The sequence below is a fragment of the Crotalus tigris genome, unplaced genomic scaffold (assembly GCF_016545835.1).
Source record: "Crotalus tigris isolate CLP2741 ecotype Arizona unplaced genomic scaffold, ASM1654583v1 scf7180000022970.308977840:1548163, whole genome shotgun sequence".
NCBI classification, from domain to species: Eukaryota; Metazoa; Chordata; class Lepidosauria; order Squamata; family Viperidae; genus Crotalus; species Crotalus tigris.
The window spans coordinates 1,464,439-1,608,617 of NW_024099557.1; the positions used below are offsets into that span (position 1 = coordinate 1,464,439).

General features: G+C 45.4%; 3 protein-coding genes across 4 annotated transcripts in view; 2 read left to right on the forward strand and 1 right to left on the reverse strand.

Annotated features, from left to right (window-relative positions):
* The first annotated feature begins 3,107 nt into the window (after positions 1-3,107).
* CDC34 (cell division cycle 34, ubiqiutin conjugating enzyme) lies at positions 3,108-33,881 on the forward strand. Its single transcript, XM_039319248.1, has 5 exons — positions 3,108-3,533; positions 23,904-23,990; positions 26,220-26,317; positions 28,575-28,709; positions 31,237-33,881. The coding sequence occupies exons 1-5, from the start codon at positions 3,357-3,359 to the stop codon at positions 31,445-31,447; spliced, it is 708 nt and encodes a 235-aa protein (XP_039175182.1). The 5' UTR covers positions 3,108-3,356; the 3' UTR covers positions 31,448-33,881.
* A 4,538-nt stretch (positions 33,882-38,419) lies between these two features.
* On the forward strand, positions 38,420-88,913 carry BSG (basigin (Ok blood group)). Its single transcript, XM_039319249.1, has 9 exons — positions 38,420-38,642; positions 60,151-60,498; positions 70,091-70,250; positions 73,349-73,437; positions 76,355-76,491; positions 80,266-80,542; positions 84,408-84,432; positions 85,856-85,925; positions 87,777-88,913. The coding sequence occupies exons 1-8, from the start codon at positions 38,573-38,575 to the stop codon at positions 85,911-85,913; spliced, it is 1,164 nt and encodes a 387-aa protein (XP_039175183.1). The 5' UTR covers positions 38,420-38,572; the 3' UTR covers positions 85,914-85,925; positions 87,777-88,913.
* Positions 88,914-114,372: 25,459 nt separating this feature from the next.
* HCN2 (hyperpolarization activated cyclic nucleotide gated potassium and sodium channel 2) overlaps positions 114,373-144,179 on the reverse strand; it is an 89,467-nt gene continuing 59,660 nt past the window's right edge. For both annotated transcript variants that reach the window (XM_039319266.1, XM_039319265.1), the window contains exons 2-8: positions 138,175-138,598; positions 125,504-125,665; positions 123,011-123,229; positions 120,681-120,827; positions 118,573-118,813; positions 117,922-118,086; positions 114,373-116,173 (exon numbers count right to left, since the gene is read on the reverse strand). In XM_039319266.1, coding sequence (XP_039175200.1) covers positions 115,146-116,173; positions 117,922-118,086; positions 118,573-118,813; positions 120,681-120,827; positions 123,011-123,229; positions 125,504-125,665; positions 138,175-138,598 — 2,386 coding nt within the window. In that variant the 3' untranslated portion in view covers positions 114,373-115,145. The remainder of the gene's footprint in view (positions 116,174-117,921; positions 118,087-118,572; positions 118,814-120,680; positions 120,828-123,010; positions 123,230-125,503; positions 125,666-138,174; positions 138,599-144,179) is intronic.

Below are 144,179 nucleotides of genomic sequence, written 5' to 3' on the forward strand. Positions count from 1 at the left end.
CATGCCTGGCTGAGGAATTCTGGGACTTGAAGTCCAAAAGTCATAAAAGGGCCAAGTTTGAAGACCCCTGCACTAGAATGACTGGAGCACACTCTGGAGGTTGAAGGTATATGCTCTTGTGGTGTTGACCAAGTTTGTCCTCATTTCCTTTTTTCTAGTGTGTTTGGAGTTTTTTTCCTCTGTATCATTTCCCTATTTATATTTTTTTAAAATTTTGTTCATTGTATGGGAATCGCCCAGAATCATTCTGGAATCTAGCAACAGCAAATTGAATAAAATAAATAAATCTGTATCATACACTCACACACAATCCCTAGTTCCAGTATCTTCACCAACATCCACCTTACTCTGATTCTTGGGGTGGGAGGGAGGAGCTGGCCCATTGTCAGCAAATGGGTTTCTATGGCTGGGGGTGGACTCGCCACTCCTCCGACTTTCCTACTACATCTGAGTGGTTCTTAGGTTTACAGAGAGGGAATTAGCCCCAAATCAGCCAATGAGCTTCTGTGTGCTTGAGGGGAGACTAGAACCCAGATCTTTCCATTACTAGTCTAGCTACTGAATAAAACAGATTTTTTAAAAAAGGCAAATCTCAAGTTGGTTTTAAAATTATGGTGGTGTTTGATTTGATTTTTTTTTAAAGGCCACAGTAGAAATAATTTCTTTTTCACTGCAAAAGTCTAAATATTCCCTCCTCTAGACTTTTCCAAGCTTCAAGAAGATTTCAGTGCATACAGAAGCAGAATTATTTATCCTCTTTGATCTTTTTTTTTTTTCAAGATTATATTCCTGCCTGCGGTTTAAAATTCTATCTGCTTAATCAAGAATTTGGGGTTCGGTAGCGTTAAGACTCATCCTTTGTTTATCCTCTGGCCAGACACAATTTATATTCTGACATCTAGATCAAACAAAGGGTTTTATCTAGTCAAACAGTCATATGGGCCATTCAGTGTCTCAGTCAGATAAGACCCTACTTTTTCCTCCAATTTTTTCTTACTCTTCTGCAGCCTGTTTAATCTTTTTCTTCAGTTAGAAAAAAATTTGTGCACTGGCAGTGGTTAAAGTGTCTATCGGTAGCACTCTAAAACGGGTCCTCAACCTTGGCAACTTTAAGACTTGTGGACTTCAACTCCCAGAATTCCTTAGCCAGCAAAGCTTTGCTATCTGAGGAATTCTGGGAGTTGAAGGCCACAAATCTTAAAGTTGCCAAGGTTGAGGACCCCTGCTCTAAAACACGTGACGTGGAAAGGAATGATACTGAAATGGGAGAACAAATTAGAATTAGCAAATTCAGCTTTCAGAGACTTACATCTTTTTACTCACTTTGTTGTTAGTTGCGAAGTCGTGTCTGACCCATCGCAACCCCATGGGCAACGTTCCTCAGGCCTTCCTGTCCTCTACCATCTTCTGGAGTCCATTTAACCTCACGCCTGCTGCTTCAGTGACTCCATCCAGCCACCTCCTTCTCTGTCGTCCCCTTCTTCTATTGCCCTCAATCTTTCCCAGCATCAGGCTCTTCTCCAGTGAGTCCTTCCTTCTCATTAGGTGGCCAAAGGACTTGAGTTTCAACTTCAGGATCTGGCCTTCTAAAGAGCAGTCAGGGTTGATCTCCTCTAGGACTGACCGGTTTGATCGCCTTGCAGTCCAGGGGACTCGCAGGAGTCTTCTCCAGCACCATAGTTCAAAGGCCTCAATTCTTTGGCGCTCAGCCTTTCTTGTGGTCCAACTTTCACAGCCATACATTGCAACTGGGAAAACCATGGCCTTGACTATATGTTTTTATTCACTGGGTGCCTTTACAATCTGGACTGCAGTTGATCTTAGGACATTGTGTAAACCCCCCCCTCCCCCAAGTGGGATAATATGGTTAAATGAATTCGGCTTTGAATTTGCTTACAGAAAGTCACAAAAGGTGACCACATGATCCGGGGATACTGCAACTATCAGAAAAACACGCTGGTTCCCAGGTGTCTGAATTTTGATCATGTGATCAACCACAAGGGGATGCTGTAAGAATTATGCAAAAAAAGTCATAAGTCATTTTTTTTTCAGTACTGTTGTAACTTCACGTGGTCCTTGAATGGCTGTAAGCAGTGGTGGGATTCAAACACGTGAACAACTGGTTCTTTGTGTGGATTCCGTTTCTGGAAGTCCCTTCTGGAAAAAATAGTTACCGGTTCTGCTGAATTGGTAGGAACTGGCTGCATCCCACCACTGGTTGTAAGTCAAGGACGGTTAGTGAATTTAAAGGTGGAAAAGGCTTCGCGTCTATGGAGATTCTTCGCCATCCAGGTCACACTTGTCCCAAAGGTGCTTTTCTCGGTTTTTCTCAAGAAGCTTCTTGGTTGAAAAGTGAGACTTCCAAGAAAAAACAAGGAAGCCGTTGGAGGAAAAAGCCCCTTTAGCAAAAAGCTTAGTGCGTTTTGGAGACAGGAAAGTTAACAAGGTTTTGGTTTTGCAAGTGTAGATCCCCCCAATAGGTCTGAATAAACGACCCGGGTCAGGAAAATGTGGCAAAGTCAGCTGATCGTTGCCTGAAACGCACCAGCCCAGAGGCACAAGATGTGATGACGCACAGCAGCTTAATAAAACCAGTTTAAAAAAAAGGAATTATTGCATTCTCGCTGAGGCTCCTTAGTTGTAATCTGGCTTGTAGCCTTTTGCGGCACAAAAACCATATAAATAAAATAGTTCAGCTATTCTCAGGCGGGTTTGGTGAGCATTGCCAACTATATGACACAAACGCCTGTGATACACCTTGTGATACACCTATTGCACACGCGGGACACGTGGTTGCCGTCCGGTGCTGAGAAAGTCTAAATAAACAACTCGGACGGGCCGACAACCGACAACAACTTTCTCCCGAGGGGTGTGCGTGCTCTACCCCCTGCCCCCCTTGCTGTCGGGAATTGTAGTCCAACACAAGCGGACTCACGTGGGCTGGAGGAGGCTACGTGAAAGGCACTTTTCTCAAAGGTTGCTGGGAGATGTAGTTCTTTCCACGCCCTCCGGACCGCCCTCTCCGGAAATCCGCCTCTCATTGGCGGTTGCGGGTAGAGGAAGGCGGATCTGGCGGCGGTTTTTCCCCCCTCCCTCCCATAAAGAACTACGCGTCCCAGGGAGCACCGCGCGCGCGCTCTCTGTTGTCGTGCCGCCGCCTTTCCGTGGTGCGGTTGTTCGTGGCTCTCTTTCGGGTCCGCAGCGCTTCCGTTCTTTCTCCTTGCCTTGGACCGGCCCAGCGCTCTTTTTTCCCCCACCCGCTTCCCCCGTCCTCGTCCGCGGTCGGCGCATTCACGCGAGTCCCCGGCTTCGCTCGAGGCCTACGTCCCTTTCCGCCTCCTCCGTCAGGCGGTGACATGGCGCGGCTGTCTGTGCCCAGCTCGCAGAAGGCCCTGCTGCTGGAGCTGAAAGGGCTTCAGGAGGAGCCCGTGGAGGGCTTCCGAGTCAGCCTGGTGGACGAGGGGGACCTCTACAACTGGGAGGTGGCCATCTTCGGGCCTCCCAATACGCATTACGAGGGTGGCTATTTCAAGGTAAGGAGAGGGGCTGCCTTTGGGGGGTGGCTGTTTGGGAGGACACCCTCCTCTGTTAGTGGTTCTAAAATGGGAGGCTGGATTATAGCTCGCATTATCCCCGGCCAGGTAAGGATAACCAGGTAAACCAAGTCCAGACACCTTATTTTGAGATGGCAGAGATTACGGTGGATCAGGTGAACACATGTCTGTGAAGCAGGGCAGGAGGAAAGGGGTGAAGCACAAAATGGGGCACCAGGAAACGGCAGCCTCAAAGCATCTCCCAAGCGGCCAGTTCCAACAGGAGAAAAACCAGGAGGTTAAAAAAAAAAAGATCAAAGGGAAAAAGAGGCCAGCTGGGGGAAAGTATCCTGGAAATCTCAGTGTGAACCTTCCAGCTTAGGATGATACCCGCCCTCCTGGGTCCCATCTGAGCCTGAGAAAATAGAGGGACTTTCTTTCCAAGTAGACCCATAACCAGGCGACACGCTATAAATCCCTCGGTCTAGAAGTAAACAAAGGCACCGCAGTCCTGGCTTGGTTCCTGCTTGAAATCCCACCAAACTGGATAGATCCAAAACCCTATTCTGGGAAATGGAGCTTCTCGGAATGAATCTTGCCCCGGGTGTCCAATTACCTTCTGCTAAACATGTGCACAATTTTTGTTGGCTCCTGCTCATTTTTTTAAGTTGGATTAAATCGGCCCTTGTCAACATAAGCACTTTTCAGAGGCAGGAGGATTTTTGTTGTGGTGTTGGCCAGAATTACTGTATAAGCCTTTGGTTGTTTTTTCCCTCCCCCCCCCCTTTTCCAGATTTTTTTGCTGGCTAATGCTCATTTTTTGCGTTGAATTAAATTGGGGATGGTCCTGGTCACCGTTAGAGCACTTTTCATATGTACAAGGATTTTGTATCAGCCAGAATTACTGTACAAGCCTTTTGTTTCCCCTCACTTTTCTGAATTTATACTTCTGCTTAAAGGAGTTGTGGTGATAAAGAATAGCATGAGCAAGTGTGTGTGTGTGTGTTCACATCCCCATTTCCTGTTTATCGGATTGTTTTCCAGATGTGTGGGTTATAGTAGCTACAGGAATGAGAATTGATAGATTGAGGGAATAATGTTGAGGAAGATTGAAAAAGTTTGCCTATTTAAAACTCCCCTCTCCTCCCCTTTCTGTAAAATAATTTAAATTACTTGAGTCATTTTGGATTATTGCAGTTTCTCCCAATAATACTAGAAAATGTGTAGGAAACCCTTTTCACCTCTTACCCACTCCCAGTTTCATTTCTCCTCAAAGCACAATTCCTTTGAGGAGGGACAAATTCTCAATCTTTCACTTACAGGTCTTCAGAATAATAAATCAGTGAATTTATTATTGTGAATTGATGGGACTTTTCTTGTATAACCTTAATATTGATATTTATTGTTTTTAGATCTTGTTTATGGTTTTTATTGTTAGCCATCTTGAACATGGGCTTGCTCTGAACCCTGTTTTCAGGATCCCCCTTCCACTGTATATAAAATTTCAGCCCTTTGCTTTCCACAAAGCAGTATCAGATTTTCATAGCATTTATGCCGAATTTCTGATTCCTTTAGAGCAGTGTTTCCCAAACTTGACAATTTTAAGACATGTTGCTGGCTGTGGAATTCTGGGAGTTGAAGTCCACATGCCTTAAAATTGTCAAGTTTGGGAAACACTGCTTTAGAGGAACCAGAATGACAGTCTCTGATTACTTCAAATTAAATTTAAGATTTTTAAAACACAATGCAAAGCTGCTTTATTAGCAACCACATTGAGATAATTATTAATTTTGGACACCTTTTAATGGGTGTCCTGGTTCATTCTGCTTGTGGTTTACATCCTTTAAAGAGTAGGGACATCCTTTAAAGGACAGAGGTTCTTGCCTCAGTGGGGTAATGAATATGGTAGAAATTACAGCAGGAGGAAGAACTCACAAATGACTTCATGGACAAGTCTGAGTAATTTTCTTGGCGCCCTGCCTGACGACTTCTTGGGTCTATCTAAGATAAAACCTGGGATTTCCATTTCATTCCCCATCCAAGTACAGGTAGTCCTCAACTTACAACACTTCATTTAGTGACCGTTCAAAGTTACAACACCACTGGAAAAATGTGACTTACGACCATTTTTCACACCTACAATCATTGCAGCATTCCCATGATCAAAATTCAGACACTTGGCAACTAGTTCATATTTATGATGGTTCCAATGTCCTGGATGTGTGTGTGTGTGTCATGATCCCCTTTTGCAACCTGACAAGCAAAGTCAATGGAGAAGACAGATTCACTTAATAACCAGATTACTAGCTTAACAACTGCAGTAAGTCACTTAACAACCTGTGGCAAGAAAGGTTGTAAAATGGGGCAAAATTCACTTAACAAATGTTTCGCTTAGCAGCATAAATTTTGGGCTCCATTGTGGTCGTAAGTTGAGGACTACCTGTACTAGCTATGTCCAGTCCTATGTCAGCCAATGTCAACTAGGTGCCGCCAGTGCTATGGCACTCTAGCTGCTAACAGTAGAAAAAAAATCGGTATTTAGAACAAACCCAAATGGTATTTCTAGACAATAGTTCCCCGGAACCCCAACTTTTGATTTAGAAAGGATTTGTAGATTGGGAGGGAAAATGATAGAATGACTATGGCAAAAGAAAACAAACATAGTACTGACTGTAATAGGTGCCTTGGGTGCAATCCCAAAACAACTGGAGCACCACTTGAACCCCATCAGCTTTAACAAAATCCCCATCGGTCAATTGCGAAAGGCAATTTTATTTGGAACAGCATACATCCTGGGATGATAACCTTTGCACCAATCAACAAGAACATTTGCCCATCCTAGGTCCTTGGAAGGACTTGATAAGTGAATAAAAATGCCACATCCGGTGTAAACCTCTGGCTGAGAATAAATTGGACAGTCACCTGTCTGAGATGGTGTAGGTCCGCCTGCTTGAGCAGGGGGCTGGACTATAAGACCTCCAAGGTCCCTTCCAGCTTCTATTCTGTTCTATTCTATTCTACTCTACTCTATTCCATTCCACTCCACTCCACTCCATTCTATTCTATTCTATTGTCTGAAATGGTATAGGGTTTCCTGCCTGAGCAGGAAGTTGGACTAGAAGACCTCCAACGTCCCTTCCAACTCTGTTATTCTGACTGTATGATAAACCTTAATAATAACAACAGCCCAAAAAACATCACATCCTGTGCTTTGATACTGAATTATAGTATGTTGAAGTGTAGCCCATGAGTCGAGAGGGCATTAGGCTGGTGAAGGTTGCACCAGCAATGCATATAAAGTGATCTTTTTTTTCATTATGGACAGTCCTCGACTTGCAACAGTTCATTTAGTGACCATCTGAAGTTACAACGGCGCTTAAAAAAAAGTGACTCGTGACCATTTTTCACACTTAAAGACCATCGCAGCAACCCCATGGTCACATGATCAAAATCTGGACGCTTGGCAATGGGTTCATCTTTATGACCGTTGCAGTGTCCTGGGGTCAGGTTATCCCTTTTTTCGACTTTCTGACGAGCAAAATCAATGAATCCAGATTCACTTAACAACCGTGGCAAGAAAAATGGTTAAATTGGGGCAATTTCACTTCACAAACGTTTCACTTGGCGACATAAATGTCGGGCTCAATTGTGGGTTGTAACTCAAGGACCACGGGTACTAGGGTAGTTTGGTAAGAAGGCTAGAATCATGAGTAAGTGAAGCTTTATTTCCTGGGTAAACAATAAGTTATAGATAAATCTAGGCCAGGGGTAGGTATGACTCGTGGACTTCAACTCCCAGAATTCCTGAGCCAGCACAGCTCAGCTTGGAAACCTCTCCCTTTCCCCTCAGCGTGGTTGGCTCAGGAATTCTGGGAGTTGAAGTCCACCAGTCATAAAAGAGCCAAGGTTGCCTACCCCTGATCTAGGGGAAGTGAAATACAGACTCTTCCGCTGAATAAAATCTAACTTGGGAGGGTTTGTAAGCTTATGTCGCAATTCCCTACTTCCTGCCACGGTCTCATTTCCTTGCTCCCAGGCCTAGGTGGAGTTGTGGATGAGTCACCCCCAAAGTCAGTTGTGATCGACTTATAAAGGCAGCTGCTGTTTTCCCTCAACTGTCTCAGTTTAAGCCTCGGGGCACGCAGTAACCTGTGGTGATCCGATAGGTATCATGATGGCTTCTCCCATTTGGCTGGGCAAGGAAGGTACCTGTAGTATTTCAGTTCTTTCGCCTGCTTTAAAGAGCATTCAGAGATCCCGATGAGGTAAGCCAGGAATATCATCCTGGTGTAACAGGGAAGAAGGCTGAAACTAAGCCGTAATTTCACCCGAGGTCATCTAAACGATCTGACACTTGTTGCAGATCAATGTCTTTATTATAACCAATATAACCAGCCCCAAAGATGTACAAAACTGCACACAGGGATGGGTGTTTGGTAGTTAGGGCACCAGGCTAGAAAGTGGGAGACCGTGAGTTATAGTGGCAGCTTAGACATGAAAGTCAGGTGGGTGACTTTGGACCAATCACCAGGAGACTGGGAAATCTAGTTCCATCATAGGGATGAAAGCCAGCTGGGTGACCTTTGCCCGATCCCCAGGCGATGGGGAGTTCTAGTCCTGCCTTAAGCATGAAAACCAGCTGGGTGACCTTAGGCCAGTTGCCAGGCGATGGGGAGTTCTAATCCTGCCTTAAGTATGAAAGCCTTAAGTTGAAGTCCACGAGTCATAAAAGGGCGAAGTTTGAAGACCCCTGCTCTAAAGATACAAACCAGTAGTTCCACCAGATGTAGAGTTGGTTTATAGCAGGAGTGGGGAACTTTGGCTCTTTTATGCCTCGTGGACTTCAGCTCCCAGAATTCCTGAGCCAACATGGCTCAGCTTGGAAACCTCTCTCTTTCCCCTCAGGATGGCTGGCTCAGGAATTCTGGGAGTTGAAGCCCACAAGTCATAAAACAGCCAAGGTTGTCTACCCCTGTCCTAGTCCCAATTGTAGTTGTAAGTAAGTGGTTAGAATGCAGCATTGCAGGCTGACTCTGCCCACTGCCAGCAGTTCGATCCTGACAGGTCCAGGCTTGATCTCAGCCTTCCATACTTCCTAGGTCAATAAAATGAGGATTCAGATTGTTGGGGGCAATGCAGGTAGTCCTCAACTTAACAACAGTTCATTTAGTGACCATTTGCGTTACTACAGCACTAAAAAAAAAGTAACTTACGGCCGATTTTCACATTTTGCAAGCATCCCCGTGGTCACGTCATCAAACATCAGATGTTTTGCAACTGGTTCATATTTATGACGGTTGCAGCACATCCCGGGGTCACTTGATCACTTTCTGCATTTCCTTCTGACAAGGAAAGTCAATGGGAAAGCCAGCTTCACTTAACAACCATGTTACGGACTTAACAATTGCAGCGATTCACTTAACAACCGCGGCAGAAAAAGGTCATAAGGGGGGGATCAAAATCCTCTTAACCGTTCTCGCTTAATGACAGAAATTTTGGGCTCAATTGTGGTTGCAAGTCGAGGATGACCTGACCCATTGTAAAGTGCTGAGAGAGTGACGTAGAGCAGGGATCCCCAACCTTTCTTAGTTGGTGACCCCAGTGTGGAAGGGAGGGGCAGGCACCTTTATGCATGCATGCGCACACACGCAAATGTGGCCGTGGGCGCAAAGAGCTGTGAGTAATCACGCTCCACAAATAGGGCTGCTAGCACCGGCGCAAGGTTTGCCGTTCAGCTAGCGCCGGTACAAGTGGGGATGAGCGTACACCAGTGGTTCTCAACTTGTGGGTCGGGACCCCATTTGGGGTCGAACGACCATTTCACAGGGGTTGCCAAACAACGCAGTCCGCCATTTTTTCCCCCTTTTCCTTGGCTGTGCTACTCCCTTTTATTCTATTGGCTTTTGAAAGCCAATGGAATAGACTCTCTTGAATAGAGTTTAATTCTATTGGCTTTCAAAAGCCAATAGGAATTGTCCAGGCTGTCTCTGCCCTGCTGAGCCCGCCAAAAGTCCCATTCTGCAAACGGTGCTGCACCAATTGAGTAGTCCTCGACTTATGACCGGTTGAGTAGTCCTCGACTTACGACCGGTTGGGGGTCGCGGCATTAAAAAGGTTGAGAACCACTGGCATACACACATGCGCGCACGCATTGGCCAGCCGCTCACTTCACCCGGTGGTCAAGAAGTCACGGCCCGGTAGTGGGCCTTGGCCCATAGTTTGGGGACCTCTGTCGTAGAACAGAAGTCCCCAACCTTTTGGGCACCAGGGACCGGTTCCGTGAAGATAGTTTTTTTCCACAGACCGCAGAGTGCGTGGTTTTGTGTGCTGCCTATATCCCGTGGATGGGGCTTTGCTTGTTTGTGCAGACCAGTTGCTGGCATGCCATGGCCCGGTACTGGTCCATGGCCCGGGGATTGGGGACCCCTGTCATAGAGCACTATAGAGTGGTATATAAGTCTAAGCACCCTTGCTATGATTGTAGCTGGCTCTGAATATCAGGGGACCTGGCTGTCTAGGCACTGCTCTATGTATGTGGAAAGGAGAACATTGAAGCACGTTCAAAGGCTTATAGGAACTCAATTTTTAATCCCACGAATCTAGTTCACACAATGTAATGGAGTGGGTTGGGTGCATGAATGCATTAAATTTAATTAAGATATCCCTTAAAGCCAAAGCTTTCTGAATGCATCAGAGTTGGCAGCCGACACCCAAGCTCGGAAAGCCCAAAGCTCTGATTAAAAGCTAACAGTGACCTGCTTCATAAAGACGTTTTATAGGACTGCTCTTTTTAAATTGTGTATTTAAGTTTCTCGGTGCAGCTAACAACCAACCAGTAAGGAAAAAAAACAATAATAATCTCATGAAAAAGAATGAAAATACAATTGAGAATGTTAATTGTCTCGGGGTGGGCAGCTATGGCTCATTAACAACCCCTGAACTTCAACTCCCAGAATTCCTGAGCCTGGTACTTTGGCAAATAATTCATAGCTCTGATTTTTAAAAAGAAGAAAATTACTCACCCCACATATACAGGTAGTCCCTCAACTTACAATAGTTCACTTTAGTGACCATTTCAAATTACAACAGCACTGAAGAAAATAAAAAGAAGAAAATACTCACCCCACATATACAGGTAGTCCTCAACTTACAATAGTTCACTTTAGTGACCATTTCAAATTACAACAGCACTGAAGAAAATGACTTATGGCCGTTTTTCACACTTAAGACAATTGTAGTCTCCCCACGGTCACATCAAAATTCAGAGGCTTGTCAACTGACTCACATTTATGACGGTTGTGATCCCCTTTTGCGACCTTCTGACAAGCAAAGTCAGTGGGGGAGGAAGCCGGATTCACTTAACAACCGTGTCTATAACTTAACAACGGCAGCGATTCAACTTAACAATCGTGGCGAGAAAGGTCATATAATGGGGCAAAATTCAGTTAACCACTGTCTCACTTAGCAACGGAAATTTTGAGCTCAATTCTGGTCGTAAGTCAAGAACTGCCTGTCCCCCAGGTTGTTAATACCGGAGTCCTTGATTTGCATCCACTTCTGGGACCAGAATCTCCACCGCTAAGCAAGGCAGTTGCTAAGGGAGGTGTGCCCCAGTTCACGATCTTTTTCGCCACTGTTATTAAGCAAATTAAGTGACTCACCCAGTCATTAAGCAAATCCAGCTTCTCCCCCCCCCCATTGATTTTGCTTGTTGCCCGCGGTGATCACATGACCCCCCAGGAGATTGCAGCAACCGTCCTAAATACAGTAGTGGCCAAAATTGTGGAAACCTTTTGGGAAAAAGGTACAGTAGAAATACCACCTTTGGTTAAGTTTCCACCCATTTTTCTTCTAATTTCTTTATAACTGTAGCCTTGTTCAACTAATAATACTATTTTATATGGCTTTCTGGGCAACCGGTCAACTCTTTGCACCATCACTTTAATTTTATTACGTTTTACAAGCTCACTCAACGAAAGAACATAAAAAAACCCAGCCAACTTGATAGCGATCACACAACACACTGACAAATGTTCTCCTCTTGGCTTCAATACGTGACATCAATCACTGGATCCTACTGTGATCTGATTGGCTCCTTGCCAAAACAAGATGACACCCGATTGGCTCTCTAAACACTCCTGCTCATTGGCTACAATCAGATGAAGGAAAGCTACCTGATTATCAACTTAAGCAAGTTGTGCTTCCTTTTTCTGGTTATTTGGCTACAACTTTTCATAGCACACAGTACAGATAATTGAACAAACTTTGTTGCATTACATTCTTGATTAAATTATCTTTCCATTGATATAAAATGTTATGGTACTACTCCCCCCAAAATAAGTGGTGTTATTAGCCATCAAACCTCAAAAATACACTTTTCCCAAAAGGTTTCCACAATTTTGGCCACTACTGTACATGTCAGTTGCCAAGCATCCGAATTTTGATCAGGTAATCGTGGGGATGCTGTGATGGTCCTAAAGACGAGGGTCGGCCCTATGTCCCTTTTTTCAGTGCTGAATCGCCGCTAAACAAGTGGCTGTAAGTTGAGGACGGCCTGCCTACACCCTGCTGATACGGTAGTCTCAACTGACAACCACAATGGAGCTCAAAACTTACGTTGCTAAGTGAGAAATTTGTTAAGTGAGTTTGGCCCCATTTTACGACTTTTCTTGCCAGAGTTGTGAAGTGAATCACTGCAGTTGTTAAATGAGTCACACAGTGGTTAAGTGAATCTGGCTCCCCCCATTGACTCTGCTCGTTGGAAGGTCCCAAAAGCGGATCCTACAATCCCAGGACGTGGCAATCATCATAAATAATAATAATAATAATAATAATAATAATAATAATAATAATAATAATAATAATAATAAAGTTAGAAGGGTCCTTGGAGATCATCTAGTCCAACCCCCTGCTCAGGCAGGAAACCCTATACCATTTTGGACAAATGGCTGTCCAGTCTCTTCTTAAAAACTTCCAGTGTTGGAGCATTCACCGCTTCTGGAGGCAGGTTGTTCCACCGGTTAATTGTTCTCACTGTCAGGAAGTTTCTCCTTAGTTCTAGGTTGCTTCTCTCCTTGATGAGTTTCCATCCGTTGCTTCTCGTCCTGCCTTCAGGCGCTTTGGAGAATAGCTTGACTGCCTCTTCTTTGGGGCAGCCCCTGAGATATTAGAAGACTGCTATCATGCGAACCATGTGCCAGATGTGAACCACGTGCCAAGCATCCGATTTTTGATCACGTGACCACGGGGATGGGGCAACGCTACAGTCACAAGTGTGAAAAATGGTCATGGGTCGCTTTTTTCAGTGCCATTGAACAGTCACTAAGCCAGTGGTTCTCAACCTGTGGGTCGGGACCCCATTTGGGGTCGAACGACCATTTCACGGGGGTCACCAAACAAGGCTGTCCGCCATTTTTTTCCCCTTTTCTTTGGCCACGCCCCTGGCGCCCGGTGATGTATAAGTGGTTGGGGGTCACCACAACATGGGGAACTGTATTATGGAGTCACGGCATTAGAAAGGTTGAGAACCACTGCACTAAGCGAACTGTTATGAGTTGAGGAGCCCCCCCCCCCGTCTTTTGTCAGGGAGAGGAGAAAAGAACCAGCTTTCTGTTAATAAAAGTTCAGCTGCTCCATTTGTTTGCCACAGGCTACTCGTTGTGTACATGTTGATAAATCTGGGCAGTGCATAATTGACAGAAGGCGAGAGGAACCCTGGGGTGGTTCTCGAAACTTAAAAACACCGAAATAGGTTAGGAGGAAGTCAGAAAGTGTTGTGTGGATGTTTGCCTGGGGTGACTCACCGGTGTTTTTGAGTTTCGTATCTCAGTCCTGTGATAAGGTTAAAAACAAGGAGGGTCCCTGGAAGGTTAGCCATACTTTGAGTTGAATGTGATGTCGTAAAATGTTTACATATAGACCAATAAAATAGGGCAGTGTGCTTTCAGGAATCACAAGCCCTGAGAACAGACTGTTGTGTGCACAAAATAGGGTGGTGGGTCAGAGGTGTTGAGACCTCTCAGCAATAGGAGAGCAAGTACACCTTATGTTAATATATATATATATCAAGTCATTTTACCCCTTATATAGGTAGTCCTCAACTTAATTCACTTAATGACTATTTGAACTTACAAGAGCACCGAGAAGTGTGATTTATGACCATGATTTTGTAATCAGAATTGGGGTGTTTGGCAACTGGCACATATTTCTGTCCTGGGCAACTGTCCCAAAGTCACGTGATCACCTTTTGCAACTTTCCCAGCCAGCTTCCAAAAAAGCAGAGTCAGCGAGGGAAGCCAGACTCACTTAATGACATCATGATTTAATAATAATAACAACAACAATAACAATAAAGTTCAAAGGGATCTTAGAGGTCATCTAGTCCAACCCCCTGCTCAGGAAGGAAACCCTATACCAGACATGTCAAGCACAAGGCCCGGGGGCCATATGCGGCCCGTGAAGTGGTTTCATGTGGCCCGCGAAGCCAACCTGGAAACAGTGAGGGAACAGTCCCCTCTGCCTTGGCCCTGGCTCAGGCCGGCCGGGAGCCAATGTACAATTTTGTGCTGGCCATCTATGCTGAAATGCATTCAGTCTTAGCTCCACAAGACTGTCTGGAAACAGCGAGGAATCAGGAGAACCTTGAGCAGCAGCCTTGAGGAAGTGGGGCTGGGCTTGGTGGGTAAGGGCCAGGCTGGGCATTTGACCTCTGCTGCCCAGGGCTCTGGGCAGCCCGCACCACCATCCCCCCCCCCACATGGCCTGAGAGGAACAGTGAGGCTCCTGCAGTGGACCATGTCTTGGCACTTGCCCTGGTCCCACCCCCTTCTGCCAGAGACCCTCAGATCTGTCCCACTCCTGCCCAGGCCCCCACAGGCACCCTTGAAGCGAATGATGTAGAGCTGGCCATGCCCACCCAGTAGGCCGCACCCACCCTGGCCCCCTGAGGGCAACCGCAATGCTGATGCGGCCCTCAGTGAAATTGAGTTTGACACCCCTGACCTATACCATTTCAGACAAATAGCTGTCCAGTCTCTTCTTAAAAAGTTCCAGTGTTGGAGCATTCACCGCTTCTGGAGGCAGGTTGTTCCACTGATTAATTGTTCTAACTGTCAGGAAGTTTCTCCTTAGTTCCAGATTGCTTCTCTCCTTGGTTAGTTTCCATCTGTTGCTTCTTGTCCTGCCTTCAGGTGAATGAATGAACCTTTATTATCAAAATACAACATGTATACAATGAGATTGGCTGAGCTTTGGAGAATAGCTTGACTCCCTCTTCTTTGGGGCAGCCCTCTGTTCATGCAGCCTAGCACTGTGTTGGCTTTTTTGGCAGCTGCAGCACGCGGCTGGCTCCTATTTAAGGGATTGTCCACTAGGACTCCGAGGTCCCTCTCACAGTTACTACTATTGAGCAAGGTACCCCCCTATACTATACCTGTGCATATGGTTTTTCAAGCCTCAATGTAGAACCTTACTTTGCTTACAACTTCAATAATTCACTAAACAAGTGGAGCAAGAAAGGTCCTAAAATGATGCACAATTCACTTAATGACTGCCTTGCTTGGCAATGGAAATTTGGGGCTCAATTGTGGTTGTAAGTCAAGGACCACCCATATTTCAGCTATTCAAAAAGAGGAGCCAGATTTTGTCAGCCTTTCAAGGTGGGCAAGGTCAAGATACAGCAAAACAAAGTACAGGTAATCCTTCAACTTACAATTGTTCACTTAGTGACCGTTCAGAGTTACAGCACTGAAAAAAGTGACCGTTTTTCACATTTAATGACAATTGTAATATCCCTTTGGTCACATGATCAAAATTCAGATGTTTGGCAACTGGTTCCTATTTATGACGTTTGCCGCGTCCCGGGATCACATGATCAGCTTTTGTGACCTTCTGCCAAGCAAAGTCATTGGGGAAGCCAGATTCACTTAACCGGGTTACTAACATAACAAATGCAATGATTCACTTAACCATGTAGCAAGAAAGGTGAAACTTGTTTAAAAAATGTTTCACTTAGCAGCATAAATATTGAGTTCAATTATGGGCATAACTCGAGGATTACCTATGCCAGGGTAGGCAACCCTGGCTCTTTTTTTGACTCGTTGGACTTCAGCTCCCAGAATTCCTGAGCCAGCCATGCTGAGGGGAAAGGGAGAGGTTTCCAAGCTGACCTATGTTGGTTCAGGAATTCTGGGAGTTGAAGTCCACGAGTCATAAAAGAGCCAAGGTTGCCTACTCCTAACCTATACGATCATACATCTCTATAATAGCAGTCTTTTGAAAGCCTACAATATTTTTCCTACCCTCCCTCTTATACTCAAGAAAATCAAGATGGGGCAGTCTTGTTTTTTGTTTTCTCAATTTTTTTCTGCTTTCCTGGATTAAACTCTCATTTTACTAACAGTTGCTGTGTATTTTCTTTATGGTCATCTGGGCCCCTTTACACATTTTCTGGGAAAATCTGTGCAGATTCTGTTTCTTTGACTTGTCCTAAAGTGATTACTGACTGGTGACTAACAGCATTAGAGGTGACTGTTTTTTTCCACTAATCAATTTATAGTATCGTCTGTCAGATCTATTTGTTGTTCACCACATATATATATATAGAATAGAATCGAGTTGGAAGGGACCTTGGAGGTCTTCTAGTCCAGCCCCCTGCTCAAGCAGGAGGACCTATACCATCTCAGACAAGTGACTGTCTCTAGTCTCTTTTTAAAAAATCTCCAGTGATGGAGCGCCCACAATTTCTGAAGACAAAGCTGTTCCACTGGTTAATTGTCCTCACTGTCAGGAAGTTTCTCCTTAATTCCAGGTTGCTTTTCTCTTTGATCAGTTTCCAACCATTGTTTCTCATCCTTCCCTCTGGAGCTTTGGAGAATAGTTTGACCCCCTCTGCCTTGTGACAGCTCACCAGATACTGGAACATTGCTATCATGTCTCCCCTATTTCTTCTTTTCTTTAGACTAGCCCAGGGGTAGGCAACCTTGGCTCTTTTATGACTGGTGGACTTCAACTCCCAGAAATCCTGAGTCAGCCATGCTGAGGGAAAAGGGAGAGGCTTCCAAGCTGAGCCATGCTGGCTCAGGAATTCTGGGAGTTGAAGTCCACCAGTCATAAAAGAGCCAAGGTTGCCTACCCCTGGACTAGCCAAACCCAACTCCTGCAGCCGTTCTTCCTGCAGCCGTTCTTCGTATGTTTTAGTCTCCAGACCCCTGATCATCTTAGTTGCTTTACTCTGAATTTTTTCCAAACTCTCAACATATATAACTTACCATTACTCTATACTCGGTAGGGTTCTGTTTTTCATTGTTCCCTCACAATATAGTTACTAACAATATACCGGTAGTAGAGAATCCAATAGGCTGATCCTGTGCTATGAACTTTATTCTCCAAAGTTTGTTATATTTATGGTATATTAGATTGAGAAATTCCTGAAGGGTTAGGGCAACCACCCCTTTTTATCAACTGTATTCACTGCAACCGCTGTATCTTAATTACAGAATACAGGTAGTCCTCCACTTAAAAACAGTTCATTTAGTGACCATTTGAAGTTACTACGGAATTAAAAAAGGGATTTATGACCAATTTTCACATTTACAACCGCTGCCGCATCCCCATGGCCACATGATCAAAATTCAGACATTTGGCAACTGACTCATATTTATGACGGTTGCAGAGTCCTGGGGCCAGATGATCCCCGTTTGTGACCTTCCTGCAAGCAAAGTCAATGGGAAAGCCAGATTCACTTAACACCCATGTTACGAACTTAATAATTGCAGCGATTCACTTAACAACCGTGGCCAAAAACAGTTCATAAAGTGGGTCAAAATCATCTTGACTGTCTCGCTCAGCGACAGAAACCGTGTTAACTAGCTTACCAATGGGAGTGATTTGGTTAACCACTGTGGCAGGGAAGGTCGTAAAATGGGGCGAAACTCACGTAACAAATGTCTCACTTAACAACAGAAATTTTGGGCTCAATTGCGGTCGTAAGTCGAGGACTGTCATCCTAGATTTTAAGGTGGCTTTGGGACTTGTGCAATGTGACGCTTTTCGAAAGGGTATAATTTTCTATTAGTCCAAGAATGTACAGTATGCTTCCCTTTGGCAAACATTTCAATATGTCATTATTGAGAACCAGTTTGGTGTAGTGCAGTGGTTCTCAACCTGTGGGTTGGGACCCCATTTGGGGTCGAATGACCATTTCACGGGGGTCGCCAAACCATGCTGTCCACCATTTTTTTCCCTTTTCCCTAGCTGTCCTACTCCCTCTTATTGGTGGCCACACCCACTTGGGGGTCACCACAACATGGGGAACTGTATTATGGGGTCACGGCATTAGAAAGGTTGAGAACCACTGGTGTAGTGATTAAAGCAGGGGTCTTCAAACATAGCCCTTTTATGACTGGTGGACTTCAACTCCCAGAATTCCTCAGTCGGCCATTTTGATGAAATTGCGGGCTTGGATCCAGACCAGGCGTCTTCAAACTTGGCCCTTTTATGACTCGTGGACTTTTAACTCCCAGAATTCCTCAGCTAGCGATGCTGGCTGAGGAATTCTGGGAGTTGAAGTCCACGAGTCATAAAAGGCCAAGTTTGAAGACCCCTGGATTAAAGCCACCAGGCTAGAAACAAGGAGATTTGGCATTTTAGCCTTCTCTTAGCCATGAGGCCAACTGGATAACTTTGGGCCGGTCCTTTTCTCGCAGCTGTAGGAAAAAGGTAAGGACAAGAAAACCACTTCCCAAAACATTGCCAAAAAAAAAAAAAAAAAACGCAAGGAGTTGTCTGTCTTCGGGTTGTCCTCAATTTATGACCATTTGTTTAGCGACCGTTTGAACTTACAATGGCACTGAAAAAAAGGGACTTACAACCGACCAGCCCTCCAGTGATGAAGCTGCTTCGGACTGTTATTATCTTTGTGAGGTTTCAATTGTACTTTCACTGCACTGAGTCACCGCAAAGCAAGGGAGCTACCTGGTAGGGCACGTCTTTCTTTAAAACTTAATTTCTACCAAAGGTTTTGGGGGGTTTTTTGGGTTTTGGAATTGCTCCACGTCAGTTCATCCCTCGTTGGGTTTTATGTCTTGGCTTCTGTGTTAAGCGTACAAAACATTTCGCTTTGAGCTGGAAACATCAGGAAATGTCCATCGGACAAAATGGATGCTCTAAAGCAGGGGTCTTCCAACTTGGCCCTTTTAGGACTTGTGGACCAACTCCCAGAATTCCTCACCCAGCATGCCTGGCTGAGGAATTCTGGGAGTTGAAGTCCACAAGTCCTAAAAGGGCCAAGTTTGAAGACCCCTGTTTTAGAGAATTTGAGAAGGCTCCAGACTTTAGCAAAACTCAAACCAGCTCCAAAATATTTTAAGCAGGACACATTCCCCAAAACTTGAAATGGTTCAGACGGAAGTGTTTTACACAGACCGGTTTTTGAGACACCTTAAGCAGAAACGAGGAACTCTTAAATAGCTTCATATTTATTATTTTTATCCCTCCCTTATTATTTTTGTAAATAACTCCAGGCAGTAAACATATCTAGCACACTTTCCTCCTATTTTCCTCCACAACAACAACAACAACCCTATGGAGGGTTGGGCTGAGAGAGAGTAACTAGTCCAAAGTCACCCATTTGGCTTTCATGCCTAAGGCAGGACTAGAATTCACCATCTCCTGGTGACTGGCCCAAAGTCACCCAGTCAGCTTTCATGCCTGAGGCAGGACTAGAACTCACCGTCTCCTAGTGATTGGTCCAAAGTCACCCAGTCAGCTTTCATGCCTGAGGCAGGACTAGAACTCACCGTCTCCTAGTGATTGGTCCAAAGTCACCCAGTCAGCTTTCATGCCTGAGGCAGGACTAGAACTCACTGTCTCCTGGTGACTGGCCCAAAGTCACCCAGGCAGCTTTCATGCCTGAGGCAGGACTAGAACTCACTGTCTCCTAGTGATTGGTCCAAAGTCACCCAGTCAGCTTTCATGCCTGAGGCAGGACTAGAACTCACTGTCTCCTGGTGACTGGCCCAAAGTCACCCAGGCAGCTTTCATGCCTAAAGCAGGACTGGAACTCACCAGCTCCTGGTGATTGGCTCAAAGTTACCCAGCTTTCATGGCTAAGGTGACACTGGAACTCACCAGCTCCTGGTGATTGGCTCAAAATTACCCAGCTTTCATGGCTAAGGTCACACTGGAACTCACCAGCTCCTGGTGATTGGCTCAAAGTTACCCAGCTTTCATGGCTAAGGTCACACTGGAACTCACCAGCTCCTGGTGATTGGCTCAAAGTTACCCAGCTTTCATGGCTAAGGTTACACTGGAACTCACCAGCTCCTGGTGATTTACCCCAAATCACTCAGCTGGCTTTCAGGCTTAAGTAATCTTTATTGGAACCAAGTGTCCCAGCCTCCGGTTCGATGATTACAGCAGAGGTCGCCAATCTTTTGGGCACCAGGGACCGGTTCCATGGAGAGAAGCTTTTCCGCGGACCGGAGGGTATGGTGTTGTGTGCTGCCGGAATCCTTTGCTTGTTTGTGTGGACCAGTTGCTGGCATGCCGCGGCCCGGTACTAGTCCACGAACCGTGGGTTGGGGACCCCTGGATTACAGGATTTGAGACCAGGTTACATTCATTTGGATCCCTGATGTTTTTTCCTGTGTTATTCTCAAAGGCCTCCTTGTGAGCAGAGAGGCAAGGAACGGGTCTCCTGTAGGGTGTGACTAGACAGACTGGAAGCTGGGCTGCTCCACACACACACACACACAATACAAAAAACCAAACAAGTGATGAGTGGCAGGATAAGCAGTTGGGGAGAAACAGCTTCAACCAGTTTGACAGGCCAAAACCTGAACAGCAACACCTGCTTGGGAGATTCACCGAAGGTTCGGCTTCAGAGTGTGGTTGGTGGGGACAAGCAGTTGTCAGCTTGACTCATTTGTGGTCCCTGATGTTGGCAGACAAGCAAACCATGCCCTGGGTTTAAACCTTGTCCTGACTTGGCAGCCCTTGACTTCCAAACCACAGTGGGGGACCAGAATTCCCCAATTGTTAAGCAAGATGGCGGTTGCTGCAAGTCAGGCCTGATTTTTACGACTTTTTTTTGCTATGGTTGTTAAGTGAATTACCTCAGTCGTTAATTGAATCCGGCTTCCCCACCATTGAAGGTCACAAATGGTGATCATATGACAGAGAGAGAGAGAGAGAGAGAGAGAGAGAGAGAGAGAGAGAGAGAGAGAGAGATGTTGCAACCGTTGCAAATACACGCCGGTTGCCAAGTTGTCTGAATTTTTGTCACATGACAGTAGGGATGCTGCGATGATCGTAAGGGTGAGGACCGGTTGTAAAGTCACTTTTTTCAGTGCCTTTGTAACCTGAAACGGTCACTAAATGAACGGCTGTAAGTCGAGGACTACTTGTATGGAGAAGGGAGTGTCAAGCCATTGGGGAGATTAGTTTGGGCTACCGGAAGCTTTACCAGCAAGTCCACTGATTAGAGACACTCAGACTTTGTTCTGTGCTATTTACACTGTGAATAACATGTGTGCGTGTTTACATGATTAGAGTGTCAGGAGCAAACTAGCATCCCAAAAAGGAGCACCCATGCCTTGGGCACAAAAGCCAGCTGGGTGACTTTGGGCCAATCACCAGGAGATGGTGAGTTCTAGTCCCCCCCCCCCTTTAGGCATGAAAGTTGGCTGAAGGACTTTAGGCCAACCCCTCTGTCTCAGCCCAACCCACCTGACAGGATTATTGTTGTGGGGAAAATAGGAGGAAGGAGTAAATTTAGGGTACGTTTGTTGCCTGGAGTTATTTATAAATAATAATAATAGTAATAGTAATAATAGTAGTAGTAATAGTAGTAATAATAATTGGAAGATCTGCAAGAAATATCATTTGCCCGTAAGCAAGAACTGGTGGGATCATAAAACAGAGAAAGTCATAGAAAATGATAAAATTAAACTGCTCTGGGACTTCAGAATTCAAACAGACAAGCACCTGCAACTTAACACCCCGGACTTAACAATTGTCGATAAGGACAAAAAAAGTCTGGATAGTGGACGTGGCAGTGCCTGGAGACAGCAGAATAGACGAGAAAGAACTGGAGAAGATAACAAAATACAAAGACCTACAAATAGAAATAGAAAGACTGTGGCAAAAGCAAGCAAGGGTAGTACCAATAGTAATAGGCTCCTTGGGTGCAATCCCAAAACAACTGGAGCACCACTTGAACACCATTGGCATTGACAAATTCGCTATTAGTCAATTGCAAAAGGCGGCCTTACTAGGAACTGCTTCCATCCTGTGACGATATCTGTAATACCATCAAACATCCACATCTGCCTATCCCAGGTCCTGGGTAAGGACTCGATAGGTAGACAAAAATGCCAAATCAAGTCTGAACATTTAGCTGACTGTGCGATGATCAACACAACAAACAACAACAACAATAATAATAATGATTGTATATAAAAATAACAGAGTTGAAATGACTGGCTTTCGTGCATTGTTGCTGAGCAAGCACAAGACTGGACCTTGTGACCACAAGTTCAGCAACACTCTTAGTGATTGCAATCACAAACAAAGAATTCACTTCTGCTTTATGTGCCTCATCATAACCTTTTTTTTCCCAGGAAACTCTCTTGTGTGTCATCCTCAGCTAGCATGGTATAAGATGCTGGGTTTGACAATTGTTCAGTGTTGCAGGCAGCTGTGTCCTTCCTCTGGTTTTTATCGTCTCCCAAACACCCGGCGAGGTAGGCAAAGCGGAGATTAAACGGCTGGCTGGATGGATTTTGTCCCCGCATCCCTAGTCATCCCTCTGCCCTTCCTAGCCAACTTCTGTGGCATCTGCCTAAGAACAATATTGATTCTTTTCCAAGCTTGATTCTCGCAGAGTTGTCTTTAAAGGAGAATATTTGTAGCTCAGGTTGAACTGTGGAGTCCTTGGCACTCTCTGAGCTTGGTTGTTTTCTTACAGACGTTTCATTACCCAACTATCTAACATTCTCAGTGCTAGTAGGGAATGGGGGTTTGCTCTCAATTTATATGCTAGTGCAGTGTTTCTCAACCTGGGCAGTTTGAAAATGTGTGGACTGAAACTCCCAGAATTCCCCAGCCAGTTAGAATTCTGGGAGTTGGAGTCCACACATCTTCCAACTGCCCAGGTTGAGAAAAGCTATTCTAGGGACCTGCCCTGCCGATGTTGGTGGGAGCAGTCTTGGTGATTCTTTGGTTGGGCTGTTTACTATTAGCTTGTCAGGCAGTTCCTGGATTGGGGTGTAGTTTATTCTTGATGGCTGGTCTGATGTTAAGACCAAAACATCTTCCCTCCAGCAATCAACACCCATTTCAGCATAGATTAACACAAGGTTGACATCGGGCCATCCATCAAGAACAGTGGTTCTCAACCTTTCTAATGCCGCGACCCCATAATACAGTTCCCCATGTTGTGGTGACCCCCAACCACTTATACATCACCGGGTGCCAGTGGCGTGGCCAAAGAAAAGGGGGAAAAATGGCGGACTGCGTTGTTTGGCGACCCCCGTGAAATGGTCGTTCGACCCCAAATGGGGTCCCGACCCACAGGTTGAGAACCATTGATCAAGAAGTAAACAATACCCCAATCAAGGAACTGCCGAGCAAGCTAGCCATACTATCAAAGAACCACCAAGACCACTCTCACCAACAGGGACAAGACAATCCACTAGAAGAGTGATGGCGAACCTTTTAGAGACCGAGTGCCCAAAAACTGGCCAAGCCCCAATCCACCCCCTGCCCCGCCCCTGCTTTGCCCCCCCCATTCCCCGCCCCGCCTGCCTACAGGACCACTCACCGCCTCCAAGGCCCGCTGCAGATCACCCAGGCAGCCCAGCAGCACTATGGCGGCCACACCCTTTGCCTGCGCCCTGCAGCATCAACTGCATGATGGGGTGTGAGGGCAGAGTCTTGTCTATGCTGCCTGGCTGCCATGTCCTCGGCTGCGCTGCTCCATTTGGGCCACGCTCGGGGGCGACTCTCCTCCAGGGGGGCTGCTGGAGAGGAGGGGTCGCGGGGGGAGGTGAGGCTGGGGCAACGGCACGTGTGCCCACAGAGAGGGCTCCGAGTGCCGCCTCTGGCACACATGCCATAGGTTCGCCACCATTGCACTAGAATATAAATTGAGAGGAAACCCCACTCCCTGCTAGCCCTGATGATGTTACCTAGTTGGGTGATGAAACGTCCGCAAGAAAACGACCAAGCGCAGAGAAAGCAAAGTAGCCTCAGAGTCGTCTTTAGCAAGATTTATTGAAGGAAGAGGGAAGCCATTGCAGAAATTGTTGTTAGGATGCCTGGTGTCGCTACTCAGTCCCTCTCTCTTCCTTCTTCCTTCTTTCTCCGTAGGCCCGGCTCAGATTTCCCATTGATTACCCTTATTCGCCGCCTGCCTTCCGCTTCCTGACCAAAATGTGGCATCCCAACATATATGAGGTACGTGCTCGGGCCAGGGCTGGACGTGAGCCTGATGTCAGCCGTGGTCTTCTCTTGCAAAAAAATGGATACAGCACCTCGGTCCCTTTGGCTCCCTTATGCTTAAGTATCAGACCGGAATACCTTCTCGGTATTCATTTCAAATCTTCCTTATTCGGTCTCTCGGTGCCCCGGAGGATCGACCCCCAGTGCAGTCAGTCCTAGGCTGCAACAGCAGAGGTTTACTATCAAGATCATGCTAAGCCAGTGGTTCTCAACCTTTTTAATGCCACGACCCCCCCCCAACCGGTCGTAAGTCGAGGACTGCTCAACCGGTCGTAAGTCGAGGACTACTCAACTGGTGCAGCACCGTTTGCAGAATGGGACTTTTGGCGGGCTCAGCAGGGCAGAGACAGCCTGGACAATTCCTATTGGCTTTTGAAAGCCAATAGAAGTAGACTCTATTCAAGAAGGTCTATTCTATTGGCTTTCAAAAGCCAATAGAATAAAAGGGAGTAGCACAGCTAAGGAAAAGGGGAGGAAAATGGCGGACTGTGTTGTTTGGCGACCCCCGTGAAATGGTTGTTCAACCCCAAGTGGGGTCCCGACCCACAGGTTGAGAACCACTGTGCTAAGCGTTAGCACCTCTTTGTACTGCACTGGTAAGATCTCACTGGATTTTGTACAGGGGAAGGTTTTTTGTGGCACTCCTCTATTTATTAAGCAACTTTGCACAATCGGATACCTTCCAGAGTCTTGAAGGTATGTTCTGGGCAATCAGTGATGAATGAGTCCCAAAGGTGTGTGGGGTTTTTTTTTCAAGCGAATCTGGCTTCCCCCATTGGCTTTGCTTGTCAGGAGGGGATCACTTGGGTTTTTTCTTTGAAGACATTTCACTTCTCATGCAAGAAACTTCCTTAGTTCTGACTGAACGGCAGGGAATGGAAGGATTTCTATTCCTTGGCGGTCACCTGGTTGTTAGCACTCCCTCTGAGAATCATTGAGGCCACTCGGAGATTTATTCTACACAGGTGATCCTGAGGTAAACAGATAAATCTCCAAGTGGCCTCAACGATTCTCAGAAGGAGTGCTAACAACCAGATGACTGCAAGGAATATAAATCCTTCCATCCTCCATCGTTCAGTCAGAACTGAGGAAGCTTCCTGGATGAAAAGTGAAATGTTTTCAAGGAAAAAAACCCCCAAAAGTCCAGTTGCCTCTTGAAAAAAGCACCTTTGGGACAACCTTGACCTGGATGACTGAGAACCTCCATAGTTTCAATGAAAACAAGCAAACAAATACTTTCTAATTAAGGAATCGAACCAACGTGGGGGGAAAGGTTATTTTATTTTAGTAATGTATATATACACGTAGTCCTCACCTTACAACCATTCATTTAGTGACCATTCAAAGTTACAATCACTAAATGATTTATGATCATTTTTCACACAGTCATTGCAGCATCCCCAGGGTCACGTGATCAAAATTAGGACACTTGGCCACTGACTCGTACTTACGACGGTTGCAGTGTCCTGGGGTCATGTGATCCCCTCCTGACAAGCAAAGCCAATGGGGAAAGCCAGATTCATTTAACAACTGCGTTGCTAACTTAACAGAGGCAGTGATTCACTTAGCAACTATGACAAGGAAGGTTGTAAAATGGGGCAAAATTCACTTAACTGTTTCACTTAGCAGCAGAAGCTTTGGGCTCACTGGTGGTCATAAGTTGAGCACTTATGCAATAAGGAAAATGCAGTGATCCTGTGACTGCGGAATACTGCAAACAGCCATAAATGAAGCCATTTTGCCAGCACCTGAAGTTTGATCATGTGACCACAGAGGCCTGTCTGCCAGTACTTCAAATCTGGGTCATAGGTCTCCTTTTTTTAGGCTGGTCATCACTTCAAATGGTCTCTAAGCAACCAATCACAAGTCGAGGATTAACTGTATAACTTGGTCTATCCTCTTAAGCCAGAAGTGGGGAACTATGGCCCTTTAATGACTTGGGGACTTCAACATAGTTGGCTCAGGAATTCTGGGAGTTGAAGTCCACAGGTCATAAAGGGGGCCATAGTACCTCACCTCTGCCTTAAGCCGTCATATGATACATTTCCTTGACCACTGTATGTTCGGTGAACATATCCTTTGTTTACACGTGTGGTAAATCATCTGGATTTTTGAATGAACATTGTGTGAACTCAGCCTGTGTGTGCGAGCGTGCAAAGCAGACACATGATTTATACCTTCCAGACTGGAGATGTTTGCATTTCAATTCTACATCCTCCAGTGGATGACCCGCAAAGCGGAGAGTTACCCTCAGAAAGGTGGAACCCAACGCAGAATGTAAGGTGAGTTTTCCTTCCTTCCTTCTTAGCCACATTTAAAAATAATTTTTAAAAACAGATCCCTCAGTTTGTGCTATGAACAATAGTCTAGCTTAGGGGTAGGCAACCTTGGCTCTTTTATGACTCGTGGACTTCAACTCCCAGAATTCCTGAGCCAGCCATGCTGAGGGGACAGGAAGAGGTTTCCAAGCTGAGCCATGCTGGCTCAGGAATTCTGGGAGTTGAAGTCCACGAGTCAGAAAGCGGTCTAGGCCTAGCCCAGGGGCAGGCAACCTTGGCTCTTTTATGACTCGTGGACTTCAACTCCCAGAATTCCTGAGCCAGCCATGCTGAGGGAAAAGGGAGAGGTTTCCATGCTGAGCCATGCTGGCTCAGGAATTCTGGGAGTTGAAGTCCACGAGTCAGAAAGCGGTCTAGGCCTAGCCCAGGGGCAGGCAACCTTGGCTCTTTTATGACTCGTGGACTTCAACTCCCAGAATTCCTGAGCCAGCCATGCTGAGGGGACAGGAAGAGGTTTCCAAGCTGAGCCATGCTGGCTCAGGAATTCTGGGAGTTGAAGTCCACGAGTCAGAAAGCGGTCTAGGCCTAGCCCAGGGGCAGGCAACCTTGGCTCTTTTATGACTCGTGGACTTCAACTCCCAGAATTCCTGAGCCAGCCATGCTGAGGGAAAAGGGAGAGGTTTCCATGCTGAGCCATGCTGGCTCAGGAATTCTGGGAGTTGAAGTCCACAAGTCATAAAAGAGCCAAGGTTGCCTACCCCTGTCCTAGGACAAAGATTAAGAGCAGGAGTCTTAAAACCTGGCCCTTTTATGACTCATGGACTTCAACTCCCAGAATTCCTGATCCAGCATGGCTCAGCATGGAAACCTCTCACTTTCCGCTCAGCATGGCTGGCTCAGGAATTCTGGGAGTTGAAATCCACGAGTCATAAAAGAACCAAGGTTGCCTATCCCTGGTCTAGTTGAAGAAACTGGGATATTAGTAGCTGGAATGCAATTACAGAAATGAAAACAGTGCTAAGATCTGGCCATTCCCCCCCCTCCCCTGATTTAAGTTCCTTTTAGTTTAATACAGGTAGTCCTCACTTACAATTTAGCGACCATTCAAAGTTACAACGGCACTGAAAAAAGTGATTTATGACCGTTTTTCACCCTTACGACCTTTGTAACATCCCCATGGTCACATGATCCAAATTCAGATGCTTGGAACTGACTCATGTTTATGACGGTTGCAGCATCTTGGGGAAGGTCACGTGATCACCTTTTGCTACGACCACCTTTTGCGACCTTCTGACAAGCAAAGTCAATGGGGGAAGCCCGATTCACTTAACAACCGTGTTGCTTAAGAAAGGCAGTGGCCAGAAAAGTCGTAACATGGGGCAAAACTCACTTAACAAACGAATCACTTAACAACAACAATTTTGGCCTCAATTGTGGTTGTAAGTTGAGGACTATCCGTACCTGTTTTCAGCAAAAATGTCACAAATCGCAGCCACATGACTATCAGGCATTGCAGCCCTAAATGCAGGCTGATTCCTTCATGCCTGAAATGCGGTCACATGGAGAGATAATAATAAAATAAAATAAAAGTTGGAAGGTACCTTGGTGGTCATCTAGTCCAACCTCCTGCTCAGTCAGGAAACCCTATACCATTTCAGACAAATGGCTGTCCAGTCTCTTCTTTAAAACTTCCAGTGTTGGAGCATTCACAGATGGCTGTCATAACTTCAGAAATGGATAAGTACAGTTAGTCCTCAATTTGCGACCACAACTGAGCCCAAAATTTCTGTTGCTAAGTGAGACAGTTGAGTTTTTCCCCCATTTTAGAACCTTTCTTGCCATCGTTGTTAAGTGACTCACTGCACCTGTTCAGTTAGCAGCACGGTTGTTAAGTGAATCCGGCTTCTCCCCGTTGACTTTGCTCGTCAAAAGATTGCAAAAGGGGGTCACATGACCCCAGTTCACCGTCATAAATATGATTCAGTCGCCAAGTGTCTGAATTTTGACCCTTCGGAGATGCTACCAAGAGTTGTAAGTGTGGGAAAAGGTTGTAAGTCACTTTTTTCAGTGTCATTGTCACTTCGAATGGTCACTAAATGCACTGTAGCAAGTCGAGGATTACCTGTGGCTTTGGAGTGGCCCATCGTGACTTCAAATCGTCACCGAGCGCTCACGTCTTAAACCAAGGACCACCTGTACTTAAATTAAGCCGTGTTATTTTAATACGCTATTTTTTTAAAAAAATGTTTTCCCCTATCAGAACAATTCTTCTTAGCGTGATCTCGCTCCTCAACGAACCAAACACGTTCTCTCCGGCCAACGTTGACGCTTCGGTGATGTACAGAAAGTGGAAAGAAAGCAAAGGGAAGGATCAAGAATACACGGACATCATCAGGTTAGTGGGACGCCCAGTTTGGGAGATGAACTGGTCACACCGGACTCCTCCCAGTCTTGCAGTTATTACAGGTTCTTCTCGACTTAATGGCCTTAATGGATTTGCCTATTACAGGCGGTAAGTTATGTGACTGACTTCTTGTTGTTGTTGTTTAACCTTTTTTTGTGGTGGTTGTTAAGCAAATCATCACGGTGATTAAGGAATTCTGGGAGTTGAAGTCCAGGAATCATAAAAGAGCCAAGGTTGCCTACCCCTGGCCTAGTCTAACAAAAAGAAGGACTGGGGGGTGACAGGATAGCAGTCTTCGTATTTAAGGGGCTGCCACGAAGAAGAGGGGATTGACTTGTTATCCAAAGCACCAGAGGACAGGACAAAGAAGCAACGGATGGAACCTTACCAAAGAGTGATCCAAGCTAGAACTAAAGAGAAATTTCCTGACAGTGAGAACAATTAACCAGTGGAACAGCTTGCCTGCAGACGTTGTGGGTGCTCCAACACTGGAGGTTTTTAAGAAGAGACTGGAAAGCCACTTGTCTGAAAAGGTATAAAGTCTCCTGCATGAGCAGGGGCTGGACTGTTATTCTGTAATTCTGAACTGTTGCAATCTGGGCAGATTGCAGAGTTAATCATGGGATCTTAGCAGAGACCATTTGGTGGAATCGCAGTGGAAGTGGTGTGTGTGTGTGTCTGTGTGTGTGTGTGTGATGAGTTAAGAGTCTGGTTAGCATGGAATTCCTGATCCGCCCAAGAAAAAAATCGTTGGCGTTAGTGAAGTCTGGCAAGATTTCTGTAAATAGTAGCAATAAAGAAACTCCTTTGATCAGCTTACCGTGTTGTTCTTCCACCTGACATTTCACTCGAAGCACCAAGGCACTTCCGAGTTGAAAAGATTAGCATCACCTGATGCCCAGTGAGGGGCTCCTTTCACGTCCCCAGCAGGAGCTGGAGCGAATGACAGGAGCTCACCACGTCCCACGGCAGCACTCGGATCTCGAACGTGGGCTTGCCAGCCTCCAACCCAGCGTCCTAACCACGAGAGCCAGCATGTTCCTTGCGCCTGACATTCATCTCTAGAGATAACAATAGCACTTGGACTTATATACCGCTTCACAGTGCTTTACAACCCTCTCTGAGCGGTTTACAGAGCCAGCATATTGACCCCAACAATCTGGATCCTCATTTTACTGACCTCGGAAAGACGGAAGGCTGAGTCAACCTTGAGCCCTATCAGGATCGAACTGCTGGCAGCGGGCAGAGTCAGCCTGCAATGCTGCATTCTAACCCCGGCTTCTCTGCGCCGCCAGATAAGCACTCCTGGGATTTAAGGAGGGTGAGGTCTCCATCGCTTCCTCCTCAAAGGGATTCCATGTCAGCCACTCTCTTAACTCCATCCACGACTTCAGTTGCTGATTCCACCACAGGCCGTGATGCTTAGGGTGGAAAGGCCAGCCAGGAGACCTGCCACCTCCTTCCATTGGAGCATCACGGCTTCGCTAACCTGGCACAAATGAATAGCAGTAGCACTTAGACCAGTGGTTCTCAACCTTTTTAATGCCGCGACCCCCAACCGGTCGTAAGTCAAGGACTACTCAACTGGTCGTAAGTCGAGGACTACTCAACTGGTGCAGCACCGCTTGCAGAATGGGACTTTTGGCGGGCTCAGCAGGGCAGAGACAGCCTGGACAATTCCTATTGACTTTTGAAAGCCAATAGAATTAGACTCTATTCAAGAGAGTCTATTCTATTGGCTTTCAAAAGCCAATAGAATAAAAGGGAGTAGCACAGCTAAGGAAAAGGGGGAAAAAATGGCAGACTGCGTTGTTTGGTGACCCCGTGAAATGGTCGTTCGATCCCAAATGGGATCCCGACCCACAGGTTGAGAACCACTGACTTAGACTTATATACCACTTCATAGTACTCTACAGCCCTCTCTGAGTGGTTTATGGAGTCAGCATCTTGTTCAACACCCCCCCTCCCCAAACAATCTGGATCCTCATTTTACCAACCTCAGAAGGATGGCAGGCTGAATCAAACTTGAGTCAATCCTTGAGGATTGAACTCCTGGCCAGTAGAAATGCAGAGTTAGCTTGCCACACAGGTAGTCCTCGACTTATGATCGCAGTCAAGCCCAGAATTTATGTTGCTAAGTGAGATATTTGTTAACTGGAGTTTTGCCCCATTTTACGATTTTTCTTGCGACATTTGCTAAACGAATCGCTGCAGTTGTTAGAACAGCAACCAGGCTGTTAAGCGAACGTGGCTTCTCCCATTGACTTTGCTTGTCAGAAGGTCTCAAAAGGGGATCGCTGCAAAAGTCATAAATGTGAGTCAGTTGCCAAGCAACCGAGTTTTGGTCACGTGACCGTGGGGTCGGGGCAATGGTGATAAGAGTGAAAAACAGTCCCTTTTTTTCCGGTGCCGTTGTCACTTCGGCCACCAAACCGACTGTTGTAAGTCAAGGATTACCTGTGCCGCATTCTAACCACTCCGCCACCGGGGCCGTACAAATGAACTTCTCTCTTTCCAGGAAACAAGTCCTGGGAACCAAGGTGGACGCCGAAAGGGACGGCGTCAAAGTCCCCACCACGTTAGCGGAGTATTGCGTCAAGACCAAGACGCCCGCCCCGGATGAAGGCTCCGACCTGTTCTACGACGACTACTACGAAGACGACGAAATGGACGACGAGGTGGAAAGCTGCTACGGGGACGAGGACGACTCCGGCAACGAGGAGTCTTGACGAGGGATTCCCCGCCTCCCTGTCCCCCCTTCTCCCGTGCCCCCCCTTCCTGCCCCCTTCCCTCCACCGCTGCCTCCTGCTGCTGCACCTGATAGTAGCAATAAATTACCTGACTCATACTTGAACCCAGGACGCAACCGGCTGAGACCTGGAACCCCCCCCTTTTGGCCCTGAGACAAAAGAAACCAAAAACTCTACCTCAAAAGGAACACTCGGCTTCTGCTTGACCGGGGAGGGGGGGGTGGGAGATCTCCCAGGGGGCTTCAGTTGCTGTGTGTGTTTTGGGCTTCGACCTTTTTTTTTTTTTCCTTTTTTTAAAATTTTCTTTTATTAGGGGAGGATTTGGGCGGATGGAAGCGACTTCTGGTTCATCCTGAGCCGTTGCTCCGGCCGGCTGGCGGGGTGTTCGGGACCCAACGCAAAGGAGGTGGACGGATACCTTCAGGAGGCAGGAACCGAGTGCGAGGTTTGGAACGGCTTTTGTGAAATGGGTCGTTTTTCCTGTAACAACGGCCAAAAGAAAAATACAGGGGAGAATTTCTGGCGAGGATTTCTTAGCTGCACCGGACAGGTCAGGGTGACATCTTGGCCAGACCGTGTGTGTAAAGCAGAGGCAGGAGTTGTGAAGTGGATGTTTCCCTCTCGTTCGCTGTGGAGACACGGCCAGGAAGCCTGCCGAGGTTCCCTCCATGGGAGAAAGATGGCTCCTTCCTTATTGCCAGTGCCAATTCGCTCCAGAGCACAGGGGCCTCGGCTCAGGTGCTCCGTCAAAGTTCTGCTTAACCAAGATGGCCTCGATGATGGCTTAATCTGCTTCCTTTTCTCTTTCCTTGGCTTGACTTTCTTTTGGGGAGAGCCCCCCAACTCCCTGGCAAGCAAAGGAACGGAGAACAAGTCACTGCCTGGGGTAGGGGTAGGCAACCTTGGCTCTTTTATGACTCATGGACTTCAACTCCCAGAATTCCTGAGCCAGACATGCTGAGGGGACAGGAAGAGGTTTCCATACTGAGCCATGCTGGCTCAGGAATTCTGGGAGTTGAAGTCCACGAGTCATAAAAGAGCCAAGGTTTGCCTACCCCTGGATTCCTGGAGTCACGGGGAATGAAAGAGGAGGTGGGCTGTCTGTTGTGCAGCATTGCGTGTTGTTTCTCCATCTTTGGGTGTACAGCTAAACCGTAGCCAAAAAGCTATCCACCTCAGTTCCCAGAGAAATCATAGCTGGATGTGGGACAGGCCCTGAAGTAAACGTCCTAGGATGCACCCCGTCTTCTCTACCAGCTTCACCAAGTAGCATCTTTCTGAAGCTCACCTCCCTCCACTTTTTCCAGAGATCTTGAGCAAAGGTTAGATAGCTGGTAGGAGGCCACAGCTCTGATTGAGCAGGCCCCATACCTACAGCCAAGTAAATTGTGAGGGAAGGGCCTTGGTCTTCCTTCTTCTCACCTCCTCCTCCTCCAGGGATTCCTCTCCTGATTTTCACTGTAGAAAGCAAACACCAGGCCATCTTGAAAAGACAAAGCCCTGATGGGAGAAAGAGATTCTGTCCAGCCTGGATGTCTCCCCTTGAACCCAGAGAGAGAAGATGGAGAGTAGATTAACAAAGACCAGTAGCCAAGCCTTGAATTCCCTCAGAAATTTCAAAATCCAACTGTCCCACAACTGCTTTGAAAAATCAGAAAGACCCTAACTCGGAAAGGGCCACGATTCTCTTAATACAGGGGTCTTCAAATGGGGCCCTTTTTATGACTTGTGGACTTCAACTCCCAGAGTTCCTCAGCCGGAATTCTGGGAGTTGAAGTCCACAAGTCATAAAAGGGCCAAGTTTGAAGACCTCTGCTCTCTCTCACTCTCTCTCCTCTTCCTCCCTCCCTCCCTCTCTCTCTCCTTCTCTCTCTCCTGCATTCCTGCCTTTTGAAACTTTATTCCTTTGAGCTAGCGCTCTTTTGGCTGATCCCTAGGATTTGACGTCCATCTTTTAGACCGGGAGGGAATTGCCCACTTCAAAATGTCCTCTCTCTGCTGTAGACAGAGGACTTTGCTAAATCCAAGTTTTTTTTTTTCCTTTTCACAAGCAAATAATGGTGTTTGCGTATGGGTGGGGTGGGGCTGTTGTGTTTTTATTTATTTATTTTTACCCAGGGGGGTCCCTGTCTCACTGAGCACTGAATGGAAATCCACTCTGCTTGCCTTTGATGTTGCTTTCCTGATTTGTGAAATTATGCCCCATTCTCTAGGGTGGAAGTTGCTAGAATTTGCACCTGGGGTGCGTGGGTGGGGGGCTTTTAGGAAGCAGTGGGAGTCTAATGGGCAGAAATCGACTGTTTTGTAGAATTGGGGAAGGGGAAATGGGTTGGCAGGGGATGGGATATATATATTTTGCTTTTTTCTGTTTTTCTGGATTTGAAGCTATTTAATAAAAGGATTTTGAAAGGAAGTGTTTTTTTTTTTTTTTGTCATGTTCGGCAGCCTTGCAACCTCTGGAGGCTGTATGTGGGGGGGGGGATTGTTCTAAAATGATAGTAAAGCATCATTGTGAGAGAGAATTTTGTCAGCTCAAAATGGAGATAAAGTATGCACGTTAGTCCATAGTCTCCCAACGGCCTAAAATCTTGGAAGGGTGCCAAGTCCCAGGTGAGAATTATGAAACCTCACCGAACTTCACTGCATGCAAAGTTTTGCAAGCTTTTTGAGACTTCTCAGCCAGGTGAAATTAACTATTTTTGGAGGGGGTTTGTGATGTAGGAAGCTCAGGGTTTCCTGCAGTACTGATGGAGACTGTAAGGTTCAGATTACAACAAAGCTTCCTTTGTGCAGAAGTGTAGAACGGGGGTAGGCAACCTTGGCTCTTTTATGACTGGTGGACTTCAACTCCCAGAATTCCTGAGCCAACACGGCTCAGCTTGGAAATCTCTCCCTGTCCCCTCAGCATGGCTGGCTCAGGAATTCTGGGAGTTGAAGTCCACGAGTCATAAGAAAGACAAGGTTGCCTACCCCTAGTATAGAAAATAAAGATTGCTGAGGTTCACTGAGGTGGAAAAAGGCGGGAAATTCATCTTGTTCGGTCTCCCAATTGATGCTGAACTGTCCCAGCACGACTACATAGTTATTTTATTCATTATTTGCATCCTACCTTTATTGTTTTTACAAATCTCTCAAGACAGGGAACTTATCCAATAGACTTATCCAACTTATTCAACTCCTATTATTCCCACAACAACAACAACCCTGTGAAGTGGGTTGGGCTGAGAGGATGACTGGCCCCAAAGTCGCCCAGCTGACTTTCCTGCCTAAGGCGGGACTATAACTCACCGTCTCCTGGTAATTGGTCCAAAGTCACCCAGCTGGCTTTCCTGCCTAAGGCAGGACTAGAACTCACCGTCTCCGGGTGATTGGCCCAAAGTCACGATGGGACTAGAACTCACAGTCTCCTGCTTTCTAGCCCGGTGCCTTAATCACTAGACCAGTGGTGGCGAACCTATGGCACACGTGCCAGAGTCGGCACTCAGAGCCTTCTCTGTGGGCACGCGCGCCCTGCCTCGGAGATGGCAACAGTCCCTCTTCAACCAGCCGCCCGCTAACTCGCCGAGGTCCCACGTGGCCGGATGCATCCCAGTAAGGCTGGTTTCCCTCTCCCCTGTCCTATCCCTCCTGGCCTCTCATGCTCTCCTTTTCCCTTACCATTTTCTTGCCTATCTTAACTTGTGTTTTTAATCTTTTTTTTAACGGTACTGTTTTTGATGGGTTGGGCTGTTTTTTTCTTTTGTATAAAGACAGATGCAAAAACAACCAAGTTAAGTAGTTCTGCTTTCTCCCTATTGTTTGTCACATTCTTGCCACTTTCTCACAGTAATGGACCAATTATTTCCTTAACTTTTTTCTTGTTTTTTACATGTTGAAAGAAGCTTTTTTTGTTGTTATTTTTGACTTTTGTCGCAAGCCTTAGTTCGTTTTGAACCTTAGCTTTCCTCACTTCATCTTCTAGTCCAACCGCCTGCTCAGGCAGGAAGCCCTATACCATTTCAGACAAATGGTTGTCCAATCTCTTCTTTAAAATCTGCAGTGTTAGAGCACGCAGAATTTCTGAATGCAAGCCATTCCACTAGTTAATTGTTCTCACTGTCAGGAAATTTCTCCTTAGTTCTGGGTTGCTTCTCTCCTTGATTAATTTCCATCCTTTGCTTCTTGTCTTGCCTTCAGGTGCTTTGGAGAATAGCTTGACTCCCTCTTCTTTGGGGCAATCCCTCAAATATTGAAACACTGTTATCATGTCTGGTTAGTCCTTTTCACTAGACTAGACATAGCCAATTCCTGCAACTGTTATTCATATCTTTTTGGCCTCCAGCCCATAATCGTTGTTGCTCTTTTCTGCACGCTTTCCAGAGTCTCAACATTTTTTTTACAATATGGTGATCAAAACTGGATGTAGTATATTCTAAGTGTGTTATGGGTTGAACTCATGCATCACACTGAACCATAATATATATTTGTAAAACCTTTTGACGTTAATCCATAAATTGTGCTTTAGTGCCATGTATAAACCTAGCCTGCTTTGATTTCTTCCACAAATCAGGGTTTAAAAATAGCTTAGTGAAGAATACATGAAGCCAGTTATGTTTGTTGCCTTATAACACCAAATGGTTTGTGCTAATAGGATTGTCCCCCTGAAGCATTGCTGGAACTGGGAAATGAATGGGTTTTTTTTCCCATTATGGAAAAGAGTTGTGCAAATCAATAGCAATAAAATAAAACTGGTCTTGAGATACGGGTAGTGCTCAACTTACAAAAGTTTATTTAGTGTTCAAAGTTATAATAGCACTGAAAAAATGATTTATGACTGTTTTCACAGTTATGACCATTGCAGCATCCCCATGGTCACATGATCCAAATTCAGATGCTTGGCACCTGACCTCTGTTTATGATGGTTGTGGTGTCCCATGGTCATGTGATCCCCTTTTGTGACCTTATTACAAGCAGTGACTGGGTGTTAAGACACAAAAATAGTCACAAATTGAAATCCACTCTGAGTTACAAATAGAAAAGAAACTTATTAGACTTCACAACAAAGTCTAAAAAAATAACGGTTTGCAAAGCATGGTGGATTCAGGAAGGCAATGCAATATAGCCAAGCACCAAACCACACCCCAAATTCCAAAATCACATTATTATACATCCTATGGTGACGTCCCATTCCCTTCCTCATGGCCCCATTGGCTTAGGCTTTGGAGGTTACAATCTATCAGAAGCGCCTAAACAGAATACATTATACAAATAAGATCCCTCCCCTATTATCCTATATCAATTCTAGAGGAGAGATGTCTCCCATCTTCTACACCTGTTAGATCCAGTAGGGATACCAGGCACCAGAAAGTACTTAAAAACAATTCCTAGATGGTGATTCACACTAGGCCCCATGGTAACTCCTGTTCTCCCCCCCGCCCACTTGAGGCTTGTATTTTTCCTATATACTTGAAGCATCTACTCAGGCAATTGATTATACAATGATAATTATAAAATATAATTACATGATAATACTAAAAGCATATATATTTTTATTTTTAAATTTCCCCCACATGGGGAAGCCAGATTCACTTAACCACCCTGTTACTAACTTAACTGCAGTAACCCACTTAACAACTGTAGCGTGAAAAGTTCGTAAAATGGGGCAAAATTCACTTAAATGTTTCATTTAGCAACAAAAATTTGGGGCTCAATTGTGGTCATAAGTCGAGGACTACCTCTACAAATTAAGACTTAGTTCTGTGCAGGAATATATAACCTGACATTATGAGTTGGATTAATCTCTTAACTCCAGTAGAGTCAAAGGGGATAGAAGCTCTTGCGTGGCTTGCTTGCAAACAAAATTTGGTTTTCCTCTTGAGCTGGTTAAGTCTCTGGAAGCAGCGACTGGGAGAGCAAGTGGGTAGGGGTAGACTGCTCCTAAACACAGAGACTCTGAAACGTCAATCATTTATTTATTTATTTATGAGACTTATATACCGCTTTAAGTGCAAGCACTCTCTAAGCGGTGTACACCAGTAAGCAATGTGTGGCCTGCAGTACTGCACTCTAACTGCTGCGCCACCTCGGCTTTGAAAGTCTTTCTCCTTCTTGGATGCGTCTTACGTTTTTTTTTTACACCTTTCTAAGATTAAGCTGGTTTATGAAACCATAGTTCCTTTTACACGGATTGAAGCTTCGTGGTTGCTGATCATTGTGCTTTTTATATGTGTCTAAAACCTGATTTTAGGAATTTAATCGAAGCGTGATTTCATAATTATTCATTGCACAATAATTTCCATAAGGCAAGGTTTATTACTCAACGAACGCGCCCCGCCCCCTCGGGCCCATAACCTCCAGCGAGGTCAACGTAGCGCTTTTGACGGTCTCGTGTCCTTCTACACGATCCATAGTAAACAGGGAGGGGCTGGAAAGTGGGCGGAACGGCTATTTCCTCGCCTTGTGGTTGGCCGTCAGTATCCGTCGAGAGGTGAGAATAGCCTGTATGGGCGCACATGTCTTTTTAGCGGAGATGGCGGATTGGCTTGGGCTGCTATCAGTCTGCAGACGCCATACTCTGATTGGACAGCGCAGATTTCTCAGGAATCTGATTGGTCGTTGCTGTTGCGCCCGCCTATTGGCGTACGTGATAGCGTAGAGGTCAGTAGCTTGTCTCGCCAAAATCATGAACATTATAAAGGTTTAAGGCCTGCTCTTTCCCGAGGGCCTTTCCTTCTCCATCTCACTTTTTCCGCCCCTCCTGGGTTGCCCTAAGCCACACAATCGCTTCTCAAGAATCAGTTCCGTCAGCGTCCAACCATCAGCCAGGCCGATCACTTCTTCACCTACGATTGGCTGCGACTCATGACTGTCATTTCAAAGTCCTCTAACCAACTTCCCACTTTATCCCCGCCCTTTCGAATCCCGAATTCTGAGTGGACAGCCTTTGCGTCATTCCAACGGGTTTGGGCCAGTAGTTAACTCGGGGCTCCTCGCGCTCGTCCGCTATTGGCTATCGCCTTTCCGGCTCGCCCCTTTAGCCCCCTTGAAGGGCTCAGCGCCTTAGGCGGACGAAGTGAGACCGGCTCGAACGTGTGAACTGTGCGAGGCATCGGCAGCGGAGCGGTCATGGCGGCCAGGCTCGTGCTACTGACGCTGGGCTCCTTGCTCTGCGCCCTCGGAGGCGCCTCAGCAGCAGGTAGGCCAGAAGGAAGGCTGGTCTGAGGGGGTTCCAGGGCGACTTCCATGCCCGAAGTCCTCCGGAGGGGGGGGGGGGACAGTTGTTCCCCTTTGCAGTTCTGAGAGGGAGAAGGCGGCGGGAGGGAGAGGGGAAATCTTTCATAAAGTGGGTCGGGTGAGGAAGCCTTTTTCGAAAAGCTCGTTGATCCTGGAGGAGGGAAGATGCCTCGCCTCCCTCAAGTGAATGGAAGGGGGTGGGATGCCCTCTCGTTCGTTGCTGGGGAGGAGGGAAAATGCCTCCTCGCGTCTTAGTGAGGGGAGGGGGAGACTCCTCGTACTTTATGGGGGGGGGGTGTGAAAAGTCGCACCAAAGATAATGAGGGGAGGGGGATTCCTGATGCATTATTGAGGGGAGGGGGAATTTTCCCCTCAATATAATGAGGGGGGCTCTTCATACATAATTGGGAGGGAAAGTCTCCCCTGAAGATAGAGGGGAGGGGGCTCATACATTATTGGGGGGAGGGAATCTTCCCTCAAGATAATGGGGGGGGCTCTTCATACATTATTGGAGGGGAAAGTCTCCCCTCAAGATAGAGGGGAGAGGGGGAAATCTCCCCTCAAGATAGAGGGGAGGGGGGCTCATACATTATTAGGGGGAGGGGAAATCTTCCCTCGAGATAATGGGGGCTCTTCATACATTATTGGGGGGGGAAGTCTCCCTCAAGATAGAGGGGAGGGGGGGAACTCTTCTCAAGATAGAGGGGAGGGGGGGCTCATACATTATTAGGGGGAGGGGAACTTCCCTCGAGATAATGGGGGGTTCTTCATACATTATTGGGGGAAAGTCTCCCCTCAAGATAGAGGGGAGGGGGGAAATCTCCCCTCAAGATAGAGGGGAGGGGGGCTCATACATTATTAGGGGGAGGGGAAATCTTCCCTCGAGATAATGGGGGCTCTTCATACATTATTGGGGGGGAAAGTCTCCCCTCAAGATAAAGGGGAGAGGGGGAAATCTCCCCTCAAGATAGAGGGGAGGGGGAGGCTCATACATTATTAGGGGGAGGGAAAAATCTCCCCTCAAGATAATAGGAGGGAGTGTAAGTGCCCACATGTTAATGAGGGGTAGTGGACTCTTGTATATTATTGGTTGGAGGAAAATCTCCCCCTCAGGGTAATGAGGGGAGGGGGTCTTCTCATACATTATTGGGGAGGGGAGGGAAAACTCTGCTCTAACTCAATGGAGAGTGTCTCCTCACACATTTTTGAGGGGAGGGAAGATGTCCCCCTCAAGATAAGGGGAGGGGGCCTCATACATTATTGGGGGTGGAAGGGAAAATGTCCCTCATGCTAATGAGGGGAGGGGGAGCATCCCTCCTACATTACTGGCGGGCAGAGTTGGAAAAGCTCTCTAAAGGGTTGAAGTTGGTACTTATACAGTGATTGGGGAAGAGGGTTCCCGGTGTGGCTGGTGGGGAGAGTCTCCTCTATTCTAGTACAGTAATGGGGAGGTGAGAAGTATGAGGCTAGCCCAAGCTCATAGATTGGATATTTATTGTGTTTTTAGGCAACACACCAAGATGAAATAGAATTGTGTAGTTTGAGCTTCAACCTACTGTGAGAATTGGTCAACTGTATTGTTTATTTTGGGTGGCGAAAACCTGCCTCACAGGGTAGTGGTTGTGGGGAAATTAGGAGGAGGAAGATGTGATGGATATGTTCACTGCCTTGAGTTATGTGTAAAAATAATAAAGGTGGGATACAAATAAATAAGTATTCATTAGATGTAAACCTAGCTGTATTGTGGGAAGCAGTATTGGGAGGAGCAGTGGAGAGATACTGAGCTCATGATAAGGAGCCAGAGGTTTTAGTATCTCACATTTTGTGTAAGAAGAGACTAGCTAAGAAGCTGAAGCACATGAGATAATATAGTTCTTCCTTGTGTGGGAATGTGGGAATAGTGAAAAGGAGGGGGAAAAGTTGAAATGTGTGAATGGTCTTCCATGCATGGAGGATATATTCATATATGGGATGGGGGAGACTGGAAGATACAAATGCTGTCGCTTGTGTTGGACTACTAATAACATTTTATTGCTCATTTATTATAGCTTTCTTGTTTTCCAGTTTGATATTTGTCTGATCGGCTTAAATATTAAAAAGGGATAGGTATCTACATTTTTGTAAAAGTTATAAAATTAAGGGTTTTAAAGAAAATTTATATTTTATTTGAACTTAATTTATTTCCAGACTATTTTCAGTATTTAAAGAGATTTTTCCCAACAGCCCTCCCAGTCATTATAAAATGCATGCCAGAATTACCCTTGGAGAAAAACCAAATATACTGTGCTATACAATAATTACAAGTAGCAGTGGGTCTTAAGAATGAATTGAAACATTGAAATGAATATCAAAAACTATGACAAAGTATAAAATTAAATACACACGGAAAGATATTCATGTCTTCTCTCTGGCATGCAGATTTCTGTGTGTAAAGATTTTTTTTTTATTCTGGACTATTTAATACATAGTTATCAGAGCTATCTCTGATGGCCATGCTTGCTAGTTATGGAGAAATTCCCGTTGCCAATGCAAATAGGATATGCAAGACTAATACAATATTAAGTTTTTATCAAGACTTCATTATCTACTTTTCCTATTCCAATTTTTTGAGCATCCCTGTGAAGGAATTTAAATCCCATAACTTACATTAACTAATGAAATGTAAAAGAATATGTACAATAAATTCATACAAGTCTGTAACGATGCTAAGAAAAAGACTCAGGCATGTCTTGAGCAGAGGTTTTGAAGCTGCATGACACAGCTTCACACAGCTTGACATACTCTGAGTTTATTGTTTCTTATATACTTTTTACATACATAGGCTTTTCCATTAACTGCTGACATTTTACATTTAGAAGTTTAATCTTTAGTTGTTGACATAAAGTAATTGAAAAATTCCTTCATATAAGCAATTATTTTCTAGTAACACATTACCTGTTGAGAGCAGGTAAAACAAATATAGGTAAATTAGGAAAGGAGAAAGAACTGATAAAGACAAGAAGAGATAAAGACAGGAAGAGATAAGGGGGAACTTATTATTTAGGTAGGTAAGATATTAAGTCAAAAGGGGGTGATCTTTTGGCTACTTCCTTGGGACAAAGGGTATCAAAAGGTTATGAGGTTTGTGGGGAGCAGTGCACGGCAGTTTGCTGCACATGCAAATTCCTCCACACAAGTCTTTTTGACAGACAGTATTTAAATAAAAGCTATACTATATATTTTCTATTTGATTCCTGTTGCAAGGATGAAACCCAGTGGGATGACTTACGGAGGTGATGAAAGAGAAAGACTTAATTTTTCCCTTTCTGGGATCCTCAAGAATACTTTTGGGTATTGATAGGGAAAGAAAAGAATCTATCTAAGGGCAATTGTTTGTACTGACAAGCCAGAAGTGTTCTTCTTTGAGTCAGATGAGCAGTTTCCAAATTTGATAAATAAAATTTTGAATGCACTTGGAAACCACGTTGGTGGAGAGGAGAGTAACATGCTACAAGGCTTGAAGTAAAAGTTCTCCTGGATTTGAGACTTGAAAACAGTATAAGATTGCTGGATAGATTTTTTTCACATGGGCATTAGGAAAATTAGGATATGTTTATCCACCGTGAAAATTTAAATGTAAAGAACGTAAACAACTAGTGTGCCTGTAAAAGAAAGAAAGGTTAGGAACTTTTATTATGAGCCCAGCAGCTATAGGGATTGAGTTTCATAGGTGTAGTCATGTGAATCTGCAAGGAGGAATATGAGGAGATTCTCCAAGTCAAAGTTTAAATTGAAATCACACAATGGCAGTGTTGGCACAACACACCTCTTCTGAATAATTTACTGCATGCTTAATTTAAAAAGAAATGTAAACCAAAGAAAAACGTACGGTATACATCTGGCTTAGTGATGAGTATGCACCTCCAAAATTGGGCTAATTCTGCAAATCATGAGTGATTGATTTGTACCGATAGATGTAGTGAGATACAGGAGAAAAATGTGTTATACTTAGATCAGGGGTCCCCAACTGTGGGCTCTGGCCTGGAAGTGGGCTGTGGGCTGCTGGCCACCGGGTGGTGGGACAGGCTGGCCAATCCGTGCACATCCCCCCCCCCATGCTAGCGCTGCAGCTGCAGGGTGCAAAAACACGCTGCGTGGTGCAAAAATGAACCAACGCTGTGCCTCGGGACGTGAAAACGGGCTGCCGCCGGACTGTGGGGCGAAAAAAAGACCAACGCCACGCCTCCGCGCAAAAATGGGATACCGTGCCTCAGTGCATGAAAATGGGCGCCACGTCTCGGGGCACAGAAACGGCATTGTGCGCAATAACGGGTCAGGACTAGTGAGTATAACGCAAACACTATCCCTTCCCCATTTGTGTCATGCGCATGCTCGCGGCCCTGTGCGTGAGCATGCATGCGTACATGTGTGAAATGCTTCCCCCCTCCCTATCCCTCCGGTCCACCAACCAAGAAAGGTTGGTAACCTCTGACTTAGATGATCTTACTTGGAAGAAGAAGCGGAATAAAGGACTACAATACTGTAGTAGTAAGGGTGAGTCACTTTTTAGACATTTAAAATAAAATAGCAATAGGGTGAAACAAGTTTAGATGGCTTTGTGAAAAAAGGAGGAAGTAAGTGTGTCATACATCTTAATGGGACCCAGTTTTTTGTGCCCAGGTTAATAAGTTTATTCACTGATGAAAATTGTCCCTTTAATGTGAATCATTTAAATGTAAAGCTCCCTTGATCTTTTTCTCTCCTCTTGTCTCCCAGTGAAGAATTTATTTTCCCACCCATTTTAGTGACTGTGGTCTAGAGAACAGATTTCCTGACATTTCAGGCCTACTGTGGCTGCATCTTCAGAGGCGATGCCAATGAAATACCAGGAAATCTGATCTGTAAATCACAGCTGCCAAAGCCTGAAGCACAAAACTGCCCAACAGGTTTGTTTTTTTATGCTTGCATAATCCTTAAGTTCCTAGTCTAATTGAAAAATGTGCCATTCCTTTATTGCAGACATGGTTAATATGTTCTTGGCATACAGGCTCTTAAATTAGATATGGCTTTTAAATTAGAAACGGCAAGGCTTGTAGTTCTTAACACCAGCTATCTTTGATATTTCATATATTTCATTGTTTTTCAGTTTGCACGGAAGGTAGAAAAGTTAAAGGAGCCTTGCAGTACAAATAAGTTCCATGTTCCCACTATTTTATTTTTTAGAAATAGGCATATACATGATGACAACTCCTTAATTACACAACGCATGGATAGTCTTTTTTTTTAATTTTTAAAATTTTTTATTTTCCATTTATCCAATACAATTATATAACAAAATTCACTTTGCAAAATAAAATAAATTCATTACCCTATCTATATTATCCTAATTATCTACCTATTTACTCACCCACACACCCACCCTCAACCCCCCCCCTCACTTCCCAGAGCAGAGTACAGGATTATTAATAACCCAAAAAAACCCCATACTTAGCCCTTAACTCCCCTTAAATTATATCATCATAAAAAAAAATTAAAACATTTACTATAAAATTTACTCATAAAATAAATGAAACTTTGTAGTCCCATACTTCTTCTGAATATAATCTATCCATCTTCTCCATACAATAATATATCTTTCTTGTGTATGATTCTTTAAATAAGCAGAAATTTTTGCCATTTCTGCTAAATTAGAAACTTTAAATATCCACTCTTCTAAAGTAGGCAACAAATCTTTCTTCCAATATGAACCTACTAATAACCTTGCTGCAGTTAATAAACGCATGGATAGTCTTAACCACGGGTGTCAAACTCGATCATGTCATGTGATGTTATTACAATGTTTTTTGCCTTTGCGGAGTCAGGGTAGACGTGGCCTGTGCATGATGCATCCAGGTTGCCAGTTTGACACTCCTGGTCTTAACCATAGTTTCAATGGGAAACCTGTGAGCATCCTAGACCAGGGGTGGGCAACCTTGGCTCTTTTATGACTCATGGACTTCAACTCCCAGAATTCCTGAGCCAGCATGGCTGAGTTTGGAAACCTCTCCCTTTCCCCTCAGCATGGCTGGCTCAGGAATTCTGGGAGTTGAAGTCCATGAGTCATAAAAGAGCCAAGGTTGCCTACCTCTGTCCTAGACCATGCTAAGTCCCAAAAAGCTAGAGAATTCTTGGAGGCCTGTCACTCGGACAAATCAGCCATCAGCAGACCCATAGAAATAACATTACATACCATTCAAAAGAGACAGTCAAAAGACTAAAAAGGAAACAAAAAGACCAAATCACCACCTCAGACCAATCAGCCTCCAGATAAGCAGAGATTAATATTAAAGCAATCAAGCAGTAAACAGCCTAATCAAGCAACTACCAAGAACACCCCCATCAATACTGGCAGAGCAAGCCATTTTTACATAATAATAAACTTTATTGTCACTTTGAATGTACACCAATCACAGCTCTCAAAGGGTCACCACCTCCGATATAAACTCCTTAGCGAGGAACAAACCCCATTCCTTTCTAACACTAGTGATGTTACCTAGTTGGATAATGAAATGTTTTCAAGAAAAACAACCAAGCTCAGAAAGCACCAAGGACCAAACAGTTTTATTTGTTCTTCAGACTAAACACAGCTGGGAGAGGAAATTTTGCTTCATGAAATTCTCTGCTGGATTGGGTCAGAGTACGTTGTCCTTCAGTTTAGACAGTATTATTCTTTGCTAATTACTTTCCAAAAACATATATGGAGTCTGAAAGAGCAGCATAGTAGCCGGCCTCACAATCAGGAGGCTGCGAGTTCGATCCTAGGTAGGGGCAGGTATTTTTGTCTCTGGGCACAAAGAGAAAATATCTGTTGTGAGCTCCGTAGGCGTCAGGGAGGGGATCCAGCCAGTAAACGCTCAGCTCCATTCAGTTGCCCCAACTCCACCCCAATGCAAGGGATTATAGGGTTGTTAAAAGAAGAAAAACATGCTAACCATTCTTCTTCATTTATTTATTTATTTATTTATGAGACTTATATACCGCTTTAAGTGCAAGCACTCTCTAAGCGGTGTACACCAATAAGCAATGTATGTATATGTTTACATTGCCCCCAACAATCTGGGTCCTCAGTTTACCTACCTCAGAAGGATGGAAGGCTGAGTCAACCTTGAGCTGGTGAGATTTGAACCGCTGACCTGTTGAACACAGTCAGCTAAAGTGGCCTGCAGTATCAGTATTTAAAAATCAAAATTTTTAAATCCGATAGGTTTGTCATTTGTACTTTCCTTTTACATTTTAAAACCTCATCCAGTTTCTTTTGTAAATCCAATGAAACATTTTTCTAACTCATTCTCCTGGCCCGCAGGTTGAAAATGCACTTTCAATATCATCTCTATCTGGTCAGAAAAAAAATGTTTTATATTTGTCATTTCTTCAATAACGTCTTCTGGGCATAGTCTGTCCATAGAAGCAAACGCGATGACTGACATTGTTAATATTGAGGCTAATTTACCAATATTCTTAATCATCCAGGTCATGGTTGTCCCAAAAGTGCTTTTTTCAAAAGACAGCTAGACTTTCTTGTGGTTTTTTTGTTTTATTTTGTTTTTCATTTTTCATCCAAGAGGTTTCTTCAGTTCATGAAGAAGCTTCTTGGATGAGAAGTGAAATATTTTCAAAGAAAAAAAAAAGTCTAGTTGCCTTTTGCAAAAAGCACCTTTGGGATTTTTGATTCCATTCTTCAGAAGTCTTTTTTTAGTACTTTTATTGTTAGTGTTTTGCATCCTTTTATATGCTTATATATATATATATATATATCCTCCACCAAAAATCTTGAGTCCCCTCTAGTGTCCCATTTTTGGAATCATAAAATTGTTTATGTTTGTTATATCTTGTGAAAACCAAACCAGGATATATTTTCCATGAGAAATTGTTCTTTATAATTAATTCCAAAATCTTCTTGTAAGCCTGTGGTTCTCAACCTGTGGATCGGGACCCCATTTGGGGTCGAACGACCATTTCACGGGGGTCGCCAAACAACGCAGTCGGCCATTTTTTCCCCCTTTTCCTTAGCTGTGCTACTCCCTTTTATTCTATTGGCTTTTGAAAGCCAATAGAATAGACTCTCTTGAATAGAGTCTAATTCTATTGGCTTTCAAAAGCCAATAGGAATTGTCCAGGCTGTCTCTGCCCTGCTGAGCCCGCCAAAAGTCCCATTCTGCAAACGCTGCTGCACCAGTTGAGTAGTCCTCGACTTACGACCGGTTGAGTAGTCCTTGACTTACGACTGGTTGGGGGTCGCGGCATTAAAAAGGTTGAGAACCACTGTTGTAAGCGTTTCAGTGTACCAGTTCATCTAGATGTAATTTTCCAAGATCAAAATTTTCTGTAGCTGTTTGGTGTTTATTTCAGATTCCTTAAAATCTTAAGGTTATGATTAAAATTTCTTTCTGGATTGAAGGCAGAGTCACCCTAACAATTTCAGACTTTCTGGAGATTTGAAATAGCTAGAAGTAGTTAATGAGCAATTTCCAAAAGTGATTGGAAAGTGAGTTTTGTGAACTTTTAAGTGTCCTTTAAAAGTCTCCACTAGGACTGTGAGCAAGATGGCTAATCCCATCTTCTCCAGCACTGGAGATGGATAATCCACGCAATGGGTTGAGACTGTATTCCTGGCCAATCAGATCAGTCAGCCAAAGTTGCCACGCCCCGTCTTGGACCATGATCCTCCAGTCTTGACTGATCTCGCCATGAAGACACATCTAGAACTTTTGGCTCCTGGGCAGGTATAGTTCCTTTCCATTAGGGGGGGATTTTTTCTAGTAGCTGAAATTGCTTAGTTTAAAAGTTAATTAGAGATAATTTAATTCAATTTAATTGACCACTCAAGCAGGGGGAGATCTCCCACCCAGAGCCACAATGGCTACAACTAGCCGTCTGGCTCTTGAACGGTCAATTTTAGCCAAGGGGGCTTGCTCACAGGGTGTAATTAGGGTCATACAGGCATCAAGGCGCCCCTCCACGAACCGTATCTACGAGGCCACGTGGAGAAGCTTCCAATCATGGTGCTCTAAACAGGAATTGTTACTCGAAGGGATCACAATTCCCAAGATCCTAGAATTTTTACTAGATGGCCTAGAGAGGGACCTCTCGCCAAACACACTGCGCAGGCAAATCGCCGCCCTCTCAACTATACTTTCTGCCAGCCCCGGTGAATCCTTGGGCAAGCATCCCTTAATACGATCCTTCCTCAAGGGGGCTGCAAACATCAGACCGCCAACCGTGCACAGGTATCCATCGTGGGAACTACCACGAGTACTACAAGCTCTTACCAGAGCGCCCTTCGAACCACTCAAAACATGTGACATTCGCTATCTGACCCATAAGGTAGCATTCTTGGTAGCCATCACGTCAGCTCGGCGGATATCCGAGTTAGCTTCTCTCTCAATGAGGAAGGACCTGTGCCATTTTCACAGGGACAAGGTAGTCCTAAGAATAGACCCTTCATTCATTCCAAAGGTCAACTCCCTTTTTCACAGATCACAGGAAATAGTCCTACCAGACTTCTGTCCAAAACCAGCTCATCCCCTGGAGCAACAATGGCACACCTTGGACGTACGCAGGGCACTAAGACATTACATTTCACGCACAGCGGAATTCCGACGCTCGGAAGCGCTTTTCATATCCTTCAACCCTGCTACTAGGGGCCGGAAGGTCTCGTCCTCTACCATCGGTAGGTGGATTAGGGCATGCATCACGGGGGCATACCAGGCGGAGTCCTTGCAAGTCCCCAAGCATATCACGGCCCATTCCACAAGGAGTGCTGCCACCTCAGCAGCATGGGCCATGCAGGCTTCTATTGAAGAGGTATGCAGGGCAGCCACTTGGGCCTCGCCCTCTCCATTCATTCGTCATTACAAAATCGACAGGTACTCCTCTGCAGAGGCCTCCTTCGGTAGGAGGGTTCTCCAGCAGGTGCTAGACCAAAGTTGCACACGGGACCAGTCTATTCCCCAACCCAAGGGACAATAGGCTTTGGTATGTCCCACTGCGTGGATTATCCATCTCCAGTGCTGGAGAAGGGGCGTTGACTTACCTGAACGCCTTTTCTCAGCACGGAGATGGATAATCCACACCCACCCTTATAGACTAGAATAATAGGGTATATTTAGTGGAGCCAAAACGTCTTACTGTCAGTCAATGGCTGCGCTCGAGTCAAGACTGGAGGATCATGGTCCAAGACGGGGCGTGGCAACTTTGGCTGACTGATCTGATTGGCCAGGAATACAGTCTCAACCCACTGCGTGGATTATCCATCTCCGTGCTGAGAAAAGGCGTTCAGGTAAGTCAACGCCCCATCTCCCAGTATTCAAGGCCAAGGAAAACACTGTTGTGAGAAGCACCATTTGGAGCACATGTGAGTGATCTCCTTTCCTCTCCTTATCCAAAGAGGTTCCTTGGTTTTTTTTCCACAGCTATGTTGGCTGTGCTTCAACTCACCATACCTCCTGTGGAAATCTGAACTTAGATAACAGTCTAATGAAACTCTCTAAAATTTCAGAAAGTATAAATGTAGCTTGATTTTTAATATCTTGAATAGTTTTGCTTCTAGAAGATTAGAGTCTGTTTGATGCTGGAAATCTAGTGTGTGTTTTTTTCTAGGGGTATGTAAAATTTGTTGAGGTTGAAACACTTCCAGTGAGGTTAAAATAACCCCTTTCAAGTTTGAAACAGCTGATTGGCCTCAAAAATAGTTTACATACCTCTTTGGCTCCTCTAAAGGTCTCACAGGGTTTCTCAAAATCTCTAGCTGACATTTCTGCTCTTGTTCTTAGACATGTGTGAAATTCTAAAGTACACCTAGAACTTAAAATGACCACCGTGCCTTCATTTACTCAAGGTGACTTACAACATTATTATATTGCAATAACTTTTTAACATTGAAGGTCAAAGTGGATTGAGTCATAAGAGCAGTCCTCTGTAACGAAATAGCAGCGTTCCTCTGCATATGTTCATTTTATAGCAGTATCGCATGTTTCTTCGTTGTAATTTTGCCCATGCAATCTTTAATTTGTCACATTTGATATATATCTTTTGAGAGATGCCCAAAGGTTTATCATTGATTCACTTATGCAAGCGATGCTTAGCCCTTTCTTTTCATATTAAAACTCTGGATCATGCAGTGAAACCAGTGGGTGATAGATTCAAAGCTGATTTGCAGAATTGATAATCGAAGCCTTTGTTGTTATAAAATTCTGTGATGATGCCCTGTCCAGATAACCTTTACAAACTACGAACATCGGCCAGTAGTTAAGGTTCCCTGGTTTATCTCTAAGGTGGTGTTAGAAATTTGCAGTAAGAGATCTTCATGCCATGGCATAAGTAATTTTGTAATATTGGAAGACATTTATAGCATTAGCAGGTTACAAAGTGCTGGTGTTTATGCGCGCACACAGTTTGAAGTAGAATCTGCATCTGAGATCTCTTGCATTTTAGTTGGAAGGATCAGAAGGAGGAATTAATTGATTGGCAACAAGAAGCTGTAGATCTGTAGTTAAGTAGAGATAGTCCTCAGGTTGTGACCATAATGGAGCCTCACTATCACGGTCATAACTGAGGTCGGTCATAGCAGTAGCACTTAGACTAGGGGTCCTCAAACTTGGCCCTTTTCTGACATGTAGACTTCAACTCCCAGAATTCCTCAGCCAGGCATGCTGGCTGAGGAATTCTGAGAGTTGAAGTCCATAAGTCATAAAAGGGTCAAGTTTGAAGACCCCTGACTTAGACTTATATACCACTTCACTGTGCTTTGCAGCCCTCTCTAAGCGGTTTACAGACTCAGCATCTTGCCCCTCCCAAAAATCTGGGTCCTCGTTTTACCAACATTGGAAGGATGAGTCAACCTTGAGCCTCTCAGGATCGAACCGCTGGCAGTCGGCAGAATCAGCCTGCAATACTGCACACTGTGCCACCATGGTTCCTGACCAATTCGATTTTACAGCTCCTTTTGAGGCAGTTGTTAAGGGAACCAGTGGTTTACTATGGGCACAGGTTTGCCGAAAAGTGAAAGTAAATGCTGGGTTTTTTGGCAAAACTACGATAAGATGCTCTCACATGACTGTGGGATAGTGCAAACAGGTGTAAACATGACCCAGTTGCTGAGAGCCCAGAGTGCCATCATGTGACCGCAGAAGGCTTGACCATCGGACCTTTGGATCCAGGTCATAAGTATCCCCTATGTAAGTCCATTTAGAAGTTTGAATGGTCACTAAACAACTAGTCATGAATCGAGGACAATATGATTTGAGTAAACAGTAAAGAATCACAAGAGATGTTGTTGACAAACCACAGGTGTAGCACTTATGCTACTGAATCAAAGATGTAACACTTTAGAAAATTTAAAAACAAATTTATTTGTGACCTAACTGATTTCTTAACATACCTCAGATGATTTTCTTTGCTTCATTCAGAGTCATTTTTTTGTTTATGCTTCACCTTCTCCCCCTCCCCCCAGAGTTCAAATGCTGCTGAAAAATTGATTGACAGAAAAGAAGACCACCTTAAGAGATTTCTAGGGCTGTTTCATATATGCTTTCTGTTTGCTTGGAAGAAGACAAAGAGTGGCTTCTTGAGTATTTTCACATATCCCCTCAGGCGAAAAAAGATATTTCAGAGTGTACAAGTAACACCTGTTAGCTTCTTAAACCAAATGCCTCTTTTTCTGACATTGTGCTGCAGTGTAGATTATAATTTCCCTTTTAAATCCAAAGCAGAAAACAGATAAAAAAGAAAATAATTATAGAAAAAGAAAGGGGGGGAGAAGCAACTTATATATTGTATAAGCTTCTTAAATAAAAGTTTTCCACAACAGTTTTAATAAAGATTGGCCATATTTCTTTTCAATTGTTTGTACATAATTTAGTGTATAAACAACTGTTTCATAGGTATCAGTTAATACACGGGTCTTCACTAAGTAATTAGAGCCAGAAATTTATCTTTCCAAAACTGAAAGATTAGTTTCTGAGTTGGATAACGTAGATGCTGACCTCTATCTATAACCTGGCAGATTAATGTTTGATTAGACTAATCTTTGAATAGATCATTAGCTCAGCAGCTCTGTGAATGTGCATGTGACACATCTTTAGGGCTACCATCCGGTTTTTACTGGACACGCTAGAGCTGCAAAATGGAAGCAAAGAGCAGCAGTCTTGTGAAACAGCAAATATTTCCACTTTTCTCTTTATCTTTGCAATGTAGGTTACAATTGGCCTGTGGGAGTAGCTTACGTGTTTCAAAAATGCCATATCCTTATCACTTCTTTGGAAAGCCTTGGGTCTGCCTTATTTATACTGGACACGGAACAGATGGAGCTGCTTTATTTATTAGATTTTAAAGTTAATCCAGACCAGTGGTTCTCAACCTTTTTAATGCCGTGACACCCCCCCAACCAGTCGTAAGTCAAGGACTACTCAACCAGTCGTAAGTCGAGGACTACTCAACTGGTGCAGCACCGTTTGCAGAATGGGACTTTTGGCAGGCTCAGCAGGGCAGAGACAGCCTGGACAATTCCTATTGGCTTTTGAAAGCCAATAGAATTAGACTCTATTCAAGAGAGTCTATTCTATTGGCTTTCAAAAGCCAATAGAATAAAAGGGAGTAGCACAGCTAAGGAAAAGGGGGAAAAAATGGCGGACTGCGTTGTTTGGCGACCCCCGTGAAATGGTCGTTCGACCCCAAATGGGGACCCGACCCACAGGTTGAGAACCACTGATCCAGACCAACCCAGTGAAATGCAGCTGGCAAAGTATTTTAATCAAAGGTGTTGTTTTGTTGTTTTTAATTGCAGATGTTAAGGATTGAACAAACAAACCATACATTTGCTGCATTAAAGAGAGAGATCATTGCTAAGAGATATTCTTGGATGCCCCCACATGGGAAGCAGATATGTTCCAGTCCTGTTCTTGCTCCTCTTCCCCCTCAGTCTGTTTCTTATCTGGCTAAGAGCACAGTGTTGCAAATGTCCTGATGAGATATGTTCCGGGACAATGTCTGCTTTGTGAGGGAGTGTTTCAAAATAAGGGATGGAGAGAAGAGAGAGTATCTCCAGCAGGCTCTTGTGGTGTTGATAACATCTAGCTTTGATGTGTTCTTAACTGAACCATCTCAAATCCCTTTGAGAGTTTTCTCTTAAACCAGTTGTTTCTCAACCTTGACAATTTTAAGGCATGTGGACTTCAACTCCCAGAATTCCACAGCCAGCATTGCTGGCTGTGGAATTCTGGGAGTTGAAGTCCACATCCCTTAAAATTGTCAAGGTTGAGAAACACTGTCTTAAACAATACACTATTGGGTTCGGGAATCTTTTTTTTTTCACAAGGAAGTTATCTTCATCCTTGAACCTGCTTGTTCTGCTACCTTATCTAGCTTGGAAGCATCTTGCAACTAACTTTGGTAGATTTTTATAGCAGCATAGTCAGCTTTACAAAGTTATTACTATTTTATATTGGGCCATTTCTGTACTTGGCAGACTATGGCATTTTCTATTGCAAAATAAAGATACACCCGCTGAGAAATTGAAGCACATGTTTGGGTGGATCTGTTATAAAGAGATTAAAATGTTATCTCCCTGGTCACTTCAACTGGCATCTGTTTAAAATTTTATCCTAGCTCTGCAGTGCTAGAACAAACTTGTTTGCTGTGTTTAAACTTCAGTGTCTAAAATAAAACTAAGATTCTAATCTAAAATGTAGAAGACTTGTGTTATTAAAGCTTAAGATGCATGACTTCTGGTAGCCAATATCTTATTTTTAGTTGGGAGGTAGAGGCATTATTTAGTGAATGGAATATTTTTTAAAAATATCTTTTTAAAAAAGAATATCTTTTTATTTTTTATTTTTTGCTTTAGAAGAACATTGCTGTTGGCAAAAGCAGCAGTCTAAAGAGGTTAGCCAGTTATTAGATACAACCTTTGATCAGAGAACTTGTTTTTAGTTGAAGGTGGCTTTGAAGCAAAAATCACATGTTTTTCCTTTGGGCAAAAATCTAGGCAGAAACAGCTGAAAAATCAGTGGTCTATAACTGTCTTTAGACAGTGACCTGCTGTTTTACTGTAGTCCTTTTTCTCCATTCTAAGTAAGGGTTTTGATTAGGCTTAAGCAGGCTTTTAACCCAATCATTTTACTTCACTTGCCATCTTACATTCAGAAGACTACTATTTCTTCTCTGCTTTTAATTGGGAATATAAATATTGCAAATGTGATTAAAGTTAATACGTGATGGCCAAGCATAGAACAGTTATCTGGGCTTAATATATCTGTGTTTCCTTGTTAGCTTTTGCTGCTTCCCTCCTATCTGTTGGCGCATCCTTGGAAGGAGTCCTGAGAGCTTGGCCCTTGTTTCAATTCATCTTGTACTTTATATAGAAGAGCTATTTTAAATGGTTTAAATGATTCTAACATTTTATTGGATATGTGAACCGGCAATTAAGCTGTCTAAGAAGTTTCAACTATAAAGGAGCTGAACATTTTAACAGCCTACTTCGGTCTCCCCTAAGTGTTGCAGAAATAAGTAAAAATAATACGAGTTATCACTGCAGTTAAAATATAGTAATTTCACACAAAAAGACAATCTTCAGAAGTGAGTTACAGAATGCACTTTCTCCTAGAAGGAGATATTTGCACAGATCTGTGAGGAGATGGGCAGTTTTAAACATTGGATGGATGGATAGATAGATAGATAGATAGATAGATAGATAGATAGATAGATAGATAGATAGATAGATAGATAGATAGATAGATAGATAGATCTTCATCAGGGTCCAGTCCAAGCTGGGAATAAACAAAATGGAGACTGCTTTAGAAAGAAAGTTACAGTTTATTGGAAAGGAGAGTCAGGCAGAAAGATGACTCTGGGAAAGCTGACCACATGTAGCAGAAAGTGGTGGGCTTTTCTACATTCTTGAGCTTTTGTTTGGAGTTGTTCCTGTGGCATGAACTTTGACCTGAGTGTATCTTTCTGGTATTCTGATGGTAGTGGAGTAATCCTATTATGCCCCAAAGGTCATATCCTGCTTCCCTGGGGCTGTGGCTGATGACTGTTGGATTATTTGGTATGAGGGATTGTTGATTCTAGGGATCTTACTTTTTAATCCCAGCTTCCTGGCTCCAATCTTTCTGACAAGATCATCACATCTGCATTTCTGCAGACCTGGTTTCTGTTTGGGGCAGAGAGACTTTGGGGGGGGGGTCTGCCTTTAAGATCCTTTGGGGAAACATATTTTGCCTTTTTAATTTTTCCCAAAATATTTCTCTCTGGATTCTTCCGATAGATGGTAGGTAGGTAGGTAGGTAGGTAGGTAGGTAGGTAGGTAGGTAGATAGATAGATAGATAGATAGATAGATAGATAGATAGATAGATAGATAGATAGATAGATAGATAGATAGATCCCACATAGCTATGCTGTGCACTAATCTTTGCTTCTCTTACTAATTCATACCCATCATAAAATCATCCTAAAGCTACCTACTATATTTCACATATTAAAACACCACCAACAAAAGTTTAAAAATCAGTAAAGGAGAATATTTATAGTTCAGGGTTGAAATGAGGGTTTTTTTTGTGCTCTCTTGAGTTGGTTGTTTTCTGGCAGACGTTTTATTACTCAAACTAGGTAACTTTTTACCTGTTACCTAGTTTGGGTAATGAAACGTCTGCCAGAAAACAACCAAGCTCAGAGAGCACCAAGGTCCCCTCAGTTTAAAATCAACCAGTATTCCAATTCATCTGGACAAATATCTAAGGTGTTAGTATAAAACCATTGAAAAGTATAATAACCATTGAAAAGCATTTCAACATAAAAAGCATTTCAACATAAAACTATTTTAAAAGTCCACATTTTCATCCAGGGGAAATCCATCATGGCTTCCAAATAGACTCCCTGTTTATTAGTCAAATCTTGGCTGGATTATGGATCAGAAAGGACAAAATACTATAATTTTTCCTTCTTGTGGCTTCTTTGAAGGGAGTTTTAAAAATATGGGTAGGGTTACCATAAATTGTTCTGATGGGTACAAACTATCTAGCTATCTATTTTTCATATGTCTCCGAGGGAGATTTTAATAAGACTAAAAATGTGAGTGAGAAGGTGCAAAAACTATGGCAATTTGCAATTTTTCTGAATACTTGATTTTGGTTGTGGATTGAGTTTATAAGTGTAACCTTCTGACCTTTCCTTGAGCCATAGGAGATCAGGATTTTTTTTTTAAATTAAAGTTCAGTTCTATGATAGCCTGATTTCAAGATCTCTTGTTGGAAAATAGTTTTTTCTGAGATTGATATAGAACAGAGGTCTTCAAACTTGTCCCTTTTATGACTTGTGAACTTCAACTCCCAGAATTCCTCAGCCAGCAAAGCTGGCTGAGGAATTCTGGGAGTTGAAGTCCACAAGTCATAAAAGGGACAAGTTTGAAGACCCCTGATATAGCATGTCTCAGGAGATTACGTTTTGTCCCCCTGTTTTTTGACATTATGGTTACTTGCATACTTACATGCCCATGCACCAACACAGAGCAACAGTAGGTAACCTTTTGTGTGTAGTAGTAGACTTACCTGGAGTCAATAGTACCTCATGATTATCTCACAAAACGGCTGCTGTTGGAGAGTGTGATTGTCTGTTCATAAATGGAAAGGGACATCACAAAATACCGTATTTTCCGGCGTATAAGACGACTTTCTAAACCATGCAAATCTTCTCCGAAGTCGGGGGTCGTCTTATACGCCGAGTCGTCTTATACGCTGGAAAATACGGTACATGTTTTTGCAGATGTTCGTAAGCCAGGCATCATACAAAACAGTACTTTATCTTAATTTTATGACGTGAGACCCTGTATATATCTTCTCTTTAGCTCTGAAACACAACAGCATTATTCGTGCATGCTCCTCACCAAATGCTTGTAATCGGTTGGTGTCTGTTTTAAAAAATGCTTGATTAGAATCCCATAGGAGGTGAATTCAGCGTAACAAGTTGCTTTAGATCAAGCCACTGCACTTGTAGTTGATTTAAGAGTGCAGGTTTTTATTTATATTAACCTGGTATTTTTTGACATCTCTGGCAGGTTCACAGGAGCTCTTAGGGAGCGGCAGGGCTGTGATTACATGCCTGAGTTCTGCTCCAATATAGGCCTGACTGAACAGAATACAATGTGCCCCATTGCACAATGTAACTGAAGCCTCTCTTGGAGGAAAAACACCACTCCGTTTTACTTAAAATTCCATTTACGAAGGAGAAAGGGTTCTAGAAAAGTGGATCAGAGCAACATTGATGAGGGCTGATCACCACACTAAGAAAATCAGAGTCTGTGTTTGAAATCACACGAGCATAGGAGATGCAGAGGTAGTCCTCGACTTAAAATTATTTGTTTAGTGACCTTTCAACGTCATAGCAGCACTGAAAAAAACTGACATGACCAGTCCTTACAAACATGGCAGCGTCCCTACCATCACGTGATCAAAATTCAGGCACAGTTGTCAACTGGCATGTATTTATGACTGTTGTACCATCCCAGGGTGATATAAATCAGCATTTGTGATTTACTCAACTGGCTTCCAACAAGGAAAGTCAATGGGTGAGGCTGGATTTGCTTAATGAACCGGTGATTCACTTAACAATCAGAGTGATTTGATTAATAACTGTAGCGGAAAGGTCGTAAAGTCAGGCCCTACTTGCTTAAGAACCACCTTGCTTAACAATGGAAATTCTGATTCCAGTTGTCCTATGTTGAGAACTATATAATCTGCACACTGCAGTAATTAAGCAGCAGGGCTTGCAGCAAACTAGAGAGGATAAACAGGGGTGGTTTTTTCCTTCTCTTCAGGTAGTCCTCAATCAAATATACTGAGTTTTGTTGCCATTTGGAGTAGGGATCTAACTTTGAAAAACAAAAAACAGCCTCAACCCTTGAAACAAATGTGTTTATTTGTCACTGTGCCACATCATTCCAGATTCTGAATGGCTGATTTAGAAATGTTCCTTCAACTTCAGCACAAACAAGAGATTTCACACACACACACACACACACACACACACACACACGTTTCCTGTCACTTTCTAATCTTCTTAAAGGCCTTCAGCCCATCCTGTCACAAAATCTCAGTCACGGCTTCTCTTTCTCCTTTTGCAAATCCTTGTGGTGACAGAACCGTCATTAACAGGGAACGGATAGAATAAGCGAGCACACTTTGAGCCCAACAGAAATACATTGTAAATATAATTGCTTCATTAGTGCGGTGCTCTCCTGCCCTTCTTGGTAGGGGCAGCTAAATTGTGCCATGTTTTGATTTGAATGCTAATTGCTTTAGGCAAGGCATGCATTACATTTTGCAAGTCATGTGTATCTATAGTTGTATTGCCTAGTGAGTGACAATCTTAAAGGCCCTGAAAGCAAATCTGTTTGGCTAGTACCGAAAGAGTAAGCCTAATCCATGCCTTTTAAAGGAAACCTGTGCACTCACTACAGCCAGGAATTAGCAACTTTGGATCAGCTGACCCTGTATTTAAAGTGAGGGTAAGCAAAAAGAAATTCTAATTCTTTGGTGCGGTACAAATGAGGACATATTCCTTTGTGACTTGCACCTTCTTTATGAAAGGCCTTATAGTTGTACTTTTGCATACCTGGAAAGAAAAAGTGATCAGGTTTTCTATGAGAACAAGCTGAAGTTGTTTGCGCCAATCACATTGACAGGAGAGAGATTTGGTGTGTTTGGTGCAAAGAATACTGTGAATGTGCTGTTCATTCACTTTTCCCTCAATTACCTACATCAGGGGTCTTCAAACTTGGTCCTTTTATGATTTGTGGACTTCAACTCCCAGAATTCCTCAGCTGGCTGAGGAATTCTGGGAGTTGAAGTCCACAAGTCATAAAAGGGCCAAGTTCAAAGACCCCCGATCTACATTATTGTCCTTTCCCCTTTCCTGGAGAAGAGAAACAGAGTCTGAACTGATGTTTGAAGCAAAGGTGTAAACAAGTAATGTGTCAGTAATGATATATTTGCACATCATCAGTACTCACAATAACTATATCCGAAATTAGAATTGAGAAACTATTTTGTGCAGGTGTTACGCTGGGGCAAAATACTCAGTCCCAGGACTTCCTTATGAATCTATTGCTGAAAGCAGTCTCTTGTATGGAAAGCTAATGCTTTGAAAAAACTCATGAAGGCTAGCAAACTTATCTTTTTTGATAATGCTATAATGGCCTTACAAACATATGAATAAAAGGTTGGGTCGTGCCTTTTCCATGTGTACAAGGTTCTTTGGAGTGCTCCGTAATGGCCTGTGAATTTTTTTAGGGTCCTGATTTGCAAATTGCTTTAGGACACGACTGTAAGACGCTAAGAAAAAGACGCAGGCATGTCTTGAGCAGAGGTTTGAAGCTGCAAGACACAGCTTGACAAACTCTGAGTTTATTGCTTCTTATATACTTGTTACATACATAGGCTTTACCATTAAATGCTGACAAAGGTTTCTTCATGGGAAAATGTCTTCATTTAAGCAACTGTTTTCTAGTAACACATTACATGGTCAAAGATTAGGTAAAGAGCAAACAGGAGAAGGAACTAACAAAGGCAGGAAGAGATAGGAAGTAACTTAAGCATATTATCTATTTAGGTAGGTAAGGTATTAAGTCAAAAGGGTATGACCTTCTGGCTGCTTCATTAGGACAAAGGGTATCAAAAGGTTATGAGGTTGGGGGGGGGGGAAGCATGGCAGTTTGCTGCCCATGCATTTTTCCCCACACAGGATGATGCCACAGAGATTGAACTGTTGTTTGATAAATATTCAATATTGCTTTATTTAAGCTACATTAGTATTGCAGCCTCCATAGTATGAAAGTTAAATAACAAAGAGTAAATGAGTTCTGCTTCGCCTTTTAAAGAAAGAAAAAAAGAAAAATCTTAGTCTGAGTAGAGATAAAATAAGAGATAAGATAAGATAACCTTTATTGACATTTTTTTACTGTGGGCACAACGGACACATCAAAAATGAAATTTAGTTGCCCACTCTCAAAGTGAAACACATACATGACACATACCTAAACATACTATATACAACATATGTATAGACCCACACCCCTACATATACATAACAAATAAATATTAAATACTGTCCATCTTGAATATATAACGGAAGGAGGAAGCTTGAGAGTTCACAAGATTAATGCTGTATGGAATGAAATGATAGGCAAAGAATATGGATGGGACATATTAATATTGTTTTTTTGTTAGAAACTTGTCCATCCTCAGCCATTCATCAAGGCAGGAGAAGCTTTCCAAGTTCTGCTTTCATTACTTTCTGTTTCTTGCAATATAAGCAACCAATTAAGAAATTGGTATATCTCTGTGAGTTACTATTATCCCTTTTTAAAAATCAGAAATATCTTTCTTTTTTGAATGCACTTTTTTTTCTTTCTTTCTTTTTTTGCACTAACCCTTTGTACTAATGCCTCTTCAACTCATAGCTGGCTTTATAAAGTCACCTCTCTCTCAAAAGAAACTGACAGAGGAAAGTGTGGAACTGCACTGTGAGGCTATTGGCAGCCCCATCCCCGAAATCCAGTGGTGGTTTGAAGGAGCAGTTCCCAGTGAAACCGCCATACAGCTGTGGGATGGCGCCTGGCAGGACCGGGTCCAAATCAGCACGACCTACCAGCACCACTCCTCCAGCACTATCGCCATCACTGACCTGGGGATTGAAGACTCTGGCACGTACGAATGCTGGGCCAGCAACGACCCCGATCGTAACCACTTGTCGAAGAGCCCCAAAGTCAAGTGGATCCGCTCCCAGGCGAATGTCATTGTCACTAAGCGTGAGTGGCGGCAGACCTGAGTGTTGGCGTTTCCGCGGACACCGAAATGTCTCCAACGTTACCGTCCCTGCGCCCGCCTCTCCTTCTACCCGTGTCCCGTGGCTTCCCACGACCTTCTAGTTACCTCCGTTTCCTAACCCTTGTGAATCCCACAGGGATCTGCTGTAGCCTTGCTCAAACACACCTCTCCGTTAAAATGATCCTGCCCTTTTGGGATCCATTGCAATGCTGCGTCTCTCGCCCCGATGCTCCCATTAGAAACAGAGAACAGGTTGCCTTGGCGCTGCTTCCACCGGTCATTTCCAAACCTCTTTTTTCTCCCCCCTCCTCCTCCTCTTCTTCCTCCTTCTCCTGCTCTGATATTTCTTCCTGCATCTGTACGGTTGTGCTTGCTTTTTTTTTTTTTGCTTTCCCTCTTTACAAGGAGCACAATTTTCCGTGGGGCGAGTCCAAACAGTATTTGTGCTTGTTGTAATGGCAACTGTTTCTGAGATGGCCAAACTTCCTCTTTGCCACCTAGGTCATATGCTTAGTTCTCCTTGGCTGTGGAATGACCAGTCGGCTGTCCTTCCATACGCAGAGCTGCAAGTCAAATTTTTAACAGAAAAAAAAAAAATAACCCACGATGCAGCTAACGCAGGGGTCCTCAAACCTGGCCACTTTAAGACTTGTGGACTTCAACTTCCAGAATTCCAGAGGCAGCCATGCATGGCTGGCTGGGGAATTCTGGGAGTTGAAGTCCACAAGTCTTAAAGTGGCCAGGTTTGAGGACCCCTGGGCCAATGGCTAAAATGCTGAACTTGCATTTATGGGCTTCAGTTTTGGATTTATATGCATTTTATACATTTTCACTCTTGGCTTTCAAATTCTCCCGAAGCCTCTTGAAAGTTTGATCAAGGATTCCTTCATGAGATCAGGAATGACTTTCCCATTCCCAAGGCTAAGATCTCCTGGGTTCATATGAGGCAATGGTGCAGCCTGGCCAGCCTAGCCAATGCAACATATGAACTAGGTCCATGCTGTATAGACTATGCTTCAAAACCTCTGCAGTAGACTAGCTTCACTGGTAGACGTTCAAGGTGTCTCTCTGTGAGAAATTGTTCCTTAACTGAAGGAAGTTTGCAAATAGCTGTTCTATCCATGGCTCGTTTAAAACGAAACGAAATAATTCTTGATAAACGGAAACATCTTTAGAAGGGCACGTCTCAGGAGGGTGTTTTATCTTATACCCAGTCTGATGGGAAATGGCTGCCATGGATGAATTGGCGGGGAAAATATTCATAGCAGTATTTCTCTTGAAATGAAAATGGTGATTAAATATGACAGTTGGCTTGGATAAACTTCTTTCAGTGCTCAAAATCTTTGTTTAGAGCAGTGGTTCTCAACCTTTTTAATGCCATGACCCCCCCCCCAACCGGTCGTAAGTCGAGGACTACTGAACCGGTCAAAAGTTGAGGACTACTCAACTAGTGCAGCACCGTTTGCAGAATGGGAATTTTGGCGGGCTCAGCAGGGCAGAGACAGCCTGGACAATTCCTATTGGCTTTTGAAAGCCAATAGAATTAGACTCTATTCAAGAGAGTCTATTCTATTGGCTTTCAAAAGCCAATAGAATAAAAGGGAGTAGCACAGCTAAGGAAAAGGGGAAAAAGTGGCAGACTGTGTTGTTTGGCGACCCCCGTGAAATGATCGTTCGACCCCAAATGGGGTCCCGACCCACAGGTTGAGAACCACTGGTTTAGAGGTTGAAGTGAAAGCCCAGTGCCCTTTGGGGGGGGGGTAAGTTGCACACCCACTACATTTCATTCTGTTTCCCTGCAGTTTAGGGGAGGGTCATTAATTTGTTGAAATCCAAAAGAAACAAAGCGTGAAAATAGCCACATAGTCCTCTTGGGCAGGGCTAGGCAACCTTGGCTCTTTTATGACTGGTAGACTTCAGCTCCCAGAGTTCCTGAGCCAGCCATGCTGAGGGGAAAGGGAGAGGTTTCCAAGCTGAGCCATGCTGGCTCAGGAATTCTGGGAGTCGAAGTCCACGAGTCATAAAAGAGCCAAGGTTGCCTACTCCTGTTCTTGGGTATTCCATGCATACGAACTGGGGTGCATTTGTCCCATTGTTTCTCTCTCAAAGAAACGCCAAGAAAATAGCTATGACCATTGTGACTTTGTGACTGACCTTATTCCTCACCAGGTGAGAAATCCTCCTTCATGGCAGGTGAGAGCTAATACAGGTAGTCTTCGACTTACAACAGTTCATTTAGGGACCGGACCGTTCAGAGTTAACAATGCCACTGAAAAAAAGTGACTTATGACCATTTATCACACTTGTGATCTTGTGATCAAAATTCATGCACTTAGCAACTGGTTCATACTTATGACGGTTACCGTGTCCCGGGGTCACGTGATCTCCGTTTGAGACCTTCTGACAAGCAAAGTCAATGGAGAGGCCAGATTCACACAGCAATTGTGTTACTAACTTAAGAACTATACGCAGGGGTAGGCAACCTTGGCTCTTTTATGACTCGTGGACTTCAATTCCCAGAATTCCTGAGCCAGCCAGGAAGTTGAAGTCTGGGAGTTGAAGCCCACAAGTCATAAAAGAGCCAAGGTTGCCTACCCCGGAACTATAGTGATTCACTTGAAACTGTGGCAAGAAGACTTGTAAAATAGGGCAAATCTCACTTAACCAAGTGGCTTACTTAGCAGCAGAAATTTTGGGCTCCATTAATAATAATAATAATAATAATTAAAAAAAAATTTTTTTTTAAAGCTAAAAATTAAGCGACTGCAGGGCCAACAGGCCTAAAGACAGAACACACAATATTATCATCATCACCATTATTGTTGTTGTTGTTGTTATTATTATTATTTTATTATTGTTGTTGTTCCTATTATTAGTATAATAGTAATAGTATTAATAAGAATAAATTCCGCTCTAGGTGACCGCCATTTGATACCTGCTGTGTATTAAGTCAGGCCTACAGACCCTTTTGAGGTCGCCACTGATATTTTTTGCCTCCCTTTTCCTTTTTCTACTGGTGCACGTTGCCTGGTCACCTAAGGCCTCCGGGCGGAACCCAAAGAGTGGTTCCAAACGTGCCTTCGGTACCTCCCTCAGCTACCGTGACCTTAGCCCAGAGAGAATATTTTTGTTGTGGTCGGGTGATCAGGGGAACAGTCCTGGTACTTGTTCCAATTTCGCTCCCGCCAATACTTGCCTGCCTGAGCGTCTTCTCAGTTTTTCTGGGACTGCTCAAGCGGAATGGAGGGACCCTCGTTGCCTCAATCCATGAGCACGACCCCTCCATCTCCCAATTACGGCTGCAACACACCTTCTGACCAGAAGGCGGCAGGCAAGTGCAAAGCGAAGACAAAACACTCGCTCAAGAGGCCCTCCAAGTTGGCGGAAAAGCAAGCCAGCCGTAGGCACCAGGCCCTGGAGAAGGAGTTCTCCAGAGCGCAGAGGCAGGCCCAATTGGAATTGGTTCAAATAGCGGCCACCGAGATGGAATTACCATTGGGTCCATCCACATCAACCCAGAGCGCATGGTCCATTCCAGGAACACCGCAACCACTGGATCCGCCATCTACATCAGCCCAACAAACAACCACGGCGGCAGGCACAACCACTGAGTCCAACTCTCCACCTGCGGTCACCACACCCAAAGGTAATGACATAGGGGACATCTGGGCAGATGGACGGCTAGAGGCCCTATTAACCAAAGTGGTGGACCGAGCCCTAGCACAGCGCTCCGCCCACCACGACCAGGGGCCCTCCATCTCAGCCATGCCACACTCGGAACTCCCCTCAGAGTCCTCAGGCATTCAGGAACCCGTCTCCCCGGCCCAGTCCTCCATGAGTGGTTATTCTTCACCACAAGAGGAGGATCAACCTGGGATCTCTATGTCAGAGGATGAGGAACTTCCCCCTGAGCCCCCCTCAGGGGGATTATTTAATCCCAACCGCTTCCTCACGATACTACGCAAGGCCACAGCCATTGCGGACATGGGGACGGATCAGTTTTCTCAGCCGCAAGCGACACCGGCCACCACATCCAGACCCGTATTCGTAGAAAAGGTGACAACGCAACACCATATACCTTGCCCCGCCATTTTCCTGAAAGGGATCAAGAAGCCATGGGACTCTCCCGCTTCCTTCCCATCAGTGAGTGGTACGGACAAAAAATTATACAGCACTGCCACAGACCTCAATGAGGCCTTAGAAATTCCTAAAGTAGATGAAGCCTGGACCCCCTTGGTCTCCCAGACAGCCATGGCTGGGGACCTAGTGGAGGCCCTTAAGGCAGATGACAAAAAGTGGGAACAAGCCTTTCGCAAAACCCACCAGACAGCGGCATGGGCCATCAAAGCAGCCACCTCGGCCTCCTTTTTTGTCCGGGCCACCCTCATCTGGTTGCAACAACTACAAACCATAGTTCCTATGGAGGACATACGAACACACCAGGACCTGGCTAAGATGGTAGCAGCCACGGAATACGCTGCAGACGCAACGTTCCAATCGGCCATTTTTTCATCCAGATCCATAGCATCCAACATAATTGCCAGGAGAATGCTATGGCTAAAACACTGGCAAGCTGACACCAAGGCTAAGTGGCGGCTAGCGACCGCCCCTTACTCAAGCAACGGTCTGTTTGGGGAGGCCTTGGACCCCTATCTTGTAGAGAACAAAGACAAGCGGAAGGTCATGGCACACTTGAACAAAAGGTCAGACAAACGTACCACACCTTACTTTCGTAGGCAGTCCTTTCGCCAACCGACAACCACGCCTATCAGTCAGGCACCCAAGCCATTCACTCCCAGGCAGAACAAACCGTACGGCCGCCCCTACGACAGACCGGGGTTCCAGCCCAGACAACAAAACCAGTCGAGACGACCCTTTCGTGGAACGGGTCGTCCGTACCGGAAGACAAAATGACTCCTACATAGACCTACCCATTGGAGGAAGACTAGCTCACTTCTTCCACCAGTGGGAGCAGACCTCCACGGACAACTGGGTACTACAAACCATCCAGTCCGGGCTGTCCCTGGAGTTCCTGGTCACACCCCCAGACCGACTCATCAACTGCTCGGTCTCCAGGAACCCCACCAAACGCAAACTCATGCAGGAGGCCATCCAACACCTGTTGGACATTCAAGCAATAGAACCGGTCCCAGCGGAATACAGAGGCAGAGGATTTTACTCCATCCTCTTCGTGGTTCCAAAGACTTCAGGAGGATGGAGGGCAATCCTGGACCTAAAAAACCTCAACCGCTACATCACATACAAAAAATTCAAGATGCAATCCCTTCAGTCCATCCTGGGAAGCATCAGAGAAGGAGACTTCCTGGCATCGATAGACCTCACGGAAGCCTACCTTCACATCCCCATCCACCCAAACCACCGCCGGTTCCTACGTTTCTGTTACGGGGGAAAACACTTCCAATACAGAGCTCTCCCCTTCGGTCTATCTTCGGCACCCAGGGTATTTACCAAGATACTAGCAGCGGTAGCCGCCAAACTGAGAAAAATCCCAATACGCGTCCAATGTTACCTAGACGACATACTAATCCAAGCAACATCCCTACAGACAGCTCAGGCGGACGTAAGGACCGTCATTCGCGTCCTCCAATTACACGGATTCTCAGTAAACTTTCAGAAGAGCCAGACAGTTCCCTCGTCCAGGCTGCTGCATCTGGGGGCCATGATAGACACAACCAACTGTATGGTCTATCTCTCCCAAGACCGGGTGGCCGGCATCAGGGAACTGGCTCGCTGGGTTCACAGGCAACGTTCAGTTCCGATACTAACACTTTCCCAATTATTGGGCAAGATGGTATCGGCCATAGCCATTGTACCCTGGGCCAGGCTCCACCTACGGGAACTACAGTGGTTTCTGCTCCCGTACCAACGGCAGAACACCAGCGCATCCAACCACCTAGTCAGGGTCACGGCACAAATCCGCAGGGCGCTACGCTGGTGGTGCTCTCGGGCCGTGACCAAGGGGTCACCCTTCAAGGAACCAGTCAGAGTTACCATCACTACAGACGCCAGTCTGTATGGTTGGGGAGCCCATCTGGACTCCCAGTTTGTACAGGGACGTTGGTCCGCCACGGATCTGAGAAACAACATCAACTGGCTAGAACTCAGGGCTATCCACCTAGCCTTGCAACAATTCAAAGACAGAATCAGAGGCCACCACGTTCTAGTCCTAACAGACAACGTAGCAGCCAAGGCGCACATCAATCGGCAGGGGGGGACCAGATCAAAAACCCTGATGACAGAGTCACGACTCCTATTCAGCTGGGTAGAGCCCAATCTGAAGTCACTAAAAGCGGAACACATATCGGGGGTCAACAACCAGCAAGCGGACTTCCTAAGCCGCACCACAGTGGACCCTTCGGAGTGGGGGCTACACCCGAACTTGTTCCTAGACATCTCCCGCAAGTTCGGGTACCCGATCCTCGATCTGTTCGCATCATCAGACAATGCCCAGCTCCCCAGATTTTACTCTCGTTACTTCAACCCGCGAGCAGAGGGGACGGACGCTCTGAGAACTCAGTGGCCTCAGGGTCTGCTTTATGCCTTTCCCCCACTACCACTCATACCGGCGGTCATCCGAAAGCTGATTCAGGAGCGGGCAGAAGTGATCCTAGTAGCACCATATTGGCCACAGAGACCGTGGTTCGCCGACCTGATGAACCTGTCTCAGTCGCCCCCATGGAACATTCCCCCTCATCAAGTGTCCCTACACCAGGGAACCATCAGTCACCCGGAACCCCAATGGTTACAACTGACCGCCTGGCACTTGAGCGCCAGATAATGGCACAGGAACTATTCTCTCCCGGGGCCATTACCATAATTCAAGCTTCACGCCGTCCGGCAACAAACCGCATTTATGACTCCACTTGGAAAAATTTTTGCCTTTGGTGCAGGGAACGGCAGTTTGACTTACACAAACTCTACATCCCTCAGATAGTAGATTACCTCTTGGAGGGACTAGACAGAGGCCTCGCCCCCGCGACCATCCGCAGGCAAGTGGCGGCCTTGTCCACCCTCCTCACCTGCACGGATTCGGTTCCCTTAGCTCACCACCCCAGGATCCGCGCCTTTATCAAGGGCGCCTATAACACCAGACCTCCAGTAATTCACAGGTACCCGTCCTGGGAACTACCGCGAGTCCTTCACGCACTCACTCGGTCACCATTTGAACCATTGGCGACCGTTTCCTTGCGACACCTGTCGCTAAAGGTGGCGTTCCTGATTGCCATCACATCGGCCAGACGAATTTCGGAACTGGCCGCACTGTCAGTCAGAAACGACCTATGCATTTTCCACAAGGACAGGGTGGTCCTTAGGTTAGATCCTGCCTTCATACCGAAGGTGAATTCACTCTTTCACAGGACACAGGAAGTAATTCTCCCAAACTTCTGTCCAAATCCAACACATGACCGGGAGCGGCAGTGGCATACATTGGACGTCCGCAGAGCCTTGCGGCGTTATATAAAGCGTACAGAACCCTTCCGCAAATCGGAGGCCCTATTTGTGTCCTTCCAAGCGGGCACCTTGGGGCGGAAAGTTTCCGCGGGCACCATTGGAAGGTGGATCCGAAGCTGTATCGCAGAAGCTTACAATGTATCATCCCTGCCGCCCCCAAGTCATCTCACAGCCCATTCCACCCGAAGCGCTGCAACTTCGGCGGCATGGGCTACCCAGGCGTCAATCGAGGAAGTTTGCAGGGCCGCGACATGGTCCTCGCCTTCCCCGTTTATACGACACTACAAGATAGACCGCTTTGCATCGGCGGACGCCTCCTTTGGTAGGAGGGTCCTCCAGCAAGTTGTCTCAGAGATCAATCTACCGGCCTTATCTGTTTCCCACCCCTTGGGACAGTGAGGCTTTGGTACGTCCCATCCGTGGATTATCCATCTCCTGTACTGGAGAAGGGGCGTTGGTCTTACCTGAGCGCCTTTTCTCAGTACGGAGATGGATAATCCACACCCACCCCAAGGCCAGCAGGCCGCTAGTAGGGAGCTGAGAGCCAATACCTCGTCAATCATCAGCCAATTCGCCCTCGTTAAGAATGGACTCCACAGGAAGTGGGGGCGTGTCAAGCTTTGGCTACTTGGTCTCAAGAGCAGGCAGACAGAGAAAACCCATCCGTGGATTATCCATCTCCGTACTGAGAAAAGCGTTCAGGTAAGACCAACGCCCCATCTCACTTAACCAAGTGGCTTACTTAGCAGCAGAAATTTTGGGCTCCATTGTGCTTGCACGTTGTGGACTTTCTGCACACTGCCTTCTGCCGTTATTAATCCTTGCATTTCTCACTAAGCCCAAGCCTTTCCTAGGTAGGCAAAGAAGTCTATAGGAAATTTGCCGTTTCCAGAGTCTCTGTGGTTGAGCTGGGCTTAAAGTGGGGACGATCCCACTTAGAGGCTGCCAATTTCTCCCTTTATTTCTCTTCTTGAGCTGGCTTAAGATCCTAAATGCAATTTCTGCTCCTGGCTTAAGATTTGAGCGACAGGTGGCCCTCGGCTTACAATGATTCATTTAATGACCATTTGAAGTTACAACGACGATGAAAAAAGGGATAAGACATTTGTCGCATGACCGTTGCTTGTATCCCCCATCAAAATTTGGATGCTTGGCAACTGGCATGCATTTATGACCTGCAGTGTTCTGGACTCACGTGATCGGCGTTTGCAGCCTTCTGACAAGCAGAGTCACCTTCACTTAACAACCTGTGTTACTAATTTAACAACTGCCGTGGCAAGAAAGATGGTCAAATGGGACAAAACTCACTTAACAACTATCTTGCTTAGCAATGGAAACTTTGGGTTCAGCTGTGGTCATAAGTCGAGTACTACCTGTATACAGCCATTTTTATCAAAATATTCCTGAGTGAGTGAGAGAGTGAGAGAGAGAGAGAGAGAGAGAGAGAGAGAGAGAGAATGGAACTAGATGTTTCTCTATGGTGATTGTTCAGAAAGGAGACGAATGTGCACGTGTGTTTAAGCAGGGAAAAAAAATAAAGCAAATATATTGACTCCAAAACAACAAATAAAGCACCCAGAATGTTTTCAACAATTCAGCGGTCTGTATGCATAGATACACTATTTTCTTTATTCCAGTAGTTGTATTTGTTATTAGTTCACATTAGAATAATGATGTGCTTAAAAGGTGATGTGCTGCTTAGAAATTACTGTTATCTCTGCTTCCTAATCTCTTTCCCTTCAAATCCATGGGATAGTTTTATGTGTGGTGTTTCATGATTTGTACAACTGGCCGCATGGTTAAAACCTCACAGCCTTGATCTTAATGATAAGGATTAAACGCAGTTAGCGGCCCAGCTGCTTTTTTTTTTTAGGCACGCGGGTGAGGTGATCGAACCTTGTGTCAAAACCCAGGGTTCTTCACTTCTTTTCAGAGGTGCTAAAACAGGGCTTCTCAACCTTGGCCACTTTAAGACTTGTGGACTTCAACTCCCAGAATTCCTCAGCCAGCAAAGTGGCCAGGGTTGAGAACCCCTGTGCTAAAACATGCCGACACGTTCATGACATCCTAACCTGGTTTCGTTTTCTTCTTAACAATCAGGGCCCCAAATCTCAACCTCTCCTGAAGTAACTGCTGGATCGAACGTGATTATTTCATGTAACATAAGTGACCCACCAACACCTATCAAAGGCAATTACTGGATGAAAGGAAAGAAGACGCTTGAGTCCAATAAGACCGCTCTGGATTTTACCTCATACATGTAGGTGACTTTGAATAAATCATACATGAGTTAAGTATCAGAACCAGTTTGGTGTAAGGGTTCAGGTGCTAGCCTAGAAACTGGGAGACAGAGTTCTAGTCCCACCTTAGGAATGAAACCGACTAGGTGACTTTGGGCCAATCACCAGGAGACGGTGAGTTCTAGTCCCGCCTTAGACATGAAACCAACTGGGTGAGTTTGGGCCAATCACCAGGAGACAGTGAGTTCTAGTCCCACCTTAGCCATGAAAAACTGGCTGGGTGACTTTGGGCCAGTCACATTTTATCATCCCAATCCACTTCACAGGGTTGTTGTGGAGAAAGGAGGAGGAGGAGGAAGAAATATTTGTATGTTCATCGCCTTGAGTTGTATCTGAAAGAAAATATGGGATAAAAATCTTCAAAAAAAAAAAAAGTATGTATCTCAGATCAGCAGCTTCTCCAAATGGAATATTTCCTCCAAATGCAAAATGAAGAAGCCAGCTCCTTTGGCCCACGTTAACAATGTTCAGTGGAATCATTTTTTACAGTAAACAAAACAAAAATTTGATTTCACTCGGAAGTAAATTGTTGAATGGAGATTATCTCCTAGAAAGTATGCATCGGATTATACTCTGCCCTCGGCACTTAAAGAAGTTAACAACCCAAAGAAGTTAACAACCCGTTCCTTCCTCCTCTCCCTAGAATCTTGCTAGTAGGGTGGGGATGGGAGTAACGAATTGTACGCATTAGCTTAACAACAAGCCTGAAATATTTGCATTGCCTGCAGAAAGCCTAATTCTTCGCTGATTGTCACTGCACAGAAATCTCTGGTGCTTAAACGTTGGGCAGGACTAGCTTCTTTCCAAATTAGAAAGGAGGTGGGAATAGGCAGGTATCCTTCAGCTGAGAACAGTGTCTCACTTAGTGGCAGGCGTAACACAGAAATGGGGAAACGCAGAGTGCAAAATAATTGTTTTTTTTTCTTTTTTAATCCAACTAAGTACTGCAAAAGCCCACAGTATTTAAAGATATAGAGGTAGTCCTTGACTTACAACAGTTCATTTGAAGTTACAGTAGCATTTAAAAAAAGTGACAAGTCTATTTTTTACGCTTAATGACCATTGTGGCACAACCCCCCCCCCCCCGGTCATGTGATCAAAATTAGGACGCTTGGCAACTGGCTCATATTTATGATAGTTGTAGTGTCCCGGGGTCCTGTGATCAGCTTTTTGTGACCTGACAATGGAAACTAGTCAAGGAGAGAAGCAACCTATAACTAAGAAGAAACTTCCCGACAGTTGGAACAATTAACCAGTGGAACAACCTGCCTCCAGAAGCGGTGAATGCTCCAACACTGGAGGATTTTAAGAAGAGACTGGACAGCCATTTGTCTGAAATAGAATAGGGTTTCCTGCCTGAGCAGGGGGTTGGACTAGATAACCTCCAAGGTCCTTTCCAACTTTATAATTATTATTATTAAGTAAAAATCAATGAGGGAAGCCAGATTCACTTAATAACCATACTACTAACTTAACCGCTGCAGTGATGCACTTAAGAACTATGGCAAGGAAAGTTGTAAAACGGGGCAAAACTCATCTCACAAATGTTTCACTTAGCATCATAAATTTTGGGCCGAGTTGTGGTCGTAAGTCGAGGACTACCTCTACTGAAAAGAGAGACATACACTTCTGCTAGCCACTTAACAGCCAGAAGGGTAGCTGTATAATACATATAGTCTTCAATGTATGGCCACAAGTGAGACCAGAATTTCTGTTGTTCAGCAGAGCAGCTGTTGAATGAGTCATGCCCAAATGTAAGACCTTTTTTTTTTGCCACGGTTCAGCGAGTCACAGCCGTCATTGAGTGAGTCATGCAGTCTTCAAGCAAAGGGAAGGCAGGCTGGGGAGGTCGTAAATGGGGAGCATATGACCCTAGGAGGCTATAAATGTAAATACAAGCCAAGCAACCAAATTTTGATGGCATGGCTTGCATTGGTCATAAGCACAAGGACTGGTTGCACATTTTTCAGTACTTTGGACCAATGGATGGCTGTGAGTTGACTACTTGTGTTAATTTCTGATCAGGCTTAATTAAAACAAAGAGAAATCCCTTGGAAAACGTGGTATTCCACCAGACGGGCAATTAATAGAAATTTGCCAATCTGATTATCTTTGTGCCAGTGCCCTGTGCATTAAACAAGACACACCATCCTAGAAGGAGTGATTGATTTGCTATTTGCCTTCTTCAGCTTCATCTATATGTGGAAGATTCTTGGACAATCACGATTGTTCTGTTCATTCTGTTGTTTGATTGTGATGGCTTCCTGGAACTTTTCCTCTCAAGATTCCAGGCTTGTCCCAGAAAATTATAATTAGGTGTTTTAATCAGCAGAGTTTAGGTATGTGTCCTAAATCTAATCCAGCTTTTCCTAGTATTTTGTTTTCTCCTGGATGATGCTGGAATGTAGCTCATCTGTCAGAGCGTGCACAGTCTTATTATGCGAGATAACCCAGGAGTAAACACAGTAAACAGTGGTTTATATTAAATGGTGGTTTATCTTACACTATCTACAATATCATACACCAGGAACAATATACACACACGTTGTAATACAGCAGGATCCAACAAACCACAATTACAGCAGGAAACAGAAGAGAGAGAACACAGCACCAGAGCCTTCCTTTGATATAATGGCTCTTAAAGGGACACAGACTCAGCTGGCTCTTAAAGGGAATAGACCCTGCTGAACCATTCCCATTACATCACACATCTCACGTTACATCAGCTGGTTAGCTTTTAAAGCAGCGGTTCTCAACCTATGGGTCGCGACCCCATTTGGGGTCGAACGACCATTTTACGGGGGTCGCCAAACAACGCGATCCGCATGGGGGCGGTGCCGCGCATGCGTGTGACAGGGGTCGCTGTCACACAAAGGTTGAGAACCGCTGTTTTAAAGCATTACCTTGGTATCCTCTTACTCCATGACCCTTGCGTTTGCTGAGTGAAGTGGTAGTTGACAATATCCATTCCCAATTCTCCTGCTCTAATGGTTTTGTGTGTTCTACTTGTTACCTCCTGGTGTATGTGTGAGCTTGTGTGTGTGTGTTTGAATCCTAGGATCCCCAAAGTGGATCACGAAACCTCAGGAGAGTACCACTGCGTCTTTAACACCACACCCATCTCAAGAGCAACAGTGTATGTGAAAGGTAACTTCAACCTGTGGACGCTTCAGTCCTCTGCTTTTTTCCCCTGTTCATTTACATAGAGGAGAAGGGCTTCCTGTTGTCAAATCCATGAGGAACGAGCCACTGCTCCTTGGTTCCCCTAACTTCCTCTCTAGTCTGAGAAAGAAAGGAGCCCTGGTGGTGCAGTGGTTAAAAAGCAGTATTGCAGGCTAACTCACTGCCCACTGCCAGCAGTTCGATCCTGACCGGCTCAAGGTTGAATCAGCCTTCCATCCTTCTGGAGGTCAGTAAAATGAGGATCCAGACTGTTGTGGGCAATATGTAGACAGCTTAGAGAGGGCTGTAAAGCAGAGCTCCCCAGCCTTTCCGGGGTTGGTGTCCCAGAGGGAAAGGGAGGAGCAGGGAAATGTGCACGTGCATGCACACATGCGCAAACAGGTATGCGTGCGGCAGTGGTGCTAACACCCATGCGCATGTGCAAGCGGTCCGTGCAGACCCACAGCAGCACTGGTGGTGGCACCGGCACCTGTGCACATGTAAACAGGCCGCTAGCTCCCATGCACGTGCACAAATTTATTTATTTATTTATTTAATGAGACTTATATACCGCTTTAAATGCAAGCACTCTCTAAGCGGTGTACACCAGTAAGCAATGTATATATATATATATATATATATATTATATATATATAATATATATATATATATATATATATATATTTATATTTACATTGCCCCCAACAATCTGGGTCCTCATTTTACCTACCCCGGAAGGATGGAAGGCTGAATCAACCTTGAGCCGGTGAGATTTGAACCGCTGACCTACTGAACACAGTTAGCTAAAGTGGCCTGCAGTACTGCACTCTAACTGCTGTGCCACCTCGGCAAATGGGCCACCAGCACTCATGCATGTGCACAAATGGGCTGCTAGTGCCCGCACACATGTGCAAACAGGGCCTCTAGGTCTCACACGGTGGGGCTAGCACAAGTGGGGGCTTCACATAAATGTGCGTGCACTCGCTAGCCATTCCTATAGCCCAGTGGCCAATAGGTGGCCAGGGACCACAGGCTGGAGACCCCTGTTGTAAAGTACCGTGAAGCAGTTTATAAGTGCTGGTGCTGCCCATTTTTCATCACCTGGAGGGGACCACAAAAGTACCCAAATATTTGTCTCTAGGAAATCGGAGCATTTCCAGGTATAGCAAGCAAACTTTTGTGGAAGTCTGTTTCTGTTGATGTAAACTGGCCAGGTATCCTCTAGGTCAGTGATGGAGAACCTTTTAGAGACCAAGTGCCCAAACTGCAACCCAAAACCCACTTATTTATCACAAAGTGCCAGGGCTGCATCAGCACTGTGGTGCCCTCGGGGGGGGGGCGTGCCCCACTGGGAGGGCGTAGCTGCAGTGGTCATGGCAGACTGGATGAGCATGGCTGAGGCCAGGGCAGCGGGGGCCAGTCCCTCGCCATCTCCGGGGCATCCTCGGGGGATCAACGCCACTTGCTCTCTCACTTCCTGCCCTGTCGCTTCCAAACGCCACATGCTCGCTACTCTGGCAAACTCTACTGGGGCAACGGCGCGCATGCCCACAGAGAGGGCTCTGAGTGCCGCCTCTGGCACGCGTGCCATAGGTTCGCCACCACCGTCATGCTTTCCCAACCTTGGCAAGTTTAAGACACATGGACTTCAACTCCCAGAATTCCCCAGCCAGCCATGGGAGCTGGGAGTTGAAGTCCAGGCATCTTAAAGTCGCCACAGTTCAGAAACCCTGCTGTAGGTAAATCGGATTGCAGTTTCCATACTGGAATTGTGGGGTTCGTAACTGGATACATCCCGAGGAGGCTAAATTGGGGGAAGCTGTTATGATAATGAGCTAGTTAGGATGCAGTTTGCAGGTAGACTCCGCTGACTGCCAGGTGAAGGAGTTTCTGTTGTCCAATCCATGGGGAACGAGCCACGGCTCGTCGGTTCCCCTAGCTTCCACTATAGTCTGGGAAAGAAAGGAGCCCCGGTGGTGCAGTGATGAAAAGGCAATATTGCAGGCTAACTCACTGCCCACTGCCAGCAGTTCGATTCTGACCGGCTCGAGGTTGACTCAGCTTCCCATCCTTCTGAAGTCAGTAAAACGAGGACCCAGATTGTTGTGGGCAATACGCTAACTCAGTAGACTGCTTAGAGAGAGGGCAGTAAAGCACTCGGAAGCGGTATATAAGTCTTAAGTGCTCTTGCTATTGCTAAATGAACTCCTATGTCAGTGGTGGTGAACCTATGGCACGGGTGCCAGAGGCGGCACTCAGAGCCCTCTCTGTGGGGCACGCGCACTGTCGTCCCAGTCCTAGGCCTTCAGCTGGGTTTTATAAAACCTTTTCGCTTTAGGCCTCTGCCGCCGTGTGCAAAAAAAAAAAAAGGTTCAGTCAGTCAATTTCAACTTCTCGCAGGGGAAAAAAAAGATCTCGCAAAGTTGGAATTGATTGATTGAACTTTTTAGTCCCAGCCAGTCTGCCGTTACTACTGCAGCCACGCCCACCCAATGGGCCGCACCCACCCGGCACTGGACGATGCATAAGTGGGTTTTGGGTTGCAGTTTGGGCACTCAGTCTCTAAAAGGTTCGCCATCACTGCCCAGCCTTGTGCATGTCTGTCCCCAAGAACTAAATCCCAGACCAGGGGTAGGCAACCTTGGCTCGTGGACTTTTATGACTCGTGGACTTCAGCTCCCAGTGGCTCAGGAATTCTGGGAGTTGAAATCCGCGAGTCATAAAAGAGCCAAGGTTGCCTACCCCTGTCCCTTGCCAAGAAAGGAGCCAAATGTTTGTCACCTGCTGCCAAGGCCTGTTCACGATGGATGAGTTTATAGGCCCAGAGTGTTTGCTTAATCAGCCTCTCCTCCGGCTCGTGGAGCTGATTGCCTCTGTTGGCTTTTCTGATATCCTTCTGCAGTTGCCCCCCACGTGACGGCTTACAAGAAGATGGAACACGGCACGGAAGGGGACATAGCAACGCTGACTTGCAAATGCAATTCTTACCCTCCTGTCATCCAGTGGACCTGGTACAAGCTGGTAGACAAGGTGCCTCAGGTTAGTGCCTTTCCCTGCCATGGATTCGGGATTCTTCCGGCTCGTTCGGAATAGGTGGCCTTGCTGCTTATGGAGAAGCCACGTTAGGAATCCACCGGTGGCCTTTTCGGGTCTTGCTTCAGAGAGGGCAGATTAGTAGTAGTAGTAATAATAGTAGTAGTAGTAGTAGTAGTAGTAGTAGTAGTAGGAAGGGACCTTGGAGGTCATCTAGTCCAACCCCCTGCTCAGGCAGGAAACCCTATACCATTTCGGGTTGAAGAGAGAGATCAACATGCATACCTGTAAAAAGAAAAACCCACTTGGAAATCAAATAGTCCTCGACTTGCAACCATTCATTTAGTGACTGTTCGAAGTTACAGTGGAACTGGGGCGGGGAAGCGATCCGTGATGGTTTTTCGCACTTGGCACCGTTGCAGCGTCCCCCTGGTCATTTATGTGGTCAAAATTAGGGTGTGTGTTTATGAGAGTTGCCCTGTCCCACGGTCACATGACCACCATTTATAATCTTGCCAGATGCACTTAATGTCCCCATGATTCGCTTAACTGCAGCGATTCACTGGTGGCAAAGAAAGGTCAAAAAAGGGACAAAATTCAGTTAACAATTGCCTTGCTTTGCAGTGGAAATTTTGGTCATAAGTCGAGGATTGTCTATACCAGGGGTCCTCAATGCTGGCTGAGGAATTCTGGGAGTTGAAGTCCACATGTCTTAAAGTGGCCAGGGTTGAGGACCCCTGGTCTATACAACATTGGCTGTCTTCTGCTGATGACTAGAAACCTGATGCCAGTTTTTAAGTAGCATTAATCTGAGCTTAAGGGCTGGAGAGTACTTCAGTATAAAAAGACCAAACACTTTCTTTTTATTAAAAGGGTTTGATTGGCCACTAACAAAGTAGATTCCTTTTTCCAATTATACAACAATTATCCCCATTGGTGGCTGGAGTGCATAGAATTGTAGAGCACATGAGAAAAGGTTAAATATTTTAATATTTTACTTGTATACCACCCAAATGGGTGGTTTCTCATTTTAATAAATAAAATAAAATAAATTGTGTGTCATATTCCAGCAAGGACTAGAAGAAAACCTAGTCTAAAAGAGGAGGTGCAGTCAGTGCTACAAATTTATTTTTATTTATCAAATCTATACGCTATCCATCTCATCTGAGCGACTGGGAGGTTTATAGATAAAATCTATACAGCCATTTACAAAGAGACATACAATAGTGGCCAAAATTGTGGAAACTTTTTGGGAAAAGTGTATTTTTGAGGTTTAATGGCTAATAACACCACTTTTTTTGGAGTAGTACCATAAAATTATATATCAATGGAAAGATAATTTAATCAAGAATGCAATGCAACAAAGTTTGTTCAATTATCTGTACTGTGTGCTATGAAAAGTTATAGCCAAATAACCAGAAAAAGGAAGCACAACTTGCTTAGGTTGATATCAGGTAGCTTTACTTCATCTGATTGTAGCCAATGAGCAGGAGTGTTTAGAGAGTCAATTGGGTGTCATCTTGTTTTGGCCATGAGCCAATCAAATCACGGTAGGATTCAATTTATTGATGTCATGTATTGAAGCCGAGAGGAGGACATTTGTCAGTGTGTTATGAAATCACAATCTAGTTGGTTGGATTTTTTTGTGTTCTTTCGTTTAGTGAGCTTCTAAAACGTAATAAAATTACAGTAATGGTGCAAAGAGTTGACCGGTTGCCCAGAAAGCGATGTAAAATAGTATTATTAAGTGAACAAGGCTACAGTTATAAAGAAATTAGAAAAAAAAATGGATGGAAACTTAACCAAAGGTGGCATTTCTACTGTACCTTTTTCCCAAAAGGTTTCCACAATTTTGGCCACTACTGTAGTTAGAGAGCATTTAAAAATAAAAAAAGGTGGTGGGGAGGCACCCTCAGGTCACGAACCACCCCCATGGTTGCATGCTGCTTTTGGACCCCTGTGCCAGTTGGTGCCCTACCAGAAGGGTGAGGGCAAGATATATTTATCAAATTTATATGCTACCCATCTCTCCAGAGGTGAGACACTAACGAGGTGGTGATCTGATTAGAAAAAAGGAAACTTCCTCAATCAGATTTTCAGCTTTGGTGCCCAGTTTGCATTGGACATTGTGTGGAAGCTGATGCTGTAGGCTCTTCCTTCTGAAACTATTAAGTCGTTTTCAAGAGCGTGTGTAGTCCTCGACTTACACCAGTTCATTTAGTGACCGTTCAAAGTTACAACAACACTGAAAAAAGTGACTTGCTGCGAATTGCTAAGGAGGGGCCCGCCTTGGCCTCTTCCTCCTCCTCACCAGGTGTTCCAAGCTCCGCCTTCTGGGAAAGAGCCCCTCCCTCCTGTGACTCTGGACTATACAAGCAGTCCTCAACTTAACAACAGTTTATTTAGTGACTGTTCAAAGTTATAACAGCACTGAAAAATGTGACTTACAACTGTTTTTCACACAACCATTGCAGCATCCCCAAGGTCACGTGATCAAAATTCAGATGATGATGATGATGATGATGATGATGATGATGATGATGATGATGATGATAGAACTGGAGAAGATAACAAAATACAAAGACCTACAAATAGAAATAGAAAGACTGTGGCAAAAGCAAACAAGGGTAGTACCAATAGTAATAGGCTCCTTGGGTGCAATCCCAAAACAACTGGAGCACCACTTGAACACCATTGGCATTGACAAATTCGCTATTAGTCAATTGCAAAAGGCGGCCTTACTAGGAACTGCTTCCATCCTGTGACGATACCTGTAATACCATCAAACATCCACATCTGCCTATCCCAGGTCCTGGGTAAGGACTCGATAGGTAGACAAAATGCCAAATCCAGTCTGAACATCTGGCTGACTGTGCGATGATCCATAATAATAATAATAATAATAGAGTTGAAAGGGACCTTGGGGGTCATCTAGTCCAACCCCCTGCTCAGGCAGGAAACCTATTGTCAATGCTGCAAATACTGTATATTCTTGCTTTGACAATATGCAAAACTGTCTGGCATTTATTGGGTTAATATTTAGCATAGACTGAGCGGGGAAAAAGCCCGGAAAGAGGAAGTAAACGTTTGACCTTCTCACTAATTGGATAATGTGACCTGTGACTGCATGAGAAGGGAGGGGTTGAGCAAGAAAAGCTTGATGCCAGCGACAGGAAGTTCAGATTCTGGCATAACCAGTCCAACATGGTGACCAGCAAAAATTGTAGCTCTGCAAATAAAGACTTTTGGAAACATGCCTGAAAGTTCTTTGAAGTGCTTCATTAGTCGGAACCTGTGACACCTATACCATTTCAGACCAGTCTCTTCTTAAAAACCTCCAGTGTTGGAGCATTCACCGCTTCTGGAGGCAGGTTGTTCCACTGGTTAATTGTTCTCACTGTCAGGAAGTTTCTCCTTAGTTCCAGGTTGCTTCTCTCCTTGGTTAGTTTCCATTTGTTGCTTGGCAACTGGTTCATATTTATGACGGTCACAGTGTCCCTGGACTCACGCGATCCCCTTTTGCGACCTTCCGACAAGCCAAGTCAATGGGGGAAGCCAGATGCACTTAACAACCACGTTAACAAATTGAACAACCACCGTGACTCATTTAACAACGGTGGCAAGAAACGTTGTAAAATGGGGCAAAGCTCACTTGACCGCTGTCTTGCTTTGCAGCGGAAATTTGGGGCTGGGTTGTGGTCGTAAGCCGAGGACTTACCTGTGGCTTCTTTCTTAAGGGTCTGCCTCTGTAGCTAGTAACCACCCCTCTTCCTCCTCCAGTCTGTCCTTAACGGCACCGAGGAAAGGTTCTACATCATGTCCAACAGCACCAGGACAGACCTTCAGATCATTTCTTTGGACCTGGAGAAGGACCCTGGGACTTACGTCTGCAACGGCACCAACGAAATGGGCGAAGGGAGCGCTGAGGTGAACTTGAGGGTGCGGAGCCGGCTGGCTGCTTTGTGGCCCTTCTTGGGGATTGTGGCAGAAGTGCTGGTCCTGGTCACAATAATCTTCATCTATGAGAAGAGGAGAAAGCCCAATGAGGTTCCTGAGGGTAAGGTGCTGGAATGAGCAAGGGCAGGGGTAGGGGTAGGCAACCTTGGCTCTTTTATGACTCGTGGACTTCAACTCCCAGAATTCCTGAGCCGGCATGGCTCAGCTTGGAAACCTCTTCCTTTCCCCTCAGCGTGGCTGGCTCAGGAATTCTGGGAGTTGAAGTCCACGAGTCATAAAAGAGCCAAGGTTGCCCACCCCTGGGCAAGGGGATGTTGATGATGATGGTGATGATAATAATAATAATGATGATGATGATGATGTCATGGTTCCGATAGATGAGGCCAGTTAAAGAATTCTTCCTCAAAGAACATTTTTATTTGGCTACACAATATCTGCACGTACCAAGGTGAACCCAAGACTAAATTCCTCTCCCCCTGGTTACAAAGTTGCAATTCCCACCTCAATTAGATGTCATAAATCACATTCACCAGTTGTTATGAAAGGCTGGGCACTCCTCCCAGGCCTCCAGCCCGCCAAAATGTAATCAGTAATGACCTTGGTTCCCATACCTAAGAATTGTTATGGCTAGCTTCAAACGACACTTCCTCCTTATACCCTTTTCTTACCAAAAACTAATATTCTAGTTCAGACATGTCAAACACAAGGCCCGGGGGCCGATGTGGCCTGCGAAGTGGTTTCATGTGGCCTGCGAAGCCATCCTGGAAACAGTGAGGGAACGGCCCCCGCTGCCTTGTCCCTGGCCCTGGCCCAGGCTGGCCGGGAGCCAATGTACAATTTTGTGGTGGCCATCTATGCTGAAATGCATTCACTCTTAGCTCCACAAGGCCGTCTGGAAACAGTGAGGAACCAGACCCTGCTGTTTCAGCTCCACCCCCTGGGTGCATGCTGGGGAGGTGTCACCCTTTGTGAGGAATGAAGAAATGGACCATGTCTTGGCACTTGCCCTGGTCCCACCCCCTTCTGCCAGAGACCCTCAGATCTGTCCCACTCCTGCCCAGGCCCCCACAGGCCCCCTTGACGCCAATGATTGAGAGCTGGCCATGCCCACCCAGCAGGCCACACCCACTCCATCGATGCCCACCCAGTAGGCCGCACCTGACCTGGCCCCCCAAAGGCAACCGCAATGGTGATGCAGCCCTCAAAGAAATTGAGTTTGACACCCCTGTTCTAGTTACACATCTGCTCTATCATAATAATACTTTAATTTCTAAAAAAATTGTCTATTTTCCATCATGGACCAGTTTCTGGCATGACTGTGCAGGTCCACAGACCAGGGATTGGGGACCCCTGCCTTAAGAGGCTCCTGCAGGTTCGACCCATCACCAGGCTGGCTTTGCGACTATGCTAAGCTTGGGTTAGATTCCACACCTTTAGTCTGAGAAAGAAATTAATCTCACTCGGATCATCGCAACTTCAGAGGTCTTAGGCACTGTGGAAACATTGCTAACTGAGACTTTATCTGCCCCCTCCCCTCCCTTGTTCCTTGTCTCCTATGGGGACAAAAAACAACAACTCTGCTGCATAAATCAATTGGCAGGAATGTTTTATGTCCCTGGAGAAGTCTCTTAGCCAATGTCGGCCTTCTCATTTCACTGCTGTCAGCATCTAACATTTTAATCTATTTCTTCTGTTAGGGAGTGTTCTGGTCATTGTTTTTCCCTCCACACGTTTGCATTATTTAAAATATTTTACTTTAAACACCCGAGATGCCGACATGCTTCTATCTAAATCGGAAATTCAGCATTTCTTCCTGTGCCGCCCCCTACTTTAAAAAAAAAAATGCTTTCTTTGCTGTGGAGATGTAAATCCTTGTTCTTGATATGTTTCTTGGTAAACAGCAAGACATTCCTGGCTTTCTCCACCCTGATAGATTTCGTTAAAATCCTGCTTCGTTTGTATGCGCTCTTTGCAGCGAAGCTTTGAATTGAGGAAAGGGAAAGGGACGAGAGCGATTGTGGGCGCGCCAAGGTACGCCCACGTGTCACCTATCCTCCGCGAGCTGCACTGGCTTCCTGTGGGTCTCCGGATGCAATTCAAGGTGTTGGTTATCATCTTTAAAGCCCTTCATGGCATAGGGCCAGGTTACTTACAGGACCGCATACTGCCGCACAGTTCCCAGAGACCGGTGAGGTCCCATAGATTGGGCCTCCTTCAGGTCCCGTCGGCCAGACAATGTCGGCTGGCGGGCCCTCGGGGAAGGGCCTTTTCTGTGGTGGCTCCGACCTGGTGGAATCAACTTCCCCCCGAGGTTCGAACTACTCCCACCCTGACGGCCTTTAAGAAAGGCGTTAAAACTCTCCTGTTCCGGCAGGCCTGGGGCTGATGTCCCCGGGGGGGGGCAGGATATGATCGGACTCGCGGTATGACTGTATTATTTTATTGTTTTATGATTGTTTTAACTCTGTACGCCGCCCTGAGTCCTTTGGGATTGGGCGGCATATAAATAAAATTAAATACAAAATACAAATACAAAAGTCTTTAGAGCAGGGGTGGGGAACTTTATGACTTGTGGACTTCAATTCCCAGATTTCCTGAGCGAGCAGGAATGGCTGGCTCAGGAATTCTGGGAGTTGAAGTCCACAAGTCATAAAGGGGCCATAGTTCCCTACTTCTGTCTTACAGCAGGGGTCCCCAACCCCCGGGCTGCAGCCCTTTCGAACCGGGCTACACAAGTGGGTGAGCACGTGTGCGCCTACCACTCACAACTATCCTCTTTTCCCCCACCACCCCTACAGTAGGTTGGGCTGCCAAGCCAGAAAGATTGAAGACTGCTATCTTAGAGGATAAGAAGGTTTCTTGATTGGCTGAAACAATGTTGCTCAACCTTGGGTACTTAAAGCTGTCTGGACTTCATCTCCCAGAATTCCCCAAGCAGCATGGTGGCTGGGGAATTCTGGAAGTTGAAGTCCGGACAGCTTAAATTGCCTAAGACAGGGGTCTTCAAACTTTTATGACTTGTGGACTTCAATTCCCAGAATTCTTCAGCCAGGCACGCTGGCTGAGGAATTCTGGGAGTTGAAGTCCACAGGTCATAAAGGGGCCCAGTTGCCCACTCCTGTTCTAGAGCAGGGATCTTCAAACCTGGCTCCTTTATGACTTGTGGACTTCAACTCCCAGAATTCTTCAGCCAGGCACGCATGCCCTGACTGAGGAATTCTGGGAGTTGAAGTCCACAAGTCATGAAAGGCCAAGTTTGAAGACCCTGGCCTAAGTAAGTGCCTACGGTTGAGCCACACTGGCTTAAAAGCTTGTAAATACGGCCTACTTGCTGGCATTAACTTTGGATTCGATTCTTTCTTGCTGCTGCATGTTAACCCTTTGTGGTAAGTGGAAGACCAAACCAAAGCCACCCTTGCCTGGTTGTCTTGTCCTCTGCATATGATCTTCCCGTAGTACTAGTTGTCTAGTGGTGAAGACACCTGGCTAGAAACTGGGAGACCCTGAGTTCTAGTCCCACCTTAGCACAAAAACCAGCTGGGTGATTCTGGGCCAATCACCAGGGACTGAGTTCTAATCCCACTTTAGGTAGGAAAGTCAGCTGGGAGGCTTTGGGCCAATCCCTCTCTCTCAGTCCAAGCCACCTCACAGGGTCGTTGTGGGGAAAATAGAATGTATAAATATAATAAAGTTGGGGTGTAAATAAATAAATGTAGACATATAGGGGGGTAGCATTAAAAACCAAGTATCTTTTGACAAACAGATAATAGATGAGATGATGATAGAATGAATTGGGGATGAAGGAGGCTTAGCGCCCTATCTGAGGAAAATGGGGTGGGTGGGAAATCTAAAGAAATAAATAGGTAATAGAAATAGAAATATAAACAAACAAATACATAAATAAATGTGACAAAGTATGATTTGCCTATTCACCAAATCCTTCTTCCTTCTTCCTTTGCTCAAAGATGACGATGGAGGCTCTGCTCCCCTGTAAGTATAAAGAACCTTCCCCCCACCCCCCACTCCTGATAAAGCACCTCCTGAGGCCGCTTGTGGGTGGGAAATTAGACAACCAGAATATGGGACTGCCTGCTGTCTCTGATCAGATGGGTCTGTGAGAAGGAGAGAGCAGATGTGCCCAACTGTAATTAACTTGAGCAGGCATGAAGACTCTTCAGGAGGCTGCCTGCTGCCTGACAGAAACAGAGTTAAGCCAGATGCTGCTTATTGAGGCTGGCAGATCATGAAAGAGGAGCTGCAGGAAACCGGATGGGAGGGAAGAAGAGCCCACGGGGCCTAAAGCGAGGGTGGTTGGGTTAGTGCAGGGGTAGGCAACCTTGGCTCTTTTATGACTCGTGGACTTCAACTCCCAGAATTCCTGAGCCAGCATGGCTCAGCTTGGAAACCTCTCCCTTTCCCCTCAGCGTGGCTGGCTCAGGAATTCTGGCAGTTGAAGTCCACGAGTCATAAAAGAGCCAAGGTTGCCTACCCTGGGTTAGTGGGTCCTTTAAAGGCTGGGAAACACAAGGGCTTGGTGGCTGTGCCAGAGCAGATGCCTTAGCCCAGGGGTCTTCCAATTCCTCAGGCCACGTGCCTGGCTAGGAATTCTGGGAGTTGAAGTCCACGAGTCATAAAAGGGCCGAGTTGGAAGGACCCCTGCCTTAGCCAGTGTTTGTCAATCATGGCAACTTGAAGATGTGTAGATGATTTAGTAATGATTTAGAAGCTAACCAGCTTGTATAATGTGAGGTGAATGAGGCAACGTTAGGAATGACTCAGCAGGCGTCTGTATCCCTTTAAGAGCTTGAGTATAAAAGGGAAGGCCTTGCTGGAGTCTCTGTCTGTTTCCTGCTGTAATTGCTGTGTATTGGAGTTGCTGTATCACCACGTGTAGGTATCTTGTTTCTAGTGTATATTTGTAGATAGTGTAATATAAACCACTATTTAATACAGACCAGTATTTACTGTATTTACTCCTGGGTTACCTCAGTGCAATAAGACACTGCATGCTCTGACAGTAGACTTCCAACTCCCAGAATCCCTTAGCCAGTCACGCTGGCTGGGGAATTCTGGGAATTGAAGTCCACACTTCTTCAAACTGCCAAGGTTGATTAAAATGGTCTGTCTTGAAATCTCAGCGCAGTGCACAGCTGGCTGGCAAATTCTGGCAGCCGAAGTCCACACGTCTTCAAGTTGTCACAGCTGAGAGCTTTGAGGAATAAGGGGCTGCCTGCTGTCGCCGATCAGATGGACCTGTGAGAGGGAGAGCTTTCTGATTGGGGAGTTTGTGTCCGTCAAGTATCATCCTAGATAGGCCCTAGACTCCGCCTACTTGCTAGTCTAGATGGGGAGTTTTGACACGGATCTTCCTTAAGGTTCTGGAACCTGACCGACTTTTCCTTTCACCTCCCAGCAAAGGCAACACTGCAAACAACATGGACAAGAACGTGCGTCAGAGGAATGCAAATTAAGCCCACAGCAAGGTAGGATTTCTGGGAGGGCTGAGCAAGGCAGGGGGGAGGCCCAAATATGCCTGTGTTTCACCTGTCGTCCAAAGATGGGGGGAAAAAATCCGTTCTTGAAATTCTGGATTTGCTTTAGAAACGTGACAGGAACAGAGAAGGGAGTCGGCCTCTTCTCGGTCAGGGAATGTCGTCGTCGTGAATGATAATGACACTGGAATTAATCAGTGTGGAATAACTTGCCCCAGAAGTTGTGAGTTCTCCCATTGAATGGTGATGGGTGGCCATTTATCCTGAATGGGTATAAGGCAAGGGTCTTCAATCCTGGCCCTTTTATGACTTGTGGACTTCAACTCCCAGAATTCCTCAGCTGAGGAATTCTGGGAGTTGAAGTCCACAAGTCATAAAAGGGCCAAGTTTGAAGACCCCTGGTATATAAGGTCTCCTTCTTGAACAGGGGTGTGTGTGGAGTAGAAGACCTCTTAAAGTCCCTTCCAACCCTGTTACTCTATGTACTAATATCCCTAAAAGTGCTTGGACTACAACTCCCATTATTTGCACGAGAGGGATGAATGTTGCAATCCAACCCATCTGTAGGGGAGGGTACCAAGTTGAGAAAGCATGGAGCATCTGACAGGACCACGTAAGCCCAATGTGGACTCATTTGCATATTACATCTACTCAGCCAGGTAATGCTCACTAGGTGTTATTGCTCCATCCCATTCACCTGCTCGAATACTGGGAAGATGCAATGTATACCGATAAAAGAGAATGTTGGTAGCTCAGGTTGAACTGTGGAATTCTTGGTGCTCTCTGAGCTTGGTTGTTTCCTTCCAGATATTTCATTACCTAACTAGGTAACATCATCAGTGCTAGAAGAGAGTGGAGGGTTCGCTCTGTTTATATACGAGTGCAATGCATTGATCCCATAATCGGTGCTACCCAGAACCTGTCCATAAAAGAGAAATGTCACAGTTCAATTTTTTTTTAAATTGTTTTCTCTCAATTGACTTTCTTTAGTACATATGAGACTTGCATACTTCCCAGCTAGCTTCTTTTCATGCCTGCTTTGAGATCGTTCTTTGCTGAGGGGGGGAGGGATATTTGGATTTGCCATAATTATATTATGCCTCTGCATGTATAAACACCAGCAATACAATGTGTGAGTTGAGATCCCTCCTCCTCTCTCCTTCCCTCCCTCTCTCCTCTCTCTCTCCTCCTCTCCTTCTCCCTCTCTCTCTCTCCTCCTCTCCCTCCCTCTCTCTCTCCCCTTCCCCTCTCCTCTCTCTCTCCCCCTCTCTCCCTCCTCTCTCTCTCCCTCTCCCTCTCCTCCTCTCTCTCCTCCCTTCCCTCTCCTCCCTCTCTCTTCTCCCTCTCCTCTCTCCCTTCCTCTCTCCTCCCTCTCTCTCTCTCTCCCTTCCCCTCTCCTCTCTCTCTCCTCTCTCCCTTCTCTCCTTCTCTCTCCTTTCTTCCTCTCTCCTCCCTCTCTCTCCCTTCACTCTCTCCTCCCTCTCCTCTCCTCTGCTCTCTCTCCCTCTTTCCTCCCTTCCTCCTCCTCCCTCTCTCTCTCCCTTCCCTTCTCCCTCTCTCTCTCTCTCCCTCTCTCTCTCCTTCCTCTCTCCTCCTCTCTCTCTCCCTTCCCCTCTCCTTCTCCCTCTCTCTCTCCCCTTCCTCTCTCCTCCCTCTCTTTCTCCTCTCCCTTCCCCGCTCCTTCTCCCTCTCGTCTCCCTCTCTCCCTCGTCCTTCCTCTCCTCTCCCTCTCTCTCTCCCCTCCCTTCTCTCCTCCCCCTCTCTCTCCCTCCCTTCCCTTCTCCCTCTCTCTCTCCCTCCCTTCCCCTCTCCTCCCTCTCTTTCTCTCTCCCTCTCTCTCAGGTGACACGAGACCTAAGCAGATGGCTTAGATGTTTCCTCTGACATTTTCCTGCTGTAAAACCAAGAATATTTCCAGAACACCCTTGCATCCTTTTTTTTTTAAAAAAAAAAAAGGAAGGCAAAAAGCAGTGAGAGATCTTTTAGCCTTTTAAGTTTTCACCACACATAAAGTTTTTTCGTCTGTTCTCACCACTGAATCTTGAGAGTTGGGAAAGGAAATGGAAGAAATGGGGAAATTAACATTTCAAGAACACGTGGCCGGTTAGTTTTAAGATCCATCATCCCTCACTCAAGAATGTGCTGTTCTCTCTCTCTCTCTTTTTTTTTTAGTAGCAGGCCCTAGGGGGGGGTTATTAAATTAGTCCCATTTCACGATGCAGTAGCATGAAGCAATCCAGAGTTTTAAGTCACCCTCGGCTTTAGGAAGGGCAGTGCTTCAGGCCAGTAGAAGAGTTTGCCTCTCCTCCTCTTCCTCATTTGGTCTCCCTGGAGCAGAAACTCCCCAATCTCGCACCCCATTTTCTCCAAACCCCAGAGCAGAAGATACCGCGAAACAAGGGCTGCTGCTGCTGCTGCTTGTGTGTTGGTGTTTGGCGTCTCGAGCCTGGAAGAGACGGCCAAGCTTTGCTGCCTTTTGTCATTCCTCTCTCCAGCCACGTGAGCCTTTGGGGCTCTCTGGAGACGGGTCCAGTGCACAAACAGTGTCGGTGCCATAATTGCTCAGAGGACAAGGACAGTGACTTTTCTCCTGCCTCCCCTCCCCACCCACCCCCCCAACCTCGGTGTCCTCAGAGTGTCCAGCCAGAAGGGGGGCAAGAATCTGAAGCTCATATATATATGTGTGTGTTTGTGTATCTAGGGTAGTCTTTCCAGCTTATCTGGTGGTGTCTCCTTTTACTCCAGTGACATTTTAGACAGCAATTAATTACAAAGGCCAGAAAGCAAACCGGAATATAACTCTCATGCAGCGCCTTCCTCTTGTCCCAACACCCGTTTGGCCTCTGCCGAGGGAGAGAATGTCCTTACAAGCTCATCAGGCTGCCCTTAGTTTTGGTGACTGTTGGAATAGGTCATTGTTTTAAATAAGCCAGCTTTCTCTCAATAAAGCAGACTCGGTTGTTTTGGTTTCTTTCCCTATTCTCGTTTCTCGTTTTTTGACTGCTGGCTGGGGAATCATTTGGGGAGTTGAAGTCCACGCCTCCTAAAGTTGGCAACGGTTGGAAAACTCTGCTTAAAAGAGTCACCTTGAAACAGGCAAGGCTGGTATGGAGGTTGACGATGAGAGGCGGAAAAAGGTGGGGTGGAGTTGCTGCTGTGTGTGATACTTGACAGTGTTGTGATTTGGACCTTGTCGCCTGCTAGTGGCTGCATTGTCACAGTGCTAGGCTGCATTAACGGAAAGAACCAAGATCATGTGAAGTGTTAATACCACTTTACAATGCCTTGGAATACTGCATCCAGTTTTGGTCACCACAATGTAAAAAAGATATTGAGACTCTAGATAGAGGGCAGAGAAGAGCAACAAAGATGATCGGAGGCTAAAACATATATAAGGAGCGGTTGCTGGAATTGGGTATGTGTAGTTTAATGAAGAGAAGGACGAGGGGGGACATGATAACCATGTTCCAGTATCTCAGGGGCTGCCCCAAAGAAGAGGGAGTCAAGCTATTCTCCAAAGCGCCTGAAGGCAGGACAAGAAGCAACGGATGGAAACTTATCCAGGAGAGAAGCAACCTAGAACTAAGGAGAAACTTCCTGACAGAACAATTAACCAGTGGAACAACCTGCCTCGAGAACTTGTGAATGCTCCGACACTGGAAGTTTTAAAGAAGAGACTGGACAGCCATTTGTCTGAAATGGTACAGGATTTTCTGACTGAGGAGGGGGTTATTTTTTATTAAGTCATGGTTCTGCTTTCTAAGAAATAGCAGACCAGAGAAAGGGCAGCCAGCCTGGCCTGGGATAAAACAAGACTGCTATCACTAGGACAGTGGTGGTGAACCTATGGCACAGGTGCCAGAGGCAGCACTCAGAGCCCTCTGGGGGCACGCGCGCTGTCGCCCCAGTCCTAGGCCTTCAGCTGGGTTTTATAAATTTTTTTCACTTTAGGCCTCCACCGCTTTGTGCAAAAAAAAAAAAGGTTCAATCAGTCAATTTCAACTTCTCGCGGGAAAAAAAAATCTTGCAAAGTTGGAATTGATTGATTGAACTTTTTAGTCCCACCCAGTCTGCCATTACCACCGCAGCCATGCCCATCCAATGGTCACACCCACCCATCACCCAACGATGCATAAGTGGGTTTTGGGTTGCGGTTTGGGCACTCGGTCTCTAAAAGGTTCGCCATCACTGCACTAGGAGATAGGCAGTATATAAATTTAATAAATTACAATATATTTTATTATTATTATTGTCTTCGCTATCTTAGGAAAAATGTCCCTGGAACAAATGCACCAGGGAATATAGCCCTCAACGTACGGCCACAATTGGAACAAGAATTTCCATTGTTATGCAAGGCAGTTGTTAAGTGAATCATGCCCATTTTACAGTCCTTTTTGCCATGTTCAGTGAGTCACTGCCGTTGTTAAATGAATCTGGCTTCCCCCATTGACTTTGCTTGTCGAAAGCTGGCTGGGAAGGTCGCAAAATCAGATGACCCCGGGATACAGGTAGACTCTACTTAACGACCATAATTGAGCTCAAAATTTCTCTTGGTAAGCAGCCTTTCTTGCCACGGTTGTTAAGTGAATCACTTCAGTTTTTAAGTTAGTAACCCGGTTGTTAAGTGAATTGGCTTCCCCCATTGACTTTGCTTGTAAGAAGGTCACAAAAGGGGATCACGTGACCCCAGGACACTGCGACCGTCATAAATATGAATCAATTGCCAAGAATCTGAATTTTGATCACGTGACCGGGGGGGATGCAGTGGTCGTAAGCATGAAAACCAATCATGAGTCACTTTTTTCAATATCGTCGTAACTTCGAATGATTGGTAAACAAATGGTTGTGTGGGAAGAATTCAGAGAAAGAAATATTTTGGGAAATATTAAAAGGCAGAAACCAACACACACACACACACCCCAAGTCTCTCTGCCCCAAACAGAAACCAGGTCTGCAGAAATGCAGATGTGATAATCTTGTCAGAAAAATTGGAGCCAGGAAGCTGGGGTTGGAAAGAATCAACAATCCCTCACACCAAAAAAATCCAACACTCATCGGCCACACCCTCAGGGAAGCAGGGTATGACCTTTGGGACATAATAGGATTAGCCCACCACCATCAGAATACCAGAAAGGCACACTCGGACTGAGGTCAAAGTTCATGCCACAGGAACAACTCCAAACAAAAACCCAAGAAGGTATAAAAACCCACCACTCCCAGCTGGTCAGCTTTCTCAGAGCCATCTTTCTGCCTGGCTCTCCTCTTCAATAAACTGCAACCTTCTTTCTAAAGCAGTCTTCATTTTGTTTATTCCCAGCTTGGACTGGACCCTGATGAAGATTTTTCTTTCAACAGTTGTAAGTTGAGGACTATCCGTAGGTGCTTAAAACCTCACACAAACATACTACACATCACACATTTTCTTTAAAAGGTAGCATGATTGTGTTTTTTATACTGCCTGAAATATATCTTTTTGCACAAGAAATATTGGCTGCCAAGTGCCTGGAGCTGTTGTTCGGATTAAATGAACGGAGGCCATTTATCTTTTTATAAGGGAGGAACAAAACATCCTAAGTTTCTTTTGGTTAAAATTAATTCAGAAGACAATTGGCTTCCCTTTGTGTAGTTGGTTACCCTCTAGCAGGGCCCATCATTTGCTTAATGTTTTCTGTAACACAGCTACATGCTTGAAGAGGGAACAAAACAAACCAGAGAAAAGCAGGTCAAAGGAGAAACTTGGATTAGTTTAAGCAGCTCTGCCCCCTGCAGTCAAGTTGTAAAACCTGCAAGTGTTGAATACGGTTCTTGTATTTGCTGCAGTTGGCCCAAAACACACACATGGAGAACTCAGAGATAATAGTCACTTCACAAATCTGTGTTTCTCAGGCAACTACTGGTGGGGTTTTAGTGACAAAGCACTGGATGCAGACCAGAGGTGTCCAACCTTGGCATCTTTTAAGACTTGTGGACTTCAATGCCCAGAATTCTTGCTGGCTGGGAATTCTGGGCATTGAAGTCCACAAGTCTTAAAAGATGCCAAGGTTGGACATTCCTGATGGAGACCCTGGGCTTTATTTCTGTCATCTTAATGTCACCTGCTTTGGGTAAATTGGAAGGTTTGATGAGAACATTGTAGTAGTAGTAGTAATGATAAAGTTGGAAGGGACCTTGGAGGTCTTCTAGTCCAACCCCCTGCTCAGGCAGGAAACTATACAATTTCAGACAAATGTTTTGTCTAGTCCAGGGGTCTCCAACCATGGCCATTTTAAGACTTGTGGACTTCAACTCCCAGAATTCCACAGCCAGCTTTGTGGAATTCTGGGAGTTGAAGTCCACAAGTCTTAAGTGGCCATGGTTGAGGACCCCTGGTCTAGTCTCTTCTTAAAAACTTCCAGTGTTGAAGCAAAGTACTTCTTTGAAGCATTTTTTCCTCTGCCTCTAGCAAATAGCATTAATCAAAATTGGTAGTTGTTTTCATCAGCATCCCTTTGCAAGAGGTTTTTTTCCCCTCTTACCATAAACCAAATCTGGATTGCCATACATACTGATAACCTGTCAAGGAAAGAAGGAAGCCCTGGTTCAAGATTTCAAATGCCTCAACAAGGGAACATTTTAATCTCCACTGAGCATTACGTAGCTCACATGTTTCATAATGTGTGTGTGTGTGTGTTGCTCCTGCAGTGACACCAAAGATGGTCCTGCATTCAAGAGCAGGATGCTGTTCCCCCCCTCCCCCCAAGAATGTTAAAGCCAAATCTCAAGCTGCTGTTCAGTTTATTCCCATCGCACCTGGTGTTTCCTCTTCCATCCAGAGCAGGGGTCTTCCAACGTGGCGCTCCTTCCCCTCTTCAGAACGAACAACTAAATTTTGTACTTGGGACCACGGGTGAGTACAGCTGCTTTAAACTGTACCTTCTACAAATAATCTTCGACTTACAAATGTTCATTTAGCGACTGACACTTTTGGGGTACCGCAGCATTGAAACAAAGTGACAACCAGGCCTACGTTTACAACCATTGTGGCGTTCCCATGGCCACGTGAACAACTGATATGTATGTACAATTGCAGTAACCAGCAATCACATGATCACCATTCCCAGCCAGCTTCCAACAAGTAAAGCCAATATGGGAAGCCCGGTTTGCTTAATGACTGCCTGATTCACTTGACAGCTGCAATGTTTTACTTAACAACCATACAAAAATTACAGCAAAATTGGGAGTGGCTCAACTCGGCTCATCGACTGAAATCCTGGTCTCAATTATGGTGATAACTTGAGGACTAGCTGTAGTTTTATAAATCTTAACATCCAGATGTGGACAGTTATCAGAATCAAATAATACGCACAACAGTATGTTAGAGCATGCACAGTCTTATTGTGTGAGGAGTAAAGCCAGGAGTAAACATAATAAACAGTGGTCTACATTAAATGGTGGTTTATCTTACACCATCTACAATATCATACACCAGGAACAATATATATACATGTGTTTAATACGGCAGGATCCAACAAACCACAGTTACAGCAGGAAACAGAAGAGAGAATACATCAGCAGAGCCTTCCCTTTATCCAAAGGCTCTTTAAGAGACACAGACCCTGCTGAGTCATCCCCATCATTACATCTTACATTACATAAGCTGGTTAGCTGTTAAATCAATACCTTGACACAGTAGCAATTAAATTCCCTAGGGCAGTGGTTCTCAACCTTTTTAATGCCGCGACCCCCAACCGGTTGTAAGCCGAGGACTACCCAACCAGTCATATGTCGAGGACTTTCCCTGCCCGGGAGCGTCGCACATGTGTGGTGCCGCCCCCTGCACCGGCCAAGGCGTAGCTGGCAAACGGCAGAGACGGCGCAGGCCAACCACCAGCTGGCCCTGCCCAAGGGAGGTAAGGCACCCGCCGGGCCCCACGCACACCAGGAACCCTCCCTGCGCCCACCGGCCTCCCACCTCCCACCCCTGGCCCTCTTTTACTTACATTTTTAATAGTTGCTCAGCAGGGAGAGGTGGAAACTTCCAGACAGCTCGCCTTCGCTGCAGACAACTTGCAGCACCGTTTTCAGAATGGGACTTTTGGCGGGCTCAGCAGGGCAGAGACAGCCTGGACAATTCCTATTGACTTTTGAAAGCCAATAGAATTAGACTCTATTCAAGAGAGTCTATTCTATTGGCTTTCAAAAGCCAATAGAATAAAAGGGAGTAGCACAGCTAAGGAAAAGGGGGAAAAAATTGGCAGACTGCGTTGTTTGGCGACCCCCGTGAAATGGTCGTTCGACCCCAAATGGGGTCCCGACCCACAGGTTGAGGACCACTGCCCTAGGGATATCTACCTTCCCTGTATCCAAAGCCAGTTCCCAATTATCTGGGGAATTCCTAAGGTTCTCCTTAGTTTATTAGAGGTCCTGTTGGGTAGGACCTAGAATAGTGGTTCTCAACCTGTGGGTCGGAACCCCATTTGGGGGTCGAACGACCATTTCACGGGGGTCGCCAAACCACGCTGTCCGCCATTTTTTTCCCTTTTCCCTAGCTGTCCTACTCCCTCTTATTGGTGGCCACACCCATTTGGGGGTCACCACAACATGGGGAACTGTATTATGGGGTCACGGCATTAGAAAGGTTGAGAACCACTGACCTAGAACCAGCCTGTTTCCAAATGTCAGGCTTGTGAAAATAAGGTGGCTTATTTTTAAAAGCAGCAAAGGCAGAAACAAGAGGCCAATTCTGTCTTCACTGAACTGGAACAGTTTGTGCAAAATAAAACAGCATTGATCTGCCAACTCTTTGCAACCCAACACATCAGTTGCGAGGCTTCAGTGTTTTGCTCCACCAAGCATCGGTTTTTCCATGGCTTTATTGACTGTCCCTGGTCCATAACGACCACAAAGGAATCACTGTTCCTACTTGCAAGCTGGTGACTGTGTCATTCAGAAGGGTTGGGAGTAATTCTCTGTGGACAGCTATCTTATTTCCAAAATTGCACAAACACCCCCCCCCTCTCTTTCCCCCCTTTTTTCCAATCCAGTCTTACATCTCCATCAGGCTGACAGCAATGCCGGCCGTCAGCACAAGTACCTTTTCTAGATCAGAAAGGATTACAAAATGAGCTGAGCTTCAACCTGCAATCTCTCCAGCTAGAAGATTCCAGTGTCCAGATGCAAGGATCCCTTTGTTCCCCGTAAATGTGGGGGCCAGAGAATTTCTGGCAGTCAAAAGTCCTGGAAAAATAGCAGCGGATGCCTATCTAATCTAAAGAAAAGAAGAAACGGGAGACACGATAGCCGTGCTCCAGTGTCTGGGGGGCTCCACAAGGCAGAGGGTGCCAGGTTGTTCACCAGAGCACCAGAGGGCAGGATGAGAAACAGTGGTTGGAAACTGATCAAGGAGAGAAGCAACCTAGAATTAAGGAGAAACTTCCTGACAGTGAGGACAATCAACCAGTGGAACAGCTGGCCTCCAGAAATCATGGGTTCCCCATCACTGGAGATTTTTAAGAGGAGACTGGACATTCACCTGTCTTAGATGGTATAGGTTCTCCTGCTTGAGAAGCGGGTTGGACTAGAAGACCTCCAGGGTCCCTTCCAGCTCATGTTCTGTTCTGTTCTATTCTATTCTGCCCTTTTATTATTCCGTTAGGGCAGGGCTAGGCAACCTTGGCTCTTTTATGACTCGTGGACTTCAACTCCCAGAATTCCTGAGCCAGCCATGCTGAGGGGAACGGGAGAGGTTTCCAAGCTGAGCCATGTTGGCTCAGGAATTCTGGGAGTTGAAGTCCACGAGTCATAAAAGAGCCAAGGTTGCCTACCCCTGCGTTAGGGTGAAGACTAAACAAAATGAGAGCCAGGTTGGTCCAGTGGTTAAGGCACCAGGCTAGAAACTAGGGGACAGTGACTTCTAGTTTCCACCTTAGCCATGAAAGTCATGTGGGTGACCTTGGACCAGTCACTCTCACCGCAACCCACTTCCCAGAATTTTTGTTGTGAGGAAAAAAGGAAAAGGGCATGTTGGATATGTTCACCACCTTGGGTTATTTGTCAAATTTGGGCCAGAAAAATCCAGACACCACAAGATGGCAGCAAAGAGTCAGGATAGGTGCAGCTTTGGTTACACTCTTTGTTTTCCTGTCTTTTTCCCCCTTACGTCTTTTATTCAAGGGAATAAAAGAGAGGTGGAGAGAGAGAAAGAGAAGGGGGGAAAGAGAGAGAGATCCCAGATCTGCTGGCTTATGATCATTTTCAGGGGACAATCTGTGATCAGTGAAACACACTAAATGCCTTTTCAGTCTCTTTTCGGATCACCTGGAAGTATCCTAGCCATATTTTCCCTTTTTCTAGCAGGCATCAAGATTCACATATTAGTGTTTCCATAAAGAAACCCCAAACTGATGTAAGTTATAACTGGTAGTCCTCAACGTACAACTGTAATTAAGCCCAGAATTACAGACATAAGTTGTGATGGTTGTTGAGCAGGTCACCAAGTGACTGCATCTGATTTTATATATATATATACACTGCTCACAAAAATAAAGGGAACACAAACATATAGGATCCTATACATTTGTGTTCCCTTAATTTTTTTGAGCAGTATATATATATATGTCTATATCTTGTACATATATATGGTTATAACCTGTACATATTTCTGATGCTGACTGTATGAGAAATATTTTCTCTCCCTAATTTGGAAAACAACTTCTGTGAGTTTTTGCAGCCGCGCATGCTGGGATAGGCTGGTGTTTCATATCTCCCTGAATGTCGCCTCCTTCCCACCCAGCCCCACTTGAAACCAGCCTTTCTCCCCAAGCACACGGGGGGGGGGACTCGGGCTGTCTCGCTGCCCTTAGTGCAGGGGTAGGCAACCTTGGCTCTTTTATGACTCGTGGACTTCAACTCCCAGAATTCCTGAGCCAGCTTGGAAACCTCTCCCTTTCCCCTCAGCATGACTGGCTCAGGAATTCTGGGAGTTGAAGTCCACGAGTCATAAAAGGGCCAAGGTTGCCTATCCCTGCCTTAGTGTAGTAGTCCTGCCCTCCAATTCCTGGGCTCTCACTCTCAAGCCCCCTCCTCTAATTCTTTTTTTTTAACGTTTTATTGATTTTCTAATTTTACATTTAAGTATTTAAAAAGCAACATGGCGGCTGGGTTAGTCGAAAATTCAATGACATGCAAACATCTTTAGTACAAGTCTCAAAATACCCCATTAAATATTTCTTCTCTTTTCCCCTTAGTATTTATTGTCTCATGTTTAAACTAATACACCCCCTCCTCTAATTCTTTGTCCCCACTGGAAGCACTGCTGAACAGCATGGAGAAAAGAAACAGTGAGCGCTGAGCTAGGAAGAGGCTGTCACTTCTGAAAGCAACTTCTCCAGTGACTCAGAAAAATGCAGCCTGCTGGTGCCCCTCACACAAGGAAGGGCTGACTCAGTGCCGAGGGCACATGTTGGAGTTGTCTTACCCAGCTTGGCTGCCATTTCACCAGAAAATGTCATTCCAGATGGGAGGAGAACACAATTTTCACCTCCAAGTCGTTCTTCCTCTCTGCCGCCTCCCGTTTCTGCTCCCCCTTGTAAAGAAACGGAAAGCATCCATACACGTGCGCGATGGTTTTAAGGCTATTGTAATATTCGTGGCTCGATTAGCCAGATGTGTAGACTGGATTTGGCATTTTTATCCACCCGAGTCCTTCTCAAGGTCCTGGGATAGGCAGATGTCCTTTGATGGAGTTAAAAGGTTTTGTCGCAAGATGTCAGCTGTTCTGATTAAAGCTGCCTTTTGCTGGTTCCAGGTGAGGCTTTTGTCAACGCCAATGGTGTTGAAGTGGGTGCTCCAGATGTTTTGGGATTGTATCCAAGGAGGCAGCTCCAGACAACATACCAGTGAGCTATAGTATTGAAAGTTGGAGAGCAGAAATAGGCAAGGTTTTCTGTTTTCCCCTCTCTGGCGAATACAGAGAAGAGCGACAAAGATAAACACATGAATGGTTACAGGAATTGGGGTGACGTGATAGCAGTCTTCCAAAAGCGCTCCATCACTGGAGGTTTTTAAGAAGAAACTGGACAGTCACTTTTCTGAGATGGTATAGATTCTCCTGCTTGAGCAGGGGGCTGGACTAGACGACCTCCAGGGTCCCTTCCAGCTCCTATTCTATTCTATTCTATTCTATTCTATTCTATTCTATTCTAAATATTTGAGGGGCTGACACAAAAAAGAATGGGGTCAAGCTATTCTCCAAAGCACCTGAAGGCAGGACAAGAAGCAACGGAGAAAAGCAACCTGGAACTAAGGAGAAATTTCCTGACAGTGAGAACAATTAACCAGTGGAACAACCTGCCTCCAGAAGCGGTGAATGCTCCATCACTGGAGGTTTAAGAAGAGACTAGACAGCAATTTGTCTGAAATGGCATAGGGTTTCCTGCCTGAGCAGGGGGTTGGACTAGACGACCTCCAAGATCCCTTCCAATTCTATGATTCTATAGTGATTCTATGGTGATTCAGTTACTCAGTGACTGTCAGACCTACCTGGGGTTACTTACAACCCAGATTCAAAGTTACAATAGTTGGACTCCTGCACCTATGGCTGCATTTACCACCGTTTGTAGTGTCCCACGGTCACATTGCCACATTTTACAACGGTTTGTGATTATTGTTATTCATTGCATGACACATTCCCATCATATTTTGATAGAAAAAACCCACAAGGGATAAAAATATTAAATCTAAAATCTAAAATATCATAAACATATGTCCCGATTACAAATATAATTTTTGTTTCATTTGTCACAGCCCAAAAATCAGCAAAATCTCCATTATTTTGGCACTCTGGCCTTCGACAAACTGGCCCATAGCAAACCATGGTTTGCTTAATGGCTGCAGCATTCGCTTAACGGCCACCACAAAAAAAATCTCAAATTGGGTTGATCACATGACCAAACTGTCACAACATATGACCATCACGGGCGGGGTCCATTGTGGTCATAACTTGAGGACTACCTATATCATCCCTATCTTTATCCTGATTCAGAATGCTTGGAGGGAGGCTGCATGCCAGATGCAGCATCACCCAGGCTGAGGAATTCTGGGAATTGAAGTCCACCCATCTTAAAGGGGCCAAGCATGAGAAAAACTGAGCTAAATCCTCACCATCTCTTCATCAGCTATTCCAGGGACCTTCAAACGTGGCCCTTTGATGACTTGTGGACTTCAACTCCCAGAATTCCTCAGTCAGGAATTCTGGGAGTTGAAGTCAACTCATCAAGTCATCAAAGGGCCATGTTTGAAGACCCCTGACCTATTCTCTGTTGCCTGGAACAGCTGGAAGGATTTGGAAGGAATAACAGAATAACCGAGTCGGAAGGGACCTTGGAGGTCTTCTAGTCCAACCCCACTGCTCAGGCAGGAAATCCTATACCATTTCAGACTCTCATTAAAAATGTAACTTCCATGGTTGGAACATCCACAAAGGACTGAAACTCGGAGGCAGAGGACATCTTTGGCATGCCAACAAAGGCCTGGCACATCACAGCTATTTGGACACCAGCTGGGACCATCTGCTCCTTGAAATGGGCTGCAGCTTTTCGGTCTCCAAGCCAGCTGGCCGCGCCGAGGATCCATAACTCAGCAAAGTCCAGATCGCTTACTTTGCAGATGGAAATAACAAGGGCTGTTTCCCCAGAGATGCCTCTTCCTTTACGCTGTTACACCGTGGCCAGGAACATGTTGATAATTAAAAGGCTGCTTGTATTCGTAATTAACCAAACAAGGTCCCCTGATAGGCCTGGGTTTCTGCCTCCCTCCAGTCCTCCCTCACCCCCCCCTTCTTTGTGACGACCTCATTTAATGGCTGACTTCTTGTGCATCAAACACCCGGTGTGCAAAATTGGGAGATTTGCCTTAGTTTGCTTGTTTCCTTCTATCCCACCTTTTGTTGTTTTTACAGATAGCTCAGAGCAGTGAACGGATCCCACACACCTTCCTCCTCTTATTTTCCCCACAATAAAAAAAATTGTGAGGCGAATTGAGTTTTTGCTAGTGCAGGGGTAGGCAACCTTGGCTCTTTTATGACTCCTGGACTTCAGTTCCCAGAATTCCTGAGCCAGAATGGCTCAGCTTGGAAACCTCTCCCTTTCCCTCAGCATGGCTGCCTCAGGAATGCTGGGAGTTGAAGTCCACGAGTCATAAAAGAGCCAAGGTTGCCTACCCCTGCCTTAGCCCGTCTTTTCTATGCATAATTTGATCCTCCTCATCCTTGTCAGAGCCCCTCAAATATTGGAAGACTGTTATGTCACCCCTTGTCCTTCTCTTCATTAAACTAGAGTCAGGGGGAAGGCAACCTTGTCTCTTTTAGGACTCGTGGACCAACTCCCAGAATTCATGAGCCAGCATGGCTCAGCTTGGAAACCTCTCCCTTTCCCCTCAGCGTAGCTGGCCCAGGAATTCTGGGAGTTGAAGTCCACAAATCATAAAAGAGCCAAGGTTGCCTATCCCTGTGCTAGTGCAATGCAAGTAGTCCTCAGCTCACTACAGTTGAGCCCAAACTCTCCGTTGCTAAGCTAGGCAGTTGTTAAGTGAGTTTGGCTCCATTTTACCACCTTCCTTGCCACAATTGTTAAGTGAATCACTGCAATTAAGTTAAATGCCTGTGGAGATTCTCCGTCGTCCAGGTCACAGTTGTCCCGAAGGTGTCTTTTTTCGTGAAGCAACTGGACTTTCTTGTTTTTCTTTGAAGACGTTTCGTTTCTCATCCAAGAAGCTTCTTCAGCTCTGACTGGATAGTGGGGAAGGGAAGGATTTATCCCTGTGCCAGACCTTTATAACAAAACAACCACTTCACAAATGCATGGCACAACATAGGAGAACAAACCCATCAGGACAAGAGTCAGCCGTCCATCTGCATTTGAAAGACAAAGACCACCCTTTCAAAGACAGCAAAGTCCGCATTCTGATCACATTCTGGTTTGAAAGAGGGGTCAAAGAGGCCATCTATGTCAAAACTGAACAGCCTTCTCTCAACAGAGGGGGAAGGATAGGACATCCTCTATCTCCAGTCTACAACACCATCCTTTCAGCATTTCCAAGAAGGCTCCACACCCATTTGCACCACTCAGGCGACCCTGAGGACACAGGTAAGCCTCCAAGTGGACTCTCTCAAAGAAAGCAAATGACCAGCTGTCTGCAAGGAGTATAAATCCTTCCTTTCCCCACCATCCAGTCAGAGTTGAAGAAGCTTCTTGGAAGAGAAGCGAAACGTCTTCAAGAAAAACAAGGACGTCCAGTTGCTTCCTGAAAAGCACCTTTGGTGCAATTAAGTTAGTTACATCATGGTTAAGTGAATCTGGCTTTCCCATTGGCTTTGCCTGTCAGAGAGTTGCAAAAGGGGATCACGTGACCCTGGGACATTGCAACCATAACGTTGCAACTGTTAAGCAGCTTTGGGCTCCCCCTCCTCTTCTCTTATCTGATTGTTCTCTAAAGCCGGGGTCCTCCAAACCCGGCAACTTTAAGACTTCTGGACCTCAACTCCCAGAATTCCTCAGCATGGCTGGCTGAGGAATTCTGGGAATTGAGGTCCACAAGTCTTAAAATTGCCAAGTTGGGAAGCCCCTGCTCTAGGCAATCCTCCACTCATTTTCCAAGGTCTGTTACATTTAATTGGGGAGGGGAGTGGTGTGAGACAAAGTCAGGTGACCCCCTTGCTTCCAATAAGATTACCCAAAATTCTCAGATCATTGCAAAATAATGTCCAAAAAAAGGAAAGGAGGGAGATTTGATTGGGAGAAAAATGGCAAATCAAGAATGCTGCCCACATCTTAAGTTTCTTAAGTTTCTCGCTTATCCTCCCCAGGCAGAAGGTGCCCCATCATCATTGTTAGTTACCCATTTTGATCACGGGACAATGGGAATGCTACAACGGTTGTGTAAAAAAAACAGTCGTAAATCGCCTTTAGTGCCGTTGTAACTTCAAATGGTCAGTAAACGAACTGTGGTAAGCTGAGGGACCTGTATATATGTTGTAGACCAGAGAGGGTGCATTTTTCTAGAAATGGGGATACCATGTCTTCTCATTTGCAAGAATGAAAGATAACGCCGTAATGCATCATTCAGCTTGGTCATGTTTATTACGTAAGATGGGTCCAGAATGAACAAATTGTTCAAGGACAGAAAGCAGCCAGTTTGGATGGAGCCGAAGCCCCACTGCTTAACCACCGCAACATTTGGTCAGTTAAATCATCATCCATTTATCGGTTGTATATTCAACATACAAACAGACACAAGTGCACAGGAGGGCTGCCAAAGACAAAAGGTCTTTAGTTTGGTTTCCATAAAAGAGATCGGATTGGTTGTCTGCAGCCGCCGGACACAGCTCTCCGTCCTCTATCCCGTCCTTGCCAGAGGCAGAAAAATATTTAGGAAAGAGAATGCTATCTTGTTTCCCCAGCGGGCTGGAAGGCCAAATGGGCAGAGCCCAAGGGGGTGTGCGTTGTGCATCACATGGGGTTGAAAACAAGGGGTGGGGTGGAAGGGGCACACAGCCAAATTCAAACTCCAATCTTCAGAGGAAAAAAACCACACAGAATTTAACCTATCCCAAATAAGCCTCATTGGGCAGGGGGTCTTTGAAAGCTCAGCCTTTTTTTTTTTTTTTAATCCATTATTCCCACACCTAATCTCAAATTGTAGGCGGCGAAAACAACAATTGCTCACCAAAAGCAAACACAGCTTGGGATGAAATTTAAAACCAGCCTGATACGTGCAGAGATATTCAACACACTCTTCCCGCCCCCCGCCCATCTCCCAAAGTTGAGCGAGGTCTGAAATTTGATTTTGCCTCCTCCAAAAATGTCAATCTTATAAGAAAGTGTCTCTTCCAGCATCACCACAAGTTGATCACCCAAGTCTTTATCTTCTACCATTTTATGAAGGGATGAGATTCAGGCTGGCCATCCGTTACGATTTATTTTGATTTTCGGTTCTGAGAGGCTGGAGTAGAAGCAGGGTGACCCAAGTTCAAATCCACCCTTAGCCACGGAGGTTCAGGGGGTTGAGTTTGGCCTGGCACCTCTCCCTTCACCCAGCCTACCTCACATACCGGTAATTATTGTAGGAAAAAAAGAGAAAAAACAAAAACAAATGTAAACTGCCTTGAGCCCCTGTAGAAAAGTTAGAATATAAATCTGATCAATAAATACAGTTTTTAATATTTTTCTTTAGGGGAATGCAAGCCTTTTTCAGACTCTGCTTTTGTCCTGCCTGCTCCTTGCATTACAAAAGTCCCACAGTTGTGCAAAACCTGCATTTCCACACAAACACAGTGTCACGGTTTCTCCAACATAATTTAACTCAGGTTATTAAACTAACCCCCTTTTGAGGGTGCAGCATACACAGATCCATAAGCTTCACTCTTCACTCCAGCACCCACTCTTACACTGGGTGCTGGACATTTTGTGTGTCCTCACATCACAACTCCATCCCACACCTCAAAAGTGGGCTTTAAGCACATCCTCCTCTCTGCAAATACAGGCTGTCCTTGACTTATGAACGCAACTGAGCCCACAAAATTTCCATCACTAAGCAAGACAGCTGTTAAAATGAGTTCTGCCTCATTTTTTTTTTTTGCCACACTTGTTAAGTGAATCACTGTGGTTGTTAAGTTAGTAACATGGTTGTTAAGTGAATCTGGCTTCCCCATTGACTTTGCTTGTCAGAAGGTCACAAAAGGGGATCACACGATCCCGGGGACACTGCGACCATCATGAAGTAGGAACCAGTTGCTAAGTGTCTGAATTGTGATCACGTGGCCGTGGGAATGCTGCAATCGTTGTGTGAAAATCAGTCAAAAGTCACTTTTTTCAGTGCCGTTGTAACTTTGAATGGCCACTAAATGAATGGTTATAAGTCGAGGACTACCTGTAAGAAGATAAAATGAAGATGCCAATACCTCTTCCTTCTTCCCATCTGCGTATCTTTGGCCAACTCTGTTCTTTTGTCAGTTTGGTTTTGTTGCACTGTTTCTTGTTTTTTAAATCCTTTCAGCCATTCCTAAACCACTCAAGAGTTGCTGAGCCAGGCGACATATGAATTTAATAAATTATTATTATTATTATTATTATTATTACTATTATTATTACTATTTTTATTATTATTAGCTGGAAGATGGAAGCATCTTGGCTGTCAGGGATGGGGGAGGAATGGATTCAGGCAGATCAGCTTCATCCACTGAGGTCCAGATTGAAATAGCTTCCCGGTGCTGCAGATTGATGAATTTTATGAATAGCAAGAAAGTAACCTCCCTCTAGACAAGAAGTCCAGAATCTGAGGCTTCAGGGCACTGGGCATTTGAGCAAAAAAAGTTGTGGCTGAATTCTCACATAAAGAAAATGTATTAAACACACCAAGCACAGTTCAATGATACGACAAAAAAAAAAAAAAAAAAAGCAAAGCAGAAAATCGGTCTTGACGGACTAGGGCGGCTAGAAGTTGTAAAAATAAAGCTTGGGTGGGAAGCAATGGCGAATTGCTTGTGGCTTGAGAAAAACTGGATGGATTCACAGAACATAGAAGAATCATAGGCCAGAAGGGACCTTGGAGGTCATCTAGTCCAACCCCCTGCTAAAAGCAGGTGTCCTTATTACCATCCCAGTGAAATGGTAATCCAATCTATTTTTAAAAATCCCCATTGTGCTTTTGTGTACAGGTAGTCCTCGACATGACAACCACAGCTGAGCCCAAAATTTCTGTGGCTAAGCGAGATGTTTGTTAAGTGAGTTTTGCTCCATTTTATGACCTTTTTTGCCACTCCAGTTGTTAAGCTAGTAGCACGGTTAAGTGAATCTGGCTTTCCCATTGACTTTACTTGTCAAGTCACACGACCTGGAGACACTGCAACCATCATAAATATCAGTCAGTTGCCAAGCATCCGAATTTTGATCCTGTGACTATCGAGATCCTGCAACCATTGTGTGAATAACAGTTGTAAATTACTTTTTTCAGTGCCTTTGTAACTTTGAATGGTCAATAAACAAACTGTTGTAAGCCACAGACTAACTGTATTTCCCAGTTTGGCTCAGCTCCAAGCCCACGTTCCTTCTTCTGCACAGAGTTTAATTGTATTTAAAATTCAAACAAAATCTTTTTTATTTTTTTTACCCCAGTGCATTTTTTTTGTTCCAACCCACCATTTTGAGCACTGTGGCCAGCACAGCCCCTTCGCCCATCCAAGGCCCAGCCGAAAACATCAGAAAAAACACTAGCTCTCGTAGCTCATCCCCAACTCTTAACTTTTAATATCTTAATGTTTTTAAGGTTCTGATGGATTTTTATTGTGCTTTTATGATGTCACAAGCCTCTCAGCGTCAGGGGACTTATAAATTTAATAAATAAATAAATTCCATCCATAATAAATCTTCTCTCAAACCCGCACAAAAATACCCCTTGTTCCACTTACAAAACCACATCCGCAATTACAAAGCTGCAGAATAGTAGGGACATAGAGAAGATACATTTGCACACCAAAATGCACACCCATAGGAATCATAGGCACAGGGATTCGGAGAGCAAAGTGCAAGGCCCAAAAGGATGATCAAAAGTACACGGGGGGTCTTGCTTGAGACAGCCACAGCACAATTACAACTCTGGGGCTGATCCTACAGAACCACCATTTTGCTTCCTCCCTGCCTGGGTGTATGTATGTGTGCAAGAATGTGAGTATTACCACACAACTGCCAACAGCTTGTTTCCTTCCAGGTCTCCCAAGAGCAAGGGTCTTCAAACTTGGCCCTTTTATGACTTGTGGACTTCAACTCCCAGAATTCCTCAGCCAGGCATGCTGGCTGAGGAATTCTGGGAGTTGAAGTCCATAAGTCACAAAAGGGCCAAGTTTGAAAACCCCTGTCCAAGAGCAATCAGCAAAGGGATACGAAGATTAACAGTTTCTCAACCTTGCACTTTTAAGAGGTGTGGACTTCAACTCCCAGAATTCCCCAGCCAGTGAATTGAGGCCTGCCCATCTTAAAAGTGCGCAAGGTTAAGAAAAACTGGATTAATTTATTGCACTACACAACTCCCAGTTCATGAAAACCTGAGAAAGGGGCTTGTCCCTCAGCTAAGTCCACCTCGAGAGTTGTTGGGAGAATAAAGGAGATATATATTTATATTTTTTAAAAATTCTTTTAAGGGAAAGCCATTGGAAAAATAGAACACTTTCATAAATAAATAGATCTTTTTTCCCCCCCTGAACTAGAGACAACATCCTGGAAAGATGTTTAATTCACATGCAGCCCAATCAGTCTCTTTTTTCTTGAGGGAAGATTGGTGGGGGGAGATACTTAAGAGAAGCAGGAAGAGAGTTTAATTGTGGCTTCTTTGCTGTTTATGCTACAATCCTGCCCAATGGAAGATTGGTGTGAAATGGATTCAGAGTACAGAAGGAATAGTAAAGAGGGGATTTATACTTTAGGGAAAATCCTGATTTGCATTTCTCATGAACCCCTGGAGAAGAAAGAGAAAATGGGGAGACCTGCATTAACAGAGGGATAGAATCAAGATCACATGAAGTGTTAATACCACTTTACAAGGCCTTGATAAGGCCACACTTGGAATCCTGCATCCAGTTTTGGTCTCCACGATGTAAAAAAGATGCTGAGACTTTAGAAAAGAGTACAGTGAAGGGCAACAAAGATGATCAGGGGACTGGAGGCTAAAGCAAAGGAGGAACGGCTGCTGGAATTGGGTATGTCTAGTTTAACAAAGAGAAGGACGAGGGGGGACATGATAGCAGTGATCCAATATCGTAGGGGCTGCCCCAAAGAAGAGGGAGTCAAGCTATTTTCCAAAGCGCCTGAGGGCAGGACAAGAAGCAATGGATGGAAACTAATCAAGGAGAGAAGCAACCTAGAACTAAGGAGAAACTTTCTGATAGTTAGAACAATTAACCAGTGGAACAACCTGCCTCCAGAAGCGGTGTAATGCTCCAACACTGGAAGTTTTTAAGAGACTGGACAGCCATTTGTCCGAAATGGTATAGGGTTACCTGCCTGAGCAGGGGGTTGGACTTGATGACCTCCAAGGTCCCTTCCAACTTTATTATTATTAATATAAGGAACCAAAACAGAGATGAAATATGTGAAACTACGAGAATCTGGAAACTACGAGCTGTAGGAGAGATATTCCTAAAGGGTAGAATGTAGTTCTGTTTGGCCACCGAGTGTGGATGGGCAACCGTAGAAATCTAAATAAATAAATAAGCAAATAACTCAGGTCTGGATTAACCTCCTTTTGACTACTGTACTATACGCTATATGGGGTGGCCTTTGGAGACTACGCAAGTTGCAACTGTGCCAAAATTCACTGGCATGAGCAGTTCTGGTGTTCCATGCTATCCCGGGGGTAATTCAATGGGCTGGTTATCACCTGGACGGTGAAGGGCCAGGTTATTTGAGGGACCCCCCCCCCGTCTCCCAATTGTTTTGCCCTACCAGAACTCAGCGGCTAGGCCCGCTCCAGGACCCCTTCAGTAAGTGGTATCCTCTTATGGGACCCAGGAGATGTGCCTTCTCTGTGGAGTCCTTGAGCTTGGTTGTTTGCTGGGAGACGTTTCATTATCCAACTAAGTAACATCATCAGTGCGAGAAGAGATGGGTTTGCCCCCTCCTTATATACAATAGCTTACCCTGCCAGTTTGGTGGTTTCTTCCTTGGTTGTTCCTTGACAAGGGTATTGTTTTCTGCTTGTTTGTTTGTCTACTGTTAAGGAACTATCAAAACCAAGATCATGGCATCCGTCCCTCTCAATTCCTGGCAAACAGATGGGGAAGAAATGGAGGTTGTGACAGATTTTATCTTCCAGGGCTCCAAGATCACCGCAGATGGGGACGGCAGCCAAGAAATTAAAAGACGCTTGCTCCTGGGGAGGAAAGCTATGGCAAATCTGGACAGCATACTAAAAAGCAGAGACATCACCCTGCCAACAAAAGTACGTATAGTCAAGGCCATGGTTTTCCCAGTTGCAATGTATGGCTGCGAACGTTGGACCATAAGAAAGGCTGAGCGCCAAAGAATGGAGGCCTTTGAACTCTGGGGCTAGAGAAGACTCCTACGAGTCCCCTGGACTGCAAGGTGATCCAACCGGTCAGTCTTAGAGGAGATCAACCCCGACTGCTCCTTAGAAGGCCAGATCCTGAAGTTGAAACTCAAGTACTTTGGCCACCTAATGAGAAGGAAGGATTCACTGGAGAAGAGCCTAATGCTGGGAAAGATGGAGGGCGAGAGAAGAAAGGGACGACAGAGGTGGCTGGAGGGAGTCACTGAAGCAGTAGGAGTGAGCTTAAATGGACTCCAGAAGATGGTAGAGGATAGGAAGGCCTGGAGGAACGTTGTCCAGGGGGTCGCGATGGGTCGGATACGACTTCGCAACTAACAACAAGGAACTACCAAGGACCTACTACTAAGGAACTAGTAGAAGGTCCTATCTTTCTATCCAATCCAATCCAATCAATCCAATCCAATCCATCCACTCTATTAATCAGTCGTCAACTATCTTCTATCTATATCTATCAATCTATCCCTCTACTCCAAGGGTGTCAAACTCAATTTCATTGAGGGCCACATCAGCATTGCAGTTGCCCTCAGGGGGCTGGGTGGGTGTGGCCAGGATGGGTGCGGCGTACTGGGTGGGCATGGATGGAGTAGGTGTGGCCTACTGGGTGGGAGTGGCCAGCTCTACATTGTTTGCGTCAAGGGTGTCTGTGGGTGCCTGGGCAGGATAGATCTGAGGGTCTCTGGCAGAAGGGGGTGGGACCGGGGCAAGTGCCAAGGCATGGTTCACTGGAGGAGCCTCACTGTTCCTCTCAGGCCATGCAGGGGCGGGGCTTATGGAGCTAAGACTGAATGCATTTCAGCATAGATGGCCACCACAAAATTGTACATTGGCTCCCAGCTGGCCTAGGCCAGGGCCAAGGCAGCGGGGGCCGTTCCCTCACTCTTTCCAGGATGGCTTCAGGAGCCACATCCGGCCCCCTGGCCTTTTGTTTGACATGTCTGCTCTACTCACTCCATCCACCCTCCAATCATCTATATCTATCAATCTATCCATCTATCCCTCTACTCACTCCATTCATCCAGTCCATCCATCATCTATCTATCTATCTATCTATCTATCTATCTATCTATCTATCTATCTATCTATCTATCTATCTATCATCTATGGATAATTCATTAATCATTCCTTAGTAGTCTCTCTCTCTCTCTGATTTATGGATGTCTTTTCACAGACTGTGAGGTAATTTTTTTTTTGAGCTCTCTAGCATGTAATATATTCATACATTCTGACTGAGAATGTAATTTTCCTGTATTTCACTGAACTGTTCTGTCTTGTAATTTCTTGTTCACCATCCAGAATTACAATAGTGAGACTGATTGCCATAAACATTGATTCAATGAGTAAACCTCCTCCACACACATTTATATAAATCCCTTGTCGTCTTACACAACAACCCTGATTTTCTCCCTTGCCCATCCCTGATGAAAAACCCAAAGCTTCAGCCAGGATTAATTGCTACCCATTATTGCTGCACAGTTAAGTTGGTTCTCTCCCATCAGTTATTTGGATCTTTTTTTTTTACTTTTTGGCAGAACTGTCTTCTCTTTTTTGCAGAGGCAGAATTTTGGAGCAAATCAAGGTTATTGCAAACTTTGCCTCAAAGGATTTTCTGCCCCTATTTAACTTGACAGGTTTCCTGCATGAAAGCCAGGGGCTTTTAGACTTTCCATTTTGCATCTGAAATATTCCTGTAACGTTTTTTTTTAATCCAAAGTTATAGAAGAGAAGGAAGGGCAGAACATTGCATCCGTTCCTCTTTGATTGTGCCAACTTATTTTCAGAAATCTTTTCTCTGCTTCCATCATTTTTAGAGCAGGAATGAGGAACTAGATATAGGGGCCTTTGGACACCCTTTCCATTACAGCTAGTCCTCGACTTACAGCCACAACAGAGCCCAAAGTTTCCGTTGTTAAATGAGTCTTGCCCCATTTTTACGACTTTTCTTGCCAGAGTTGTTAAGCGAATCACTGCAGTTGTTAAGTTAGTAGCACGGTTGTTGTGAATCTGGCTTCCCCATTGACCTTGCTTGTGAGAAGTTCGCAAAAGGGGATCACATGATCCCGGGACGCTGCAACCGTCATAAATATGAACCAGTTGCCAAGTGTCTGAATTTTGATCACATGACCATGAGGATGCTGCAACGGTCGTGTGAAAAATGGACATAAGTCACTTTTTTCAGAGTTATTGTAATTTTGAACGGTCACTAAATGAATGGTTGTAAGCCGAGGACTATGTGTACGGCCATTCTTATGGCTTCCAACACAAACTCGGATTTATTCAAACTTTCTTCTGCAAGAACGTAAAAAATGCCATCTTGGCCCCCCCTCCAAGGTGGCATAGGAAAAGAACAGCCTATTTTCATCGACTGTTATGTGTCATCCTCATTTAGCAACCACAATTGAGACTGGCAACTTGACTGTTAAGCAAAACAGTAGCTAATGGAAACCACACGTCTATCTGAGATCATACTTCAGCTTCCAACAGGCTGGCGAGGGTCAGAAATGCGAGGACTGGTCGCAAAAGCTACTTTTTCACTACCTTCAACAAAAATGGCAAACGGCCACAGTACCTCAATGAGGACTACCATTATTGCAAGTCTGTGGATTGCTCATGCACAGCACCCAGAGCTGTTCAAACTGGGGTCACCGATGAAAGATTGTCAAATAAATAATGTTCAGAAGTGAAACCGCTTCTAAAGACAGAGGCATCCATGATGATTGTTATATTTGCAGGAGGGGAAAAAAACGAAGTTTGATTCTGATCAGTATTGGCAGTCCTTGACTCTTACTAAGTTAGCCGGGGCCCATATTACCACCTTCCTTGCCACAATTGTGAAGTGAATCATTACAGTTAGTAACACGACCAAGGAGAGAAGCAAACTGGAATTAAGGAGAAACTTCCTGACAGTGAGGACAATCAACCAGTGGAACAGCTTGCCACCAGAAATCGTGGGCACTCCCATCACTGGAGATTTTTAAGAAGAGACTGGACATTCACTTGTCTGAGATAGTACAGGTTCTCCTGCTTGAGCAGGGGGCTGGACTAGAAGACCTCCAAGGTCCCTTCCAGATTCTATTCTATTCCTTATTCTACTCTACTCCATTCCATTCCATTCTTCTAATTCTATTCTATTCTAATTCTTATTCTACCATGTGACCATGGGGATGCTGCAACGGTGTTAAGTGTGAAAAATGGTCAGGTCACTTTTTTCAGCACCGTTGTAGCTTCGGATGGTCACTAAATGACCTGTTGTAACTCAAGGCCTGCAAAAGTTGGGTTTTCCTATCCTTCCTGATTCAAGTTTCGGGGTGCTTAATGGTCTTTTCCCCCTAGAAGTTTTACTGAGAGTCACAGCTGCCAAAATGAACAGGACTTTTCACACGTGCCTAGGAAACCCTCTGTTCCAGCCACTGAGGCTCAAATCCAGATAGCCATTCACAGCAGCAAAGAGAAATCCTTATTAGAGTCCTCATTTAGCGACTGCCTCACTTACTGACCATCTGCGGTTACAACTGGGATGAAAAAGCAGCTTTACAACCAATTCTTGGTTTTATAACTCGCGCAAGTCTGTAAAGCAAAGGAAAGTTGAACGAGACGATAAACACGACCTGTTCTACTTAGCCACCATTTTGCTTAATAACCCAAACTGCTTGTCCTGATGGTGGTCACTAAAGGAGGACAACCTGTATTATTATTTAAAGATTACTGGCTACCCAAAAAAGTAGGCAGCCAATGGCTACAGCAAAAAAATAAGAGTTTTACATACCGCTCAGAATCCACTGGACTCTGGGTGGTATATAAAAATTTCTTATTTCTTTACCTTGCCTGGTGGCTGCCTACTTTTTTGCAATACAGGTAGTCCTTGACTTACACCATTTAGTGACAACAGCACTGAAAAAAAAGTGACTTATGACCATTTTTTCTACACTTATGACCACTGCCACGATCCCTTGATCAAAGCTTGGATGCTTGGCAATTGACTCTTATTTATGACGGTTGCAGTGACCCAGAGTCCTATGAGTGCCTTTTGCGATCTTCTTTCAACCAAAATTAAGGAGGAAACCAGATTCGCTTAACGAATGTGTTAGTCACTAAACAACTATGGCAAGAAAACTTGTGAGGCAAAACTCACTTAACTGTCTTTCTTAGCAATGGAAATAACAGTATAACAGAGCTGGAAGGGACCTTAGAGGTCTTCTAGTCCACCTCTCTGCTTAAGCAGGAGAACCTGTATTATCTCAGACAAGTGAATATCCAGTCTCTTGTTAAAACCCTCCAGTGATGGAGCACCCACAACTTCTGGAGGCAAGTCGTTCCACTGATTAATTGTTCTGTCAGTGAATGTTATTTTAGTTCCAGCTTGGTTCTCTCTTTGATTAATTTCCATCCATTGCTTCTTTTCCTGCTTTCTGGTGCTGTGGAGAATAGGTTGACCCCCCCCCCCTTCTTCATGGCAGCCTCTTAGACTGCTATCATGTCACTACTAGTCCTTCTTTTCATTAAATTAGACCAGGGGTAGGCAACCTTGGCTCTTTTCTGACTCGTGGACTTCAACTCCCAGAATTCCTGAGCCAGCGTGAGGGAAACTTTGGCCCCTTCATGACTCGTGGACTTCAACTCCCAGAATTCCTGAGCTGCCATGGCTCAGTTTGGAAACCTCTCCCTTTTCCCTCAGCATGGCTAGCTCAGGAATTCTGGGAGTTGAAGTCCACGAGTCATAAAAGAGCCAAGGTTGCCTACCCCTGGACTAGACATACCCAATGCCAGCAACCGTTCTTCATGTTTTAGCTTCAAGTCCCCTACTCAAATTTTGGGGCTCCATTGTGGTTGTAAGTGAAGAACTACTTGTGCCAAGTGAATGTCCCAACGTATATACTCCACAGGATCAGGGTCCCAGCATCGACTCTTCCCATCTGATTGGAATCACTGGAGAATTACAGTCTGAATGAGTTGCACGCCCACCATGCAATCTCCCTTACCGAATGCACCCCCACGTTCCAATTCCCCCCATACAATGCCCCGTAAAGTGATAAACAGGGGCACAACTAGACCACAGACTAAACACAACAGAGGTTGTTTTGTCTGCTTCCCAACCAGCCTTTTCATAGGGAGAAGACTGGCCGAGTGCTTTCTCGGACCCTGGAGAACGAAAAGACAGGATGTTCTGCCTAAGGGTGCTTGGTGGCTGTGTGGTGTAGTGGTGCTGGATTAGAGGTGGACAGAGACGCCAGTTCCTGTGGCCCCATCAGCCATCACAATTCACTGGTCGATTTTGGGCCCATGCCTCCCTCTCAGGCCAAGCCATAGCTTGCTGTGGGGAAAAAGCAGGTCTAATGCTTTAAAAACAACGCTAATCCTCAAAGGATCATCAGAGCAGTGCAAGAGAGCTGCCAGCCCAGAAAGCACATTTCCTTCGTTGTTAAAAACAAAACCTCTAACTAAAGTATTCACAGTTGCTTTTCTGTGTCTCGCTGCTCGACCTAAAGGCAGGGGATCTATGATTAATGATCTCTACAACTCTGTCCCGATCCCCCAAGGGAAAGACAGGATCCACAGAAGAAGGCACCATAGGAAAAAAAAAGTCACAGGCAGTCCTCGGCTTACGACCACAAAGCAATGCAGTCATAAAGTGAGTCATCATATCACAGGATCCATTTTTGGGGGGGGAGTATTTTAACTGCAGCTATTCAGTGAATAACATCAATCCAGTTTCCCCAATTGACTGTGCTTGTCAGAAGCCATCTGGGGGGGTCGCAAATCAAATCACGTAATCGCAAGAAGTCGCATTCATCATACCTGCGAGCTGGTTGGCAAGCGCCTGAATAGCAATCATACGACCGTGGGGATGACGCAATGCAGGTCATAATGTCAGGGACAGGTTATAAGCCACTTTTTCCTGAGGTGACTGTAACTTTGAACCTTCATTATACAAATAATGGTGAAGTCAAGGACTATCCCTAAGTGATTACTCCAGGGAGGCAAAAATCCAAACTGATCTGTCACTTAATAGAAATCAGTCTGAAATAAAGAGAACTCCACAAAATGGCGGCTTTAATCCTGAGCGCCAACACACTTTTGGTCCTTCATGGCAGCGTTTCACATTGCACACGGTTTAAGTTCTCTGGACTTCGACTCCCAGAATTCCCCAACTCACATTTGTGTGGACTTCGACTCCCAGAATTCCCCAACTCGCATTTGTGTGGACTTCGACTCCCAGAATTCCCCAACTCGCATTTGTGTGGACTTCGACTCCCAGAATTCCCCAACTCGCATTTGTGTGGACTTCGATTCCCAGAATTCCCCAACTCGCATTTGTGTGGACTTCGACTCCCAGAATTCCCCAACTCGCATTTGTGGACTTCGACTCCCAGAATTCTGCCTGTTGATTTCTCCCTGCTGGCTGGGGAATTCTGGGAGTTGAAGTCCACACAGTTTAAAGCGACCAAAGTTAAGAAACACTGTTCTAGGGATGAGCAAAGATTAGCCTGAAAGACTGACCCCCTTTCTTCCTGATGTCCCCTCAACAGGTCTCTCCCCTTTGGGTTCAGCACGGTGCGTGGCGTATAAGGCATTGCGTATGCGGTTTAACTCCTAAATATATATATAATTTTTCTCTCAGTATTTTATATATATGTATATACATATATATCTCTCTCTATATAAGTATGTATATATTTTACACACACTGGATTAAATTGCATGAGAATCTAGATATGGCTTTCCACGGAATGGACACAGCAGGGCGAGGCGGGATGAAGAATGAACAGCCACACAGGAGCCAAACTTTAGAGGAGGAAGAGGGTGGCTCCTTCGTCCCTGGGACTGTCTCCTGGCTAGGAGCGCATCGCTCCTCCTGCAGAGGCAGAAGTCCTGCAGAGCTTCCCTGACACCGGATCCCATGTGCCCCAGCCCCACCTGGTGAAGCACACGACTGCGCGGGCCCTTCTTCCCCGCTAGTATTGCAGAGCGAGTGATGATCAGCATGTCAGAAAAAGAGCTGAGAGGAATACCACGGAACAGCCCCCTTGCCAGTTCATGCTGCCCCACAGCTAGGCCGAGGGGTGTCCTCTCCTCCTGGCCCGACTGGAGACCCCTCCCTCCTGCAGATTAAGTCGAGGGTCACAAATTGGACGGAAGCTTAGATTTCGCTGAGTCCGTATCAGGGGCGCTAATGATGGAATCCTTGCGGGCACCGCTTGAGTCCTGCTGAATGCCCGAGGCGGCTGTCCCAGGGTATGCGGCAGACATGGTCATCTGGTGGGGCACCCGGGCTGCCGGCCGTGGTGCGGCTGGCGGGGTGTGACCAGCATTCTGGGTCGAAGTGGCAGGCGACGACGTCGAGGCCCCCTGCCCAGTGGGGATTGAAGCGGTGGACTCGTGAGCCGAGGAGGGCGGGCTCTGGCCCGGCGTCTGGGGAGCGCCGTGGGGAAGGGAGGGCTGGGAGGCTGAAAGAGGCCGAGTCTCCTGGCTGAGACTCCTTGTGTGAAGGGCCTGGGTGCTCTTGTGAGCCGCCAGCCGCTGTGGCGAACCGGGCGGCTTCTGCTGAGTTAGCGAGAGCTGGGACCCTGACTGACCTTTGGCACCCCCGTATGGGAACGTCCGGCTGGCGTGAGGGCTTTGGGAAGAGGGACTGGACACCACAGAGGGGAAGGGGCCGGCGGAAGAGGCCAGCGGAGGCTGGGGAGGGGGGTGCTGCTGCTGGAGTGGGACGTTCGGCTGCAGGGGCCGTGGCACATTCTGGAGCATGGGGCCACCCAGTTGTTGCTGCTGCTGCTGTAGGTTCAGCTGCTGCTGCTGGTGATGCTGCTGAAGCAAGGCTGGTGAGATGGCAAAGGCCCCCGGGAGACCGCCTTGGTACTGGAGCCGGCGGACCATCCGTGGGGAGCCGAGGCTGATTGGGCCGACCAGCGGGCTGGCCATCTGCGGGCAGAAGCTCATCGCCACGGCCTGCTGGAGGGTCGCGATCGCCGAAGTAACCTGGGGCTGAGCCGGGGTGTACACGGCGGTGTGCTGTTGGAGCTCGGCCTGCTGTACCATCTCCCGGTCGTACTTGACAATCTCCTGGATAATCTCGTTCTCCTGATTGTTGAAGACGCCGGAATTGAGGTCGTGCTGCACCTTGTGCAGGAGAATGGAGTTCTTCTTCCCTGCAAGAGAAGAGCAGAAGACACGGCTTCTTTGCAGTCCAAGTCCACCTTCCCAAAGGTGCTTTTTCAAAAGGCCAACTGGACTTTTTTTTGTTTTTTCCTTGAAGATGTTTCGCTTCTCATCCAAGAAGCCAGTTCTGAGTGAATGGGGGAGAATGGAAGGACTTATATTCCTTTGCGGTCATCTGGTCATTAGCGCTCTCTCTGAGAATCGTTGAGGCCGCTTGGAGGTTTATCTGTGCCCTCGGGGAACTGCTGAAAGGCCGGTCGGTCCTCAGAGAGAGCGCTAACAACCATATGACTCCAAAGGAATATAAATCCTTCCATTCCCTCCCATTCCCTCAGAACTGAAGAAGCTTCTGGGATGAGAAGCGAAACGTCTTCAAGGAAAAAAACAAAGTCCAGTTGCCTTTGGAAAAAGCACCTTTGGGACAACCAGGATTTGGAAGACTGGGAACCTCCATAGATAGGCAGGTCCACTGATGTCTTTGCATAGCACTTCCCATACCCATGGAAAACTACAGATGGTCCTCGACTTACGACCAGTCGCTTGGGGACTGTTTGAAGTTACGATGGATCTACCTGGGGGGAGAGGAGGGTATTTACAACCCAGTTTCAGTTCCAATGGTTGCTCCCAAGTCACATGACCACACTTCGGATGCTCGCCAGCTGGGCTGCATTTGCAGCTGTTGGCAGCATCCCGCAGTCACATGACCGTGTTTTATGCTGGTCTTGCTGAAAATCGACATTTACTTCCAGTTCTCAGCACAACTGCACCCATAGCAAGCCATGGGTTCATTTAATGACTGTGGTCTTCGCTTAACGACCACTACGAAAAAGTTTGCAAAATTGCAGCTCTGACTTTTGAGATATTCAAGCTACCCAAGGTCACCTTGGGAGATGGGAAGCAGAATGAACGAACAAACCAACCAACCAATCAATCAATCCATCAACCAACCAACCAATGAAATGAAACAAAATGCTTGAAACAAAGCGGTTGAACCAAGGGGTTTCCTACATGAGATGGGACATTTCATGGAAGAATTAGGCTCAAAATCCCGAAACATCTTGAATACAGGTAGTCCTCAACTTACACACATTCATTTAGGGACCATTTAAAATTACAACGCCATTGAAAAAAGGGACTTATGTTCATTTTTTCACAGTTACAACTGTTACAGCATCCCCATGGCCACGTGATCAATTCAGACATTTGGCAACTGACTCGTATTTATGACGGTTGCCGTGTCCCGGGGTCACGTTGATCCCCTTTTGCGTTCTTCTGACAAGCAAAATCAATGGGGGAAGCCGGATGCATTTAACAACCATTTTACTAACTTAACAACTGCCGTGACTCACGTTACAACAGTGGCAAGAAAAGTTTGTAAAATGGGACAAAACTCACTTAACAAATGTCTCACTGAGCAGCAGAAATTTGGGGCTCAACTGCGGTTGTAAGTTGAGGACTATCTATATCAGGGGTCTTCAAACTTGGCCCTTTTATGACTTGTGGACTTTGACTCCCAGAATTCCTCAGCCAGGCATGCTGGCTGAGGAATTCTGGTTGTCGAAGTCCACAAGTCATAAAAGGGCCAGGTTTGAAGACCCCTGACCTATATCGTACCTCTAATGGGCAGCTCATATTTTCCAAATAAAATCTGGATGCCTTTTTTTCAGAGTGTCCAGCTGGGACACCGTGGCCCATCAGCCCCTCCCCTTACCTCCCCGTGCCAATTCTCCCAGCATACCAATGCGATCCAGGCGATCCAGAGCAACAGTTTCGAAAGCCCGTCTCATCATGGGGTATTCCTCTAGGACCTCATTAAAATTGTCCACTGAGAGGGAATACAAGCGACAATAGGTGTCCGCACGGACACTCGCCGTGCGACGCCCTCTGGTCAGGAGGCAAATCTCTGGAGAAAAGATGAAAAAAATGAATTCAAATCCCAAAATTAGATTCCCAATGACTTTCCTCTTAATGATAGAAGAATATATACATTCTCTGTAGGGTTAAGCCCAACTTCTTCCTTTTTTTTTCACAAAGCCTACCTAGATATCTACCGGATCTAATGTTGTCTTTTTTTCCCTTCAACTATTTCCAGTCAAGCCGGTGGCTATAAGTGCATTAATTTTAAATTAAGTTCTCTTTTTCTTTCCTCAACCGAAGATCAAAAATTTCTCTGGGGCTATTTTGTCTTCTGGACAGTTTGAGATTTGCTTATGCCTATCTTGACGGCCATTTTGGGAACGGTCAAGTCCTCTGTGGCAGCCATTTTGAAACCGCACCAAACGTATGTTCTCCACATGCCAAAGATACCTCATTTTAGGAAGGAAACGAAACCTGTCCTTAGAATGCCACAAATATGTAAATGAATGAAGATGGCCTTGATTTATCTCACCTCCAAAGTAGGAACCATCTGAAAGCTTCATCTCTTTATTGCCTTTTGTAAGGACACTGACCACCCCATGTTGGATGAAGTACATCTTTTTCCCGATGGTTCCTTCTCTGATGATGTAGTCCCCTGGTTGAAATACTTCAAATCTCAGTTTGGTGAGCACAGCTGTGACAAAATTGGGATCAGCGTTGGCAAAGAGCGGCATGGAGGCCACCAGTTTGCGACAGTTGAAGTTGACAATCTCCTGAAGAGCGACAGACAAAAAAAATCTTAACATGATTTTGTGCAAATATCGCTCAGCTTTTTCTTACATGTTCCTTTGTGTCAAGAGAGGACAAGTTGGAATCTTAAATCAGTGTTTCTCAACTTTGTAATTTTATGTTGTGTGGAATTGCTGCTGGCTAGGGAATTCTGGGAATTGAAGGTCCAAAGGTCTTAAAATTGCCAAGTTTCAAAGACACTGATTTAGACCAACCAACCTTAGTTAGCAGATAGTAATAGTAATAAAGTTGGAAGGGACCTTGGAGGTCATCTAGTCCAACCCCCTGCTCAGGTAGGAAACCCTACACCATTTCGGACAAATGGCTGTCCAGTCTCTTCTTAAAAACTTCCAATGTTGGAGCATTCACCGCTTCTGGAGGCAGGTTGTTCCACTGGTTAATTGTTCTCACTGTAAGGAAGTTTCTCCTTAGTTCTAGCTTGCTTCTCTCCTTGATCAGTTTCCATCCGTTGCTTCTTGTCCTGCCTTCAGGCGCTTTGGAGAACAGTTTGACTCCCTCTTCTTTGGGGCAGCCCCTGAGATACTGGAACACAGCTATCATGTCCCCCCTTGTCCTTCTCTTCGTTAAACTAGACATACCCAATTCCAGCAGCCGTTCCTTATATGTTTCAGCCTCCAGTCCCCTAATCATCTGTGTTGCTCTTCTCTGTACTCTTTCTAGAGTCTCAACATCTTTTTTACATCGTGGTGACCAAAACTGGATGCAGTGTGGCCTTACAAAGGCATTGTAAAGTGGTATTAATACTTCACGTGATCTTGATTCTATCCCTCTGTTAATGCAGCCTAGCACTGTGTTGGCTGTTTTGGCAGCTGCAGCACACGGTTGGCTCATATTTAGGTGATTGTCTATTAGGACTCCGAGGTCCCTCTCACAGTTACTACTATTGAGCATGGTGCCACCTATGCTGTATTTGTGCATTTGGTTTTTCTTGCCTAAATGTAGAACCGTGCTTTTTTCACCATTGAATTTCATTTTGTTAGTTACTGCCCAGTGTTCAAGTCTGCCCAGATCCTTCTGTATCTGAAGCCTGTCTTCTGGAGTGTTGGCAATTCCTCCCAGCTTGGTGTCGTCTGCAAATTTGATGAGTTCCCCATCTATCCCTTCATCCAAATCGTTGATGATCCCAGAAAGAGATAAACCACGAAATGACGTTCCAAGGTTGCCTAAGGTAGGCTGCCTCAAAATATGGAGGCTCCATTTTCAAGTTCAGTCTGATGAACCATTGTGGGGATTGGATAAGTCTAGTCTAACGAAGAGAAGGAGTCACAGTGTTCCGGTATCTCAGGGGCTGCCCCAAAGAAGAGGGAGTCAAGCTATTCTCCGAAGCGCCTGAAGGCAGGACAAGAAGCAACGGAGGGAAACTAACCAAAGAGAGAAGCAACCTAGAACTGAGGAGAAACTTCCTGACAGTGAGAACAATTAACCAGTGGAACAAGCTGCCTCCAGAAGTTGTGGGTGCTCCATCACTGGAGACTTTTAAAAAGAGACCGGACGACCATTTGTCTGAAATGATATAAGGTCTCCTGCTTGAGCAGGAAGTTGGACTAGAAGACCGCCAAGGTCTCTTCCAACTCTGTTATTCTGTTAAATTCTACTATTGGACATTGACGACCTTTAGCCAAGATCTACCCCTTGCTTGTCCATCTTCTCATGGTCCATCCCCTTATGGCAGTGTTTCTCAACCTTGGCAATTTTAAGGCATGTGGACTTCAACTCCCAGAATTCCACAGCCAGCAATGCTGGCTGTGGAATTCTGGGAGTTGAAGTCCACATGCCTTAAAATTGTCAAGGTTGAGAAACACTGCCTTATGGCGTGTGGGTGAGGCTTACCTCTCGCAGAGGCTCGTTCAGCTCCCCGAGGATGCTGTCCTCGTCAAACATTTTGCCCTGGTAGCGATGTTCATAATAGTCATGGATCTTCTGCCGGAAGTCAGCGGGGAGTTTGTGGAAGGACATGTACTGTTCCACTTGCTTGTACTGCAGGAGGCAGAAGGTGGAGGAGAAATTAAGCGGGAGAGTTTAAGCAAAATGTCTCACTTGAGGAATGCAAAGGAAAGGGAAATCAAACCAAGGGGGGGAAAAATGAATATTTTAATCTATTTTAATCTATGGGCCATCCAAGTGAAAAGGGGAACAATTACTCAAGATTAAGAAAACCAAAATCATGGCATCCAGCCCTCTCAATTCCTGGCAAAGAGATGGGGAAGAAATGGAGGTAGTGACAGATTTTATCTTCCTGGGCTCCAAGATCACCTCAGATGGGGACTGCAGCCAAGAAATTAGAAGACGCTGGATCCTGGGGAGGAAAGCTATGGCAAATCTAGACAGCATACTAAAAAGCAGAGACATCAACCTGCCAACAAAAGTGCGTATAGTCAAGTCCATGGTTTTCCCAGTTGCAATGTATGGCTGTGAAAGTTGAACCACAAGAAAGGCTGAGCGCCAAAGAATTGAGGCCTTTGAACTATGGTGCTGGAGAAGACTCCTGCGAGTCCCCTGGACTGCAAGGCGATCCAACCGGTCAGTCCTAGAGGAGATCAACCCTGACTGCTCTTTAGAAGGCCAGATCCTGAAGTTGAAACTCAAGTACTTTGGCCACCTAATGAGAAGGAAGGACTCATTGGAGAAGCGCCTAATAATGCTGGGAAAGATGGAGGGCAAGAGAAGAAGGGGACGACAGAGAATGAGGTGGCTGGAGGGAGTCCCTGAAGCAGTAGGCGTGAGCTTAAATGGACTCCAGAAGATGGTAGAGGACAGGAAGACCTGGAGGAACGTTGTCCATTGGGTCGCGATGGGTTGGACATGACTTCGCAATTAACAACAACAACAAAACAGATAAGGAAAAGAAAAAAGATTATGCAGAGTATTACCAAACATCAGCCTTCCCAGGTAGGGCAGACAGGAACCTTGACCAGATAAGCTAATTCTACTTTATTGTATGGCTACATTAACAGAATCTTTCAAGTCTGAAAGTATGAATCTCCCACAGTCCCTTTTCACAGCCTGATAAATTAGGGAGGATCCCTTCTGAGTTTCTTTCTCTGCCTGTTATGCAGCTTTGGGCTCCCCCTCCTCTTCTCTTATCTGATTGTTCTCTAAGGCCGGGGCCCTCCAAACTTGGCTACTTTAAGGCTTCTGGACTTCAACTCCCAGAATTCCTCAGCAGGTCTGGCTGAGGAATTCTGGGAATTGAAGTCCACAAGTCTTAAAGTTGCCAAGTTTGGAAGCCCCTGCTCTAGGCAATCCCCCACTCATCTCCCAAGGTCTGTTACATTTAAGTGGGGAGGGGAGTGGTCTGAGACAAAGTCAGGTGAGCCAATCACCAGGAGAGGGTGAGTTCTAGTCCCGCCTTAGGCATGAAAGCAGACTGAGTGATTTGGGGCCAATTAGTAGGAGGTGGTGAGTTCTAGTCCCGCCTTAGGCATGAAAGCAGACTGAGTGACTTTGGGTCAATCACCAGGAGGTGGTGAGTTCTAGTCCCGCCTTAGGCATTAAAGCAGGCTGAGTGATTTGGGACCAATCACCAGGAGGTGGTGAGTTCTAGTCCCGCCTTAGGCATGAAAGCAGGCTGAATGACTTTGGGTCAATCCCCAGGAGGTGGTGAGTTCTAGTCCCGCCTTAGGCATTAAAGCAGGCTGAGTGATTTGGGGCCAATCAGTAGGAGGTGGTGAGTTCTAGTCCTGCCTTAGGCATGAAAGCAGATTGAGTAATTGGGGGTCAATCACCAGGAGGGGGTGAGTTCTAGTCCCGCCTTAGACATGAAAGCAGGCTGAGTGATTTGGAGCCAATCAGCAGGAGGTGGTGAGTTCTAGTCCCGCTTTAGGCATGAAAGCAGGCTGAGTGATTTGGCGTCAATCACCAGGAGGTGGTGAGTTCTAGTTCCGCCTTAGGCTTAAAAACCGGCTGGGTGTTTTTGGACCAGGCACTCTTTTTCAGTCCTAGGAAAGAGGCAATAGCAAACCACTTCTGAAAAATCTTGCCAAAAAGACTGCAGGGACTTATCCAGGCAGTATCCGAGAATAGGACACGACTGAATAGAAGGGGGAAAAAACACAGACTGGGAAGGAAAAAGCAAAAGGAACCAAAGAGAAGGAAAAAAAGGGGGCAAATTAAAAGAAATTACTTAAAAAAAAGCAGAGCACTCCCCATCCCTCTCGTACCTTTTCTTGATACTGGCGCCGGGAGGAATCCAGAGACTGGATGAGGGCCGTGGCGTGGCCAATGAACATGGCATAGCAAGTGGCTCCCACGATCATGCTCAGCATCGTCAGCCATATGTCTGTCATGCTCTCCGGCGCCTGGCGCCCGTATCCGATGCAAAGCATGTGGCTCATGGACTTGAAGAGTGCAAAAGAATACAGCTCACTCCAGGAATCGTTCTGCAACAGAGAAATGACACAACTCCGGTTAAAAAGACTGTCCTGCAAAGAGAATTCGATCCATGCCCGTTTTTCTAAAAATTCATTCTGAGCCAAGGTTATTTCAACATTAAATCTTTCTTTTTTTAAGATCCAAAATTCAGAAGATGAGTTAGGAAGGATGACATCAGAGATTGGAGGTCAAAGGAACTGAAGGAAAGCGGGAAGCTGGCTTTCATTTCTAAGGCGGGACTAGAACTCACAGTCTCCTGGTGATTGGTCCAAAGTCACCCAGCTGGCTTTCATGCCTAAAGTGGGACTAGAACTCACAGTCTCCTGGTGATTGGTCCAAAGTCACTCAGCTGGCTTTCATGCCTAAAGTGGGACTAGAACTCACAGTCTCCTGGTGATTGACTGAAAGTCACCCAGCTGGCTTTCATGTCTAAGATGTGACTAGAACTCAAGTCTCCTGGCGATTGGTCCAAAGTCAACCAGCTGGCTTTCATGCCTAAAGTGGGACTAGAACTCACAGTCTCCTGGCGATTGGTCCGGTCACCCAGTTAGCTTACATTTCTAAGGTGGGACTAGAACTCACAGTCTCCTGGTGATTGGTCCAAAGTCACCCAGCTGGCTTTCATGCCTAAAGTGGGACTAGAACTCACAGTCTCCTGGTGATTGGTCCAAAGTCATCCAACTGGCTTTCATGTCTAAGATATGACTAGAACTCAGTCTCCTAGTGATTGGTCCAAAGTCACCCATCTGACTTTTATTTCTAAGGCGGGACTAGAACTCACAGTCTCCTAGTGATTGGTCCAAAGTCACCCATCTGACTTTTATTTCTAAGGCTGGATTAGAACTCACAGTCTCCTGGTGATTGGTCCAAAGTCACTCAACCAGTTTTCATGCTTAAAGGAGCAGTAGAATTCAGTCTCCTGGTGACTGACCCAAAGTCACCTAGCCAGCTTTCATGTGTAAAGAAAGTTTGGTACTGATGCTCTCTCAGTTTCTAGCTTAGCGCCTTTACTATGACACCAAATGCATATTTCTCAAATTTGCCCAACTTCTGGAATTCTGTCCATACCATTCTCAGGGAACAGATATTTACATTACTTTCTGAGCACATCTGAAACATAAATTTTGATTTAAGACAGCCATTTCTGTTTAGGAGACATCATTTTCTCATTATACCTTTTCTCCTTTAGGCAAAACAGTAAAATACAGGGAGTCCTCAACTTACAACCATTTGCTTAACAACTGTGTGAAGTTATAAATGCTGCAACCTACAGATAGCCCTCGACTTACAACCACAATTGAGGCAGAATTTGATCTTTTTTGCAACAGTCGTTAAACGAATCACTGCAATTGTTAAGTGAATCATGCAGTCATTAAGCAAATCCGGCTTCCCCCATTGACTTTGCTTGTTGGAGGCCCTGTGGGAATGATTATGATGATGATGATGATGATGATGATGATGATGATGATAATAATAATAATAATAATAGTAGTAGTAGTAGTAGTAGTAGTAGTAGTAGTAGTAGTAGTAAGTACTAGATGTGGCAGTGCCTGAAATAGATGAGAAAGAACTGGAGAAGATAACAAAATACAAAGACCTACAAATAGAAATAGAAAGACTGTGGCAAAAGCAAGCAAGGGTAGTACCAATAGTCATAGGCTCCTTGGGTGCAATCCCAAAACAACTGGAGCACCACTTGAACACCATTGGCATTGACAAATTCGCTATTAGTCAATTGCAAAAGGCAGCCTTACTAGGAACTGCTTCCATCCTGCGACGATATCTGTAATACCATCAAACATCCACATCTGCCTATCCCAGGTCCTTGGGAAGGACTTGATAGGTAGACAAAAATGCCAAATCCAGTCTGAACATCTGGCTGACTGTGCGATGATCGATAGAATAGAATAGAGCTGGAAGGGACCTTGGAGGTCTTCTAATCCAGCCCCCTGCTCAAGCAGGAGAACCTATACCATCTCAGACAAGTGACTGTCCAGTCTCTTCTTAAAACTCCCCACGATTTCTGGTGGCAAGCTGTTCCACTGGTTGATTGTCCTCACTGTTAGGAAGTTTCTCCTTAATTCCAGGTTGTTTCGCTCTCTGTTCAGTTTCCAACCATTGTTTCTCACCCTTCCCTCTGGTTCTCTGGTGAACAACCTGACCCCCTCTGCTATGTGGCAGTCCCTCAGATACTGGAACACAGCTATCATGTGTCCCCTGTTTCTGATAATAGTGCTCCTCGCAGTGATCGGGACCCCATCTCCTCTTTCCTTCTGACTCACCACCATGCCGTTGATGGAGACCCAGGAGTCAGTAGGGAAATCCTGCAGCATCGGAACGAGGAACTGGAGGCAGCCATCCCAGTGGCAGAGAAGCAGCATCATCCCGATGAGATTAATGATGCGCATCACAGCACTAGCCAGGTCATACGTCATGTGGAATATCTGCCGCGGGAAAAGAGAAACATGTCAAATGGCAAAGAATTCCCGTTTTCGAGAAAGTGAGAACGCTCCACGCCAGGTTCAATGCTCTTCAAGAGGTTGCTATTAGGAGTCAGAAAAACAAGGATTAAGTCAATAGTAATCTGTTACAATTAATCCTCGACTGGAATTCCAATCATGAGTTGTGACGGTCATTAAGCAGGTCACAAGAGCCCATTATACCAGGGCTCTTCGAACTTGGCCCTTTTATGACTTGTGGACTTCAACTCCCAGAATTCCTCAGCCAAAGCACCAGAAGGCAGGACAAGAAGCCACGGATGGAAACTAACCAAGGAGAGAAGCAACTTAGAACTAAGGAGAAATTTCCTGACAGTGAGAACAATCAATCAGTGGAACAACCTGCCTCCAGAAGCTGTGAATGCTCCAACACTGGAAGTTTTTAAGAAGAGACTGGACAGCCATTTGTCTGAAATGGTATAGGATTTCCTGCCTGAGCACGGGGTTGGACTAAATGACCTCCAAGGTCCCTCCCAGCCAAGCCTTGCACTTCAAGATTTCATGGCTTTTGTTTGATACTGCTAAGATTTGGGATTGGCTTCTGTTCAGATTTCTTTTGTCTTCATTTTCCAGTCTTGGTGAGAAACGGAACTGGATTTTTAATTATTAGTTTTAATTTAAAAAAAAATGTATAGGATGAAGCCAGTTCAAATTTAAAGACAAAAGAAGGTAAAAATAAAGAGAAGTTAATAAGAAATAAAAGGAAAAAAATATAGAAAGGAATGGCTTCTGATTTCCTTTCCAACAATTATAAGCCCACTTATATTTTCTCCTTTCCATTTCTGGTGAATTTTCACCCAAATTTTAACTAGCCACAGGTGGCCAGGGCAAATCACTTGTAAGATTAGTTAGATACTTGTTGCTGCAAAAATAATATTTGTATCAAAATACATTATTTATTATCATTTATAAATATATATATATATATATATATATATATATATATATATATATATATATATATATATTGCTTCTATATATTATTTATTATATATTTTATAAAAAATAATAACTCAAGGTAGGGAACATACCTAATATTTGTTCTTCCACCTATTTTCCCCACAACAACCCTGTGAGGTGGACTGAGCTGAGAAAGACGAACTGGCCCCAAATCACCCAACCATCTTTCATGCCTGAGGCGGGACCAAAACTCACAGTCTCCTGGTGATTGGCCCAAAGTCACCCAACCATCTTTCATGCCTGAGGCGGGACCAAAACTCACTGTATCTTGGTGATTGGCCCAAAGTCACTCAAACATCTTTCATGTCTGAGGCGGGACTAGAACTCAGAGTTTCCTGGTGATTGGTCCAAAGTCACCCAACCATCTTTCATGCCTGAGGCGGGACCAAAACTCACTGTCTCCTGGTGATTGGTCCAAAGTCACCCAACCATCTTTCATGTCTGAGGTAGGACTAGAATTTACTGTATCTTGGTGATTGGCCCAAAGTCACTCAAACATCTTTCATGTCTGAGGCGGGACTAGAACTCAGAGTTTCCTGGTGATTGTCTCAAAGTCTCTCAATCTTCTTTCATGTCTGAGGCAGGACTAGAACTCAGAGTTTCCTGGTTTCTAGGGCCCTAACCACTTGACTAGACCAAACTGACTCACAAGCGTTAAATCTCTTTTAAATCCAAAATAAACAGTATTATGATTCAAAGAAATGTCCTTATTTATTCCTGCAACGGGATAAGACAACGGGCACTTAAAAATGACTTGCCAGACGGATGCACAGTGATAATGCATTTTGCATTCCTTCTGTGACCGTCTCATCCAGGACATGGAAAGACCTCTGCGCCACGCACAGAAGCCTCTTCCGGTGCTTCCGATGAGCCACTTGTAAAATCTCATTAAAGCATTGTAAAATGTCCCTAAAGCAGAAACGACGAGATAATTTTATTTTTGCTTGTTTTAAATTGGAGGATACCAATAAGGAACTGCATTGAAGCATTTTCAAAGCAAGAAACCCAACACGCTTCCAAGACTGAGCATCTTATTTTCAGCAACAACAATGGGGGGGGGGGAAATATGCTTCCATAATTTAGCGGTATAATGTTGTAAGCTCTGGAACTAATTAAAAAACAAAACAAAGCCCCAAAGTCGGAAAGTCGCAATCCGTCTGCAGCTCGCTCGCCAATCCCCATCGGAAAAGAGCTTGTTTACCTCCCTATGCAGAAGCTGAAGCCAGATTTAAACTGGTCACCTCAGTGATATGGAAGAAAAAATAAATTTTCTCTTCCGCTTCCTTAAGCTGCCTGGAGAAATGCAAAGCACATCCGCACACTGCGGGCATCCATCCGTGACTGGAGAATTTCAAAGCCAGGATCTCTGGAGAAGGATCTATTTCAACTGGGTACAGGTAGCTTATGGAGGGCTGTTGAGCCCAACATTTTTGCTGCTAAGCAAGACAATTGTTATGTGAATTTGGCCCCATTTTGTGACCTTTCTTGTCACCATTGAAAAGTGACTCCCTGCAGTTGTTAAGTTAGCAACACGGTTGCTAAGTGACTTCTGGCTTCCCCACTGACTTTGCTCGCCGGAAGGTCGCAGAAGGGGATCACGTGACCACAGGACGCCAGAACCGTCGCAAGTACATGCCAGTTGCCAAGCATCTGAATTTTGATCACGTGACCGTGAGAACGCTCAGGTTATAAATGTGAAAAGCAATCACAAGTCACTTTTCTCGGGGCTGTTATAACTTTGAACAGTCGCTAAATGAACTGTTATAAGTTGAGGACTACCTGTATGCGGTGGAGAAAAAGAGCATCGTCCTTCCAAGATTGCTTCCTAGAGAAGAAACCGCCTGTACAGGCAGTCCTCAAGTTACGACCATTGGTTTAACAACCGTTCAAACTGAAAAAAGTGACTTACGACCTGTCCTCATACTTACAACCCTCCCAATGTCGCCATGATCACATGACCAAAATTCAGGTAGTGGCAACCAGTATGTATTTATGACGGTTGCAGAAACCCGGGGGGGGGGAAAGGGTGTCACATGGTCTCCATATGGGATATTCCCAGCCAGCTTCCAGCAAGCAAAGACAGTGGGGGAAGCTGGATTCACTTAACAATATTGGCAAAATAGTTAATTAATCCAGGTGTAAGTCACTTAATGACCACTTAACTTAGCAACAGGGGCTCCAGTCCCAAATGTGGTCATAAATCAAGGACTACCTGTATAAAACTCAAAGGCCAGAAGGATTGGTTTGAAAAAAAAAAAAAAGAGTCAATTCCCAGAAGCAAGATCTACGGCCAATTAAACTCTACTGCCGACAATTGAAAATTCTGCTAAAGGCTGGGAATAACCATTGAACGGTGCAATTTTACTATCTTTCCACCTAGCAGTTAAATTCATGCCCAGTGATAAACGGAGAAAGCTCAGTTCTAACCTGATTTATGGACTCCGTGGATGGAGGAAGGATATCAGTTCACAGTCAAAACGTCAACAATTAATCTCAAGCGTATGATGCTAAAGTACAAAGGTCTCCAAAAATAAAAACAGATAATGAAAATCAACATTGCCTTCCCTCATTTTGCTTCCTATTTTCGATTTGCATTTTCATTCCCTCTCCCCCCTTTTTTTCTTTGAATCTCCTGGGGGGGGGGGGAAGAAAGGAAAATATTCCCTGCAGATTTACATGTGTCCTTGTATATTGACTTTAGAGCCACATTAACTTCCTATAATTATAATTTATCACCTTTATAAGTCAGCTGCAAGCACAAAATGTTTCTTTTGATTGAGTGGGCCCTTCAGGGGCTTAAATGAAGAAGCAATCGGGCTGCTTTGGCTGTGTAATTTGGGTGCTTTATTACTCCTGACAGCCATTAGATTGTTCTTTCTTTCCTGCAGAGTTTGTCATGGGATTCCCAGGCAACCCAGACCTTGCACAATGATACAAGTATACTTCGATTTACAACCGTTCATTAAGTGAATGAAATTAAAGCACTGACTTATGACTGTTTTCCATACTTAAGACGGATGCAGCATCCCCAGGGTCATATAATCAAAGTTTGGATGCTGGGCAACTGGCTCGTATTTATGACCCTGGCAGTGTCCCGGGGTCCTTTTTGCAACTTTATGACAAGCAAAGTCAATGGAATAACCAGATTCACTTCACAGCTGGTCCTTGACTGATGACTTAATACCATTTACGAGGCCTTGGTAAGGCCACACTTGGAATACTGCATCCAGTTCTGGTCACCGCGATGTAAAAAAGATGTTGAGACTCTAGAAAGAGTGCAGAGAAGAGCGACAAAGATGATCAGGGGACTGGAGGCTAAAACATATTGGGTATGGAATTGGGTATGTCTAGTTTAATGAAGAGAAGGACAAGGGGGGACATGATAACAGAGTTCCAGTATCTCAGGGGCTGCTCTAAAGAAGAGGGAGTCAAGCTATTCTCGAAAGCACCTGAAGGCAGGACAAGAAGCAACGGGTGGAAAATAATCAAAAAGAGAAGCAACCTAGAACTAAGGAGAAACTTCCTGACAGTTAGAACAATTAACCAGTGGAACAACCTGCCTCCAGAAGCGGTGAATGCTCCAATACTGGAAGTTTTTAAGAAGAGACTGGACAGCCATTTGTCTGAAATGGTATTGGGTTTCCTGCCTGAGCAGGGGGTTGGACTAGATGACCTCCAAGGTCCCTTCCAACTTTATTATTATTATTATTATTATTATTACAGTTCTTTTAATGATGATTTGAAATCACAACAGCATTGAAAAAAGTGACTTATGATCCTTTTTTACACTTAACGACCGCTGCAGGCTTCCCGTAGTCATATAATCAAAATTCAGACGCTTGGCACCTGACTCATATTTATGACGGCTGCTCTGTCCCTGGGGTCGCGTGATCCTCTTTTGCAATCCTCTGACAAGCAAAGTCAATGGGGAAGCTGGACTCACTTAACAACCGAATTACTAATTTAATAACTGTTGTGATTTGCTTAACCATGGTGGCAAGAAAGTTCAAACAATGGGACAAAACTCACTTAACAAATGTCTTACTTAGCAACGAAACATTGGGCTCAATTGTGGCTGTAAGTTGAGCATTAGCTGTATTACTAACTAAACCCCTGCTTAGCAACTGTGGCAAGAAATGTCGTAAAATGGGGCCAAATTCACTTAACAACTGATGCTTGGCAATGGAAATTTTGGGTTCAATTGTGGCCATTAAACGAGGACTACCTGTATTGAGGATCACCTAACCAAGGATAGGCAACCTTGGCTCTTTTATGACTCGTGGACTTCAACTCCCAGAATTCCTGAGCCAGCATGGCTCAGCTTGGAAACCTCTCCCTTTCCCCTCAGTGTGGCTGGCTCAGGAATTCTGGGAGTTGAAGTCCACGAGTCATAAAGAGCCAAGGTTTGAAGACCCCTGCTCTTAATCTTTGCCCTAGGATAGGGGTAGGCAACCTTGGCTCTTTTATGACTCGTGGACTTCAACTCCCAGAATTCCTGAGCCAGCATGGCTCAGCTTGGAAACCTCTCCCTTTCCCCTCAGCGTGGCTGGCTGAGAAATTCTGGGAGTTGAAGTCCACCAGTCATAAAAGAGCCAAGGTTGCCTACCCCTGACCTAACCAGAAGTAGGCAAAACAGCTCAAGGAGACCAACGTTTGCAGATGCACCTAGCTGAGAAACTCAATCCCACCACTAGATGGCAGCAATGTTGAGACTTTCTGTCCCAATCGCTTTGGATGGTTTTGAAAAATATCTATTCTACCTCAGTCTTTTTCTGATTAAACCAATCTCCCTCCCAGCAGCTGTTTTGAACCCTGCTTATTAAAATTCCACAACTGTCCCAAGTTTGCCAATCCTTTAAATTCACAGGTACCTGCCAGGCCCATGTGCCGATCAAGGAAGCACACACCATATATACTCAAGAGCAGGGGTCTTTCAAACTTGGCCCTTTTATGACTTGTGGACTTCAACTCCCAGAATTCCTCAGCCAGGCACATGTGCCTGGCTGAGGAATTCTGGGAGTTGAACTCCACAAGTCATAAAAGGGCCAAGTTTGAAGGCCCCTGCTCAAGAGGTACAGGTTGATGTAGGGCCTCAATTGAGGCTCAAACTTCTGTTGCTAAGCAAGACAGTTGTTGAGTGAGTTTTGCCCCATTTTACGATTTTTCTTGTCACGGTTATTAAGTGAATCCCTGCAGTTGTTAAATTAGTAACATGGCTGTAAAGTGAATCTGGCTTCCCCATTCACTTTGCTTGTCAGACAGTCGCAAAAGGAGATCACATGACCTCAGGACGCTGCAACTGCGGCTTCCCCTTTGACTTTGTTTGGCAGAAGTTGACCAGGGTCCGCAAGATTGTCTGAGACGCTACACACCCTCTTCACGACCTGTTTTCCTTGTTACCTTCTGGCAGCGTGGTATCTGAAGCAGAACATCCAGATTCAGTCCCATTTTTGTTCCATACAGTATTAAACTTGTGAAGTCTCAAGCTTCCTCCTTCCGTTATATATTCAAGGACAGTGATTAATATTCATATATTATTATATGTAAGGATGTAGGTCTATACATATGTTGTATGTAGTATGTTTAAATGTGTGTTATGTATGGGTACATTTTGAGAGCAAGCAACTAAATTTCATTTTTAATGTGTGCCATTGTGCCCACAGTAAAAAAACGACAAAGGTCTGTCTGTTTGTCTGTCTGCCTACCTACCTACCTACCTATCTTTCTGCCTGCCTATCTATCTATCTATCTATCTATCTATCTATCTATCTATCTATCTATCTATCTACTTACCTACCTATCTACCTACCTACCTACCTACCTACCTACCTACCTACCTACCTATCATATGATCCTGGGACATTGCAACCATCATAAATATGAAGTGACCATGGGAATGCTACAATGGTCACAAGTATGAAAAATGGTCATGTCATTTTTTTCAGTGTTGCAATTTCAAATGGTCACTAAATGAACTGTTGTAAGTCAAGAACTACCTGTATACATGAAGGAAGACTGTCTATGCTCCCGCCCAGCAAATCTCACCCTGCTAGGGTTAAAACTGCCTGTTTCCTCTCCACTTTTCTTTCAATTTACTGGTGTTGCAACTGTAAGCTCAGCAGCCAGCAAGTGTAATAATAATAATAATAATAATAAGAAGAAGAAGAAGAAGAAGAAGAAGAAGAAGAAGAAGAAGAAGAAGAAGAAGAAGAAGAAGAAGAAGAAGAAGAAAAGAAGAAGAAGAAGAAGAAGAAGAAGAAGAAGAAGAAGAAGAAGAAGAAGAAGAAGAAGAAGAAGAAGAAGAAGAAGAAGAAGTTGGAAGGGACCTTACAGGTCATCTAGTCCAACCCCCTGCTCAGGCAGGAAACCCTATACCGTTTCAGACAAATGGCTGTCCAGTTTTTTCTTAAAAACGTCCAGTGTTGGAGCATTCACCGCTTCTGGAGGCAGGTTGTTCCACTGGTTAATTGTTTTCACTGTCAGGAAGTTTCTCCTTAGTTCTAGATTGCTTCTCTCCTTGCTTAGTTTCCATCTGTTGCTTCTTGTCCTTTTTCTGGGTAGTAATGCAGAGCGCAGAGCAAACTTGGTTGTTTTTTTTTTATACTAAGAGAAGTTCACTGAACCTTGCAGAAAAAGACCAAATTTTTGAAACCCTTGTTTCCTGGAAAATCTGGGTGACGACAGAACCAGTTCCCTGGGTGTTTTCTGGCTTCTGCACAGAGCAGCTTCCGCAATTATTGCAGCCTTTAAAAAAAACCCGAGGAGTTTCAGGGAAAATGGTGCTGTCTACAGCTGCTGCTCTGTTTTTATTTCCTAGTCCAGGGGTAGGCAACCTTGGCTCTTTTATGACTTGTGGACTTCAACTCCCAGAATTCCTGAGCCAGCCATGCTGAGGGAAAAAGGAGAGATTTCCAAGCTGAGCCATGCTGGCTCAGGAATTCTGGGAATTGAAGTCCACGAGTCACAAAAGAGCCGAGGTTGCCTACCCCTATCCTAGGGCAAAGATTAAGAGCAGGGGTCTTCAAACCAACTTTGAGGACCCCTGCTTTGGAACATGCTCCCCAAATTTACTCTTTTGCTGGCTTTCTTCCCCCCTGCCTTCCTGTTTCCTTTAATTAAAATACATTTTAACCAAAAAGTAAGCTGCTGAACTTGGTTTTGTCTTAACCACTAATCTGAGCTATAATTTGCGCACTGATCTTGGAATTGCTGAAATTGGAGTCTGCTGACAGGTGAATAGTTAACAGTATTCCCAAATTGGGAAGGAAAACAGGAGGAGAGGGGAGAGAGGAAGAAAGAGGAAGAAAGAGAAGGGGGGAGGGAAGGAGAGGAGAGGAAGAGGGAGGGAAGGGAAGGGAAGGGAAGAGGAGAGGAGAGAATAAAGAGGAAAGAAGAGGGGAGAGGAGGGAGAGGGAATAGGAGAGGGGAGAGAGTAGAGGAAAGGGAGGGGAGAGAGGAAGAAAGAGAAGGGGAGAGGGAGGGAGAGAGGAGAGGAAGGGGAGGGAGGGGAAGAGAAGACTGAATAAAGAGGAAAGAAGAGGGGAGAGGAGGGAGAGGGAACAGGGAAGGGGAGAGAGTAGAGGAAAGGGAGGGGAGAGAGGAAGAAAGAGAAGGGGAGAAGGAGGGAGAGAGGAGAGGAAGGGAAGGGGGGAAGAGGAGAGGACAGAATAAAGAGGAGAGAAAAAGAAGGGAGAGCAGGGAGAGAGAATAGAGGAGGGGAGAGGGGGAGAGAGTAGAGGTAGGGGAGAAGAGATAAAAGGGATAAAAGAGGAAGGGAGAGAAGGGAGGCTAGGGAAGGAGAGACAGGAGAGGGGAGGAAAGAGGAGGAGTCGGAAGAAGTGAGGGGGAGGGGAGAAGAGATAGCGGAAGGAAAGAGGAGGGGAGAGAAGAGATGAGAGGGAGGAGAGCAAATAGGGGAGAGGAGAGGCTAGGGAAGGAGAGACAGGAGAGGGGAGGATAGAGGAGGGAAGGGAAGAAGAGAGGGGAGGGGAGGAGAGGAGAGAAGCAAAGTCAATGGGGAAGCCAACAAGTCTCATTTAATGACCACTACGACAAAAAGATTGTAAAATTAGATGCAGCCACCTGATGCCTCGCTTAATGACTACTATACCGCTAAATGACGAATTTTCCAGTCCCTATTGTCGAGGGTTATCGGTGGCGAGTAACCCACTAAGTAACCCACTTAGTAATATCCCCCCAATCTGAGCCTGCAAGGGAGACGCCTTAAATCAAGGGTCTTCAAACTTGGCCACTTTAAGACTTATGGACTTCAACTCCCAGAATTCCTCACCCTGGCTGAGGAATTCTGGGAGAGTTGAAGCCCACAAGTCTTAAAGTGGCCAAGTTTGAAGACCCTTGATTTAAGGCCTCCTCTGCCTTGTGCAGCAGGCTAAATCCCCCAAGCTGGCTTAAGGAAATAAGCCCCAGCTACGACTCAACGCAACACGGCATAACAACGGTCGAGTTATCCCAAGACTCTGAACTACAAAGGGCCTAGCAGCCCCACTGAAAACTAGCCTTCTATGTTTTGTGAAACCCGTCGGTGTGGCAGGCACCACATCACACACATCCTTCAAGCAGGAGCAGGACAGCCAAGCATTGTGGGCCCTGAAAAACTCCATGCTGCAGCTTTTGCACAGTCTCTCCTGCGTACACTGCTCATTTCCTTGGCTCTATTTAAAAGTAAGTCTGAAAGTCACGTTCAATATAATGAATCCTCGACTTACGACCAGTTGTTTAATATAAAAAAAAATGCCCCTTTGGGAGAGTGGATTCCAGACTTAACCACTGCGAGATTTGCTTAACAACCGCCGAGGTGGCGCAGTAGTTAGAGTGCAGTACTGCAGGCCACTTTAGCTGACTGTGTTCAGCAGGTCAGTGGTTCAAATCTCACTGGATCAAGGTTGACTCAGCCTTCCATCCTTCCGGGGTAGGTAAAATGAGGACCCAGATTGTTGGGGGCAATGTAAATATATATATACGTTGCTTACTGGTGTACACCGCTTAGAGAGTGCTTGCACTTAAAGTGGTATATAAGTCTCATAAATAAATAAATAAACCGCCATTACAAAACAGTCAGAGAAGTTGGGTCTGGTCGTGCGGTGCCTCGACTTACGACTGCAATGACTTAGGAGCAGGATTGTGGTCGTAATCGAGGAGTATCTATATCTGGCAGTAAGCTGGACACGACACTCCTCATCTTACAACCATTTATTTAGATGCCGTTTGAAGTTACAATGGCACTGAAAAAAGCCTTTTTAAGAAGCTGGAGACCCATTTGCCTGAGATGACATAGGGCAGTGGTGACGAACCTATGGCATGCATGCCAGAGGCGGCACTCAGAGCCCTCTCTGTAGGCATGCATGCCACCGTCAGCAGCTTGCGCAGGTCCATTGGGCCGCTGCCACTGCCCAGAGCGGCAGCCTCACCAGGCACAAAGGAGGCGAAGTGGCCAGCTAGCAAGATCGAGTAGAGGTGGTAGAGCACGCCCACACCCAGCAAGCCAAAGGCCACCCCGAGCAGGGAAAGCCAGATGCCCATCAGCACCATGGCCCCCCAGTCCCAGCTAGGATGGCATGCCTCCCCCCCATCTATGTTGGGCCTCCTGTCCACCATCCCACCTGCCCGAGACCCCTTCGATCTCCCCCAACTCTGCCCGGCCCCTGCAGGCGTCCCCTCCATGAGCAACATCAAGGTGGCCATGCCCACTCCAGCCACACCCTCCCAGTCTGCCGTGACAACCGCAACCATGCCCACCCAGTGGGCCATGCCCACCCAGCGGGCCACACCCCCATGCCCCCCCGAGGGCACCACAATGCTGATGCGGCCCTGGCACTTTGCGATCAATAAGTGGGTTTGGGGTTGCGGTTTGAGCACTCGGTCTCTAAAAGGTTCGTCATCACTTAGGAGTTCTGGGAGTTGAAGTCCACCTGTCCTAAAATTAGAATTCTGGGAGTTGAAGTTTATGAATTTTAAAGTTGGCTTGGGAATTCTGGGAGTTGAAGTCCACACACCTTAAAGTTGCCAAGAATGAAAAACGCTGCTCGATACAATCCGTTCTTGAATGGCCCTAACTACTATGGTGGCCATTTTGGGAACATGCCCACTGCACGCTTGCCAAATTCCAGAAAGGACCCTCAGCTCAAAAACAAAAAAACAAACAAACAAAAAAAAACCCCAAAACAAAATAATAATGGGATGTGGGAGTGCTTGCTGCTCTCTGAGCTTGGTGGTTTCCTTGCAGACATTTCATTACCGAACTATGTAACATCAACAGTACTAAATGGGGTGAGGAGGAGGAGGAGGAGGACGACGACAACTGTGGGGCCCTTGGTGCTCTCTGAGCTTGGTGGTTTCTTTGCAGATGTTTCATTACCCTACTACAGGGGTCTTCAAACTCGGCCCTTATAGGACTCATGGACTTCAACTCCCAGAATTCCTCAGCCAGGCATGCTAGCTGAGGAATTCTGGAAGTTGAAGTCCACAAGTCATAAAAGGGCCAAGTTTGAAGACCCCTGCCCTACTAGGTAACATCATCAGTGCTAGAGGGGAGTGGGGTTTGCAGGAAGGAGGGAGGGAGGAGGAGGAAGAGGGAGGGAGGAGGAGGACTATGGGTTCCTTGGTGCTCTCTGAGCTTGATTGTTTTCCTGCAGGTGTTTCATTACCCTACTAAGTAACATCACCAGTGCTAGAAGGAAGTGGGGTTTGCAGGGAGGAGGGAGAAAAAAGGAGGGAGGGAGGGAGGGAAGAGAAGGAGGACTGCCTTCCAACAACTGCCTGGCTGATGCCTCACCTCGTCATTTTTTTCACTGGCTTTGGAGATTAAAGCTGGGAGGAGACAAGCCATTAACTCCTTTTACGGCTCTGCGGAATATCCTGAACTCAGAACTAACCCAAATACAGGGAGAGTCCTCCAACTTACGACAGTTCGTTTCGTGAATGTTCGAAGTTACATCATCACTGAAAATAGCGAAAAATAGTAATATATATATATCTTTCTCTGTGCTTTGCATTTCAATCTTGGTCTTCCTCCCTCCTTCTCTCTCTCTCTCTCCCTCCTTCTCTCTCTTTCTCTCTATCTCTCCCCCTTTCTCTCCCTCTCATTCTCTCTACCTTTTTTCTTTCTCCCTCCCTCTCTCTCTCCCCTTCTCTTTCTCTCTTTCTCCCTCCCTCTCTCCCTTTCTCTCCCTCCTTCTCTCACCTTTTATTTTTCTCTCTTTCTCCCTCCCTCTCTCTCCCTTTCTCTTCCTCTCCTTCTTGGTGCTCTCTGAGCTTGGTGGTTTCCTTGCAGACATTTCATTACCCAGCTAGGTAACATCATCAGTGTAGTAATGAAACCACCAAGCTCAGAGAGCACCAAGGACTCCACAGCTACAAATATCCTCTTCTATAAATAAAAGCCCCTGAACAGCAAAAGGAACATAGGTCCTTCTTTGAAGGATCTATGAAAATTTCATCCTTGGTGGATCTCCCCCAGCTTCCAGCATGTCTCTTACCTCTTCCCACTGGTGAATGTAGCGGATAAGACGGGAGAGACGCAGCAGCCGCAGGAGACTCAAAATTTTGGTGAAGCGGACGATGCGCAAGGCCCGGGCGGTCTTGTAGACCTCAGAATCCATGCCCTTCTCCACAATGAGGAAGATATAATCCACAGGAATAGAGGAGACAAAGTCCACCACAAACCAGGTCTTCAGGTACTTCTTCTTGATCCGCTCAGGATCCAGAATGATCTCCGTATTGTCCTCAATGATGATGCCCGTCCGGAAGTTCATCACCAGGTCCATGAGGAAGAAGGTGTCCGACACCACGTTGAAGACGATCCAGGGAGCTGTGGTCTCCTCTTTGAAGAAAGTGATGCCGACAGGAATGATGATAAGGTTGCCCACCATGAAAAGCAACATGGTGAAGTCCCAGTAGAACCTAGAATGAAAGGGATACGTGGGAATCAAGACATGGGAGAACATCGGAAGAAGCCCTGGGTCAAAGCTAGGTTATTGCTTTCTTTGCCCACCACAAACGTAAGACACTGAGTGGATGTATTCAGGTAGTATACTAAATTTAGTCTGCATTTACTTTACGTTTGCTTTTCTTCCAAGAGGATCTAGGGCAGTGGTTCTCAACCTGTGGGTCGGGACCCCATTTGGGGTCAAACGACCATTTCACGGGGGTCGCCAAACAATGCAGTCCACCATTTCCCCCCCCTTTTCCTTAGCTGTGCTACTCCCTTTTATTCTATTGGCGTTTGAAAGCCAATAAAATAGACTCTCTTGAATAGAGTCTAATTCTATTGGCTTTCAAAAGCCAATAGGAATTGTCCAGGCTGTCTCTGCCCTGCTGAGCCTGACAAAAGTCCCATTCTGCAAACGGTGCTGCACCAGTTGAGTAGTCCTTGACTTACGACCGGTTGAGTAGTCCTCAACTTACGACCGGTTGGGGGGTCGCAGCATTAAAAAGGTTGAGAACCACTGATCTAGGGTTTACTGAGCAATCCAAGAATGATAGTTTATGTTTTGTGTTAGAACAGGGCTCTTCAAACTTGGCAACTTGAAGACTTGTGGACTTCAACTCCCAGAATTGGGAGGGCTGGCCGAGGAATTCTGGGAGTTGAAGTCCACAAGTCTTAAAGTTGCCAAGTTTGAAGAGCCCTGTGTTAGAACATAGAACATGGAATATAATCAGAGTTGGAAGGGACCTTAGAGATCATCCAATCCAACCCTCTGCTCAAGCAGGAGACCCCATGCCATTTCGGACAAATGGCTGTCCAGTCTCTTGTTTAAAAACTCCAATGACCGAACACCCACAACTTCTGGAGGTAAGCAGTTCCACTATTTAATTGTTTTCACTATCAGGAAATTCCTCCTACGTTGCTTCTCTCCTCGGTTTGTTTCCATCCATTGCACCTGCCTTCAGGTGCTTTGGAGAATAGGTTGACCCCCTCTTCTTTATGGCAGCCTCTCAAGTACTGGAATACTGCTATCATATCACTCCTAGTCCTTCTTTTCATTAAAACGTTATCCATCACAGTGCTCAAAACCCCACTCCCTTCTACTACAGTGGACAAAATTGGGCTAAATCAGTGGTTCTCAACCTTTTTAATGCCGCGACCTCCAACCGGTCGTAAGTCGAGGACTACTCAACCGGTCGTAAGCCGGGGACTACTCAACTGGTGCAGCACCATTTGCAGAATGGGACTTTTGGCGGGCTCAGCAGGGCAGAGACAGCCTGGACAATTCCTATTGGCTTTTGAAAGCCAATAGAATTAGACTCTATTCAAGAGAGTCTATTCTATTGGCTTTCAAAAGCCAATAGAATAAAAGGGAGTAGCACAGCTAAGGAAAAGGAGGAAAAAATGGCGGATTGCATTGTTTGGCGACCCCCGTGAAATGGTCATTCGACCCCAAATGGGGTCCCAACCCACAGGTTGAGAACCACTGGGCTAAATGATCATAAGTTGATGGAAATCAGAACAGATTCTTATAGTTCTCTTGATTAGTAGAAGACCACCTGCTTTGCCCACAGAAAATCATGTTTGATCCCAGATGCTTCACTTTAAAATCCCCAGCATTCAGTGGGAAAATTGCTGGATTGCTGGCTGACTGGGCTGCATTCACACATGCTAAGCCCTCCCCCAAGCCTAACTCAGATTAAAACCATCAAGTTCTGCATGTCGTATGAACGCAACCCGTTGGTTGGAAACTGAATAGCAGAATAGTAACAGAGTTGGAAGGGACCTTGGAGTTCGTCTAGTCCAACTCCCTGCTCAAGCAGGAGATCCTATAGCAGCAGTTCTCAACCTGTGGGTCGGGACCCCATTTGGGGTCGAACGACCATTTCACGGGGGTTGCCAAACAACGCAGTCCGCCATTTTTCCCCCCCTTTTCCTTAGCTGCGCTACTCCCTTTTATTCTATTGGCTTTTGAAAGCCAATAGAATAGACTCTCTTGAATAGAGTCTAATTCTATTGGCTTTCAAAAGCCAATAGGAATTGTCCAGGCTGTCTCTGCCCTGCTGAGCCTGCCAAAAGTCCCATTCTGCAAACAGTGCTGCAAGTGGTCTGCAGCGAAGGCGAGCTGTCTGGAAGTTTCCACCCCTCCCTGCTGAGCAACTACTAAAAATGTAAGTAAAAGAGGGCCAGGGGTGGGAGGTGGGAGGCTGGCGGGCGCAGGGAGGGTTGCTGGCACGCGTGGGGCCTGGCGGGTGCCTTACCTCCCTTGGGCTGGGCCAGTTGGTGGCCCAGCCGGTGGTTGCCCTGCGCCATCGCTGCCCCTTGCCAACTACGCCTCGGCCGGCGCAGGGGGTGGCACCACGCATGTGCGGCGCTCCCGGGCAGGGAAAGTCCTTGACTTACGACCGGTTGGGTAGTCCTCGACTTATGACTGGTTGAGTAGTCTTCGACTTACGACCAGTTGGGGTGGTTGCAGCATTAAAAAGGTTGAGAACCACTGCCCTATAGCATGCCAGACAAATGGCTGTCCAATCTCTTCTTAAAAATTACCAGTGATGGGGCACCCACAACTTCTGGAGGCAAGCCGTTCAAACTGGTCAAGTGTGTTAAAGTTTGCAGGTTATACTCTTCTTTCTTCTTCTTCAAGCACCATGATGCTCTCTGAGCTTGGTTTTCTTCTTGCAGATGTTTCATTACCCAACTAGGTAACACCATCAGTGCTAGAAGAGAGTGGGGTTTGCTCTCTGTTAATGTGCAAGTGACTTTCCTGCCACTGGTGAGTCAGAGCAAGTCCCTTGTATATAAACTGATCAAAGAAGGGCCTATTTTCCTTTTGCCATTCCGGGGCATTTAAAAAAAGAGAGAAGCATCCCATTATTTATACAAGAGGATATTTGTAGCTGTGGAGTCCTTGGTGCTCTCTGAGCTTGGTGTTTTTTTCTTGCAGAGGTTTCATTACTCCACTGATGATGTCACCTAGTTGGGTAATGAAACGTCTGCAAGGAAACAAACAAGCTCAGAGAGCACCAAGGACCCCACAGTCGTCCTCCTCCTCCCTCCCTCCTTCCTGCAAACCCCACTCCCTTCTAGCACTGATGGTGTTACCTAGTAGGGCAGGGGTCTTCAAACTTGGCCCTTTTATGACTTGTGGACTTCCAGAATTCCTGAGCCAGCTGTGCTGGCTCAGGAATTCTGGGAGTTGAAATCCACAAGTCATAAAAGGGCCAAGTTTGAAGACTCCTGTAGTAGGGTAATGAAACGCCTGCAAGAAAACAATCAAGCTCAAAGAACACCAAGGACCCCACAGTCCTCCTCCTTTCTCCCTCTCCCCCTGCAAACCCCACTCTCTTCTAGCACTGGTGATGTTACCTAGTTGGGTAATGAAACATCCGCAAGAAAATAACCAAGCTCGGAGAGCACCAAGGACCCCACTGTTCAACCCCAAGCTACAGATTATTCTCTTCCATCGGTATCTTTAAGGTTCTTAAAACCCAAATCCTTCCTTTTTTTTGTATTAAATCCCACGATAACAAGCATGCAGGAGAAAGCGAAGACTTGGGATACCCTATCTAGGAGTTCAGAGATATACATTATGGCTAAGCTTCTTATCAAAATGTTAAACTGCAGAAACGTACAATAAAATAAACCCAGGTATACCTGTCATCCCAGAGATGACAGCAGCTCACCGCACAGAAAAATCTTCTGGGGTCAAAACTACCATGGATGAGGAATGCAAAAAAAAAAAAAAAAAAACCTGAATCCCTTTTCACATACACACAGACACACACAAACACACAAATCAGGAAGTATATTTTCAGAATCCTGTTCCACTTCTCCCTTCTGCTGGATGCCTGGGTGACCTTCTCCAGATGCCTGCAAGGTCAAAAGCAGATAGCCAAGGTTTTTGAGTTCCACTTTAGCTACGGCTTCTTTAGCGTCACTCTACAATTTGTCAGCCAGAATTTAAAAAAAAAAAAAAATAAATAACAAGAGTTTCTGCTTTGTCCTCAATCCACCCTAAGAGGCACAGAATATAAATATGGACGAATCAGAGGAAGCGAGAGAGATGATAATTTATTTATTCCCTGACTTTTCACAATTTTTTTGGCACCGCCCTCCCACTGCCATTATAATAAGACCGTCTTTTATTTCTGTAGGAAAGGAAAATTTATTTGCCCACCAGTGTATAATTTTTATTTTTTCTGCGGCATCGGTTGCTTTATTTTGCAACAAGCTGGCATCACTGCTGGTGTCGAAAGAAATATGCACAATTGAAGTAACTGTGGCTTGTGGTTTTTCTATTTACCCCCCACCATTGCTATTCCTGTTTGTTTCTCTGTTGGGCATAAAATATTTGTCTGGAGCAATAAAGAGAAGCAGCCATATATGATTTCCTATAATGATTGCCTGTGAAAGGGGAAAATTCTGCCAGTCATCTCAGAGAGAGGAAAATTAGGATTTAGGGAAAGCTGCGTTGGGTCCTGGATACCCTTCAGATCAACCCAATAGCTTCAGGTAGACATTAGTCTTTGACCTACCCGTGTTTTCCCGAAAGTAAGGCCTACCCTGAAAATAAGCCCTAGCTTGATTTTTTGGGGTGGGCCTAATATAAGCCCTATCCCCAAAATAAGCCCTAGTCTGAGGCACAGACCTAAAACACAAGTTAGGGCGGGTGTGGGGCACCCTGCACCCGCTTACCTTGCAACCTGACCTCTCCTTGCTGGCCCACTTCTTCTTCTGAGGCCTCTTCTGCAGCCAGGCCTGCATTTCTCAATCATGGGGCTTTCCGGAAGGCCTGTGCAGCCAAGAAACCGAGCTATGGACTCAATCCATAGGTCGGTATTTGGCTGCTTAGGCCTTCTGGAAAGGCCTGGCTGCAAAATGCAGGCCCGAATGCAGCTGCTGAACTTTGGCTCCAGAAGAAGTGGACCGGCTGGGTGGTGCTGTCGGTGAGGTAAGGCCTACCCCGAAAATAAGACCTGGTGCCTCTTTTGGAGGCTAATAATAATAATAATAATAATACCCGGTCTTATTTTCGGGGAAACACGGTATAACGGTTCATTTAGTGACCGTTTGGAGTTATGATAGCATTGAAAAAAGTGATTTATAGCAATAGCACTTAAACTTATATCCCGCTTCTAAGGGGTTTACAGAGTCAGCCTATTGCCCCCCCCCCCAACAATCTGGGTCCTCATTTTACTGATCTGGGAAGGATGGAAGGCTGCGTCAACCTTGAACAGGTCAGGATCAAACTCCTGTCAGTGGGCAGAGTCAGCCTGCAATACTGCATTCTAACCACTGCGCCACCAAGGCTTATGACTGTTGACTTATGACTTATGACCACTGTAGCATCCCCAGGGTCATGGGATCAAAATTCAGACGCTTGGCAACTGGTTTATATTTATGGTGGCTGCAGTGTCCTGGAATCATATGATCCCCTTCTGTCAAGCAAAGTCAATAGGGGAACCAGATTTACTTAAAACCGTGTTATTAACTTAACATCTGCATGCTTGCGGCAAGAGAGATCGTAAACTGGGACAAAACTCATTTAACAAC

Bases quoted from the DNA above. Each gene is read 5' to 3' on its own strand.
- CDC34 (XM_039319248.1), top strand. From the start codon at position 3,357: ATGGCGCGGCTGTCTGTGCCCAGCTCGCAGAAGGCCCTGCTGCTGGAG. The intron at 23,991-26,219 runs GTACGTGCTCGG...TATACCTTCCAG, and splicing joins GGCATCCCAACATATATGAG to ACTGGAGATGTTTGCATTTC. The intron at 26,318-28,574 runs GTGAGTTTTCCT...TTCCCCTATCAG, and splicing joins AACCCAACGCAGAATGTAAG to AACAATTCTTCTTAGCGTGA.
- BSG (XM_039319249.1), top strand. From the start codon at position 38,573: ATGGCGGCCAGGCTCGTGCTACTGACGCTGGGCTCCTTGCTCTGCGCC. The intron at 70,251-73,348 runs GTAGGTGACTTT...TTTGAATCCTAG, and splicing joins CTGGATTTTACCTCATACAT to GATCCCCAAAGTGGATCACG. The intron at 80,543-84,407 runs GTAAGGTGCTGG...CTTTGCTCAAAG, and splicing joins GCCCAATGAGGTTCCTGAGG to ATGACGATGGAGGCTCTGCT.